This window comes from Bicyclus anynana, chromosome 20 (genome assembly GCF_947172395.1).
Source record: "Bicyclus anynana chromosome 20, ilBicAnyn1.1, whole genome shotgun sequence".
NCBI classification, from domain to species: Eukaryota; Metazoa; Arthropoda; class Insecta; order Lepidoptera; family Nymphalidae; genus Bicyclus; species Bicyclus anynana.
Window position 1 is genome coordinate 14,848,052 of NC_069102.1, and position 127,831 is coordinate 14,975,882.

General features: G+C 38.3%; 8 protein-coding genes across 8 annotated transcripts in view; 4 read left to right on the forward strand and 4 right to left on the reverse strand.

The window, feature by feature from the left end:
* Positions 1–3,768, forward strand: part of LOC112050493 (uncharacterized) — an 11,017-nt gene extending 7,249 nt beyond the window's left edge. Inside the window, exons 7-8 of the mRNA XM_052887976.1 lie at positions 829–1,930; positions 2,416–3,768. Coding sequence (XP_052743936.1) covers positions 829–1,930; positions 2,416–3,674 — 2,361 coding nt within the window. The 3' untranslated portion in view covers positions 3,675–3,768. The remainder of the gene's footprint in view (positions 1–828; positions 1,931–2,415) is intronic.
* A 33,715-nt stretch (positions 3,769–37,483) lies between these two features.
* Positions 37,484–49,406, forward strand: LOC112050488 (pupal cuticle protein 36-like). Its single transcript, XM_024088755.2, has 3 exons — positions 37,484–37,546; positions 39,214–39,805; positions 47,768–49,406. Exons 1-3 carry the CDS (start codon positions 37,538–37,540, stop codon positions 48,067–48,069), a joined length of 903 nt encoding a protein of 300 aa, XP_023944523.2. The 5' UTR covers positions 37,484–37,537; the 3' UTR covers positions 48,070–49,406.
* An 11,086-nt stretch (positions 49,407–60,492) lies between these two features.
* Positions 60,493–62,428, forward strand: LOC112050489 (uncharacterized). Its single transcript, XM_024088757.2, has 3 exons — positions 60,493–60,598; positions 61,108–61,597; positions 62,020–62,428. The coding sequence occupies exons 1-3, from the start codon at positions 60,590–60,592 to the stop codon at positions 62,343–62,345; spliced, it is 825 nt and encodes a 274-aa protein (XP_023944525.2). The 5' UTR covers positions 60,493–60,589; the 3' UTR covers positions 62,346–62,428.
* Positions 62,429–66,136: 3,708 nt separating this feature from the next.
* Positions 66,137–70,097, forward strand: LOC112050486 (pupal cuticle protein 27-like). Its single transcript, XM_024088753.2, has 4 exons — positions 66,137–66,198; positions 66,924–67,143; positions 68,981–69,229; positions 69,620–70,097. The coding sequence occupies exons 1-4, from the start codon at positions 66,187–66,189 to the stop codon at positions 69,736–69,738; spliced, it is 600 nt and encodes a 199-aa protein (XP_023944521.2). The 5' UTR covers positions 66,137–66,186; the 3' UTR covers positions 69,739–70,097.
* Positions 70,098–70,200: 103 nt separating this feature from the next.
* LOC112050487 (cuticle protein 3-like) lies at positions 70,201–76,568 on the reverse strand. The gene is made up of 4 exons (XM_024088754.2): positions 76,532–76,568; positions 74,230–74,424; positions 72,686–72,884; positions 70,201–71,149 (listed from the first exon to the last, which is right to left on the reverse strand). Exons 1-4 carry the CDS (start codon positions 76,538–76,540, stop codon positions 71,037–71,039), a joined length of 516 nt encoding a protein of 171 aa, XP_023944522.2. The 5' UTR covers positions 76,541–76,568; the 3' UTR covers positions 70,201–71,036.
* A 10,133-nt stretch (positions 76,569–86,701) lies between these two features.
* LOC128199251 (uncharacterized) lies at positions 86,702–90,046 on the reverse strand. Its single transcript, XM_052887977.1, has 2 exons — positions 88,471–90,046; positions 86,702–87,339 (listed from the first exon to the last, which is right to left on the reverse strand). The coding sequence occupies exons 1-2, from the start codon at positions 90,044–90,046 to the stop codon at positions 86,702–86,704; spliced, it is 2,214 nt and encodes a 737-aa protein (XP_052743937.1).
* A 9,598-nt stretch (positions 90,047–99,644) lies between these two features.
* On the reverse strand, positions 99,645–103,050 carry LOC112050494 (cuticle protein 3-like). The gene is made up of 4 exons (XM_024088769.2): positions 102,947–103,050; positions 102,081–102,345; positions 101,219–101,446; positions 99,645–100,526 (listed from the first exon to the last, which is right to left on the reverse strand). Exons 1-4 carry the CDS (start codon positions 102,953–102,955, stop codon positions 100,420–100,422), a joined length of 609 nt encoding a protein of 202 aa, XP_023944537.2. The 5' UTR covers positions 102,956–103,050; the 3' UTR covers positions 99,645–100,419.
* Positions 103,051–111,225: 8,175 nt separating this feature from the next.
* On the reverse strand, positions 111,226–117,919 carry LOC112050495 (cuticle protein 3-like). The gene is made up of 4 exons (XM_024088770.2): positions 117,763–117,919; positions 116,829–117,015; positions 114,979–115,206; positions 111,226–111,431 (listed from the first exon to the last, which is right to left on the reverse strand). Exons 1-4 carry the CDS (start codon positions 117,769–117,771, stop codon positions 111,319–111,321), a joined length of 537 nt encoding a protein of 178 aa, XP_023944538.2. The 5' UTR covers positions 117,772–117,919; the 3' UTR covers positions 111,226–111,318.
* Between the last annotated feature and the right edge of the window lie 9,912 nt (positions 117,920–127,831).

Consider the following 127,831-nt stretch of genomic DNA (forward strand, 5'->3'; position numbering starts at 1 on the left):
CCGTCAACGCACAGATAGACTCGTCCTTCTTGTTGTAGTATGTGGTGTGCAGATAGATGCGTCGTATGAAGTTCACTTATCTTTGATAGCTCCGCTCTCGCAACAATTAAACCTTGTCACGCGTGTGTCCATCCGACACGATCACGGACAGAGCAGACAAAGACTCTGTAAGGACAGTATAAAAAGCATATGTAGATGGGATGCAGCACATATCGGTATCAGTTCCTGTTGCAGAAGCATCAGACATGGAGACGATTTGGGTTTGTTTCATGTTTAACATTTTTGAAGATAAAAAGTCAAAAAAAAATCAATGAATTTATTTAATTTTTTTAACAAAAAATCAATTTTTACAGTAGGTATTATAAGAAAATCCAAACCAGCTACAAAGTTTTACCTAGCCCCTAGTAACTAGAGGTCATGGTTTTCTAGTTGCGGAGTCGCTACCAGGATACCCACTTACAACTATTTTAATTTTTTTTAATGGTGTCACTGAAAACTTTCATTACTGATCTGTACATATTAAGTATTTTTCATTTTTCATTTCTTCTACATTTTCTTATTCGCCACTTCTGCTTCGATGTTTTTTATGAAATCAAAAGTATTTAATTTATTGCTAACTATAGGTATGTTAATCGTATTTTTACTGACAGTCAATACGTGGAGTTAACGTTTTATACAGAAAATGATTTGGTGAATAACTGATGTTCTTTTATAATATCAATCGAACGACCGTGTTAAAAAGTTCGATTGAGAACTAAATTTTCATCTTTTTATCTCTACCTTTTTATTATCAATACCTCTTATTCTGATTATTTTTTTTCGTTACAGGTGCTTTTGATTATAGGTGTAACATTTGCGGATAAGCTAGACCGGACGTATCTGCCACCTGTTGGGTCGGCTTACTCTGGTGGTAGTCCTGGAGCTATACGTGTTCCACTAGAATTACCAAAACCTGAGTCTGTAATTCATGATGGAAAATTTACTAAAAGCCCTGAGCTCGTAATAGGAATTGATCGAGCCGGTCCGAATCAAGTAAACAACATTTTTGAGGAAATATCTACGCATAGACCACAGAATTACAATAATCCTCCTACAAAAACAACGTCTTCATATTTTGATCAATCTTCCCCATTACCAAAACTTCAATCGATTTCTCAATCAACTCCTGGTATCCAAAAAGTTGATTATATTTCAGATCCTCAGAAAATTCAGAACTTTCAACCAGGTCCTTCAATATTGGATGACAATAATAGGGCTTATTTACCACCTTACAGTGGAAAAGTTGATAACAAAGAAAGTGTGGTTGATGGCAAATCTTCAACGCCAGTTATCAATGAAAATCATTTAAGCGACGATCATAAATTTATTCACCCTGATTCTATCATTAATCAACACTCATCTTCGTTGAACCCTACCAGTCAGCCACAAAATCTAATATCTTCTACACCTTCCGTTAAAAACCTTTTTCCTACAATGGTTCATGATAACATACCATCAGGTATTTATAGTTCTTCAGTAGACCCTCAAAATTTAAATAATGTTCCAATTCAAATAACCGATAAAGAATATTCTGCATTAGACAATATTAGATCTCATAGGCCAGAACGTGTTCAAGCTGAGTCAGATAGACAAGCTACTATTATTAACTACGGCCAAACTTTAACCCCTGAAGGCTATGCTTACGGTTATGATACTTCAAATGGAATACACGCTGATGAAGAAGGAATAACAACAAATGGAGTAAAAGCAAAAGGGTCATACTCGTACATAGGAGATGATGGTAATGTTTATCAAGTAGACTATACTGCAGATGAAAATGGATTTTTACCAAAAGGTGCCCATTTACCAACAGCACCACCAATACCAGATGCTATTTTAAAAGTTATAGAACAAGCCGCAAAAGATGAAGAAGCTGGGATTTACGATGATGGTAAATTTTATATATCTTACTAAAATTATTTAAGTATAAGTAAAAAATTTAAATGCAAACTTCGGATCACGTGTTATTAATTTAAATAGTATTTAAATATGACTTGTAAATCTAAAGTTTCCTTTAACAATAGTTAGTTTAGTTTAGGTAAGTTGACTCAAATCAAAATTAATATAAACAGGTAATTTTTAAATTAAAATTTAGGTAATTTTGCATAATTATTGCGATATTAATTAATAAAAGTTAAGGATTTCTTATTAAATTTAATTTAAAATCATGTGTCTTTTAAAATTTTCCAAACGTCTAAAACGCTGTTGTCCATTTTGTGACGTCACAATGTTACTTGATGTACTAAACGTCTAAGCCTATTTCATTTGCTCTATGTTTCATGATATAATAAAACCTCGTTTATTATGAAAATGAAATATTACATTCAAAATTTACATAAAATATTTTTTTTTTTATATAATATATTTAATTTCTAGGTTCTTATAATGAAGAAAAATATAGGACTAACAAGCATCAAGGATATAAATCTTCAAATATCATAAATCGAGGCAGTTATCCTGCAGTAAAAGAAATGAAAATGAAAATCCGTGATGAAATAAAAAGTTATGAAGATTCACAGATAACTAATGAAGAAGAGTTTAAAAATAACATTGAAACAAATAAACAAAACGAAAACCATGACGATAATATACCGTACGACAGTGGTTTACAAAACACTGATTCGCCATACTTAAATAAAAATAATAACCAACTTTTATCACAAAAACAGCAATATAATATTAACTCTGACGAACCAAATAATTTCGGTAGCACTACACCAAAACTAGATGTATCATTAACATCGGATAAATTAGATGAAACTAACTCCCAGTCCATGTCAGGGTATGAATATTTTCCACCACAAAGCCATGATACAGATAAGATCGAATTATTCCCTACAAGATTTTCTGGTATAAGCGCAGATTATGATAAATTATTGGAAGAAAATAAAAAAGAAAAGGTAACAGCAAAACCGTTTTTGACGCCATATGTTTCAAGAAAAGATGATGAGATGACATATTTCGATGAACAAGAAAATGAAGAAAATTCCGAAAATGATCCTACACGAGCGGGCTTCATTCAGGAAAACTTTAAACCAATAGACAAATCAACCTTTGGGGACGATGACATACATTCACTTGAGTTTACGTCTGGCCAGCAACCATATTACGAAGAAAAAATACGAAACCCCCTTGTTTCAGATAAAGATGGATATTTTTACCAAAACGCGAAAAAGCCTTTTATTATTGTTGATTCCAGCACATCTTACACATCCTCGACGGCTGCACCGACCGATTTCCCATCTCGTATCAGTACCACTCAGCACATCAGCGTAACACCTGAAAGAGACCCATCTTCATACCAAACCAAAACAACTACAGTATTTGGGACACCTTCAACAAAATCGCCTATTTCTTTATTACCAACACAGACAATAAGACCATATTTTATAAATGAAGCGACTTCTGGATATCCTGATACTTATGGCAAAACTGACGCATTCCCTAAAATTATACCTACTTCAAGTTTTGGATTAGGACCGGGTATTGTGAGATCTGGTATGACGTACGAACCTGAAGCGAACCACCGTAATGTATACGTTGGACCGACGAGTACTGAAAAGGTTGTCGGTGAAGACTTCACTGGTCCAAAGCAACCACAACGATTCGATCCTATGACTGGTTATCATTATTAAAAAGTATTCTTTTTGTTTATTTTATGATCGAGTGTAATTTATTTTGTTTTGTGCTTTGTAAAATAATGGTATAAATAGAGTTATGAAAAATTGATTTTGATTCTGATTATTTCCTTTTCTTCTCACATAATAGTGTAACTGCTTATTTGAATAGTAAGATACGCTATATTTATCTTTGTAACTATCGCCAATTATATTGACAATAATCTCATTTGATGTCATTTGTAATCGAATGTTGCACATAAATCCTATCATAGTATGAGATCCAGCATAGGAAATACCCTCATCTGTTATTTATTCAAGATAAGAAATAAATGATGGAAAATATTCACATACATACATTGCAAATAGGTCGTCTAGTAAAATTGCGCCTAGTGAGTATTACCTCAATGTTTTTTTTAATTGAATTTATTTAAACCGCTTCCCACATGTTGTAAGGGAAAGGCCATGGCAAACGGTCCTGGTCAAATCTAGGACACTCTCAGTAAAGGCTAGGCCACGAGTACCTACCCTAAACCGACGAAGGAGTTATGCAAGGATGCAAGTAGAAGGTGGTACCTGCCTACCTACGATATGAATACCTATGCATGTTAACAAAACAACAGCTCGGGTAAATCTTATGTGTGCTAGCTTGTTGTGTTTGTTCGTCGAGTGATCCGCCTATGCCACTTCGGCTCACGAGGTCCTGGGTTACAGTCCGGGGCTGGGCTATGAAACTCTGAATTTTTCTTACTTCTAAGAAATTGACAGTACAAATTGTCAGCCCTGAGTCAGGACGTTTGTGGTATACCTCAGAGAGAAGATGTCGGTTCCGGTATCTTTATCATTTGATATTGGTAATCGCAAAATCAAACTGTGTCTCACCAAGCCCGCCAACCCGCATCAGAGCAGCGTGGTGGGTCTGAGCTCAGAGATGACTCAAGACAGATGCCTGGTTCTGCAGTGGGCTGTTGAAATGGGTGAAAGTGATAATTAATCAGTCAATATCATAAGTAAATAATATTAGTATGAATTATTATTATTATAATTGGTGTTTAGAGTCTCCTATTTAGAGCGCGTAATATATGCACCTGACTGTAATTTAAAACACTACTGAACACGAATTCCTAGAAAGAAATAGGGTGAACCTTCTCCGCGACACCAGCAAATTGCAGGTGGACATCACATAGCATGAGTAGATACCTGCCAACATAGGGAAAATTCTACGGGTCGCAGGGTCGCATTTTGACGGCCTCCGTGGCGCAGTGGGTCTTGAACACCGTCCTGGGTTCGATCCCCGGCTGGTCCGATTGAGATTTTCTTATTACCACCCTACCGACAAAGACGTACCGCCAAGCGATTTAGCGTTCCGGTACGATGTCGTGTAGAAATAAAAAAATGGGTGTGGATTTTCATCCTTCTCCTAACAAATTAGCCCGCATCTTAGATTGCATCATCACTTACCATCAGGTGAGATTGTAGTCAAGGGCTAATTTTTAAATAAAAAAAAAAGGGTTCGTCCTGACGATTTCCATAAAGCATGTGATACTTATCCGCTTGTAACGCATATACCTACGAGCACCTACCTAGTACGGAGTATAACTTGCTAACGTGTTACACCCTCTTTTAGACTTACTTCAAAAAGTATGAAGCCGTCGGTGAATCTGACATTGATCTTTAAATATTATTTTATCTAAGCCCAAGTAGTCGGGCAAATATTCAAATTCGATTCAAGAAAAATTAATAAAAAGAAAAAGTCAATTTAAAACGACTGATAACGTTAAAGCGATAGACATTATTTAAATTTACAACACGGTTACAACAAAATTCAGTTATTTTTACTCACATTATTATGATTATCACTCAGGCATTTCATCATAACTCTTAAAATTGCGAAGATCTACAGCATCCATAAATAGAGAAGCTCCATCTACAGTACGTAGATGGAGCTTCTCTATTTATTTATTAAATAAATCAATATTCCTTCTCGGCGACACCAATATCTGCGCGTGAGCTCACGTCACACGAGAGAGAGCGACACGCTTCGTTGAGCTGCTAACAGATGGCGCTAATTTTTATAGGAATAAAGACAAGAATGTCCACTAAACATTAGTCAGGCAGGAATACTACTACTAAACATCACGAGATAAAAGTTAAACCAGTGCTTCAATATGTGTATTTTTTATAAATAAACTTGTATTCGGTGTGGTAAATAGTAATTTGGTTATAGGTAGGTAATAGGTTACATATAAGCAAACTTAATTCGTCCTCGCATCTTAATGGTCTAGGTGAAATAAGATTTTTTATCAAAGTTAAGTTAGGTTAGGTTTCCGATACAATTCCGCAAACATACTTTCCTACCCACCTATCCAATTCAATACTTATTGGATGAATTACCAAACACTAGAATATAACGACAAGCAAAGGCCGCCGGTATCGGTGTTATACCTAAGCCGGGAAGTGAACTCAGAGTCGTAAACAAACTGCACTAAGTCACTTGTCACGTGACGCGTGTCAACGAGAAAGCTTCCGCTGGTGGGCGGATGACGTCACGTGTCACGGTCGTTGACATTGACTGTAGTGCGCGGGTCAGTGACCGGCGCGGGCGGGGCGGGCGGGGCGGGCGGGGCCGGTCGTATGTCACCGCGGCGAGGCGTGAGGCAGGTCGCGGACTGTGGGAGTAGGTAACGGAGTGGAAACTGGTTCATTTTTGAGGTAGCCGGTTATAGAACGAGAGTTTGATAGCCTCACTTCACGCAGACTGAACGTTTGTCAGACTAGCTCTTACCAGATGGGTGCGCTGGCCTATGTTTGAACAGTTGTGACTTTGAAAGGTAGTAAGATTTTACATGTATCAAATATTTATAGAGCTTTAATCTACCTCGTTGTTCTAATGCTAGTTATGAGTGTTTGATTCTTTAACTATCTCTATCAGACGCGAATGAACGGCACTGGCGGCTCGACATGCTCTCCAAAGCTTTCTTTATAACCCCACTCAGGACTCGAACACAAAACCACGTGATTCAAAGCCATGTAGGCTAACTACTGGACCAACGAGGATGTAGAGAATCTATACAATCTATTCTAGAATCTATACTCTATACTATTACTAATATTATAAGTCCAAAAGTAAGTCTGTCTGTCTGTGTGCTACCTTTTCACGGTTAAACGGCTGAATCGATCAAGATGAGATTTGGTATTATTATAAAGGATGCCCGCGACTTCGTCCGCGTGGAGTTCGGTTTTTTACAAATCCCTCGGGAACCATGGATTTTTCTGGGATATGTTAATCCCATAGAGGGTGAAAAGGGATTGATATTTGTCTGAAATTAAAAATCAGCCACATATTTGTGAAACGGTCTACAAACGGTAGGCTTAAAATAAAAAAAGAACTTCGAAAATTTCAACAAATTTCTGTCATTTTCATGTTATGTTCACGGTAATAGATACATGATAATGATGGGGATGAAAGCTTACACTACTCATTCGCAGACGAAGTCGCGGGCGTCCACTAGTAGAGATATAAGTGTAGGTTCGGTTGAAGTGACGGCCGAAGTTTATAACCCGATCGAGTGCAATTTAGCAATTTTGAAATGATTCTGATTGTGAGCATAAATGGCGCTTTGTGTGGTGCTGGTGATGCAGAGGAATGTGCGCGACAGTTGCACGCGACTGTCGCAAGTCGTAAGAGCGGCGGCGGCGACCGACGCGCTGTGCCCGCGTCACACTCACAGATAAACTGCTCTTGTCGTGCAATCGCTGTAATCACTGAAAAAGCACTCTTGAAAAAATTAATAATCAAAACAAAGTGGAAAAAGAAAAAAATAAAGGTTAAGTTTCGAACTCAAGTAATAGGTAATAGGTACTAGTAATTATTAGCTGAGTACATTTATTAATATTACAAATACAATTGTAACAATATTACAAAAAAAATATAACTGTTATTACGTATCCGACCATATGTGGTGTGCACGAAATTACGGTTATTGGATTATTTTAATTTAAAAATACAAATAACATATTAATTCGATTTTAAATATGTATACACTAAAAATAAAACTACATCCTTAAACCCTAAAGCCTTAAAAATATAACTAAATAAAACTATAGTTTTTACAAATAATAATATATTTTAGTAAACTTGTTTTTTGTTTCTCGTGAGATATACATAATTACGTGTGCCCGCATTTAGCGATACGTATCGGATGAGCTGCAATTACGTCGTATTCTTACCTACATAAAACGATATAAGTATATAAGTATATAAGTTGGCCGCAGCTAACTAAAAGCTGACGTTGCCACACACGTGGTGAGTTAGCGGACATTAGCTGTTGGTAAACTTTGAGCCAATTTGTGCCAAACGATGGTATTAGTGTAACGAGTTCCAACATAAACGGTTTACTTTAACGATATAATTGTATCGCTTAAGTGGAGCATATTGATGTGCCGAGATATGGCTCGTTCACATTGCAGATGGGATAAACACCCAATTATATCTTTTGAAAAAATCAGCATCAAAAATCAAAATACCTATATATTATACCTATAATATTTATTTAAGATAGGCTCACAAGCATTTTTGAAACGTCAATCTTGACTATTTGTAGCGACTCTATCACCGGTTCGGAAGGTAGGTTTGGTGAGGTGAGCCTTTTTATTATGATATGTCAAAGACTTGTTATAAATAGTTGTTTGCTGCGAGTGTGCGTATTGAATACAAAGCAAGCAACAGTTTTTAAAATTTAACCATTGAGCGAAAAAATAGAACCCTGAGGGTAAGTCTTAGAGACACTCAAAGCACGGTGTCACGGGAGGAAAGCTTTTCTTGTCATCACATTGAAGAAACTCCGATAAACAAAAATTCTCAGTTCAGTATGACATAGTTGTCGTTTTATACAGTAACTTTGTAGGTGTTAATTTGTATTATCCTTTTTATCTCAGGTTGTTCAGGTTTTGAGAATTCAGGTTGTCTCCTCCTGATGTCCTTCACCGTTTGAGACAAGTAATTTCTTAAAATGCCGAAAAGTTGGAGATGCACACGCCCCAAACCGGGTGCGAGTCTATCGAAGGTAGAGGTCATATCCACTGGGCTATCACGGCTCTTTCTTTACTATATTCATTAATTTCTAGTGATTGTCATAATTACCTAAAATAAGTCTGTCGTAATATGATCGAACTTTATATTTATTTTACGCAATAAAATTGGTTCAAATTGCAATTCTAAAAAGCGAAACAAAGCTGTCATCGGCCAACCAAAAATGATTACACCAGTTACACAAAGGAAACACCGAGTATAATAAATACAGACAAATCATTGTCCAAAAATAGCAAGGCCGTGCCATAATAGAATGAAGATCATTGTGTCGCAACCAGCTATTGTTGCTCCGTACCAGACCTGACCCCGACCCGAGCGCTCCTCCTCCTCGTGGTGCTGGTACTGACAATACTGTGGCATTTCTCAAGTTGCTCAGGCGTTCCCAGGTTCGATGGAAAATAATGTATTGGGTTTTATTTTCATCGATCATGATTCATCACTATCAGCCTAATAAACCTGAAGCTAAAGTTCTGGTGACAGGAGACATGATTCCTCTTGATATTTTGTAGAAAATATAAAAAAAATCACGATTCATACTTGGACAATTGAGGACCTTCCAAAGCCTATCTACATTATTTTGCAAACTCTCGTTCTATATTAATATTATAAACATTTTTTGTGTGTTTATGACCTCGTATTTTTATACATCAATGTTTCCTAACGTATCTTTAATTATATAAAAAAGTAAAGTGATTAATAAAAGCAACACCCCATCAACTGTTGCGAGTCCTACACCTCATCAATGGCAGCTCGTCATTAGGAGCATTTGACCTCTGGGCGCTCGTTAAGTGGAGCAGTCGAGCGACCTCGCCGACGGTGAGTGATCACGTTGCTGAATATTAAACGTTATTAAGTCAAACTTATTGTCGAGTTTAGCCGCAAGGCAGCGTATGCCACGATCGTAGTAGACTTGCGACAGTCGTGAGCGATGCGTCTCTAGGCTGTCTACCCCTTATTAAGAAATAATAATGTCTTATTGTCAGGGTTACTTACGCCTTGGTACAAGGTAGCGAAAGTTCAAACCTCAATTGTAAAGTGTATTATTTTTATTTTTTTTGTGTTAATATGAGTAACAATGTATGGCTTTTGAAGTTTTATAATCGTACGTGATGGAAAAGCAAATATAATTTAGTAAACCAACTGCCAAATTGGTCATGTGGTTAGTTTATGTGGCGTCGAATGACGAGACGTTGGGTTCGAATCTTTAGTCCTTTGCAAATATAGCTTTTCTTTTTTCCATGAAGTTTCCGGTAAAACTCTCAGTACAAAGCCAAATAGTTTGTGGAACACCGCCGATTTGTCCCAACCATTATACCTGACAGTAATCGTCACCACAGTCATCGTCAAACATTATCCCCGACGCCAGCCAACCCGTATTGGAGCTGCACAGCAGCTGTAAGAGGCCGCCAGGATCGTTGAAATAGGATAATAATGTTGATAGTTAAGTGCTGCAATCAAGCAATAAGGTAAGCGAAGATGCAGCTCGACTAAAAGATGAATATTATATATTTTGATTCGAGGTCTATGGATCTATACGGTAAACCGCGAGGCACAGCTGCTAGTAAATAATAATTAGTTGCGACAAAATGTCTTAACAAAGTCGCAAGTCCACCACCAACGAGTGATTTTCCTCCACACCCTCGTTACTCTACCTGCTCCAGTATTGTACCATACTCAATTTGATTTAGTGCTGTACTATGCTCAATTTGCTCTAGTGCTGTAGCATGCTCAGTTCGCTCAAGTGTAAGGCGCATCACCTCACACAAAGTTGCGACAGTGTCGCCGTCGGCGCTTCCCACGACACTTTGGGAACTGAATCCCTTCCCTTGACACATCGTATGGATTTTAAAACAATTACTAATGAGATCACAAGAATTAATAATAGTATTGTTAATTGATGTTTTTTTTTTTTTTTTTTATTCTGTACAAGTTAGCCCTTGACTACAATCTTACCTGATGGTAAGTGATGATGCAGTCTAAGATGGAAGCGGGCTAACTTGTTAGGAGGAGGATGACAATCCACACTCCTTTCGGTTTCTACACGACATCGTACCGGAACGCTAAATCGCTTGGCGGTACGTCTTTGTCGGTAGGGTGGTAACTAGCCACGGCCGAAGCCTCCCACCAGCCAGACCTGGACAAATTAAGAAAACCTCAATCAGTCCAGCCGGGGATCGAACCCAGGACCTCCGTCTTGTAAGTCCACTGCGCATACCACTGCGCCACCGAGGTGTAGTTTAGCTCGTAACTTTTCAACTTAGTAGTAGTAGAGCTGTTATGACAGAGTTCATGCGGGGATGTACTACCGCACCGCCATGCTTACGTCTTCCGATTCGCAGCATTGCTGTATCCGGTCTAAAAAGTAGACATGTTTGGTGCTGAAATGACAGGCGCATCTGTATGACGATCATTATCTTTGTTCATCTATACATGCTAGTGTTAAGTAGGGCGCGTTTCAGGGTATTACCTTGTAGGAAAATGGATTTTCAGCTTCAATCTACCATAACGTATGTCCGTTGGCGGGTTGTAAGGATAACGTTAGATCCCATAGCTATCACTATGAAATGTTAATAAGTACTAATGAAGATAACAAATTAGTTTCTAACAACTTGATAAGTATATGTCCTAATATATCTCTTATGAAAGAGGCATTGGAAATTGATATACGAAGTCAGTTAATAAATATTAAATAATAATAAATATGAACGCAAATAAAATGAAAAGCAAACCATATCAGTATCGACATAACGGCACAGTGTAATTGATGCTATCGTAATCACCAATTCGTTACCTGCGCAGTGTAAAGGTCACGCCACATCTGGAGCGACGCCCAGTTGTTGCCACTTTTAATTATTATTTATTGTGACCATCAGTTAACAAACCATCGCATTTGAAGATTACGTTGAGATTAAGCTTTGAATTAAGTATACAAATGAATAAAATTGAAGTCTGTCTGTAATTTAATAATTTAAAAACAACCGTTTTTTCTCAAGTTATTTAAGTACATGACACTAAAATACAATCGTACTTATTTAAAAAAAATGTCTATGTTTGTCCGGGCTAATCTTTTCACCTGGGCTGGAATGATTTTAATGGGACTTTCACAGAAAAAAAAAATTAAGTTATTGCGCAACATGTCCTTCGGAGTTTGTGAAAAGCTGAATTTTACGTCGATGAAATATCGGGTATCCGTCAGTCGATACTAAAGTTTGTAGTCTCTGATACCTCTCAGGCCATACTGAACCTAAACTGAAATACGCAAATGAAAATTAATTTTATCACTAGAAAGCCACGTTATTTGTGAGTTTCATCGGCTATAGTTTATACCGGAGGTGCTGGTGAAGGTATGCGACCTGGGATGGACATTCACTTAAGGATTAAGTGGTCTTTATTAGGGATTGACGATCGCAATAAAACCTATACAATTTGAAGTTGAATAACAATTACTACACAGTATTAATACTATTATTAATTCGCAATTCAGCGCGGGAATGCTGCCTGCGTGATGGGCACCCTACCAAGGGCGGCAAATTTCGATAATTATTTCTAGGTATTAGTTTTAATTTTAATTTATTTTAATTTTGTAGTTGTAGTTATATTTCCTTATATTTTATTTTTATAATAAGTTTAGCTAATTTAAGTATTATCTTCATTAATAAATACAGTGACATTACTACACGATATTGGAACGCTAAATCGCTTGACGGTACGTCTTTGCCGGTGGGTGGTAACTAGCATCGGCCGAAGCCTCTCACCAGCTAGACCTGGACCAATTAAGAAAACCTCAATCAAGCCAGCCGGGGATCAAATCTAAGACCTCCGTGCTCTCCTCCTGCGCCACGGAGGCCGTCAAAAATAGGGGTTACAATCGATGAAATTTTACTAGCGCCTTAATGAACCCACTTAAAACTATTGCAAAATATCTTTAGTACTTAGCAAATAGCTCCTACGCGTTACTGAAGCACTCACCGACTTGCAGAAATAGCAGATAAAAATCAGATCAATAGTAGTGTGATGGACAGACAGACATCATAATAAGTATGTGGGAATTTCAACAAGATTGCGCGCTAATGCGCATTCCTCCGCGTGGGACGCCGTTGCTAAATTGTTTCGCGAAGGTACTTCGAACACGGACGTTTTGCAGACGGCTACAGATTAGGCGCAGCATATTTCTTCATTGTAAAAATGTTAATGAAAATCCGCAAATATAGAGAAACTAGCGATTAACGATTCCTGACAAAGTAAAAGCAAATTATTCTACAGCAGAATTAGCAATCGCAATTATACACCGTTAAATTAAAACCAACTTAAATATTATAAAAGTTGGAAATCTTCCGACATTTAATTATGACGATTTTGCGTCAGAAATTTCTTTTCATCATTATTTTCATCAAATACTAAAACTTTGCGCTTAAGCCTATTCAGCTTTAACTTCCTTATAAAATAAAAGAAATCTTTTTTTTTCATCTAATTTAATTATATCACAGTCGAGTCTAAACCTGTCGTGTCCTTACACTTTGGAGTTACTCGTACTACGAGTATGAGTATGTTACATAAATACTCGTAAATACGTAGTAAACTTGTAGGAGTAAAATGTTTTTCAAATAAAAAATATTACCTAACTCAGAGAGACGCCTAGTCTGCGGACCGCCTTATAATAAAATTGGAGAGTTATCGCTCATGATTGCACTCAATAGTGTTTATATATTAGGAAACGGTAATACATAGTCGATACATCACCGGCGGTATCGTGACCCGATGCGCCGAACATTTAAATCAATTGGAATCTGAACATGACTTTGTAACAGTTACTAATAGAACGAGCCTGCGACGGCCACACCTGTTCACCTCATTGTATGAAGGCTCAAAGAATTAGGTTAGCGTGACAGGCGACCGCGGAGTTTTGACTGTTGCTTTGGAATATAAAAGGTTTCAAGGGTCCAAGTATAAACAGTATTTTTTCATATTTTATACCCGGTTCATTTCCCCAGGCGCCAGCAATTTTTCGCTAGGGACACAAAAAGTTTGATCTTTATCTTGTAGCAAAGCTAAGCGAAAATTTAATCCAATCCAAGCAAATTATTTTTATTTGGATTGGAAATAAACAGGCTTATTTTTATTATTATTATTAAAGCTAAGTGAGTGTGACTGTGACATGATATATATGTTACACCAAGGAAAATATAAAAAAAACGCTTTATATTTAGACGGATTTTGAATATCTGGACCCTTAAAACTTGCTTCCTTCACACCTACTCTATAATTAGCTGCGAAAGTACTAACCTTAAATATAAATTGTCTTTAATATATATTGTTGTACGCCAGGAATAGCCGAATACGTTTGAATGTATGTGTGTTCTCAGCAAATAAAGAATTGAATTAAATTGAATATCTAGAATAATAGGAGCATGCTGCAGCTGACGAAGTTACAGCCTTTACATAACGAAGTATGTGTGACTACCGCAGGCTCTCGGCCTACAACACATCGGCCTCACGCGCTCTCTACGTGACCTCCATCTGATCTGTAACATTTTTATAGTACCTATTTAGGCGAGTATAACATCGCACTTGACTTTTTTTTTCTTAAATAGTCATATCTTGCGTTGTGAGATGACGAATGATGCTGTTTGTTTGGCAATGATGACTTTCTTTGTGCAGTTGTTACGTGGCATATTTACATTTAGAACTAGCAATGCTTTATTAATCATTAAGTCTTCAAGGAGCAGCGACACGGGTGCAAAAAGGTAAACCTTGCGATGAGCAACCCGCCTGACCGGCGTGACCATATTTGCGGTACGTATAACCAAACAGCCCACGTGATGGTTAGAGGAAAACCATCGCACTCGTGGACCAAGTAAGACGTCTTACACAGTGCTGCCCTGTGACCATCAATATGAGGCACAGTATGTGCATGTTTTAACACTTCCTGCAGACCGAATCACAGTATTATTCGTTGACGACAGAAACAAGTACGGCGGGAGTACTTCCGCAAACGTCATTTGTCACAAATATCTCTGTAACATCACGTCCGGGCAAGATTCTGTATCATGATCATCAGCAATTTTGCCCACTGCAACTGAATGGCGACATTGTATGTATTGTAAATTGTATGAAAGACATTGGATGCTTCAACTCAACACGCAATTTTATTTTGAGTTGCCGGGCTCAGGGTGATGTTTAGCTCTGTGAAGATCACATGACCACCGTCTCTCGGTGATCTACGTTGAACTTAGAATATTATGCTCCAATAGCGCGCAGATTAAGCACTAAACCAATGAGACAATTAGACAGGCTCTCTGTGGATAACATCAATAAACCGCGGCCCATGGTTGCTAAAACCCTTCATTTTGTCTTTGTCGCGATTGGGTAAACAAAAAATAACATTCAATGATGTCTTCCTTTCCACTCCTCGTATAGTTTGCTAGAATCAGTACAACAATATACATTGCGCCAAGTGATGACCCGACTTTCAGATCAGGCGCCTGCCGAAGATATGCACGTAAACCTTGACTTTTAAAAGTTTGGATTAAAAAAATGGAGCATGTATAGTATTGTACTCGTAACATATTAAACAAAGATAATAATGCGTATCGTGTTTATTAAAGTCACAAGGGCATTCCGACATTTAAAAACACGGATCTGTAAAATTATTTAAGTAATTGGTTGAAGTAGTGGAACAATTATAATAAGGTTAGTTGGTAGACAAAAATAAGGATTACAAGTTAACTAAGAGTAATCGGTTTTTATGTAAACAACTTATAGAGAAACTATTTTCAGTATTTTGATCTTCCTTATAAAGAATAATAATATAAGAATGACAAGGGTGAGGCCAATAGTCCACCACGCTGGCCCAATTCGGATTGGCAGACTTCACTCACGCAGAGAATTAAGATAATTATCTGGTATGCAGGTTTCCTCACGATGTTTCCTTTACCGTTAGAGACACATGATATTTAATTTCTCAGAGGCCATATCCACTGGGCTATCTCCGTACTTACTTAAATAACATTTCATATTTTCTGTTAGCCTGATTAATATGCATACAACATCAAAACACATCTTTGTAGTACTAGGAAGGAGTCAGAGTTATGCGCTATTCAGATAACCGCCGGCCGCAGCGAGTCCATAAGGGTTTGTTTGCGGACTGAGGCTATCTAAAGGCACAATATTTTAATTAGCGCATCCCTCCTTGACATTTCCGATGAGCGGCAGAAGCAGGGCATGTACAAAAGTAAATGCAAAGCGGCTCTGTTCTATTGCCCATTCGCGGCGGCTGCACAATTAGATGAGTTGCCTCAAACACGGGCTTGGAGCTCTGTGCGGGCTAGGCCTCCCACACAACGCAGACGAGATACTTTAAACACTATTATGTGCATCTCAAAAGGTCAACATCGTAGCTTGTCCCCGTTGTGGACAAATTAAAGATGAATTAAAAATATCGTAGAACGTTGTAGCAATTTTTTTTTGATAAAATAATGATTTCATTATTATTAATTTAGAGCAGTTTAAAAAGTATTTGGATGAAGTGTGCCTTTCAACCAAGTTGTAGCTGCAGCCAGTTGCAATCAGCAAGGTATAAATAACCACATTATGTAATGGTCAAATCGATAAATCGAAACTGCTATTAGACTTGCGTAGATTAAATATTATATTAAGAACTACGCAATAGATAAGTGCCAGTGTAAGACTCTGACAAAGTCCCTGCACTTACTTTCCGTGCTCCTGTGACGATACATCTGAGAAGCTGTCCATTAGAGACGCTACAGCAATTACACAATTAGAAAGACAATCTCGTCGCCGCAGTCGCCCTGGTGTAGGGAGCCTTAAACGTCTGTAAACGTCAAATACTTGCACGATGATCCGATGTTGCCTTTCGTTCTCGTTTTTAATGCGCAAAGGTTATCTGCCGCGCAATTATAGTAATTGAGACGATATTATGTCATGTGCAGATAATCACTAACTTCTGTATATACTTGTATATAATGCATTTGAATTTAGAAGAAGTACCTACAGTTAAATGTTTTATTTAATGTTAATAAATGTTGTAAACATTGATGATTTAAAAAGAGCAACTGTTGAGTTTTTAGCCGGCTCTTCTCAGCAGAACCTGCTTCCGAACCGGTGGTAGAGACTTTACAAATAGTCAAACTTGACGCTTCGGTGCTTATTTACTAGACTTAGATACTTACTTGAAAAAAGATTTTATTTTGAATTAAGTAAAAAATCTTTTAATTGGTTTTACAATAGAAATGATAAGGTAATGTACGTACTACCTACCTACTCATTCACTGGAAACTGCAACGGGGCTCTATTATGGATATAATTTTTCAAGTAAATTGAGATTAAGTATCAGATTTGTTGTAATGGAGGTAATATTCGATAACTCGCAGGCTTTGACGCAACCAGTGAAGCGATTGTGTGATTACGATCCGGTGTCATCAGCAGGGCTGGGGGGTCTATACTGGCTGACCCTATAGATTTCCTTATATATTGTAAAAATATATTGGGTTATTCTTTTTACAAGTTCTCGGAAGCGGTTTAAAATAGTATAGACAAGGGTTTCGATACACGCACCTGAGCCGGTCCTGCGTCTGATCTTTCATTTTGATAGTGTTGGATCTTCGTCCCAACATGACACTCATATTACCAATGTTCCAGTTCCCTTAAATAAAAAGAACACTATCACCCTCCCTAAGTAGTCCAGCGGGTGAAGACCGAAGCACAACCTCTCGGTGATAAGTGCAACCCTTTTACTGTGGAGCTATTGAGTCTTCGGAGATGAGAGAATACGTGCCCATGAGGTCAATAGTACCTCAGTATGTGATAGCGACCCAGTAAAACTCTAAGTCCGTAAAACCACATAGGCGCCAGGCATTGATGGCACTTGAACTTACATAGGTACCTGCTTACGCTACTAGCGTATAACTGGAAAACAAATTTGCATTTATATTTTGATTAACGAGTCGCGAAGTTGAAGTGGCAATGGGCGGGGCAGATAGTTTGAAGAGTCAATAGACGTTGGGATCCCAAGGTACTGGAATGGCGACCCCGCACTGAAAAGCGCAGTGTTAGTTGTTTTCACCAGATGGAATGACGACATCAAGCGATTCGATGGATGTTTGGAAGTCCCAACAAAAAGCCTATGTCTTGCAATGGACGTCCATCGCCTGATGTGATGATGATGATGATGATGATGATGATTTGAAAGACGAAATTAACTAACAAAGTAAAGTAAATAAAAGCCTGTGAAAAGCTGCACGCAACAACGTATGAAACTATCTCATTGTGCAACACGGAATCAGTCTCATCTCATGACGGTATCTGATTTATTATTTACAAAGTAAGCTGAGTGCGGATCATTTAGAACATTGACAAATGGCAGCATTAGCAGCAGCGCTGAGGAAACGCACCTCTGACCTTTGCGCGCTTTCGTTGGGACACATACAATGACGCCGCTCGTAAATATAACGACGATAATTACCGGGATCGGAGCCATCCTTGAACACTCCCGCACTAAAGCGGAGGACACACTGTGCCGTCCTACTGCTGACATCTACACAAACCGTGACTCTACACATTACACAAACAGTCATGTTATATTTTTATGTTGATCGCTACGTACCAGGTGTAAAGCAACAGAATTGGTGTCCGTTTGTTGTTTAGTGCTAGTTTAAGTCTTGCTGTGATCATCCATGCCATCAAAGTTATTTTTTACATGGATGCTAAGATATTTCTTTATAAGGACAGGTACCTTTGCTTTTATTACAATTACAGTACCAGCACTACGCTTTCTAATACGGGGCCGCCATTCCAGCACCTTGGGACCCCTCCTTGTCGACAACGCTTGTCGACCCTCCTCTGAGTGGATTGATGACATTAAGCGAGTCGCTGGATGCAGGCGGCTCTATGCTCTGATCTAGCTATGTCCTGCAGTGGACATCCATCGTCTGATATGATGATGATTTGATGACAGTACCAGCGGAACCTCGCAACTCTTTCTTCAAAATCCCTCTCATATAAAAAAAACATAACTCCTCTCTTACTAACCTGCTATTTATTTATGCAAAGTATATCTTAACTTAACAGCCACAGATGCTTAGACTAGCACCTTTGCAGTTACGGCACAGAATACATAAATAGTACGGTTGTGGATAACTATTGACAGACATCTTGCTTTTGATATGAAATTCAGTGTTGGATGAAGAAAAAGTCATATACAGGTCATTCACTATTATGATATAATAATGCCATGTAGCTGTCACTGTGCGACATGTGTCGACTTGTGCGACGCGCCCTACAAGGCTTTATGTATTATTTATGAGTTACAACGCGTTAATTGCTCTGCATCTAATTGATTGGCAAGCATCCAGTCGGAGATGCTCTGCGGTCAGTACGTTTTTTTTTAATTGCACAAGTTTCATAATGGGCACAGGTAGAGGCATCGGTACATCTCTGTGACGTGCGGATCAGTTCTTACTCGATGACAAGCGCGCTGTGCTATCTGATGAATGTGTTTTTTACAGTTAAATGAATGAGCGAATGAAACTGGTAAGATTCTTTTAAATTATTGCATATTTTTGTGAATATGTACTTACATTGTTTGTTTTTATAAAATGAAATATTTTCTGTTCAATAAATGCTCAATAATGCAGTAGCTAGGACTCAGAGGACTCAGAGCTACAGAATAATCTCTGAACCAACGATGCAGTGAAACATTACGTACGTAGAAAAAATTATTAAAGGAAAGTAAAGTAAAGGAATTTTAAACTAATTATATTTGTATCAGAAGTGAATTTACATGTATGTACATTATTTTACAATTCAAAATTCAAATTCAAATTCAAAATTCATTTATTTCAAGTAGGCTCAGTTTACAAGCACTTTTGACACGTCAGTTGACTATTTGTAAAGATTCTACCACCGGTTCGGAAGGCAGGTTCTGCTGAGAAGATACCGGCAAGAAACTCAACAGTTGCTCTTTCAATTGTCACATTTCAATTGTCATTTTTTTTCAATTGAATTTATGTGAAAAAGTCATACAGTATTACAATTTACATTTGATAACAATTAAATTACAATTTCTTATAGTTTTATTTCCTGTGTGAAGGTGGAAGCTGATCCAATGGCCTCCAAGCACCTTTGTCGTTAAGGAACTCATCAATAGTGTAGTAACCTCGACTAAGTAAATGTTTTTTAACACATTGCTTAAAGTTGTGCATTGGCAAGTCCATCACAATTATGCACAATACACTAAATATTTTGTTAATTAATTGATTAATGTTATTAAGTTGTAATAAACGAACAATACCAGATGACCCATCCTCACCGTCTATAAGCAGAGCTCTACTTTGCAGGGCATGCAAAGAACACACATCCTAGCACACACACACCAGCAATCATGACATTCCAAAATGTACATATCCCTGTCTGCCTCAAGAGCTCTAGCACTACTTAAACATTTTATATTCTCTCATTTATTTATTACTTCTTCTTTTTTAAATTTTTAACAATATAAGTATAAAATACAAAACATTATTAAAAATTTATAAAAAAAAATTCATCCTCCCGCTGCGGGACATTTGAGTGTCCAAGCAACCGGTGGTCAGGGCTCCAGAGTGAGGAACCTCCTCACAATACGCGCCGTCTCAAGAATCACTGCCTTTTGTATCCGACTCTTGATCCAACAGTTAAGCGAGAGCTTCTTAAGGTGTTGGTCGAAGCTTTTCGCTATAAGACCATTGACTGAAACAACTATCGGAACAATAATAGTTGACTCAACATTCCACATGGCGGTAATCTCATGAGCAAGGTCCAAGTATTTTGATACTTTTTCCTTTTTTAAACATTTATTGTTTTGACAAACGATTATGTGCAACCATCCTTATAAGAATATTGAACGCATAATAATTAGTCGATCGAGACCATCCTGCGCAGAATTTAACAAACTTGTCTCACGAAACGATTCAGTAGTCGTTAGACGAGAGATCACTGAGAATTTAATTAGTTACGTACAGTTTACGAGAGGGCCATCATATCGAAGTTTATTTATGCATTTTAATGGCATACGTTCAGTAACGCATTTACGAGTAGTATATCTAGGTAAAGGTAATTATAAAGTCAGAGGAATTCGAGGGTGTGAACTTTGAATAATTTATAAAAAAAAAAAAAGAATTGGAGCGACAAACGAAGAGAAGTAGAGCTTAAATAGTGTTTTTGTTTAATAGAGAATTATAGTTTCGCTATGATGTCACTTAGAAACTGTTCCAGCTAGAACAACTCTGTGACTTCTAAGTTAGTCCGCTATCATCTATTGACGGCCTCCGTGGCGCAGTAGTATGCGCGGTGGATTTACAAATCGGAGGTCCTGGGTTCGATTCCCGGCTGGGCTGATTGAGATTTTCTTAATTGGTCCAGGTTACTCTTAACAAGACGCCGTGATAGCCTAGTGGATATGACCTCTGCCTCCGATTCTGGAGGGTGTGGGTTCGAATCCGGTCCGGGGCATGCACCTCCAACTTTCAGTTGTGTGCATTTTTAAAAATTAATTATCACGTGTCTCAATCGGTGAAGGAAAACATCGTGAGGAAACCTGCATACCAGAGAATTTTCTTGATTCTCTGCGTGTGTGAAGTCTGCCAATCCGCATTGGGCCAGCGTGGTGGACTATTGGCCTAACCCTTCTCATTCTGAGAGGAGACTAGAGCTCAGCAGTGAGCCGAAATGGGTTGATAACGTAACGTAACGTAACTCTTAACAAGTAAGGCCGCTTCCATCTCAGACTGCATCATCACTTAATATCAGGTGAGATTGTAGTCAAGGGCTAACTTGTAAAGAATAAAAAAAAAATGCATCGATGTGGGATGCATTAGTTGAGTTTCTAATCAAGAACTTACTCGTCACAGAATAAAGGAATAAGTAGGGCCCTCCTCCTTGTAGGAGAAGAGATATAGAGCTAAGACCCATGCCGCCGCCCCAATGCGTTTTGGTGGGCTTAAGATGATAATGTTAAATTCATTATGTAACAACCACTATGAGATGTCAATGATAGTGACCGGGACCGGCGGTTTAACGTGCTCGTAGGTACTCACCGAGACGGAGATGTAGCACCACCAACTTTCCAACTCTATGCTGAAAATATTTACGGAAAATTTCTTAGAAGAAAGAAAAACTTATCTCACAACTCGACCCAGAATTCAATACCTTCTGTAAGATCCGTAGTCATAGGCAAACCGGGCAGTTAAATATCGAACCAGTAGTAAAACAAAGGTCCGGTTTACATTTGACCGACAATAGTACGAAATTCTGGGAACAAAAGACCGTCACGCAAACCTCCCGCCGTGAATGTGAAGGTCGCCTCTCACTGCGACGTGCGGGCATTTCTCGCGACGCCGCGCCGCACACTCGCTGCGTGCGTGCGCTATGCGGATGCGACACCACACATTTTCACGCTCGGAAAAGGATAATAATACATCCATAAAATGAAATATGACGATATTCTAATGTACATAAACCTTAATATCTTTTTTTTAATCAGTGACAAGTTAGTCATTGACTACGATTCTGATGTTAAGTGATGCTGCAGTCTAAGATGGAAACGAGTTTACTTTGAGTATATACAAGTTTTTCCTACCCTTACTTGACGGTCGCTACGCGGCATGCAAATTATTTCATTGCTTGGGGGTACATCTTTGCCGGAAGAGTGATAACTATGGTGATAACAAACTAAATTGAAATAAACTGATACAATCTGGAAATCCAACCCAGGACCTCTTAGTAGAGAACACATCACTACCGACTGCGGCATAGAGGTCGTCAGCTGTTTTATTCAAATCCGAGTTGTCTGGGTCTACGTCTCGGCCGGAGAACTATTGTCGTGTCGGCGTAAAACCACGACTAATATTCTAAATATAAAGAAATATCGGAGCAGCGGTCAGCTTATGCGACTACGGACCATTAGTACCTGGGTTCAATCCCAGGCTCGGGCTGCGACATATTTACACATTATTTAGGTTAGGTTATTTCGAAGAGATTAGTGATAAGGTACCATTGAATTTTATACAAAGTTTTAAGATTTTGTATGCTCCATATATTCGCTTTGTTGTAATAAAGATATTTAAATGACAAATAAATAAAAGATTTAGTTTTATTTCTTACAAGAACTTCATAAAACTGGATACTACTAACGGATTGGAAACTAAGTAATGTTGCAAGTGATGTCACCTGGTCCAGCCATACAATATACCATCTGATAATGATAGCAATGAGTCAAACAACATCGAGCCCGTCAACCGGCATTGGAACTATGTTCCGAATTCCTTCTCCGAGAACGATAGAGAGCTGACACTGCTACGGGTGGACAACTGCACTGTACTGGGCAAATCCGCGGGCGCTGGCTAGTCGCGCGAGTTAGCACACGCTTTATTTCATCTGTTCAAACATTCATTAAAATCTCGCGAAACTCCAGATAGCTCGCGATAAACGCCTCGTTAACTAAATAACGCAGATAGCCATCGCTCGACGGTTCACACGTGAAGCAACGTGAACGCATTAGTTTTACGATCTAATGTAATCACATCAGAATTCAAATTGTCTCTTGTATATTTGAGCTTATTCTATCTTATTCCATTCAGGTTTCAGTATCTCTAGGTCTGGAACTGTTTAGGTTTTTTTTATTGTGTTTCGAAAAATTAGGGGAGGAAATTTTCCATCACACAAAAATTAAGCGTCATCATAGAGGGGTTAGACCTCCCCGTATAGGATAAAGAATATGGAGCTTCGTCTCACCTGCTGTTCTAGTTCGGGTCGGTGGGCTTAGGATGATATTGTTGTACTCTTTTACGATAACTGTCAAATATTAATAATAACCGAAGGTGACTGCTTGCTGTATACGAGATACGAGGGTGTAACACTCCCCACTCCGGGTTGATATATCTGACTATAATTTTCTTATCACACTAATCACACTATTTATATTAAAGGTGAAAGTTGGTGTGTAAGTGTGTGCAGCGTAAAAGAGGAACAAACATCCTCTTTTACGCTGCGGCTACTGAAACGATTTGGCTGAAATAGATTTCACTCTGGATTAACACATAGGCTACTTTTCATCCCATGAAAATCCATGGATCCCGTGGGATTTGTGAAAAACTGAATTTGACGTGTCGCGGGCGTTCACAGGCCATAGTACGAAATAAAAGCTCAGGAGTCTACAGGACCTCGAGCCACATGGCGAACCTTTAGTCAACAAGGCAGTTCCAATGAAGGAATTAACCATTAATAAATTTTGTTGCGAGACTGAAATAAATCAACAAACATGTTAAACGAAAACACGTACAAACGAATATAATATTTATCAACTTGGTTATATTATACGTTTTTTTTTTGGTTCTACTTGTCAGGAGCTTCAGCCTTGACACCTATATCAGCTAAAACCTTTATTTGAGCCCTAAAGAAGTGACGTCATCGGTAATTTTCTCTCCATCGTCAGAAAAGCTGCGCGAGTGAGCGAGTGTCTGGCTGCTGTCAGCTGCAGTGATTTATGTAACGGATGTAGTATGATATTATGTATTCTGTGGTATGAGTCGCTTCATTCATTATTCATTAGGTGACTTCAGACCTGTAAAATATGCTTTATTGCTTATTGTATTGGTTAGATTTGAATTTTTTTATGACGGGTATTTGGAGAACGATCGCGAAGGAAGATGAAATGTCCGTGTTTTCGGACGGACTTACTTTTTATCTTTATACTGAAAGTGACGCTAGTTTTAGAACATCTGAGAAGTTAAAAGTAACTGCCGCCCCCTGTTTTAATTTAATCATCTAATATTGCATCATCACTTACCAACAGGTGAGATTGCAGTCAGTGGTTAACTTGTAAATAATAAAAAAGATAACAGGAAATACAGACGCCGCGTAAGTAAGATATTGGGTTCCCTTAAAGGCCAGTGGCGTAGCGTGCCTAAGAGGGGCCCAGTATCAAAATTGGGGGGGGGGGGGGGGGGGGGGCAATAGACAAGCGGCTAAACCCGAAAAATTTTCATGTTTTTTTTTTCGGGAAGCACCGCCAGATTAAGCAATATTATAGAATTCTTTTTTTCACACGTTAGGGGCCCGTAGTCTGGGGGCCCCATGTCATTGATACAACTCATACTTCGGTAGCTACGCCCCTGTTAAGGGCGTTAAATAAGCCGAAGGAGCGGAAAAGACCCAAAAGAAGAAGAAGAAACCAAAGCAGCCCCAACTATGCGATATGATTGGACCTCGTTAGAGTGCAAGTAAAAGAAGAAAAGTAGAGACCAAAACTTTAGAGAGTGAAATAGAGAGTGTAAATGTGTAAACATTTATGAAAGAGGTATGGGGTGATACAGCGTTCGATAAGGATTTCTCATTTTCACATTATACACTCTTCTCTACCCTTTCTTACATAAAATACAGAGAATCTCGTCGAGTAGACGGCGCTTGGATTTAGTTTATCAAAGTCGAGTCGGTACATTCGTGATGCACGCTCCAGTGCCCAATGCGAACTAATTAATATTATATGTAAGACGCGTTTGTTCGTCTGTTGCTACATCGCCAATCGCAAATAAATAATGATTTTAATCTTCGTTCACCTTAAATTTAACCATTTATTTAATCTCAGTTTTAATCTTACTAAATGTTTTGCAAAAGCTTGGATTGTTAATCAAACTTTTAAGCTTCTATATAACAAGTGTAAACTCGCAATATTTTTAGTCAGAATAAGAGTATTTAATAATAGTTAGATCATACCTTGGACTTAAGCCATCGATCTGGATCATAAACATCTGACAAACCACGTATTGTGCTTGCTGATGAATCTAAGCTTTAAATCTATCCTATCTATCCTATCTTTACAAAGAAGGATTTGGAGAGCATATATTTATGAGTATATATATTAAACACTAGTAGACACCGCGCGGTTTCACCCGCGCAGTTCCCGTTCCTGTAAGAATAAGGGGATAATACGAGTATATAGCCCTTAGCCTTCCTTGATAAATGGCCTAGTTCCTGAGATTAGCGCGTCCAAGCAATCAAACAAACCAACTCTTCAGCTTTAAAATATTAATGTAGATAGGCTGATGAATGATGATTATAGCTAAATATAACAAGGTATAATACTACTAGGTAGGTAGTTCTTTAATCTAATCTTAACCTCATTTTGCGCAAGGGTTATACATAACATAAACAAATGATACATCTAGTGCCAAAGGATGCGCTGACCAAATAAGCCTACGTCTAGGCTGCACCATGCGGCGCGGCTGCGGCGGCATGCGGCGGCATGCGGCGCACTGTTTGTTCTACTAACACTTGACCTAACATCTGCCTTTCGCTGTTACATAACCTAACGCAACCAGTATGCTAATAACGACTACACCGACGACATGTCGCGCGACTTAATACTTCACTGATCGAGATAACTGACTGTGCACGTATTGTTAAAGCTATACTTATTAGCTATACATTATTTTGTGTTTATTGAGTAATTATTCAAACATTAGAAATATTTGGATTATAAGCACACACAACTTTGCCGAGCAGCAACATTACCAATAAATGCTCGATTTATTTTGCTATAAGTTAACCACCACCCCGCAAGAAACGAACGTTTTGGTATTTTAAAGTAACTAATTAATAAGAGAAAGATAACTATTAATAGTTATCTTTCTCATTGCGGACAAATTTTGTGCACTATTGGTAAAATTTCATCAAGACATTTTAAAAGTTCTCATAATTTCACAAATTGGTAAACAACTTTTCAGATTGTTAAAGGTCCAGCTGGAGCAATCGTGGTTTAAATGATATATGGAAAATCCAGTCAGGGTATCTGCAGCATATCACTATCATAAAATATATCATTATTAAACATCAAGTGATGAATGGTAGAAAATAATAAAATTGAAACAAAAAGTCTTAAGTGCGGTCGCGGCCTAACGCCCGGGGCACGCTAATAGGTCGAGACAAGTAAGGATAAAATTCAAAAGCACTGATTGCTCTTGATTGATTAGCTATTTTAATTCGGCCCATGGATATAAAATTGTAAATTGCGAAAATCTCTTCGTGCGCCACATCACGTTGTGAAACGTTACAAGACTCCCTCGCGCAGCTCCCGGCGTACTGTATCATAAACCGTTCACGAGGAGCATTTACATTCTTGGAAAGATAGTTGGAAGTATAGTGCTTTTAATTAAAAATATGTAAGAAAATTTTCTTGATTTCCTCTATAACTATAGTGGTAAGTCGAGTATATAAAGTGGAATATATTAGGTATACCAACATAGCTGATTGCTGTAGATGGTGTATAAACGGTTGTCCGATTTCAAAATAAATTTTTATAAAAATGATTTTTAAAGTATTTTGTTTTTTAATAATAATTATTAGATGGACAAACCGCTTTATAAGCGCTGGAGATATATCTGTCACAGTAATGGTAGTACCCTCCCCTGAAAGAATTGCTTGGCAATTATTATTAGTGTAATTAGTATAAGATAATGGTAATTATTAGTTTTAGCCCGTTATACTATTCGAGTAGGTAGGAAGGTATTTAGAGTATTTAGCATGTTTAAAAGTCATGAGTAATATTCTGTATAGAAAAACCTCCTGATCTCGCGCCGCGTGTGATGGACTGGTGGGTCACGGTCGCGAGGCTGTGAGACGAATCATTTCGATCGAAGGTGATATCGATCACGAGAAATGACGAGCAAGGGCGGGCCGGAGCCATTCCTAGCTCGGGTACTGCTGCGGCCTTACCTGCATACCTGCATACTTTGTGTACACTATTTAGTATATTCAGTTGTAGGAATGACGAATTTAAATAAGTTTTCATGTAAGTTTATGTCTTTTTGAACAACATCATCTTGAAAGGCGCGTATGTTAGTTATGCACTAGGCAACCTAGGCAAAGGCTTAGACAAGTGTTAAGTTCGATATGTTTGTGTTTTGACCAGCCTTTTCTATTGAATTGAAATAATGTTGTTGCTTGACGACAAAATACGAGTATATAAACTTAAAAAGCCTCTCGTTTTACTAACGATGTGCTTTTGCTTTAAGTCAATCTGTTTACACATTACTTACACTCGTCATCGGTTCAAATACCCCTCTAAACCCAGGTGTAAGTCTAACAGGATCCGAGGAATCGAATCAAGTTCTTCGAACCTTCGGACTGACCTGTGGCTTCTGCACAGACGAACCGCGAACTTTCGACGTACTTGAATGAAAGTGATCTTTTTGGTGAAATATTGTAATAGAGCCATTCGAGCACGATGTTCTACTTCTACTGACGCTATGAATAGTAACATTTGTGGTGGTGTGTGGTTTGTGGAAACTATCATCACGAAAAGAAATCAAGTCAAGGAACCTTTTACTTATTGTTTAGTTTCCAAGTAAATAAATTGCATATATAAAAGTCTATGGAAAAACTTCATTTTCATTTTATACAGGCTGGTAGCCATTTTGGGACGCTGTATACATAACATATTCACAAATGGTCAGTGATCATAAACGAAGTAATACGAGTGAAATAAGGCAAGTAATAAGTAGGAAGCCAGAAGACAACGCAAGTGATGTGCTGCGACGTTTGCGTGGCGCGGCGGGCGCATTCCTTACGTTATTGCTCTATGTATCGGTAAAGTTACAGTGCGAGGGCTCGCGGCGACCTTTGTATCGCAAGCCGATACAGCCGCGGGCTGCCGGCTGAGATGGACTCGGCCGAGCGGTGATTGTGTTATGAGCTGTTACAGCTAAGCGTTTCATCAACACCTCTTTTATCTTTTTTGATCGACTTCAAAGAAAACGTTCTTTGCTCGACCCGTTTACAAACATACGTATTGTACAGATACATATTTTTAAGGAAAACTTACCTAGATATATTATTAGAAAGGTTTTGTGGTATGTAGGGGATAAAACAGCAAGTACTACAGTTTCTGTTCCCGTGAACCACGCGGCGCCGGATAGTCCTAGACTAATATATAATAAACGCAAAAGTTTGTATGGATGTTTGTTACTCTTTAACACCAATTTGGCTGAAATTTGGAATGGAAATAGATTTTACTCTGAATTAACACATTTCATCCCGGAAAATCCATGGTTCCCGACGGATTTTGCGACAAACTAAATTTCGCGGTCGTTCGCTAGTTGTTGTATAATTTGAAGATGTTGAAAACATTTCGCATGTTTTTTATAGAGAAGTTGTTTTGTATCGTGACTTATGTTATAGTATAATGTAAGAATTGCCTCTTATCTCAGTGATAGAACACAGAAGGTATGCATAAATGATATAAAGTCGCACGGTTCCACTACCATACTGGGCGTCCCACAGGGTTCAATTCTGGGTCCTTTTCTATTTTTAGTGTACATAAACGATTTACCATACCATGTCAGCGGCATACGTGAGATTGTACTGTTTGCTGATGATACATCCTTAATTTTTAAGTCCGACAGAAATAAAGATAACTCTGACGACGTAAACAGTGCCATATCGCATGTGTCGCATTGGTTTACTGCAAATAATCTACTTTTGAATGCTAAGAAAACAAAATGTATTGAGTTTTCATTGCCAAATGTTATAAAACTAGATAAGTCTATAATGATCGATGGTGAAAAACTAGAAATGGAGAGTTCCACAGTTTTCCTGGGAGTGACCTTGGATTGTAAACTTCAGTGGGGTGCTCATATAGAAAAACTGTCTGGTAAACTTAGCTCAGCGGCATTTGCCGTGAGAAAAATAAGACAGTTTACTGATGTCGATACAGCTAGGCTTGTTTATTTTGCGTACTTTCACAGCGTAATGTCTTACGGTATTTTATTGTGGGGCAAGGCTGCCGATATACAATCTATATTTGTACTTCAAAAAAGAGCAATTCGAGCAATATATCAATTAAAATCACGCGAGTCCCTTCGTCAAAAGTTTAAAGAAATAGGTATACTAACAGTAGCCTGTCAATATATATATAACTGTATAATATATGTAAGACAAAATATTAATTTGTACAAACGAAAAGGAGATCTAAACCCACGTCTTACTAGACACGGGCATAAGTTAGTTATTTCTGCATATCGTCTCCAAAGAGTAAAAAAATCTTTTGTAGGTTTGGGTGTACTCTTCTATAATAAGATCCCCAAGACTGTGATGGACCTGCCAATGCATAGCTTTAAGCAATGTGTTAAAAAACATTTACTTAGTCGAGGGTACTACAACATTGATGAGTTCCTTAATGATAAAAATGCTTGGAGGCCGTTGGATCAGCTTCCACCTTCACACAGGAAGTAAAACTATAACAAATGTAAACAGTAATTGTTATCAATTGTAAATTATAATACTGTATGACTTTTTCAAAAGAGCAACTGTTGAGTTGTTGTCATTATCAACATTTTGAACTTTTTGTAGCGGTTTGCTCCACGCTGTGCCGTGGCCGCTATTATGTAGTTTGTGCGATTCGCTTCACCGTTGTTCTATTTCATCATCACTGGCCTATTATTGAATGGCCACAGGACAGTGACAAGTGGTTTTCTGTCCTACAGAGACTTGAATAAGGAGGAGGACTTGAATCATCATTCGGTTCACTGCTGAGCTCGAGTCTTTTTTCAGAATGAGAGGGGTTAGACCAGTAGTCCACAACGCTGGCCCAATGCGGTTTGGCAGACTTTTTGCTTTGTTTGCACCTCCAACTTTTCAGGCACACAGCTGAAAAGTTGGAGGAGCATGAGCCGGACCGTATTCAAACCCACACCCGAATCGGAGGCAGATGTCATATCCACTGAGCTATCACGGCTGTAGGACTCGAATATAACAAGCAAATGCCTAGCACAGTTGGTTGGGCCTTCTTTTTAGATTGAAGCGTGTTGGTGTTCCCACATTTACTTTGAGATTATTTAACATCCCAGTAGGCATACGTACTTATAAAAAGTAATATTCCATATTTATTATTTTAATGTCAACACACAAATACGATTCAACTGCCGTGTTGGTCCAATGGTTAGCCATTATGATTTCGAAATCCATTCAGGGTTTGACGTCTGGGTCGAGCTCATCATCAGCTTTTTTTCTTCAGATAAATTCCCAAACGTTGAAGTTGGGAGGTAATGTTAAACCCCCCGTAGCAAGGAGCTTTTTAAGCTTTTAGCGCCGGCCATCAAAACGTCTGATAAAGATCGTTACTGTGACAAACAATAAGCCCGCCAATCGTATTGGAGCATCCTGATAAACTTACTCTCATAATTCCTTCTGTTATAAAATACAGTAGGATGCAGTAGGACACTAAAAGGCTGATAATGATAATGAAAAATTGGACTTTGACTTAACAACTCGGTGCAAAAGTCATCGCAACAGTAAGTATTATGTTCAGTTTCGACAGCGATCACCTTTGTGCGCATCATCTGCCTGGGCTCGCGGTCGTTTCCCACACGCTAATGCAACAACAACACTCGCTTCCGACACTAATGAGCTAACGCAGCACAGCAGCAGGTGACCCTCTGCCGCCGCCGCCGCCGCCGCCGCCGCCCACCGCCAGATGTGCGCGTTGCAACACACAGCTCTCACGGGTGCGGGCACACGAGCTTCCGGTCGTACTTTAATACTGAATTACTTAGCTGAGTCTGACGAATTCAAGTGAGCTGTGTGGGTCCGATCCGGGGCATGCACCTCCAACTGTTAAATTATGTACATTTTAGATTAACTTTAAAATTTTCTTAATTCTCTGCGTGTGTTAAGTCTGCCAAACCTAACCTAAGGTCTAACCTCTTTCATTCTGAGAGGAGAATCGAGCTACTGACTCACTGCTGAGTGAGTCGAATATAGTTGATGATGATGATGGCATTTTTAAGCAAACGCATTTCAGTTAGAGGTCAACCGATGATAAATATCACATCTATCTTTTTCGTCGGATGAATTGCCAGGCGATCTGACATTCCTAAATTTCTAAAAACATGTCTATTTCAAACCTCAGGAAACTGTTCCTGTCACTTTCAGCGGCAGTGTGAGTCAGCAGACGGCATCCACGGAAAGAACTGAAACGTGAATTATCAGTCGCCACAAATATTTGACATTTCACCACTCGAGCGGTTCCCATACAATCATACACGCGCTCGCGGATACTATAGCGATATACGTTGTGAGCTGTCCAAATATTTACTACTTATAACCGCCTAACAGTCACGTTTTAAATAAATGAATTACCAAGGAGGATATCGATTACCTACGGTTGTACTAAAAAATATCACATAAGTGTTTTGTTAAGCAGTTGTTTATACAGACGGTTTTTATAATCTGTATTGAAATCCTAATTAATTAGTTTACGTATTGCTACAAGACATTTATTAGTACAAGTACTTACAGTAAGTAGTATTGTCTGCATTTCGGTAGGTTATAATATTCAAAGAACGCGACACAATGGGTCGATACTAGAGGTATAACGCGTACAGCCAACGCGCGAAAGTTATTTCCGCTGAAAAGCATAAACAATATGTAACTCCAAGCACGAAAATTGTCTAAACAACGGCAACGCATAGCGTCGCGAGTTGTGTCGGACACACAGCGTACACCGTGTCGATGTCGAATGCAGTTCACAACATGTCAATCTGGATCAGTCGGATGGTCTGGCGCTTGCAGGCGGCGCGTTGCTCTGGGATTTATCGTGATTAGCGGACCAAGATCAACCACATCGTACGCAGTCAAGATGTCGGCCCGGGAAACATGCACAAAGCAAGTACCGGGCTCGCCTCCCACGCTTCCATCCGTATGACTGTGAAGTAGGGGGAGGCACGGAAGTTGGTGGGTTGTCCCAAACTTAAAAGATAAACATACTGTCGCGATATTTTTTTAGAACTTATAAGTGGATATAATAAGTACTTCGTCTTACAGGATTTATCCTCATTCGCACGAGAGTTTTTTTTAATGGGCGCTGAGGGCAGCGACGGAATGAGCGGTCGGACCGATAGCGCTCCGCGTCTTGTGTCACGCCGATGACAAGACGGCGCAGTAGTGCTATTCTATAACAATATTTTGTATAACTCGCAAGTGCAAGTTTCGAATTCACCTCTATCTTTTTTTTTTCATTTATAGTAACGTGTTAGACATACAGAGATATGTGAATCCGAAACTCGCACTAGCGTGTTACAAAAATATCATTACAGATTAGCCCCACTGCTTTCAACTGTGCGCGCCGGTCTGTCCGTCGTTCCGCAGACGTGTCGCTACACTAACTATAACTGTTTATAAACTCCCAGTGACAATATTTTTGCCGTTTTAGCCACAAGTTTCATTGATGCTCTGCTCTTATTGGTCGTAGCGTCATATCATACAGCTTATAAACTGATTCGAAATTCGAAAACAAAAATATTTTTTAAAATCGTGGTCATATAGAATAGTACGATTTGCTTTTAGTCAGGTCAGGTTTCAACCGTAGGTTGTCAATTAATCCAGATCACCGTGCGACTACACTCCAATACATGCGGGGATCGAACCGTGACCTTATTTCAGTTTTCCCATAACCGTGCAGTATTGACGCTTTTACAGTGTGATACTTATGTACTGAACAACGCCGTCGTGATGATGATTATTATCAGACTAAAGTGCTAAGAAACATTAAATCGATTACCGTGTAATTAATTCGACAAATAAGGTCAAAAAGCAATCATTTAATATTTAAAATATTAATTAATTGTCCAGTTAAAAAAACACAATAATAAAATCTTTAAGGGCTTTATTTTTCTATACAAAATGATCTCTTTAATGCACACTAGTACACATTAAAAATGCAAACTTATTTCTGTTATCTGTCTGTCTAATGTCTTCCTGCGTCTTACTGTATGTCTGTTACCGTTTCTCGGCATATCTGCTGAACCTATTTTGATGAATTTTCATTAAAAGATAAGTACACTAGACTCTACTAGTCATATTTTTGAATTTTCGTCATTATCAACCCATATTCGACTTACTGCTGAGCTAGAGTCTCCTCTCAGAATAAGTTAGGGCAATAGTCCACCAAGCTGACCCAATGCGGATTGGCAAACTTCACACACGTAGAGAATTAAGAAAACCCCCTGGTACGCAGCTTTCCTTACGATGTCTTTCCTTCACCGTTTGATACACGTGATATTTAATTTCTTAAAATGCACACAAGTCATACTCTCGGTAATTGGTAGGAACATCGTCAAAATGTAAAATGTAATAGGGTTAAGAAAGTGTACACTGATTTAATAGTTGTTTGTAACACAATAAAAGATAAGAGAAACTAATTAACAATAACCTTGAGGTTGTGATAGAGCTTTGATCCGATGCACGAACTTTGCACGAACCTCCTCGTTACAGAACACAGACTCCCAGGGAGACTGTCACTAACATTGCATGCCGCGATGTTATCTTTGCATTACTTTTCAATTATCTATCTTGACAAAGTCATTTAACCTACTCGATTTATAGAATTTTAGTTAGGCAACCGTTGGAAATACTTTTGGAACTTTAGCGATACCTTCTGTCGATTACGTTTACGTAATTAATAAACGTAACTTTTTTAGGACTGAAACTGTGTTGCGCTTGAAACAATTGTCGTTCTTTTTCTTTATATCTAGACTAGGTTTGATTTCTTACTCGGGCCATTACTTGAAGTATTTGTTGGGTATAGTAGTTGTTTAATCACTCTAAATTTACTTACACTTAGTGAAACTAAATCCAGGTATCCATTAGAATTATTCCACTCGTAAACATGATTTCTATGGGATATAGATAGATCCAAGGTCGTTCTAACGCCTCACGAGCTTTTTGTTTTAATAGTAGAGCTTTTAGATAAAAACATATTCTTCGAGGAAGTGATGTTCGAGCTATGATTATTTCTGAGCATTGCTGTGTTCTAATCTGAAGGAATTACAAATACAATTACAAATACAAATACAAATACAAATACAATTCTTTATTTGCTGATACAGTTTACAAGGTCTTAACAAATAAATATAATATGTACTGTATCACGCCCGATTGGCATGCAAAATATTATATTAGTTACATTTACAGTAAATATTATGTCATTCCAGAAATTACTTTTAATAATGAATAGAAGAACAATATTAATTAATTTGAAAAAAAGAAAATACAAATAAAAAATAAATGAATCAAAAATCAATTTACATCATATTGTCAAAAGAATAATATTGTCAAATAAATAAAGTTAAAAATTCATTTATGTCATAAAACGCATTGTCCAGGAGAAACCTACGCAGATTATTTTTAAAACTAATTAAATTGTTCTCCTGTCTTATACGCTTTGGTAACTTATTATATATTCTAATAATCATCATGCAGATGCTCTTATTTAGGAAAGCAGTGTGGTGGGGAGGAAACCGAAATCTATCTCTGCAACGCTCACGATTATGCCTTTGAAATAATCTGTCGTTCGTTCTCAGAAATAATGCAATTTCAAATATATATAGGGATGTCACAGTAAATATCTTTAATTTTTTGAAATAGGGTCTACAACTTTCCCTTTTCTGCAATCCACATATTGCTCTTATGCATCTTTTTTGTGCAACAAAGACATTTGTAGCTAGCGTTACCCCAGAAAACTATCCCATACCTCAGAATCGAAGCAACTTGGGCATGATATGCCACAAGTAAGGTTTTATTATCAACTTTCTTGGAAAGCATAAATAACATGTAAGAAAGCTGATTTAACCTAGAACACACATATTCAGTATGCGTTTTCCATGAAAAATGTTTGTCAATATTTAATCCTAAAAATTACAGGCAGCCGGTGTAGTTGCCGGCAACTAAACGTCTGTAATTCAGGCGGACGGACACGAGGCAGCGTGACTGTATGTGTTGTGGACGCGCTCGCATGTGCCGCGTGTGTGTTAGGTATCGGCGATGTGACACTTGCCATCAGGTAGACCAAAGTTTCTTGTCTGCTATAATAAAACAATTTATATTCTTATCATTATAAGACAGCCGTGATGACTCAGTGGATATTACTTCTGCCTTCGATTAAGAGGGCGTAGGGCGTTCGAATACGGTCCGGGGCATGCGCCTTCAACTTTTAAAGTAATGTGTAAAAGTAATGTGGATTTTAAATATAACGTATCTCAAACGGTGAAGGAAACACACCGTAAGGAAACCTGCATACCTAAGAATTTTCTTAATTCTCTACGTGTGTGAAGTTTACCAATCACCTCTCTCTATCTGAAAGTAGACTTGAGCTTAGCAGTGAGTCGGAAATGGTTGCTAATGATGCTGGTCTATGTGTTCGAGGACATAAATACTCTTTCACTATTCTATCTACAGCTTACAACAAGACTAGACCTTACCGAGAGAGAGGATGTGAAGCTTACCTACCCTACACCCTCCCACTGCTTATATTTCACTTTATAACTGCTGTTAGATGTTAATGAAATGACGGACGTATTATAACATCTTAACTCGGAGTCGAGAACGTTTTGAATTAAAGAAAAGCTCAATATTTCATAGCCCGACACAGGACTCGAACCCAGAGGCACGCAGTACGATGGCACAAGCACCACTGAATCAATAGGCAGTTGGAGATTATATTATTGTTATTATACAGATGGTTTTAGTAATAATCACGATTCTAACAGAGGGTTCTGTACCTATCGAATAAGCTTTCCTAAGCTCAGAGGAAAATTACATAGTTTATTACTCGTATATCATTTAGTTATCTTTCCAGTACCGTAACTCATTATGGATAACTGAGCGATGGATTCAGTTTAACGTGCTGAACTGAACATTTAACGTAACAACGGTTACGTGCAACTTCAACAATATTCCAGGAATCGAACCCGCAGCTACCGGTAAAGCTTTGTCGAAAGGAAATATTCGTTCGTGCCGACGTCGCCGCCTGGCGGAAAAGCCGCGTAACATTACATCAGGGGGAGGGTGAATACCCAATCAAATGTTTACGTATCGATTATATTACTGTACGATATCTTTGGCTAGAAACAACTTTTGTAGGTACCTCTGTAGCGACACATCATGAGTGTAGAGATACTCTACCACTGTCATAACAATATGTCATCAAGTTAATTATCATTATTTACTAACAAGTTTTTATTTAACTTGCTCTGTTATAATGCCTCTATGTGTGTAAGTATGTAGGCAAATCTTAAGAAATGTATCACTTTGATAAGCTGAGGGCTTAGAAATTGTGAATGAATGTTGAATTCTGATGGCAATAACATGCAAATGTGAGAAATTTTCTCAACATGAGAGTATTTTTAAAGAGCATTTCTATACCAATGTAAGAACGTTTATGTCTGCCTGTAATGTTTATGTCGGAGCTTCTAAACGAATGGACCATTTAAGATGGGGTTTTTTTTAGTTTGAAAACTGACGTCAATGAGATGGTTCTAGATCCGATGACTCGATCCGTAGAAATTACGTTTTTATATTGTGCCGAACAAGATCTGACATAAAACTTATTCTAATTCAATGAACGAATGAATTTTCATAATTTTTAATTTTAGCATGTGATAGATTGTTTTTAAATGATTCCAATTATTAAAATATATTTTTAGTTACCGGTCTCAGGACTCAAACCCGCGACCAGTCGAGCTACCTGCGCGCTATCTCCGGTGGCGCGGTCCGTCCCTTGTTGTCGCCGCAACCTTCTCGGATGCGCTACATCGGCGCATCGCGCGGCCGTGATGCCTTTTTCAGTGCAGGCATTCTACGCTGGGCTGCTATATAACCATCTGCACAACTCTCAGCTGCACAGTCCATCGACACCTGCCCGTCGACTCACTCAGACACACTATCATTTATTATATTCCAAACAAATATGAAACTGGTGAGTGTTTTGTGGTTTCATATTCCTAAACTCATTCCATAAATATTATATACGTTTTCGGGAGCAATCTGTCATCATCTATCATATTTGTATCAAATAGCTGTGGCCTGCAGCTTCTCCTGCGTTTACCATTCCAGTCTAGACAAATCTTATCAGGATAAAAAGCAGCCCTTGTAACATCAACATCACCAGATCATAGTAGTCTATTTGTCCCGAATTTAATTCAAATCCTTTCAGCCATTCTGGAGTTATAGTTATCTGCTATAACTCCAGAATGGCTGAAAGGATTGAATTAAATTTTATAACTAACCCGGATTTGTACATACGTACTTGTATAGGAAAAACTAATCTACTAGATAACAAGGAATATCACGTCAACTCAGCAATAAATAATTACACAACTCGTTGTCGATCAACTGTTTATCTCATCGCACAAACCTACAAAATTCGAGCATTTGCGCACTTCAGTCAAATTCGTTATCGTACAAAAACTTTTCATCATTATTGTTTTCCTGAAAATGTACCTGTCGCGCTTTACTACTTTTTCATGTCTATTTGTGAAAAATCGATTTTAATAATAAATCTATCAATTATTATTAATTAAATAATAGTATAAAATGTATAGATATTACGTAGCATTTACATTAATATCTCTTCAATATTTATAATTTATAGCTACTAAACAAATATTTAAGAGTTTTCAGCTTTCTTCATACAAAATAAACTGTAAAATTAATAATTGTAAGTTAATGTAACATTCTATTTCATTGTTTTTCTTCATACAATCAGCTTTTCAATCACCAGCGGTAGAGTCGCTACTCACTGACAGACTTTTCTTTACTAATAATAAAATATGTATTTCATATAATTTTATTGAAATTCCGGGAATCTAAATTAAATATTATTAACGAAAAAATAAGACTAAATATGAATATGTGCGATTTTATTGATACGATTATGTACCTACTAATAAAAATATCTTTATGGAGAATAAATCAAGCATAGAATATTGAATTACAAAATTTCACATAAACTTACAAAAGTACCTTTCAGTCAGTAAAATGTTGTTGTTGGTGCCGAATACATCAGCCACTAATCCGGCGCACCGTTACAGCAACACTTGAAGTCGACTTCTACACAAAAAGATCAATTTCTATTATATTCCGCGTCCCGCTAAATGCCAATTTACACACAGACATACGTAACGTATTACTAAACGTGATCTATAATAATAATAATATAATGTAACCGACGTGTTTACCTGCGAGCCATTTTACGAAAGCAGCAACAGATAGTGCGCAGTGATGCACCGCCGCAGCCTTCACCGCGAGACCTTTGCCGGGAAATGGATCACCTCTAATGGTTTCGTGAACGGTACACTTGCGAGTAGTTACATGTAACTACTATTTGCTTTTTTTAGGAAATCAAATTTAATTATTTTGAAATTTTAAGTCATGAAAAGCTTAAAAGTTGTACACAGAAATAACAGATAATCTAGATCTATATCCCTAACGAAGCTCTTTACAAAGAGAGTGACGCTGCTACGTCTATGGTTTTCGTGATCTACATTGGACATGAACAGAGAATTTGAGAGACTTATAAATTTTTTCTGTTTCTTAACAACCGACATATAACTAGATTTAATATAGTCTGTCGTATTGTTTCAGTTGGTAGTTGCCGCGGTGCTCGGGGTGTGCTCGGCGGCACGCCTGGACAACGCCTACCTGCCGCCCAGAGGAGGGGCGGGCGCGGGCTACGGCGGCGGCGCCGGCGTCGGCGGCTTCAACGGACCCAACTTCGGTAGAGGAGGCGCGGGAAACTCGGCCTTCGGAAGCTCGGGGAGCTCCGGCTTCGGCGGTGGCGCCGGGTTCGGGGGAGCGGCCGCCGGGGGCGGCGCCGGGGCAGGCGCGGGCGCCTACCAAGGAAACTTCGGGGGCAGGAGTAACCCCGCCGACGCCAACGCGCAGATCCTGCGGTACAACAACGAGGTGACGGCGGAGGGCTTCGCCTACGACTTCGAGACGTCCAACGGCATCCGCGCCGACGCGTCGGGCGTCGCCACCAACGGCGTGCAGGCGCAAGGCTCGTTCTCGTACAAGGGCGACGACGGGCAGGACTACAGCATCACGTACACGGCCGACGAGAACGGCTACCAGCCGCGCGGCGCGCACCTGCCCACGCCGCCGCCCATCCCCGACGAGATTCTCAAGTCGCTGGAGCAGAACGCGCGCGACGAGGCCGCCGGCATCGTCGACGACGGTGAGTCCTCCACACCTGCTCGGTTAAGTCCCAACCAAACATTGAAATATTTATACCGAAACAGAAACTACTTGTTCCAACTACGAACTAGTCCAGTGTTTGACATTATGCGTAAACAACATTTCTAAGGTCTATTGCTTTGAAACATCGTAATTAAAATGTATATGTTACCAACTAGGTCAAGCAAGTATTGTTCACACGTTTTTTTTTCACGGTAACATTTTCGCTGTGTCTGTGTTCAATCGAAAAAAATTCTTCTTCTTGAAAGAACCTCGTAATATATTAAGGAGAGAATTTCCATAGCAGACACGTGTTCACTGGCTAAAAAAGATCTCCCTCGTTTGTCGCTACGTCTCCTCCAGTAGGTACTCACGCACGTGAAGTGATTCGCTGACATGACTCCATGTGGCATCATCTCACGCCAATACACAATATTGAATGTAACTATTTGAACTCATCAATCATATTTTATAATCAACGTCTTGTCATATATATTATGTGGTCTGGTCTATAACATCAATCATTGAAATGATCAAATAAACAACACAAAATACTTAACGAATACAGAGCTGAATAGATTTAAATTAAAAATTAGTTTCGTTATTAGTTTTCGCCTGACATTGCACTAGCGTAAACATAATACACGTTTTGTCGAAACTCACTCAAACCAAGTAAAAGATGAATGTTTACACATTAAAAAGATACATTGAACATACCTACATCTTTAATAGATAAAAAAGTATATTTTATTTGTTATTATATAACGTCCATAAAACAGGATTATTTAATGCACATAATATTGTTCGAAAGAACTCTAGATGAGACTCTAATTATGATGACTTGATTAAATATCCGGCTGCACGCGTTTCATAAATTAACTTTTTACAACATTTTTTGTGACTCAGTCGTTAAGTCACAATTTGATGGGTCAATCGTGTGTTATAAGAAACAAAAACATACTTGTCTTTTTGCACCATAGAACATGCAGTTTGTATGATGACACAAAAAATCTTTAATAGACCAATCATACGCAAGTATGTTAACCTTAACTGATTAGAAATATCCGATTCATCGCTTTTAAGTTTTTGTACTCGTAATACCTAACTACTGCATTCCACTGTTATTTAGTTACGGTACTTTACATAGGGTTTTTATTTTAAATAGACCGATCGATTTATACGGTTACGATTATTATAAATAAGTAATTCAACAAGATCATGTTAGAGCAGCTTCAAAGCACCAAATCCTCTCTTATAATAGAGAAGAAGAGGCCTGGCCTTTGGGGGTCATTACAATAGGCAGATGATAGATGGAAGTAAATAGAATCCTTGTCGTAGTTGAAGTATCGGAAGAACTTACGTCGATCAGGACATTTAATGCCTTGCACAAATAATTTAGTTTTTATCGTTTTATCTTAAACTAGCCGACGCACCGAGCCGATGACCTAAAGTACAGCCTATAAAATTTATAAATAACCTGGCTTTCTAGTGGCAAATTATTTTTTACCACTAGAAAGCCAGGTTTCTTAGTTTAATTATTATTAATAATAATATATTAGGTATTTATGTAAAAATAGTTCCAAAACTCGATGAATTGGACATTTCTAAGCGATCATATTACAGATAGTTAATGTGTGTAGAGTCGCAAGTAGAGCTTATAGCCTACTTAACCGCTAAGTGCCGCCGCTGAGTTCGGCCAATCTGACCGCCTCGCGACCGCGGCTCGGCCTTGCGCCGGGTCGTTAGGTGCCGGGCGATCATCTGATGCGAGGGGACCATACGTTTTATATTTATAGAGACTGACCCGTTTTATTTATATGTATATATGTTTAGTATTAGAAATACTTGTATTTTTGCTTAAATACTATGTATTTTAGTCGTCGCTTTCTCTGTGCCTATATCCCTATGTACGCTTAAAACTACGCGACGGATTTAGATGCAGTTTTTTTAATAGATAGAGTGATTGAATAGTAATGTGTATATTGTATAACTAGCGACCCGTTCCGGCTTCGCACGGGTGCAATGCTGATACTAAATACACTACAGAAAAACTGTGAACGTTGTATATAAAAACAAGTTGAAGCGATTTCACTCTGGGTTAACACAAAGGCTTCTTTACATCCCAGAAAAATCCATGGTTCCCGTGATATTTGTGAAAAACTGAATTCCACGCGGACGAATTTGCGGGCATCTGCTAGTCTATAATAAAGTTAAAACGTTATTATTTATTTAATAGTAATACAACGTAAAAACGATTTAAACAAAAAAGCTCTGATGATTTAAACAAGTTACAAAAACAATCAATTAAAATGTCAGTCAACTGAGTAATGAGTTTATCTATCTATGTTCGAAGTTTAGATCTATGTTAGAAGTTCTATGAAGAAGAAACTCCTAATTCAGCACTACTTAACGTACAACAGTGATACAAACACCGTGGCATTATAATAATATTACATTTTAATCGGATTAATGTTTTAGGGAACCGAGAAACAGATCATTGTATTTATGTCAATATTGTTACCCTACTATGATAAGCTACCAGTAGCATTGCAGTGAGTCGGTACTGCGGGGCGAGGGGGGAGTGGGGGCCGGAGGGTAGATGTAGTACAGTCAAACATCGTTGCGCTAAAAGTTGTGGGCAAAAATTTTTTACTAATAGAAAAATCTTTTTGTCATTTGTGACGTCATCATACGTAGTCACATAGAACGCATATATATATAATATAAAGGCAGTATTTTTAATGCTTAAAATATGACAGATATTTTTTATTTCGCAGCAAATATAAATTTCCTCTGGTGATTTGAGTACCTTTTATCCTAGCTGTGCAATATCAATAGTAGATTAAACATATTAAAAAAATACATTTCCTTATTGATTTTTAGTAATTTAAATGAGTTAGAAATAGATGAGAGCATTGATAAAAATATAATTGAGCGAGGAGAACGCTCGCCGGCACTAGGATGTAACCTTTGGCGGATGTGTATCGCAGTCGTGAGCCGCGCCTCGCGCTCGCCTCGCTCACGGCACGCTCACGGCACGCTCACACCGCAGTCATACACCATCGGAGCCTACGGTATAGAATAGCCTAACGAATAGAGCGACGTTCCAGCTCTGTTATAATTATTGTGGCAGTGAGGTGTGCCTCATAAAGAAGACACAAGAACAGAAACTTCATGTGACTGAAATCCCTATGCCCCGTAGGTCTGGCAGAAACACTATCAAAGTTAAAATAAATAATTTTATGTCTTATAATTATAGTTTATCTGTTATCAAAATTCAATTAATTTCAAATCGAAATGATATCCTTAAATAAAAACATAACCGATGGACACTCTTGCTAAATATTTTTTGAAGATAATTTGTATTTTTATTGTTTTGCCAATTGTTAAAAAGTTTTTAAATAAAGCTTATAATAATATTGAAAAATACTTTAGACTGTCGCTGCGTTTACCTTCAATGACAAACTCACCAGTGCGAAGAGTCTCATATACGTAATTGAGCATAATGTGACAAGTTAAGTAAAATATATAAATATTTTAAAATAAATTTAATAAATAATGTATTGGATGAAATTCCAATCGTGCGCTGTACTCGTATTACGCTATTCCGTACTAATGTGTCGGTCGCGTTGGGAAACTGTTGTCGAGAGTAACTATCGATAGAATCGTCTTCATCACCTCACTCACGATTGACCTCATAAATGAAAAATTAAACTCACTCGCCTCATACATTTAGCAACGGATTTACTAATTACTTCATATTAATTGCAGGTTCGCCCGAGCCTAATAAATATATCTTATTGATACACACCGATGCAGCGCTAAAGGTCTAAGCTTTTAGAATTAGGTATTTTACTTAATAGTTTATAGTTTCATTTCTGGCATACAGCTGGTATACTAAAGTACACAGCTACTTATTCAATCCGTAGATTACTATTGTTTTGTTTACGACAAAAAAAACATACATACAGCCAAACGTAGAACCTCCTCCTTTTTGGAAGTCGGTTAAAAAGGAGGTTTTTAAGCTTCTACAAGATTCTATTATTCTTTATTCGTTATAAAACTAATAGGTACAGTGATTGAGTAGGTCCCAAATCGAAATACATCGCGTATAGACTACTTTTAGTTTCCATGAAAGTACAATTTTGTAGGTATGTCACGAAGGTGTGTAGTAGCTTCTAAGTATTACTGTAACTGCTATAACCGTCACAAAATAATGTTTTGCGAAACGAGATGAGTAGGTGTCGCAACTGTGCACTGCCTTCGTAAGGCTTTACGGGGAAACTGCGGCGTAACGAGCCACGTGCGCGGGCGCCGGGCGCACGAGTGCACTGCATGCATGCATCGGTGTACAACTATGAGTGCATCATATTTTAATGTTTAGAAAGATCAAACTTGATTAAAGCATTCTTGACCTACCACAATATTGTGAGTCGGACTTTTACAGTTAAGATTTTGACAGTCACGTCAGTACGCACTCCAGATATTAGAACCGAAAGGCCGCCATTGACGGATCCTTCAAAGAAGATATCATCATAATTTTTAAATTTCACCTTCAGGAGAGAAATCTCCTGTAGATAATCTTAGAACACACACACAAGTTGGTGTTTCAACTGCCGCCAGTTGAGTGATTAGCCAGTGATGTTTCGTTTCGTTCGCGGAAATCGTTAATATCGAAAATTCGTACAGAGATACAAATTCGCGGAGCATTTTTAACTTGGCTGTAACTAACCATGCGCGGAGTTTTATTAAGGATTTACTATTTCATAAGTTTGAGCTCAATTAAACAAATCCTACAGACAAAATCAGTAAGAAGCGAGTGAAAATCCTTAAAATGCCTTTATGCAGAGATTCAGATGAATGTAATTAAAGTCAGATGGACTAAAATTAAAACAAATGCTTTTATTATTTCGTTACTTTACAGATATAGATCAATTCCAAAATTAACTAAACCTGGGAATCGAATCCTAAACATACAGTTATGAGACATCGAAACATTCCTAACTACAGGAGGAGGTCGGGCGGGCGGAGCCAATGTAATGGTCACCACAATAGTGTTGCGTCACCACAGTTGTCGAGTGGTTGCGACTCCGCCCGCGCGGACGCATTCATGATCAGGGGCTTCAGTGAATAGAGTTAGCACGCTGTTAAACTTGTACACAATGACCTGCGCCTACAGTAGTGTTCAGTACCAATATACTCAGTTATTATGAACGTTACGACTGGACGTGCTAATTGCTACAAACCTTCGTACTAACTCAATCATTTTAATTATAGTTATTACTAAAAGTACATAACGTTACTGAGCTTTCTACTTTCATAGAAACTTTCAGTATAAATTCTATGAAACATGTAATCAATTTTTATTTTTATTAATTGAAATCTTGTGTGAGCCATAGTACTCTGTGTTTCATCCAATCGGTGTTTAGATTACTGTTTTAAAATTCAATTGTATTTCGTCATAAACAAACAATTAATATCGCAAGCTTCAATAAAGAGTGCAAAACGTTAACCAACATTAAATGATCTGATGTTATTTTATTAAAATGCAAGTCAAGTGTGCGATGCACTTGGAGTGTTCCGTACATACTTTTTACCAAATAATAAATAGTTTCACCCGAGACTATTGGGGACGATAGAGGCATTAAAAGCAATTAGGTTTTAGCTGCGGGTTTCTTCGCAATGGTTAATGATCTTTAAAAACGTAGCAAACTCAGATTTACCTTAAATAAGTTTGTTAAAAATGAGGTTGAGAACATAATATAACTATTTGCTTCTTCTATTATCTAATTAAGATGAAGTACCAGACACACGCACTTTTCCCTACAGTTTACAATATTTTACTTGCAAAAGGATAGGAAGGAGGTTTTGAAAAATTAATTCTGATAACAAAACTTTTTATTTGGATATGTTGAATGGTTTTCAATTTTTCAATTTACAATAGCGGATCCCTAAAAGCACGTTTGCTCAACATAAACGATTAGTTAGCAGAACAAAGAGCCGCGATAGTGTCGCCACGTCCGCTCGCTCCCAGCGGTGGGAACGCCGCGCTGGGGTGGCGGGCACACGCGCTCCCACACTTAGCGCGTTTGTCTAAACAATTTGTTATTTGGAAACACTTTTGTTAATTATGATGTTATGATGATTGTTTAAGCTGTGAGTTTTATATCTTTTTTGTTTGAGAATTTATATGTTTGACACGCTCTACAGCCTTTGCATGAGTATCTACTTATTATTTCTATTACCTTGTTTATGAAGTTTTACATAAAGTGTAAAGTGTCTTTTCAGACCAGAACTGTGCATTTAGACCCTCGATTCATAACATTTCAATGTATTTTTGGAAAAGCCTCAATACCTCTGTAGTTAAATGGCGGGAGTCGAGTCTCACAAGTCTCGGTTCGATCCACGCCCCCATTCAACTAAGCGAAAAATGTTAACAGTATACTCACTGGTTCATTGCTGTGACCGAACATTCGTAATATTGCACAGTGGTAGTAGTACATCCTCCGTGCAATCATCCTCATTAGAAAACAATGAATTCGTGAGTGAATGAAGTCGTTCGTCCGTCTGTCAGGTGAAGGGAGCCTGTCGCAACGCATAATTTACTGCATAGTACACACAGACAATGTTATAAACCTATATTTTAGCACATAAAGTGTGACCCCCGGGGCATCATTATATGCAATAAACCGGTAGATTTTTTTGTTAGACAACAATTTAGTGCTTGCGCAATGCATTTTCACTCTTGTTTTAAAAATTGAAGAAAACCCCATTCAGGAAGGACATTCCAGATGATCAAAGTTGGCGGGAAACTCTTTCATTAATTAGGTCAAAGACCAGGCCTTGGGTCCATACAGTCTTAAACCATCTCCCATAATCTCTTACAATTTTGAAACATTTTCTTTGACCTTACTCTATGGAGCACCAAGCAAGTCATCAGAAAGTAAACTCATTTACGTAATTGGTATAAAACCTCATAAGGTCCCCGCCCCGCCCCGCCCCCGCGCCCGCCCCGCCGACGTCCGCGCGTGCTTTAGATCCGTTTCCGATCGAGACCTTGAAGTGCTTTCGGCCGGCGGCGGTGTGGCCACGCGTACAGCGATTGGCTTTTGCTCATAGATTTTGCTCGCATCATACATACCTATATTACGTTACTTTATATAAAATATTTGTACATTTTTTAACTAACGATCGGACAAGCAGCTAATATTAACTGTAACTCAATATAACAATTAATTTCAAATAATATCAGGGAAAATTAGAAATATTGTAAATTCTTTTAATGTAAGCAATAGAACTGATGATAGAGTGAATTTTACAAACAGTAAGTCATGGCGTTTCGAAAGTGTGTTGTTGTTGTGTTGTTGTTGTAAACGAAGCCTAGAAATAAACGAATTTTAATTTTGAACTGAACATTTTTGTGATTGATCTATGTAATGAACTAGAACTTCACCTCTTCAGTCACATCAATAATCCCCTCTCCTGAAAAGAGGGAGTCGTGGCCCTGCTCGCAAAAATTGGTCGATAATGATTAGTATTCGCTACATTTAAATAATATGTACTGAATTATTATGTAAATTAAATCACTAACTATAATTAAAATTACATCGTCCATGAAATGTTTATGGGGCGATATTCTACTATCCGTAATCTAAAAGATATAAGGATGTAAGCGACTATGTTTTGAAGACTAACACCTAACGAACGAACCGTGTTCAACTTTCAAGCTTATTAGTAGAAAATATATTTCAAACTCGTGGCCTAATAAAGGCACAGGTAGATAAATGAACTGCTCTGAGAACTGTCGTGATCGGGAGCAGCGCACGATCGTGAGCCAACGCTCGTAGTGTGGCCCACTGCATATTGTTGGAAAGGTCATGCGATCGGAGATGCTACTGTTAATTTGGGTCCTCTCTGATAGCGTGTACCACAGGTATTAACACAATGTTCTCTCTCTTTACAGGCTCTTACCGCGGTGAGGGAGCCGCCGGCGCTGGTTCCGGTTCTGGATACTCTGGCGCCGGTTCTGGTTCCGGATACTCCGGCGCCGGCTCCGGATCCGGTTACTCCGGTGCCCGCGGTTTCGGCGGCTCTACCGGCTCTGCTTTCGGTGGTTCGTCCGGCGGATCAGCCTTCGGCGGTTCAACCGGTTTTGGATCATCCTCCTCGTTCGGCAACGCCGCGTCACGACAGTACCTGGCGCCCAACGCTGGCCGAGGATCAGGGAACGGCAACTTCAACTCGCAAACCGGTTACCGATACTAAATGGATCATTGATTGAACGATGTTGAACCACTTGTTGATGCGATACTTGTCTGGAGCGGTGACGCACTGATACCACCGAGCGATGGTGATCGTTTTGCGCACTGAAACTAAAGCTTAAGCATTAAATATTATTATTTTGTTTTCTATTCAATTAACCAAGTTAGTCTTTTATCTGATCGTAATATTTTTTTTTATTGTATGTATTTTGTTATGTTTTCCATTTCATTTCTGCTCTTGCTATATTAGCCTCTTTGCTTTAGTTTTAATTCCTTTTAAACGACACCATTGCATCACCAATCTGGAAATATATTAATTTTTACGACAAACTGTCAGTTCCACAGGAATGATTGCAGAATGAAGGTAGATAAAGAAATATATTCAGGTCGAACTAATAGTTTGAAGCGTTCTCTAAGTTTAAAGAGAAAAGTGGCAACATCTATCAATTTGTTCTTTGTTATTTTATTTATAGCGAAAACGACTTAAAGCTGTGAAACGTTTATGTGATGCTTTGTATAAATGCTAGGCAGTAGGAACTTGGCTCTCCGCTGCCGTGCGCTCACTTTAATACTCAATTTGTCTGTTTACGTGTCCCCTCTTGCCTGTCATTTCATTAATGATCTCATTAACATTCGCTAATTGCATATTTGTAAGTACCAACCAATGTTTTGTTCCAACGGAAGGGCGTTATGGGTAAAATAACATCTGTCATGGCGGTAAATCTATTCGGAGCCTTACAACATGGAAGATATTGTAGTGCACAAGTGTTTCCCATCACAGGTGCACTGTAAAGAATCTCCTTTATTGTATCCTCTCATAGTTTGATGGATCAGTGGATCAGGATTCAAAATGAATCAAAGTGGAGTGATTAAACAGTTAAATTATGAAGAGGTTGCTGATGTGATGAAATATTTGCTATTTCCACAGCTGGTAAAAATATAATGCGCTACTTTTTCGATCGTTTTGTTGAGTTCGTTGTCTGTTCGACAAATTCCAAAAGTTTTGGTACAAATGGTCGACATTTTAGCTTTATGTTTGAGAAGTACGGGACAAGTTTTCGGTCTGCCTCAAATATTTACAAAAATACCACCAAAATGTCGACCAGCTTTTCAATTATCGATATATTCGGTACTTACAGTTACGCCGTTAGCTTTCCCATCTAAAGATTTCCCTCGTTAATACTTGTTAGTTGGTAAGGTTTAGTTTTTCTGTAAATGGACAGTACTAGAGAGTAAGAATTTATGAAAAATGTATGAAAAAAAATGCGAGCAAACATGTACCTAGTTGTAGAGACGTGTAAATATATGGTGTAACGAATAAATATTATACTTAAAGCAATACTTAATTCGTTTTACTTAATACCCTGTTGAAATGTTAAAGTAATAGATTTTATAGAAATAAAAAGAAAACTCATTTATTCTTGTAATCGTGTCAACTTTCCAAAAGTACCTAATGTTGACTTGAATTTATATAAAACTATCTGACGCCGCGCGGTTAAGCCAGCGTGGTCCCCTTTCCTGTAGGAATACGGGAATAAAATACATGTAGCATAAAATATTCGGCGATAATGTAACTTCCCAACAGTGAAAGAATTTTTCAAATCGGGTCAGTAGTTCTGAGCCTATTCAATGCAATCAAATTAACATAAAATCAAATCTTTGCTCTCTATAATATAAGTACAGATAAATGATTATTTTGTTCAAATTGAGTTTTTTAATTTTTTATCTGGTAAATAAGTATATCTTTGATGTTGTCGCCTGAATGCTCTGTAAAGTATCACTCGACTGTTGTTGTCTGCGATAACCTTCCGCTTACACTAAGTTCATCTTTTTGTTTCTTAAACTATTACTTACTAAACAACTGTCTGAGGTATTCGATAGATCAATAAATAAAAACAAACTTACATTATTAAGATTACATCATTTATGATTATGATTTATGATGAAGAGGTAAGAATTGATATTTTCTTTGTTTTCATTCAAATCAAAAACTAATTGACCGATTAAAAAATTGTAACTATTAAAAAGCTGTTTGTATTAACATTGTTACCAGTAAACGAAGGCTATATTTTATTTTCACGGGAAAGGGAGATACGCGTGTCTGTATTTTAACTAACAGAAAAATAATGGAATTATTTTTTTCCAAATTATATTAAAGGAAAGCATTTAAAGCTTTCTAGCTTTAATCCGCAAGTTTTCATATGCAAATGAAGTAACCTTATTCGGTCTACGTGTATCACCGCAATCTGGCTTCAATGGAGTAATGCCGCCGTGTTTGGTGCCGCGGTCTAGATTCAGACAAATTGGTTTGAAATACTAATTCTCAAGTAAATTACTGAGTAATGTAACACAATGCGCGTCTCACGACCCGTGCGCCTGTTGCATCAGTGCCAGCGGTGGTAGTGCAACCTTTGTGACAGAACTCGTGGAAGCACTGCCGCTATGCTTATGTCTGACATCGCCAAGCATTGCCATGCTTCGATCTGAAGGATACGATGGTTGCTGAAACTATACATGGCATTTTCGAAAGAGCATATTATTGAGTTTGGTATCAGCATGGTATAAAAACAGGTGCGGTTGTGTGTAAAGTTGATGGAGGGTCAGCAAAATAGAAACCTGTTTATAAATTGTCTCTATGTGAGAGAGAGCTGCTTTTTGGTAAACGAATTTCGGTGTCACACGCCATTTTGAATTTGACAATGTGTTCCTTTAATTTACACACATAAACCTTGAACCTCAGTACATTCAAACTAAACCGTCTTAAATATAATAGATTATGTATACTATTATTATAAAGCTGAAGAGTTTGTTTGTTTGTTCGTTTGATTGAACGCGCTAATCTCAGGAACTACTGGTCCGATTTGAAAAATTATTTTAGTGTTAGTCCAGAAGGCTATAAGCTATATATTATCCCCTTATTCCTACGGAAAAGGCAACCACGCGGGTAAAACCGCGCGGCATCAGCTAGTCATTAATACATACTTTTCATATCAGCCTTTTTTAACGGTTTACTAGAAGGTCAGGCCTCCCTCCGCATAGCAGAGGGGATATGGAGCTTAGACCCACTATGCTAATCCAATATGGGTGATAGGCTTAGTCTTTATTCGCACGAGAGCTTTTACGGACGTTAAAAAGCGTTTAAATACAACAAATACATTCCCAAGTATATGTTCACACGACAGCATTTTTAAAACATGACGCTTTTTTTCGAACAGTTATGCATAATTATTCAAATTTGAGCGTTGGAAATAGATTTTCATTTAACTGTATTTGAGAGCTCTTTTAACGTCCGTTAAAAAACCTCTCGTTCGAATGAGGGTTTAGGGTTATAATGTTAAATTCTCGAACGCTACCATGTGTTCATGATAACGATCGGGATCGACAGCTTAACTTAATCTCCCGCTTCCCAACTGTGCACTGACAGTTGTTGCTGAAGACTACCCAAGGATCTCGCGATGTACAGCCACACCGTAACCACTGGACCGACGCGGTATTGAAAAAACTATACATTCATAATATTATGAGGTTCAACACACATGCCTCATGTTGTTATGTGCACTGGAGCAAGTGTTCATTGCCCGCACTGCGCAAGTGCACAGTGGTGCACAGTGGTGCACAATGGTGCACAATGGTGCACAGTGGTGCACAATGGTGCATAGTGGTGCACAATGGTGCACAGTGGTGCACAGTGGTGCACAGTGGTGCACAGAAGGTGGTGGCATCAACCACTACAAGCTTCTGAAAGCTTGGTCAGTTCAAACAGCGATGCGGAACTCGACGTTTTAATGATTATGTTTACGTCACCATACATCATGACTACACATGGTAATGACAATAATTGCTTCCAGCTACCATAGAAGATATTGTAGATGCTAAATAATTACACGCCATGGAATCTAAGTTATTATAGTGAAAAAATATTATAGAGAATATTATAGAGAAAAAAATTTTGATTGTTTGTTAATTTCCATCGAATAGGTTCTGTAACTACTGGATAGTTTAGAAACAATCCTTCACCAAGGGAAAACTACATTATCAGGGAATAACATTTTAATCTCGTATCTCTACGTGAACGGGAACTACGCGACTGAACGCGGGTTCTGTAAGTAGGTAATGATGGTCACGGTGTCGCAGGATTTACGAGACCGAGGTCCTGGCTTCGATCTCCGGCATCACTTAACATCAGGTTTTTCTCTATATAGGCGATGGTATTTCTCAGGTGAATCATATAAATTCATTAATTTTATCAAAAAAGTTATTATCACAGAATGCGTAATAGTACGCATTATAGGTATGTATACAAAACTATCGTTCGACCGCGAATTCGTCCGCGTGGAGTGGTTCCTTACATTCTTCAAAATATTATATAATTATACATTTAGAAGAATTCTGTAAAAGAGCATTTAATCTACTTTCCTGTGTAGACTATTGTTACGGTCCTACTCGCTGATCGGCTGTTTATATTGCCTGTAAAGTGTATACTTAGGTCTATTTATTTGAAGCACCATCATGAACTGTATTTCATTTGATCATCGCTGTTCCGCAGGCGCACTGCAGTATGCGCTGACCACACGCCCTGCGCTCGAGGCAGAAGGCAGTTGTCCATGTTTGGCGACACTTGCGATGACGAGTAGAACACACACTGAGTCGCACTCAATCGTAAGTTTACGATTTCAGTAATACTTTACTGAAGACCCATCTGCCGTATAAAATACCGTAATAAGAAATAATGAACGAAATAACGATTGATTATCATCATCACCATTAACAGTCGATGAACGTCCTCTGTTGAATAGGTTTCTTGCATAGATTTCCAAATATCACGGTTTACGAACGTAAAAAAATGTAATAATATTAATAAATCAATTAAATCACTTTACAGATATGTCATTCTCATTTATGTTACAACAGTTGGTAGGTATTATTTTGTACAACATCTCTATACTATACTGTCTATGCACATGAGTATAATAATTTTGATTATAAGGTCCTAAGGCTGCAAAACTGTATTTGAGAGATTTGCGAAAATCTGATGGTTATTATAGTGTTAATGTTTGTTATTCTTTCACGTCGTGACTACAGAACCGAATTAGCTGAAATTTGAAATAGATATAGATTATAGTCTGGGCTAACAAATAGGCTACTATTTTCCTGGAAAAATTACAAATTAATTTTCGCGGGTAATACCGCAGGCTGCAGCTAATACTTTATAAGGTATAAAGTACTAGCTGCATCCTGCCTATGTGTTAATTTAGGATATAATCTATCGATTCAGTAGTTGCGCCGTTGTAGAGTAACAAACATCCAAACAAGGAGCCGTATTCATCATCTTTAATCGTTCGATCCCCGCTTGATGTACTGTTGCCGTACCTATTCCTAATACAGAAACGACAAGAAAACCCACGAATCTTATTTTCATAGAACGACCTTTTTTTTTCAAGTTTGCCATTGACTACAATCTCACCTGTGATGATGCAATCTAAGATGGAAGTGAGCTCAAATCGTTCAGAACATCAAAAATATAATTACTTCAATATCTACAGGTCACGGTTACCCCCTCCGGAATGGCCCTCTAAGCCGAGGTCCGAGTCTTATAGGACACGCCCTTAGAGAGTCGTTCCGTCCTCTATCTTTATTTCAGCCTTTGGGTCTCATCAGGCGATGCTTCTGCGCTCGTCCAAACCCCCTGGTGTCGCCGTAGTGGTCGCACATAGAGCCATCGGCACTTACTCAACACGAAAAAAAAATTCAACATCTTTTAGAATTAAGATAAGACTATTAATAAAATTAGACTATTTTCCAGACTAAGACTATTAATAAAAAGTAAATAAAAATGGTTGCGGTGAAGTGTGATTGCTCCCTCAACGGAACGAGTGCATTGAGCGCGCAGTCGAGCGAGTGAAGAAGCGCCGAGACGCGGCCGAGGACTAATTGCTGATACATTATTGATGAAGAGGATCTTCTAATGGACATTTACTATATTTTTTGTCTGTCTGTAGATGCACTGGTGAAGGATCGCCGCGCCTTAGTTTGTGGGTTTAGTTTATATACCTGCCCGTGACTTCGTCCTAGTTTCATGTCAACCAAAGATTGTTACTCTCATGCAAGAAATGGAGAAACACTGGAAGATATTACCATCACGTACCTATTCGTAAAGTAAGCTTTACTTTTAAACTAAACATGCCAGATGTGACAGTCAAAGAAAAAACTTGTTAGAGTTGAAAAATTATATTATGCTAAATTTTATAACAATATAAATATAATTCGCATAAGAACTGCCTCTAAAAAAGAAATTAACTCTTGAATAAATTGTTAAAATAAGCTGGTGACGCTGATTTTAGGGAAAAATCGATATTTTGTAAAAACGACGTACAAACTAACATTGGATCCTCAGAGATTAGGTATTCAAAAGCGCCTGATTATTTATGTGCAGTTAGAGCGAGTACACAACAAGTAGGTTACATTTGCTTATGGATAATATTTATAAAAAAATTATTTATAGTTGTCCAAACAGCCAGTAAGTTAGTCTTAAGTATATTTTTATTATTAATTGTTTTTGTTAATCGTATTAGCTGTTTATTTATCACTGACCTGTCTGTCTGTCTGTCGCAGTCGCTGTATATAAATACTTTTAGCAAATGTTGATTGAGTAACATTTGTTAGAGCAATTGATCTGATGAATTTATTGCTATTTATTTTATAGAGAATACGATTAGTATGCATGTGACGACTCATTCTGTATTTCTCGAGAAGGAAGGGATTTGATGAATAGAAACCTTAAAAGGTTTCTATTCATCAAATGAAAACATTACATTACGTTGTAAACGTCTGGACAAAGATTTATAAAATGACATCTATCGTGTAAATCTTAATGTACAGACAGACCAAACAACTTACGAATGTAATTTAGTAAAGAATCAATATTCATCATAATTTAAACAACATAACCCTTTACCGTATATCTACTTGGTTTGTTTAACAAATTACAGAAATGTTTGTTTAAAGAAAACCTAATTTGGAAATGAAAATTCGATTAAATTTATGTTTTATTCGGTCCCATTATAAACTGAGTGTGTATTCGTAAGTCGGAATTGAATTTTTGTACATTTTTACACTTTTGACTGCCTTCTTATTGGATTTTGACCTTTTTTTTGTTCCTTTCCAGTTAGCCCTTTACTGCAATCTCACCTGATGGTAAGTGATAATGCAATCTAAGATCGAAGCGGGCTAACTTGTAAGGGGGAGGTTGAAAATCCACACCCCTTTCGGTTTCTACACGACATTGTACCGGAACGCTAAATCGCTTGGCGGTACGTCTTTGCCGGTAGGGTGGCCGTGATATGCCCAGTTGATATGATTTTTGCCTTCGATTCGGAGGGCGTAGGTTCGAATCTGATCCGGGGCATGCACTTTTAAGAAAACCATTTTTGAAAGAAAACCACCGCGAGGAAACCTGCATTCATAATTCTTTACGTGTGTGAAGTCTGTCAATCCGCACTATAAGCTCAACCCCTCATTTTAAACGGATACCTACTCGTGCTCAGCAGTGAACCGAATATGGGCTGTTAATAAAACCATTAACAGCCAAAAGTTTAATACCAAAATTGGTCATGAGCTTTTTATTTTTTAATAACAGTAAAGTGAGTTCATTAGTAATATAAATATGTATAAACGTTTATATTTACAAAATGTATAAGTGCGGCGACCCATTACGGTGCGGATACAGACGATAATGAGCCGATTAAGATGTTTGGTGAGCCTTGTTGCGGCGAACCAGTTCCGTGTGTCGGCACTCGGCAGTGTCAGCAGTGTCAGCAGTGTCGGCAGTGTCGGCAAGTTGCCAGAGGTCTCACTCAAACTATACACTGCTAACAAAAAGCTGGATACAAACACCATCGTAGTTGTCAGCGACTTTTTAAGTCAACCTGCGTAGACCAACAGAGTACATCTAAGCTCAGGTCCGACGTTGGTGGAGCCTTCGAGCTAAAAACACTTGGTAATGATGTTGCAGTCTCATTGAAGAGTTTACATTAAATACACAGGTGAAAATAAATTGTATGCTCTGAGTATAAAAGCTCCTAAAGCTCGAAACAATCCTCTCCTTATCGTGTTTCCATTAAAAACTGATAAAGATAATGATTACACTGTTCAATGCTATAATCATCTTGCCCCCAAGTGTGTGAGGAGCCTAAACAAAGACTTGATCGTAAAATCGATTAGAAGCGGCACTTAATTATTGCAACGCGAAACAAATAACGCATGCGTCGGAGTGTTTGTGTAACACGTCCGTATTGTTGTATTGCAGAGATGTATTGTGCTTCAATACATGGAAACGAGATAAACAGTAGGTTGCTCATGACTGACAGTAGCCTCAGTCATGAGACTACAGCTATTAATAACGCACTGCAGAGCCAGGTCGTATTCCGTGGACTGGAAGCTTAGACCCACAAGGATGATCCAATGCAGGCTAAAGGAACTGCTATTTGAATATGTAAATAGCACTATCAGATTTTTAAGTTTAGTGTTAAGTTCAAAATTTCTTCGAGGCACGGGGTGTAACACCACCGACTCTCCTACTCCAAGCTGCTGATGAAGATTATTTCGATGAAACTTTTTTATTTTATAGCCTCACTCATGACTTGGACTCTGAACCTATTGATTCGATGCTTGTTTGATGCAACTACATTACATTTTTCCTTTATCCTTTAATAAGTTGAATTCAATTATCAATCGCTTCAAAATAATACAATTTTAACGACATTGAACACAACTTATTACGTCAGCGACCTGCAGTCGGCCGAAACTGTACAAGCTGTAATTAGAGGACACCGTACTGTACACTGCAGCAACAGTTTGTCCAGGAATTGTTGGATCACGATTGACGTCATAACTCATACATTTGCATACAAAATTGCAGAGGAATATTAATTAATCCTCTATAGTTCCACGGTTAGCTAGAGCCAGGCTGGGGCTTGAACCTAAATGCTTATAATTATTTATAGGTTCGAGCTCCGCGTGCTAGACTACTGTCGTTTTGACGAATAATACAATCTTTACGCCTGCTTGAAGGGTACCAATATTCCTTATTGGTCACAATTCAATGGCTCTTTAAGAAATTAAATGTCACGTGTCTCAAACGGTGAAGAAACCTGCACACCAGAGAATTTACTCATTTCTCTGCGTGTGTAAAGTCTGCCAACACGCATTGGGACAGCGAGGTGAACTATTGACCTTACCCCTCTAATTGAGAAAAAACTCGAGCTGTATACGAACTGAGTCGTATATGAGCTGATAATGAATTAAACATTGAAATTACTCTTTAAAAATCATTGGTGATTTATTATTGATACTGCTAAGACTCGCTGGATGCTGGCAGCTCGAGGTCCAGCAGTGGAGGTCCATCGGTCGCTAATGATGATGATGGTGAGGATGATAGTTTGTACTGACTTTTTGAATTTAGATTCGAAAGTTTTAGATCTGATAGCTGTTGTTACATATCTCATCATGATCGCCCATTCACGCTCATCCATTTATATGGGTCATCCATTTGTATGGATCTACTGCAGAGACCTTTGCTATTTGTACTTGTGTGTAATAAATAATGAATAAAAGATTTTTTACTGGACTAACTTGATTTAAGTTACTGAAAGCCCTTTCTTTATACTCACTTAGCAGTAGACCATAAAGATAGGTTGCAGATAAAGAAAGGTACTCTGAAACAAAGAGTTTCAGCGAACGAAGTCTGGGGCAACAGCTAGTTCTATGTAACAGTTTGTGCACATTTATCACATAAAGGTTATCGAGAACTTATGCAAGCTACAGTTGTATGGGACGACAGAGTCTTCTATCTGCTATCGCGATCACGTGCGCAGTCGCCGCGTATGGCGCAGCCTTCACCGCACTCACATAGCTGGCCTTGTTCTGTACAAGGCATTATACTGTTTGAAATTGTATCACCACCCCACTGGCGCAGTGCTCTGACCGGGTGGTTACTGGTTCGATTCCTTTTGTGATGGTAGATCCCCCCTTCTTAAGTGTCTAATTCTTCATGGATACCTTGGCCAGCCATATGGCACGTCGATTCTCTTTCTACAAATGCTAACGCTTCAAAAACTAACAAAACCTTCGACACCTTGATCACGTGACCTGCCGATACCGAATGTCAATCCTATACTTAATTTAATTTTCAAAACGTTGGCGATCGTAGAAAAAGAGTCGGCCTGCCACATGGCTACAGGCCCTTGTCACCTGACGACAGAGACACCGGAATGTTTTGCAAGCTACAGTGACCTAGCAGCGGTGCAAATATGCTCCTCTAGGGATGTTGAAAGCGTATCGGGAGCACTGCAAGCGTCAAACAACTCGAGGATTGATCTCTGCGAGGCGACAGATTCCTCGTATCCATCAGTTCGAGAAATGAATTCGCAACACTAACGTTAAACCGTGTTGCCCTGTCTTCGGCAATCTGTAGAGTATCGTAGACCTTGGAGTAAAGCTAAAGTAACTGAAGTAACAGAAGCATCAGAATACAACACACAGTTTAAGAGTGTTTCTTCATATCAACTGGTAGTTGCAATTCAATTTTGTTAGGGTTTAATGTAAAACAGAAAGCAATATAATGATTTTCAATATAAACTATAATCGAAAAAAAATATTTGACCATAATTTCCCTAAAACTCAGTTACAAGGTCTCGCGAATCGCCACGATCTGCCAAAACGTACACGCCTCGTTGTACGCGAGCTGTTATTGCTAACTCAATATATCACGTATGAGCTAATTTGTTGAGTTAGGACTAAAGCCGAGTGTTCACTTTCGATTTTTTATTTTATTGTACAAAATAAGTGTTACATTGTTTAGCTATACAATTAGCCATCCTCTTAAACTTGACGTTTTTGTGGATGACTAATTTTGTAATTTTGAGGATAGCGAAATTCCTTTTTAGTGCGCTTTCATTTGAGACTCAAGTATGTTTGCAGACATTCGGTTATTTTTCCCCTCTTTTGTCCCCCATAGTTTATAAATGGCTCAACCCATTTTCTTTGAATATGTCTAAAAACACTCGCACATAAGTCATTTTTATTAAATTGAATACTTCGCGTGAGTACACAGCTTAACAATACTCTTCCGATGTTGAGTCACAGCGAACACGACGATGCTCTAACAAAGCTGTGATAAGACAGCTTTCATAATTAAAGCGATCCTCAATTGTGCGCGTTTAATTAATGCTCCACCTACCCTTGAGCCTGACATCAGCTTCGACACGCGAGGTCGGGAGCTGCTACTCGGAACACCGACAAAAAGAGAGCCTGCGGTACCAGACCAGACTCTGATCATTTTATAAAAGCTGAAAGTTTTTCAGCCCATGCTCCTACCAAAGGTAAGTACGGTAGCCAATTATGGAGTTTCGACAGTGATGGATTTGGAAGGCAGCAGGTTTCAGGGATACATAATATCCTTAATTTGTTCTAAGTGTAAAATGGAACATTTTTGATATTCTCTGCGGAATATCATGAAGAATTTTGTCTCCATTCGTCAGACGTTTTGCGTTTTAGCAATATACCTATAGCTTGAAGATCTCTCATAACTATAACAGGAATTTATTGGAAAAAGTACGTTTTAGACATGGGCGGTCGAGGTTTTGGACCCCTATAACCTGCTATCTCACAAAGCTCAAACAGTCCACATTACACAATTGGCTACCGTACTCACCAAAGGTAGGAGTGCGGGCGAACGACGAACTTTATGAACTTGAACCCTTTATAAAATGAGGTATGTCTGGCTGTCGCAGGTTGTCGGGCTAAACCGTTGGGGTCGATTCGATGAGTGATATGCGTATTGTATAACAGTATCGACTAGCGGAAGCGCCGCGGGTGCACCCGCGTAGTTACCGTTCCCGTGGGATACAGGGATTATAAATACGTTGATCCTTAGAACATCAGCTGTCTGCCGAAAATAATAATAAAATAACAAAGTGTTGTATTTAACAAATTAGCCATTTCCTTCTTTCTTTTCTATATAATTCTAAATAGAGCACACACTCGTACTCATAACACAAAAAGATTTGTTCATCTTTGAAAGTAAGTACAATACGAGCATCACCGGGTAATTGTGACAATTTTATATAGTTTGGGATTTTCAATAGTTTGTTTTTTCCTTAAATAAACAGCTAGAGTCAAGTCTGAAAGGTCTGAGTTCGTTCCCTGATCTAAGATCTATTGCTGTATTCCCTAGCCTAGTAAAAGAGGAAAATGGAATATGGTTATTTTTAATTTATGGTCTTAAAGCTAGCTAAGGTAGATAGCCACTAGCCAGTTCTTGAACTTTAGAAGATTGTAAAACTCTTTCCGTGTTATAAAAATAATTTTGATTTGGATATGTGAACAAAGCCTGGACAAGGCTCGGCGGTGACGTCAGCGACTGCTGCGGACCAGAGCTGAGGCTGTATGCTATATAACGCCTCACTTGACTCTCCGAGACACACTCCTCCACGAGCCTCACATTTGGTCGAACACACCTTGCAGACATGAAATTGGTAAACTTATTTTATTATTAAATTGGTATTCTTATAAACACGAATTAAGCTATATTTGAATTTCCGCGTGTTAACGAAATTAAAAAATATTTGGAAATATAAATTGCTCAACTTCCCTATATGGCTAAATCAGGCCCTAATATTTAAAAAAATATTCCTCAAAGCATCCAAAACACAATATCATCGTAATACTTACTAATTATATCCTAACAAAACATAAATATGAGAATGGAATTTAATATTTAAAATATATAAATGGGTGCAAAATATGTATTACTAGAAATACATCAAGTGTTCTGTATTTTGCTACAAACGTGTTTGTTATCAAAAAATTAACAGTTGCACAGTTCAGGTATTTATTTGCACGAAGAAGAAAACTTGGGAAACACTTAGGCGCATATAGCCGGTAGCTGGCTCATCATTTATAGTTTAATTTCATCATTATCTAAATAAATAATAATTAATGAAAAATAGTAATATTACGAAATGTTTTCCATGTGTGTGTACAGTTAGTGGTAGCATCTCTGATGGCCGCCGTCGCGTCGGGCGCGCGCCTGGAGCACCTGCAGCGCGCCTACCTGCCGCCCCACGCCGCGCAGGCACCCTTCGGGGACAACCCCCTCGGCGCCAACCTCGGCTCCAACCTCGGCTCCAACGGATTTGGGAAAGGCCCTAGCGGCAACGGCTTGACCAACGGCAATGGTTTTGGATCGAACGGAAATGGCCACAGCACCAATGGTTTTGGGTCAAACGGAAATGGTCACAGAACAAACGGTTTCGGCTCAAACGGGAATGGTCATAGCTTAAACGGGAACGGTCACAACACAAACGGGAACGGTCATAGCACAAACGGTTTTGGTTCTTCTCAAGGCACCAATGGCTTTTCTAATGGAGATAGAAATGGTTTTTCCGGAGCCACTTCGAACCAATACCTCCCTCCTGATCAAGGGTCTTCTGCATCCCAAGCGGGTTTTGGTATTGGAGGATCTTCTATCAGACGTAAGTAATAAACTTGGGAAGTAATATTTCTATTTGTCTATTATATTAAAATGATATTTAAATATCGTCATCTTCGGCCTATTTTACGGTCTACTACGGATCAGGTTTCCCGCCTTACAGGAGAAGTGATATGGCGTAGACCCACCACGCTGCTGCAACGTGGGTTGGCAGGCGTAGTGCACAATATTTGACTCTTTTGTTGATCAATCATTTCCATGAAGATGTTAATGATAATGACCGCAGCCGACGGCTTAATGTGCTCTTCGAGGCACATGGGTGTAACATCATCAACTTTCTAACAATAGACTGAGAATTTTTCAGACCATTTCAAATGTAACGGAAAAATAATTAAACACAAAAAATAATTAAATATTTAAATTCTAATTAAATTCTTTCTTACTATTACAACTTTCTTGTTACAGCGGCATGCTCGTCCTGCGGTCCCTCTCGGTACTCTCAGTACAAGCAGGGCACGTCTATCCCGGGCACCAGCTATGGAGTGCCGCAGTTCGCTGCTGGAGCAGGCGCAGGATCGTCGGGATCTGGTCCTGCTTTCGGCACTTCTGAACCATCTGACTCTGACGCCGGTACATTCGGTTCCTCTACTGGTAACTTCGGATCTAATTCCTTTGGATCACAAACGTCTTTTAGCTCTCAGGGCGCTAACAGACAATACTTGGCCCCAAACCCCTCCTCTCAGAATCCTCCTCAACAGCCTTTCGATGAAAAGTTTGGCTACATCTATTAAAATTTATTATTCTGCTTTTTTTTCTAAATGTGTTCTTTTTATGTTTTAATAAAATAAATATTTTTCATTTATTTCTTTTACAATGCTTTGTTTTATTTAAATCATGGGTTAAATTATATGCTTAACTAAATAAATATTGTTTTGATGTTGATGAATTAGACTGTTAATGACATACTAGATAAATAGATTACATGCTGTATATTTACAAGCATTTATTTATTTAACGTTACAGTATTTACATACGAGTAGTTACATTTCAAAAATTCATGTAAGACTCTGCATAATCTAAGTTAATTTGTGAATTTAACGAATTGTGTTTTACTCAAAATTCAAAATACATATTATAATAGGTACCCGTATAAAAGTAAATAGAAATAAAATTCTATGTTTGATACAGCGGTGATCCGTAAGTAGTAGATCCAGAGATTAGCACGATCAAACAAACTTTTCAACTTAATACGAATAATACGAGTCGAAGTATATTACAATAATTATAACAGCCAATTAACACAGTTGTTCATTTAAATGGCATCGAGTCGTAAGCTAATTTCAATGATACAGCCCAATACATCGCCGGCCATTACAGTTTGGTCACGGCTCATCGTCGGGTGCAATTTGTGTGAGGAAGTTTACAACACCTCCTTCTTTACTTCTTGTTTTGTGATCGTTTATACTATACTTGTGATTAATCTAACAAAGGAATCGATCGATTCAGCTGTTGATATGCAGTATAGGTGAACACACTGTATAATGACTACCTACTTAGACAATTTATAGATATAATTTAGCAAAGAATGATTTTTTGCTTGATCTGAGACTATAAATAGCAAAGTATACTTAATTTTTTTAGTTTGTCAATTAGTTGTTTTGTTGGTCTAGTCTAGTCTAGACTACACTTAAACTAAAAAAAAAATCAAAATCAAATCAATTTTGACAGTGCTCGAAAGCTTACAGCCTACAGGCATTGAAGATCAAACACATAATACCACCGGACAAGTGCGAGGTAAACTCGCGTGAAGAGGGTTCATTCCGATGTTACCTAACATTGTAATTATAAAATATTAGGGTCATAAACAATTTCTAAATGACAATCGGAATTGTAATACATTTAAGATAGTAAGGTAGTTACAGTGTAGTTTGTTATTTTGAGAGTACTTTAGAACAACTGATTTTACGTATTCAGTTTAACAACGTGACATTTTGTTAATTTTCTTTACTTAAACCATTTGTTTTATACATTTCCTTATACGGTATAGGAATTTAATACAATTCCAAGGAATTCCTAGGAGTTACCAACCTTGAATAGTCTATTTTCTTGAACAATTTGGAAGCTTTTCTATTCGAATTTAAAAAAATATGTCAAACGACGCAGTTTGCACTTTTTTTTACGTTCCCATCTCGCCCTCCAAAAGTGATTTTCATTTAAAAAAAAATTGAGTGTTTCTTTTTTTCCGGAAATGTTCAAGTAGCTTCTATTTTTGTAAACTTTCTGTTTCAACATTACAAAAAAAAACATATTTAATGAGCCGTGATAGCCCAGTGGATATGACCAGAGCCGTGATAGCCCAGTGGATATGACCACTGCCTCCGATTCCGGAGGGTATGGGTTCGAATCCGGTCAGGGGCATGCACCTCCAAGTTTTCAGTTGTGTGCATTTTAAGAAATTAAATATCACGTGTCTCAACCGGTGAAGGAAAAACATCGTGAGGAAACCTGCATACCAGAGAATTTTCTTAATTCTCTGCGTGTGTGAAGTCTGCCAATCCGCATTGGGCCAGCGTGGTGGACTATTGGCCTAACCCCTCTCATTCTGAGAGGAGACTCGAGCTCAGCAGTGAGCCGAATATGGGTTGATAACGATGCTCTTAACACGTTTTTTTATTTTTATCACACGATGCAGTTTACTAAAGTTTAATCTTGTCCCCCCCTTATTCAGATTTCATCTATTCATGGTAGGTACACCTTTGTGTTTGAGTTACAGAAATTGATATGTGCCAAATTTCAACTTAATTGGTCCAATAAATTTGGAGAGAACAGACAGACATTAAAATGTGCGCGAGTGATATTATAAGGATTCCGTTTTTGTACTACGTACGTTTGGAACCATAAAAAGTAATAAAGATATTGTACAATTAACTATTTTTATACTACTCTCTCTGCAGTCTTTCATTGAAGTTCGTGGTTCTGGTGTGATCATAACCTCAAACTGATTCACGTTTTCTACCGGCTTCTTTCGCTGACCAACATTGCGAGCGCAAAAAATATAGATTGTCTTCATTTAATTCTCAACTAATAAATTTTGTATCTTGTAAAGCTTGAGAGAAGAAATAGCTTATTTATTTATTTACAGATCATATTTGGTAGATCTTCTTGCCGTCCTATAGCTTGTAGAAAGATATTCAAAGCTTTTAAGATTTGACCCGTATGAACGTAACAGTATGTTGACAGAGCGATGACAACAAAAGCTTGTAGCCCAAGTGACAGTGTCGGCACAAGGTCACGGGTGACGGCGGCGGACGACAGCGAGCACGTGCGCGCTGCCGGCGCAGAGCTCGTTAGCCGAACTCAGTTACTGTAGCACCTGCCCTTGATCGTTGCATTACATGTGACCTACATAACGACTGACTCCCAAAGAAATAGAGCCTCGACAGCTCCACGGTTAAGGTACAGGCAGTGTGGTCGGAAGATTAGCATTAGATTGTCGCGCCCAAATCCTAGCTCAAGCTTTACGCACCAAAAGGAGAGAAAGAGGAGATCAAAGACAAAAAACATTTACCTACTATTGTTATTGTCCAATGTCCAATTGGATTTTAACAAGAAAATATCAATATGAATACCTTTAGACTTATTACATTTATTTACTAAAATGTTTCCCGCCGTAACAAAACAGGAAACAGTGCATGTTGCTGTTGTGTGCTACAAAGTTATTCATCCATCGAAATTCAGACACACTCAGCAGGTGACAGAGCTCGGAGCTACCCTGTGTCATGGCTCCCGAAATGCTGGTTTGGCGGCAATGCTAAATTTGCAGCTATAAAGCGTCATGGGGGCCGATTACATTTGGTAGATTAAGTAAGTGATAAGAAGAATAAGTGGTTATTTAGGTACTATTTTCACTTTTAGCGGTGGAAAAAAAACTGCAGACTTTAAAAGCAAGTTTTTTTTATTTATCTTACTGATATTGTCAGAAAATTTTAGCGATTAATTAAAAGCTTATTTCCTTCAAAATAAGTAAAAAAATAATCGCGCGGTTTTTTTTGTAACTTTGGGACCTTCCCATTCCATTAGGTACATTACGCTCAAATTATTAGATTTTCGAAATGCACACCTTTTAGTAATTAAGTAACCTACCTTATCTGAGGTGCTAGTTGAGTATTTCTGAAGTTTTTTTTTGCCCTAAACGTACCCACTAATATTAACGGCTCCTATTTGGTGGAAGTACTCAACAACGTGCAAGACATAGGCCATGTTTATCTGCCGCGCTCGAGTAACTGCAAAAATCCCCTCTTCAGCTCCCCAACTATAAGTTTTATTTCCACAGAGATTATAGTGTTCAAGGGGATGTTCATTTTTACCATTTGGGATAGTAACCTCATATTAAAACTATATAGTTGGTTATAATGTAAAAAACAATTGAATTGTATATTATCTAGAAAGTAATGATAATGATACTGTTCAATACCCAAGGCCTGCAGCAGCTGCGACAATACCATCTCTTAATTATAATTTTAATATTTTCGGTCAATATATAAGGACCTCGAATTTTAAAGAAGTCACAGTTTGATTCGATATTTCGGATTAACAAGTAAATTTGGAATAAGTTAAAAAAATAATAACAATATGAATAAGTTGGTAAGTTGTCTAACTGTGTAATACTTACAAGTGTACGTATTTTAATTTAACCCCCATAGCAAAAAGAGGGATGTAAGTTGGACCGTTATGACTGTGCGTCGATCTGATGCACCGTACCTCTTTAACAACATCAACGGGAGATGAATGTGGGGGTGAACAATTGATTCATCGACCCCAAGTGGGGTACCAATTAAAGAGTGATGAGTGTAGGTATGTTTAGTATACATACAGCTACTTCTACATCACAAAATATTAAGTTACATACAAGTAGGTCAAATCGACAAAAGTTATGACGGTGAACGGTGAAATACTTAGTACATTATCAAAAAAAAAATCATTTCATCAGTTGTTATTATTTGTTATTATTTGCTGATTTGTGATCTATTGCAATACTATTTAAACTTTTTGTTATAATTTTCATGATTTTGGTGTTTTTTTAAGAATTACAAAATGAACTTGTGTCTATGGATTATTTGTTATCCTTCTAACCCTAATCCTGTCTAATTACATATATATGCAATTACATATGCACGTCTAATACAAATTATGTTTGGCGGCTAATGTACATAACGCGCACTTTGCTATTAAACATTATATGAAGAAGAACTTAATTTCATGTAAAGCTCAAACGTTCAATCAATCAATCAACAAATCAACAAATCAATGACAAAAGCAATTGACGACGCTTTGGCGTTTGTTAGCATGCTCATGTATATTTCTTTCAGATTTTGGCCACCACAATCGTAACTATGGTTGCTGCAGCTCAGTTGCCATCGGCGACTTATCTCCCGGGTGCAGCCCCTGGTCTGACTGCAGGCGCAGCTGGTGCAGCCGGCGCTGTCAACGGGAACCGCCTGGATGCAGCGGAAGGCGGCGCTCGGCCGCAGCAAGCCGCCGACAGAAGTGCGGCCATTTTGAAAATGACTAACGAAGCTGGAGAGACTGGTCAGTATTAGATATTATTTTAATTCATAAATAACAACAGCATCTTCGAACTATTTTAGTATATCTTAAAGGGATTACTAATAAAAAAAACTCCAATGAAACTATTAGTACTATTTGGATTACAGTAGAATGTTAATAATTTTAATGACCTATCTTATTCATTGTAATAAAAGGACCATTTGAAAGGAGTCGATACACCCCTGCGTTCTGCTGTTAATGCTATACGAGTATGTAATTAAAATTGGAAATTGTAATTTTCTTTTATAACACATTATTGCTCATAAAGTATCTGTTATTTAATCAATTTTAATATCGTAATGTATCTCATTATCGGCTCTGAGCTCTAGTTTCCTCTTAGAATGAGAGGGGTTAGGCCAACAGTCCACCACGCTGGCCCAATGCGGATTGGCAGACTTTCACGCACGCAGAGAATTAAGAAAATTCTCTGGTATGCAGGTTTCCTCACGATGTTTATCCTTCACCGTTTGAGACACATGATATTTCTACCTATTCTTAAAATGCACACAACTGAAAAGTTGGAGGTGCATGCCCCCGGACCGGATTCGAACCCACATCCTCCGGAATCGGAGGCAGAAGTCATATCCATTGGGCTATCACGGCTCAATACGCACATGTGCCGTCTCTCTTCTTGGTCGCATTCTTCATTGCTGAAGGTCGTGTCCGCACTGCAGTCCCTTCGATGCGTTGTTAACTATTCCCCTCCACACAGTCCGGTCCTCAGCTTTTTTAATGGCTGTTGTTACAGGGAGTCCAGTGAGTGACTTAACCTGGTCAGACCCGCGGGTAGGTGATCGGCCGCGTGGTCGTTTCCCTTGCACCTTGCCCACCACTATTATTTTATCCAGGTTATCGGGAAGGCGACGGGCTATATGGCCAAAGTAACTCAAGATCCTCTGATAACATACAGTTGAAAGTCTAGTGGAAATGCGAAGCTGTTTCAGTATCGAGATGTTTGTTCTTCTAGCGGTCCACGGTATACGAAGCATCCGTCTCCAACACCACATCTCAAAGGCATCTATCTTCTTTCTGTCTGTGGCCCTTATCGTCCATGCGTCATAAAGGAAAATTGAGAAGACTAAAGTCCTAACGAGTCTTTTCTTGGTGACATGTGCCGTAATTTAATGTAAAATGCACATGCACACGTAATGTGATATAAACTTTTATCGTCCGTCTTAAAACGTACGGTACTTTTTTAAATTTTATCAAAGAGTTTTTATGTCAGAAAAGTGTTCAAGATTTTATGAATAAAATTAACTTTGTGAGATAAAATATAATAAAAAGCCATTTAATTATTTTATTTTAATAATTTTGACAATAAATGTCAACCATTTATCTGTATCAGAAATACAAAAATATTATCAAATCGTATCAAAATGTCATCATAAGGAAAACAGGCAAAGATGCAAATTCGTTTTCAGAAAGTGTGTTCAAAGTTTGTTTCCTCACAAAATATGTGTTACTAGCTGACTCCGCGCGGTTTCACCCGCGTGGTTCCCGTTCCCGTAAGAATATAGGAATAATATATAGCCTATAGCCTTCCTCGATGTATGGGCTATCTAACACTGAAAGAATTTTTCAAATCAGACCAGTAGTTCTTGAGATTAGCGCGTTCAATCAAACAAACAAACTCTTCAGCTTTATAATATTAGTATAGATAAAATGTCGTATGACATACGTGCGCTTTGATAATTACAGCCTCTTCTTCCTTACTATAGCTCTCGCCTACGGCTCGAACTTGTAATAACGCCCTGGTTGTAATTTTCAACTTACCGCACTTATTGAGACGATAATAGCAACGAATTTGTTATATTTCCAGGTTTCCAATACTCCTACGAAACATCAAACGGCATACAAGCGGAAGAGTCAGGGACCGCGGCTCAGACGCAAGGCGGGTTTTCCTACACGGGGGACGACGGCGACGTTTACACCGTGACGTTCACGGCGGGCGAGGGCGGCTTCCGGGCCCAGGGCGCGCACCTGCCTGTGGCGCCGCCCACGCCCGTCGAGATCTTGCTCGCCTTGAAACAAAATGAGCAGGATGAAGCCGCTGGGATCTTTGATGATGGTAATTATTTACAAATCAATGAAAAATCAAGGAAACAATAAAAGCTGAACAAAATAATTGGAATAAAAAGCAACCATTTGTGTCAGGAGCGCTATCAGTTTTGTAAGACAGTAGACTCGATAGACGTTTTTTGTCCAATAGTTTGATTATAAATTATACATTGACATATTAAAGTTCATGAATTGACCTAATTAATAAAAAACTCTGGTAAATTGTGACTGTAACTGGCTCTACACTATAAACAAAGAGACTATACTTTTAATGAGAACTTGTGAATATTAGAGATCTGTTTGCTCTGTCAAGTTAATGTAAAATAATGCATTAAAAATTATTGCTAATTAGCAATAACTGGAACAATAGTTACTTGCTAAAATGCTTTCCTTTTTATAGGTTTATATCATCCTGAAAAACATGGAATTGAAGGCAAAGGACAAAGCGGCGCAGGGCAAGCATTTGGATCTGCTACTCATCAAGAAAACTACAACTCTAATTCTGGGTACAGCTACTGAGAGCTCAAATAAACAATCCCAGATAATTGTGTTTACTATTTATTACATTAAAATATATTTCCTAGGAGGACCGAAGTTTTGAACCGCGTAGATCCCGTTTCCGTATATCAATATAAAAGTAGTGTATGTGCCAGACTAAACATATAACATTATTTATTTATTATTTATTTTAATTCTTTATTGCACACAAATAAGATACAAAAAAAGAGAAGAGAAAAAAAAAATAGAAAAGTAAGATGCGCAAAGGCGGTCTTATCGCTAAAAGCGATCTCCTCCAGACAACCTTAAATAAAATATTTAAAGAAAGGAAAGCGGATAGTGCAATATAACATACCTATAATAATTATTTCTTGCTTTGTCTGTTTTCTCTCTTTTGCAAGCATTTTCAATTGATGAAAATCTCCTTAAGATTTCGTAACATTTAATATGAGGATTGATTAATTTAAACGAAAACACAGTAAATTAGAAAAATCATGTTTTATTCATAGAATAAATAGTCTATTATATAACTATCCATTAACTGGACGGTACAACTACAAAAATAATGGGTTTTAGTTTATTATCACATTAACGTTTCGCACTGAACATACGATCAGTTGTTGTAGAAAAGCCCTGCTTACATTGAGACAGTAGTTGGCAAGCGTGAACAAGTGAGATAACGGAAAACATAAAAGTATAGCCTCATAGAAGAAATATGCTGTCTTTTACTGATATACTTATCAAATCTGTATCATCCCAATATTAGAGGAAATAACCAATTCAAGTATAAAAGCAAATTTGACATCATATAACGAAACATATATTAACGAAATGGTTTAATTTAGTACTGTTACAATTAATACAGAAGAGGAAGATACTTCGCATTTCGTAATATACTTGTTTCATCAAAACACTAATTATATTAATAAAAGTATAGAAGTTTCAATAATTCGTCAACTCTATGCAAGATAGATATTTAGAAATAGATAGTGAAAACCATTTTTGAGATTCAAAATTACCTCACGTCATTCGTCAGTTTTAAATTTAATTTCCTATACCACACTATATCTAAATTTGATAACACTGGTAACATATCTACAGTAAACTCATATGACTCGTAGCATGAGGTTGTTTTACAAGTTACTATCGCAAACTTGCCCCCTTTATCATTCTCAAAAACAATTAAGCTATCTAATAAAAAAAATACTGAAATTGAATTAATTCAAAGAGACAAGAATAATTTTAATATTTAAAGGTTAGTTTTGAAGAGCCGTAGTTCTAAATGTAAAGAAGGCTTAACTGGTAAAGTTAACTACGCCTTAGAACTTGTAGGGTTGACGGAAGCCGGCGGAGGCCTGCGCGCGCGCGTAGGCCGGCTGGGGGGCGAAGGCCGCGGCCGCGCCACCGCCGTATTTACCGGGGTTGTATGAACCTGGAAATTCAGAAAATAAGAGTTTTAACTGCTTATGTAAAATTCATTAATATTAAACAGGGGATACTTTTATTCCAATTCTTAGATTTCAAGACAACTAAGCCTGCTCCATGTTTAGCTTAAACTTCCCCAGAAAACGCATGGAAATTGATCATTATTTTGTTTATAGATGCTAGAAAATCATACAGTATATTTACAAAAATGAGTTTTGAATACGTATCCTTGCGCTTATATGGATTTATCGAATCTAGTCGAATGTCGTCTGAAAATGTTGCAAAATACATGATTCTCATTTAATATAACAGAAGTACCTAAACCTTCACAAATACAATCGGTCACTATACATCTTTGCTAATTTCCCATTGTTTATAAGTTTAAAACTTTGTTGTCTAATCGTTTAAAGTAATCTAGCAAAAAATAAAACAATACTTCGGGAAATTTCCAGTTGCCAAGCGATACGTGTGCTTCTATCAATTCTAATACAGACGAAAGCTACGAGTTATATTTTCGACATCGAATTGTTCACACGTTTGGTTCGACGTATTGTCGAACCAAACAGTAGCTGTCGACGCGATGTGAAACTATGATGAATCTTTATTATTTACAAATTCATTGAAAACGTTTCGTACTTAATTTCAATTGCACCATGAAAGCATTTAGTTTGCAAATCTTGTCGAATGGCTAAATAATTTACCAATTATGAACTCTATGTGATAGACTTTAGAATTTAGTTTGGCATGATCTGCAAATGTATATTTGCAATGATACGCAGATTAGCCGTTTTACAGCAGGAAAGGTCATTCGTGTTACAATTGACGCTTTTGTTGGTCGCAGTTTAGCTTTCGATAACCTGATGACCATTTCAGAATCTTTAACTTGTTATTAATTTAATTTAAAAGCTTTAGCGTCTCCTTATCTCTAGGGCGAAATGTTTTATTACGAGTAGATATGTTTCGCATTTATGATGGACGATGGTTCAATAATTATGTGATAGTATTTAAAATCTATTTAATTTTTCTGTAAGTTACTAAGCCGCCGGTAACGGTCATTATCATTTACATAATTTATGAGGCCCATAACTAGTGACCAAGGACTCAAAGCCACTCAGCGTGCGGTGGAGCGAGCTATGCTTGAAATATATCTGCGTGATCGAATCAGAAATGAGGAGATCCGCAGAAGAACCAAAGTTACCGACCTAGCTCAACGAGTCGCAAAGCTGAAGTGGCAATGGGCGGGGCATATAGGATGTTGGGGTTCTAAGGTGCTGTGTCGGTCGACCACACTAGGTGACTACAATAGGTGAACTGACGACATCAAGCGAGTCGCAGAGCATGCAGGCGGCTCAGAATCTTGATGTTTGGAAGTCCCAACAAAAGGATGTCCATCGGCTGATATGATGATGTTGATGATGAGTGATGTTTAATCAATTCAAAGTTATCACCCTAAGCCTGCCAGCTCTGGCCTGCCCTAGATGGAGGGAGGCCTAGCCCTGTAGCGCGCCATTAAGAAAGTCCAGCAAAGGCGACTATGGCTCACCGTCGTCAATGATGCCGGCGGCCTCGTCGCGCGCGTTCTGCTCCAGCGCCTTCAGGATGGCCTCGGGCGTGGGCGGCGGCGTGGGCAGGTGCGCGCCCACGGGCTGGAAGCCGCCCTGGCCGCCGCTGTAGGAGACGGCGTACAGCTGCCCGTCGTCGCCCGTGTACTGGTAGCCGCCGCTGTTCTCGATGCCGTCCACCTGGAATTCGTTATTTGGTACTTGAGCAAAGTAACCGTACAAACGATTCGTAAAAATACTTAAAAGAGGGGTAGGGGTAGGGTAGTATAGGGTAGGATAAGGTAAGGTAGGGTAGGATAGGATAGGGTTGAGTTTTTTTGGGTAGGTAGGGTAGGAGTAGGGTTTTAGCGAAAAATTATATTTTACATAATTACAAATGCTAAAATTTATATTCGTATTAGGTATGTCTTGTGACTATTATGTTATGGAAAATGTTTACAATTTCATCATTCCCATAAGACAACCTTAACATTACCATAGATTTGAATTTTGATGAAATTTCAATTAAGTAAGTTGAAAAGCTGACGAAACTAGAAATGTCAAACTGCATATTTATTTATTATCGGAATATTTTTTATATTTAATTATTTTGAAACTATTTAAATTTACCTAGTGTTAACGGTCACAGATTCTCATAATGTTCTTTAAAAGATCCGCGTGAATAAGGTTCAATAGATGTATTGTTTCTTTGTTCTTTCAAGTTCGATCGTTAGCTCTGGGTGTGGCCGGTGTTCTGAACGCCTCGGGGTATGTGGCTCCTTATACGTCGTTTGGTGTCATTTAGAAGATTGGTCCATACTAATGTTACAATAAATCTAAAAATGTTAAGGCAACTTTGACCTTTTATGCAATCCTGGCCGATGCCCTTTCGTCCGGAGATTGTCTGTGTGTGTGGGTTCAGTCTCATACACGCATACAGGCACATTCGGGTTAGAGGTTGAGTCATAGTGTAATATATTAGTTTTACATCTATATTATGGTCACCGAAATGTCAGAGCTTTAAGTTCCGCAACGTTTAGAACATTTGACTCGAGAATTTGCCACATAGTACATAACTACATAGTGTATATTCGTAACGGTTCGTAAGATGCGATTAATGTAGTGTGTTAATGGACGTAGAATATGATCATGTTTAATGAGCGATGTCTAATTAAACATTTTGATAAATCAGTCAATACAAGTTACATTATCATTTCTATTTCTAGTGCATCCAACTCGTAGTAAAACATATGTAAAGCATGTTTGTCATTAATAAACACATCCTTCACTTAAATTTTATATCTTTAAGTGTTTATAAATGACTCGAGATTACGTTCGTGTGAAATTGTGTGTTTTACAAAGTAGCCTATGATCTGCTTCAACGTCCAATGTATCTAATTAGCTGTGAAAAGGTAACATAGTAACACAGGTGCAAGCTGCTCGAAGTACCGTGGAGTACACACAGTCAGCTGCTCTCCCGTCGGCGTCGTCCCAATCCAACTTTTGTAAACATGACTCAGTTCAGAAAATTTCAAAACAGACATACCTCACGTCCTTGCTCTTCTTGCTTGATGCCGTTTTCAGTTTCGAAGTTGAACCTGTAGGAGTCCTCCTTGACGTCGGAGTCCAGAGCGAGGATGCGCGCGGTCCTCTCGAAGGAGGCCTGCGGCCTGTTGGACTGCTCGGGGTAGGGCGCGTAGGCCGCGGCGGCCAGGCCCAGGAGGGCGGAGGCGACGATGAACTGGAAACACACGAATAACGATTACTTTGGATGTAAGTTATTATAGTCGGGCGAACCGCGCCAAACATTTAGCTTTAACGTTTTAAGTCGATCAGGGGTGTGATTCCGATATTTTACAGTCGTCGATGAATTTTTCGCCAATAACACGTGTCGTTCGAATTTGAACTTTAGGTTAAAAGGGTTGTCAAAATTGAAATGACTAACAACTGTGGTCCGTGAGCTTGGTTGGAGTTAACGTCCGCATGAGAGGCGATACTGTGGTTGGCTAGACTAGTGCTTGTGGACTTATCTTGTTGAAAAAATGGAATATACTACTCGTCGTAGAACGGAATATTTTTTAAATAAATGCGAAATGAACATTATACAAAATGGGCTTATGAGTAGGTAATGTTTTAGCAATTACGTTGAAACTAAACACACAAATATCACGATTTCAGCGACCGTTCCCACAATTAATCATCCTTCGTATATTTTGTATCAAAAACAAACGCAACAGTCATTGTCTCAACGCTACCATCACTCGCGGCCGTGAACAAACAATATCACATCAATCACGACTGTTCACGCGAATCTCACTCTTTTATCGGTAGGGAAAAGGCACTTTATCGCATGAGTAAGTTTTTATAATATGGTAATAGGAAATGCATAAATTTCAAGTTCGGCGCAGGTGAGGCAACGGCAGATGGGCGGCTGGAGCTCATCACAGCGCTGTTGTTGTTGTGTTGTTGTGTTGTTGTGTTGTTGCGGCTAAATATGTTACTTCACTGCGATACTTGCAAAGGTTACAGATATTAATCCTGATATATTGCCAGCATCAATCGTCTGGCAAATAAAAAATTATCTAGTTATAAAACTATTCACAGCTTGATACATTTGAGCTTTTTGATTATAGACACTGGAGCCTAGTGTTTAATATTGAAAACTGAAAATTACACGTCTAAAAATAGTCACAATATCATTTTATCTTCAAACATTTAAATTCTTTAAAAGAAAGACTAATTTTTGTTAGAGCTCTTAAACCAAGTCCTATTAAACAGACTTTGATAAAAGGGTTCGTCAACTTAGTCTATACGACGCGACGTCAACGAATTTAAGTTTGAACTAAGTAATGTAATTGTTAATCTCGGAAACGGTGCCTTTATTTGTAAGTGACACTCGTGAAGTATGATGTCGATCGAGTCACGGCAGCTGTACCAGTTAAACAAATGGTGCGTATCGAGTATTAGTTTCCTATATGCAACTAAAATAATATATTATTATACTCTAAGAGACGCCCGCTATTTAGCAGAAGAAAAAGTAAGGTGCCTGGAACCTTCATATTTTCTTTTGGATTTTTATGAAACAAAGCAGAAAGCTACTACATGATTTGCGTAAAGTTAATTAGTGATGCTCGAATAAATAAAAAAATAAAAGCTTTAAACTATATTATCAGCTAAATGTAAGTTATATGACAATTTTAAAACATGATTGATTTGACTTCACCTTTAGTTGATTGAATTGAAAAAATCAAAACATGTGATTCAAAATGGTATTATCTTGCAAAAAAAAAGTATATTATTCTATTTACTTGCAAATTCGTCAGTTTGAAATTATGTTCATTACAAGAAGTTTTCAACTGATGAAACAGTCTTGAATGTATAGTATAAAGACTACAAAATATCCCACCCCGTGTTGTTTAAAGGAATGAGTGTTATCTATACTAATTAAATAGCTATACTAATTAAAAAGCAGAAGAGTTTGTTTGTTTGATTGAACGCTCAAATCTTAGGAACTACTGGTCTGTTTTGAAAAATTCTTTCTGTGTTAGATAACCTATTTACCGAGGAAGATTATAGGCTATATATTGTCCCAGTATACGGGAACGGGTACCAAGCGGGTGAAACCGTGCGGCGTCAGCTAGTTATTAATAAGTAATAAAATAAAAAGATTAATAATTAATTAAACATTAGTTAAATTAACTTAACGTTCAAAAGCTCTAAATGGAATCACTTCACTATCACAGTTCGACAAGCGAGTCCGCCCGGCGCCGCTAGTGCTGCGCCCGCGGGACGTCGCTATCGATATGCGATATATTGTTAGTATCGCCGCTAGTATATCGACAACTCACCAGCTGCATAGTGCAAGGTGTGAGCGGGTCGGAGGTGAGCACACGAGTGATGCCCCGACGGCGCAGCCCACTTTTATATATACGCATCGAGTACGTTACAAAATTTATTCCACGTATAATGAAACCACTTTTCCCAATAAATAGCTGAACTTTAGAAACTTTTTTTTGCGTAAGTTTTTTTTAGTATGGGATTAGGATAGGCAGGTTGTCTTAAAGGTTGTATTGTACAGCTTTTTATCGAAACTATTGGTAAATTTTTACCCGCTACCGTAGTGCCGTGGCGTGAATTCGCCCTATCGGTACGGAATGCTCTGTTTCCGGTTTTAATTATTTTACAAGTTTTTAGAAAATAACGTATCTTAAACTCTAAAAATTTTAATAAAAAAAATACAACCGACTTCAAAACCTACAAACGTGGGTACATTTTTAGGTTTTCAAGTCGGTTATGTAAGCCGGTGATGTATTAATTCAAGCCATGTTAGAATATCTTATAAATTTAGACTTTGCAGACAGTGTTGTTTCATGTGGTCCTGTCAGAAATGGCTTAAATTAAGACAACACCGGCTAAGCACCGCCTTCATACTGATCAGCATGTAGAACATATTAAGATGTTATTTTTCACTTTTTAGTTTAGTGGGTACGTTTTTAGGTTTTGAAGTCGGTTGTATTTTTTTTATTAAAATTTTTATTATTTTTCCATTTTTAGTGTAAAATTTCATCTCAAATGAATACATCAGACCCCTAATGACAGTCACAACCCATCTTGGTACAAAATTCTCAGCAATACAAATTAATCAAGCCCAAGCACAAGGTAGCTACCGTAAACCATTAAGGGGTTCCCTTAATTGACCTTGGTCTTCATCATCAGACCCCTAATAACAGACACAACTCGTCTAGGTAGAAAGTTCTCAGCAATACGAATTAATCAAGGCCAAACACAAGGTAGATACTGTAAACTGTTAAGGAGTTCCCTTAATTGTCCTTGGTCTTCATCACCAAACCCCTAAATGACAGTCACAACCTATCTGTGTGGAAAGTTCTCAAAATGTTGTAACATTGGTGTCGCCTATTGGAAATTTCCTTATGAGACTTTCAGAAAGTTATGACGGAACGATGATCAGCTGAAGCTCCCCAGGCCACGGTATCGTTACACAGAAAACATGGGATTCCATTTCCAAGGTCACACATAGTCTAGGAGGCAGGAGGTCAAGGTGGCGTCGGGCGCGGCTGGAACAATGCTACAATCGGAGCGATGCTATCTCGCGCGCTTAGCATATAGAGAGCCTGCTGGTATTCAACTATCAACGCCTTCTCGAGTTGAGGCAGATGATGAATATATTGCAATAATAAATTAGAGACGTGTTTTGGTTGATTCCACTAAACCGTATTTCATAATCAAATTATATATTTGACAATGAGGGAGTATCTTTCTTCACTCGTTCAGGAAAGTACTACAGCCAACTGTACCACTTCTGCAGCCACGGAGATCTTTCTCTTTAATTCTCTGAGAAAGCATTCCCAACAACAGCAATAGCGTATGACAAAAGATAGCCCATACCACTTTGTACAAGACTTCGGGACATCAATGATATAGGGACAAATCCCACCCTATGTCTTGCAGTATGGTGAGCTGGAACTACGAAGTCATATAGACTGACCACTGCAACGACGAGGCAGGTACTGAGTATGTTGAACTCTAATAAAAAGGTTGGTACAAGAGGGTTAATCATTTGAATACGAAACTACTCCAATTTGTTTGTGTGCAAGAACCCTAAAAATATTTTATAGTGTGTAAAATCGAACACTAATACGCATGTCGACACAGAGGCTGGGAATGTTGGTGTCGAGGTTGTACGGAACCACAGAATACATAATAGTACAAGCGAACAAAGCCGCTGAACGATCTCGCAGTGTTAACGGCGGACCGTTACAAAAGATAAACTGCGTTCCAATACGTTACAAACAATTGAACAGAAGCTCGAGTCGTTTTACTCTTAATGCTCGCCGTCAAATGAAAATATGTAAAATGTTGCATACAATGTCACTTGTATTTCTCCTTCGTGAAGATGGACTAAAGGAGAATATAGGTCAATGGAGGCTCGTATGAGCTATATTTGGTCAGTTTTATACCCGATTGACGGAAGATCGGACTACTCTGTGAATAGTTACATGTAGTTTTACATTACAATGTATATATAAATAATCAATCATTCCCATTTTTCCACTTTTAAATATACGGGACCAACGTTTAAATACACACTTTCAAATAAATAAGCCATTTTTTCAAATTAAAGCGTATTACTACAAGTAATCGAATTTGTCTATATCTAACTGACGGATAAGACGGCACAATAGTGTGAGATTAGCGTCAATGATGTGAAAAAATGTATTGCCCTATAAATTTTTGGTAAAATCAATATACAGAAATTCTAACTATATTTTAGAAACAGCACTCGCATCCATGTGATGCTGAGATATTCGTCTCTCCTCTCATAGTTTCAAATGTAAAAATCTCCCTCCCATCTCCCGACTGACCACAGTAGGGAGATAGATGCTTGCAACCAGCTGCTCGGTTTGAGGTACCACAAGGCAGTCCGTATCTCCGAGGAGGTGCTACTTCAGTGTGAACTGCGAGACACTAACTGCTGCTGTCGGCGGCTCAACATTTCGCAACACCGTTTGACCTCTTGCGGTCAAATGCAGTCGCGGCTTATCGGATGACGGGGAACTAGATATTGATTTATTAGTATGTAATTGAGAAAACATAACATTATACCTATATTGGACGTTAGAGTCAATTAAGTCAATCAATTAGAAAATAATATGCATTTATTTGAAACGTATGGACAGTACAGGAAATGGGATAAGACAGATGAGGTACAGGACACATCTTAGGTGATTAATATAAGTAAACAGAAGCAAACATTGTATTGAAAGTTATGCACTTTTAGTTGCCAATTGATTGGTTGGAATCACAGGCACATGAAGCTTAACACCTACACTTTAAGTTGAGAGATACGGAGCGACGCTTGTGAGATGATGTTCGTTGGTTTTTGATTTCAAAGAGATTCACATTCATTTAAAGATAAAGAAGTGTTGTCCGATCTGAATGCTGCAGCATATCCGCGCATTCAATTCATCCGTGCTTTACTGCAGAAAATTGAAAAATAGTTCTTTTTGCATTTAGTGTTTTTTAGAATTATTGGTCATAAATCCTTTATTACGATGTATTTGATACCTGAAGCCGTATGAACTAATACTGACGGTGGAGCTGACGCTATGAAAATATTCCAAAATCCGTGAACTACACAGCTGTTTAATAAACATTTGCGTTCAGATGAAGTGATATTGTAATCAGGATTAGAACAATAAATAAAAAACAAAGCGTGGAATGTATGAGCAGCAGCAACCTTCACTGCCTTCGCAGTGATTCAGTGTCTCAGTGTGAGCCTACGTGTGGATAGGCGCAAAGGTTACATTCCTCGTTTAGTACCGATTCATCTTCAATAAATTTTTATTGCAGAACTCGTCGGAAATTTTGAACTCATCGCTCAAGTATTATGAAAGGATAGAGTGAGCCTACAGCCACAACTACTGGATTTGTCCCATGTTGCGTTTGGTATGTTCTTTTTTACACCGACTACTCGAATACGCCTGGACCGATTTGGAAATATCTTCTTTTTTTAAAAGAGTATACTCCCCTTACAGCAGAAGGAATATGTAGCTTAGAACATACTCATATGCATTCTGTTGCTTATAACCACCAGGCTACTCCAATGAAGGTATGGTTGGTTCAGGGTTAATGATGATGACCGGCACCGACGGACTGTCGTGCTCAGCAAGCCACGGCGGCGGCGATGTAACAACTTTCTAACGCCGGCCTTTTTTACCGATAATATCTTGGAAGTAAAGAGATATATTAATACAATTCTCTAAAGTTATTTCGTAGCTACTCGAACCCAGGACTTTTGGCCTAAAGCCACATAGGAGAGCCACTGGACTTACAACAACGACGGCAGTTGTTACAACTTACACCAAACAAACTTACACAACAAATTCAATATTTTTATCCGATAGTGGATCTCCAGGTATCTTTTCAGATGGTAATACTGGAGCCGTATTAGGTAAAATGGCGACGCTAGACCAAAAGTAAGCGTCGAAGGTATTTCTCTTAGGTCACCCACAAGGTGAGGTAAATTACAATAAAATACGCCGAGTAACAGAAAACTGCATGAATTCGCCGATAAAGTGGTTACCGCTAACTGGTCGCCTCCCATTACCTTTAATATAACCATTAATTCCAAACGACCAAATTTCCTTGACTTCATAATTCCGTACATCATTATCGCGATCATTACGACGAGCATTCCTCATTACGTTCACGTTTTTTGCAATTCATCAAGTAAACATACTCGCACTAGCTGCGGCTTTGTTGTGTTAGTGAGATCCCGTCGAGGTATTGCAAACGAAACCCCATACATTAATATCGAAGGTAACGTATAGTTCCTTAACATTTGCTACACATTTTGAAGAGAATAGCTACAACGTAATCATACCAATAACGAAATGTTGAAATATTTACGGGACAATTTTTTCAAGTTGTTATTTTTTACGAAAAAAAATTAATGAAATTGAAGTACCTACGCGTTTATGAAGCGAAGAAAAATCTATGGTTCCTACGAGACTTAATTTCACAGACAAAAGGCATAATGCAGTGGCCAGTGCACTACAATAGGCCCGTAAAAGTAAGCCTATGACGATGTTAAGGCAAAATTTACGACGTTCTGCAAAACAAGTAATACATTGTACAAATAGATTGTGAATATCAATACAAATTCATAATAGCTCAAGATTAGCTCTTAAATCTAGCTAACAAGCAGTCGCTTGTGCGTCTGATGAATGTGACGCCATTCATTATAGCTCAGACAGTTAGACACATGCTCTGGATGTTTGCCTCTCCGGCCTGCGCTTGCAACAACACGTCGATCGTAATTACGGTGTATCGGAGGAACGACATAACCTGCCATTTCATTAATTATTAATTATAATTTACCTGCGGACGGACTCGACAAACGTTGTCCTGTTAAAAAAAAATTTAATAAAAAAATTCAACCGACTTCCAACTCAAACATTAACTTAAACTAAAAAGCAAAAAATAACATCTTGCCTATGTGCTACCTTCTGATCAGTTTGAAGGCGGTGCCAAGCCAGTGATGTTTTAATTAAACCCGTTTAAGCTACACAACTTATGTGCTTCTTTCGGAAACAGCTTTAATTAAAACACGACACTGGATTGGCACCGCCTTCAAACTGATCAGAAGGTAGTACATAGGCAAGATGTTATTTTTTGCTTTTTAGTTTAAGTTAATGTTTGAGTTGGAAGTCGGTTGAATTTTTTTATTAAAATTTTTATTTTTTTATTTTTAGTGTTAGCATACCTACTGCGTGTGAACAAAACGCAAGCAATTAGCTAAAACGTTATTTTCTTATGATAGGTACCTAAGTCTTACAATCCCAATTTTAAAAATACTCCTTAGCTCATATACAAAATTTCACTCCACCTTTATCCACACGTCATATGAATATAACCAATTGTCTTAAGTCACAACCCATATGGGTGGAAAGTTCTCATCAATATAAAATTAATCAAGTCCAAACACAAGGTAGCTACTGTGAACCGTTGAGGAGTTCCCTAAACTCTCCTTCGTCTTCATCACCAGACCTCTAATACAGTCACAACCTATCTAGGTGGAAAGTTCTCATCAATACAAATTTATCAAGTCCAAACACAAGGTCGCTACTGTGAACCCTCGAGGAGTTCTCTTCACTGTCCTTCGTCTTCATCACCAGACCCCCAATACAGTCACAACCCATTTAGGTGGAAAGTTCTCATCAATACAAATTAATCAAGCCCAAACAAAAGGTAACTGCTGTAAATCGTTGACGAGTTCCATCGTCTGTGTTTCGGCTCCATCATCAAACCAACTCCAGACCTTCATAAAATTGTAGTGGCTTAAAATACCTTATGAAAACACTAACAAACGCACTAGCCGTCTCTACAATTTTCGAAAGTTCCCCTCAATTTCTCCAAGATGCCATCATCAGATCCTGACATGAAAAAAATGGGACCACCCTGGAATCAAACCCTTCAAAACAAAAAAAGAATTTTCAAAATCGGTCAACAAATGACGGAATTATCGCTGGACATACATAAAAAAAAAAAAAAAACATACATACAGCCGAACGTAGAACCTCCTCCTTTTTGGAAGTCGGTTAATAATAATAATTATAGGCACGTGAAGGCACTATGTTTGTTAACATTTATCTATACTTGTAACAAAACTATAACAAGTCCAATTCTGTACATTTTGAAAGTTTTTGTTGGAGGGTATTATACATATAATCAATACTGAAGCCAAATTTTTTATTTTTATTTTTTGTATTTCTGTCTGTCTGTGTTTTTATTGTCTAGGCATCACGCTGAAACTACTGACTAAATTTAAATGAAACTTCGCACGATTTAAAACCATAGTACGGAGCAGGTCTTAGGATACCTTTTATTGCAAAAATAAAATCAAAATGGGGTGAAATAGGGGTTGAAAGTTAGTATGGAAAGTCATTAGATCTATAAAAAATTTACCATAAATAAAAAAAAAACGTGTTTCAAGAATTTTTAAATCTCAACCCTTTGAAATTAATTTTTAGTTAAATTTAAACCACTTTCTACCTTTTAGGGTTAGAAAGTAGTTGAGATTTACCAAAGAATAAAAATCAACCATTTTTAAGTTATATTGGTGAAAAATGGTCTACAAGCGGTCGGTTTGAACAAAAAAAAAGAACTTGAAAAATGTCACTCCTATGGGGTTAAATAGAGGTTGAACTTTTTATGAAAGTCTGCCATTTTCCAAATTATGTTCACGGTCATCACACAATCACAATCACATTGACTATCGATAGAATGTGAAATGTAATGGGGATAAAAAATTCAACTCCTTGATTTTTCAAAAGTGTTTATTGTTTGTCTGTTTGTCCGTGTTTTTTTTTTGAATCATCACGGTCATGAATTCGGGTATCACGCTGAAACTTCTAAAATAAAAATAAAATAAAATATGTATGTATAATATGTATAAAATAAAATATTTCAGGCCATTGACCCATATAGTGTTAGTAGTTATTAGCTTATTATCTATGTTAGTGCGAAATTATTTTGCGTACTTTCACAGCGTAATGTCTTACGGTATTTTGTTGTGGGGCAAGCCTGCTGATATACATTCTATATTTGTACTTCAAAAAAGAGCAATTCGAGCAATATATCAACTAAAATCACGCGAGTCCCTTCGTCAAAAGTTTAAAGAAATAGGCATTTTAACAGTAGCCTGTCAGTATATATATAACAGTATAGTTTATGTAAGACAAAATATTAATTTGTACAAACGAAAAGGAGATCTAAACCCACGTCTTACTAGACACGGGCATAAGTTAGTTATTTCTGCATATCGTCTCCAAAGAGTTAAAAAATCTTTTGTGGGTTTGGGTGTACTCTTCTATAACAAGATCCCCAAGACTGTGATGGACTTGCCAATGCACAACTTTAAGCAATGTGTTAAAAAACATTTACTTAGTCGAGGTTACTACACTATTGATGAGTTCCTTAACGACAAAGGTGCTTGGAGGCCATTGGATCAGCTTCCACCTTCACACAGGAAATAAAACTATAAGAAATTGTAATTTAATTGTTATCAAATGTAAATTGTAATACTGTATGACTTTTTCAAAAGAGCAACTGTTGAGTTTCTTGCCGGTATCTTCTCAGCAGAACCTGCCTTCCGAACCGGTGGTAGAATCTTTACAAATAGTCAACTGACGTGTCAAAAGTGCTTGTAAACTGAGCCTACTTGAAATAAATGAATTTTGAATTTGAATTTGAAAATACAAAATACTAATACAAATCTAAATGTATTCAAATAAAACTTGGCACATTTTGAGACCATAATACGAAGGGTTTCTCTTATATGAAGAAACTTTTGTCGCTAAAATAGATTCAGAAGGTGAAATATTGGTTGAATGTTTAGAAAAGTCCCTCATTTTTTAGGTTACATTTGTAAAAATTGGTATACTATGTACCAGGAAATACAAAAAATAATGTCATTAAAGATTTTTTCAAAATTCTACTCCGAAAGGGTTAAAAAGGGATTGAAGCGTTTTTAATATAAATATAACAATTGAATAAATTTATATTATAAGTTATATTTTTATTAAATGATTAGTGAACAATTTATTACTAGCGGGCCCGGTCAAGCTTCGCTTTGACTTATGTGCACTTCTTCCCTATCCCTACTCTACACTACTCTACCTCTACCCTAAACCTACCCTACTCCTATCCCTACCTTAACCCTACCCTACTCCTACCCCTTGACTCTTAAACGTTTGTATAGGAAATAAAAAAGAGTTGTTTTTGTGGTTTTCCTGACAAATATTGTAATTTTTCTCACCTTTTAAACCTTCCCTATACATCCACGAACATTTCAAGACCAAGATAAGATAAATCCGTTGAGTCGTTCTCGAGTTTAAGCGAGACCAAAGAACAGCAATTAATTTTTATATAATATAGATAGATAGATAGAAGATATGTAAAATAGAAACAGAAGGGAATTATATGGACATTGAAAGATTACATCGATTTCCATGCGGACGAAGTTACGACGGACAATAATATAATTCATTTTTAATTTAAGGTAATTAATTAAGTATGAAATTGTTCACGAAATTTTATTTTGATCTCTTTTTTGAAATTGTTAGGATGTGAAAAGGAATTTTCTCCATTGTAACCCTCCACTCCAACCAAGAGACATCTCCGTGCCGAATGTATTCCGTAGGAGTAAAGGATTAAAATAATATATTTCAGTTTCTAACGTTGGACATAAGTTATTCAAATAAGTAAACTGATAATGTTTATATAATCTCGTATGTAGGATATCTGAGTGGTATTTGCAGCTATTAATGTGATTTACGAGCCTAGCTGCGGCTTAAAGGGCTCTCGTCAAGGTCTGCGGCCGGCCGGTGAGGACCATCTCCGCGGCACGTCCGGGTGAAACACATTGTCATATACTCGTAGTAGAGCTTTGGCAGCGCAGTGATGAGTCTGTGCGGAGGGTCTGTTGACGCAGACGATGCTCACTGGTACGACGATCGCTTCTACGAAATATTTCTACGCTATTGTAAATTGTTAACGAATATTTTTTTTTTAATACAACCGACTCCGAAACATTAACGTAGCCACGAAACTAAAAAGGGAAAAATATAATTATAATATTTTCTACCTATTGATCACTTTGAAGTCATTGCCAAGCCAGTGATGTATTAATTCAAGAATACAATACCAGTACAAATAATTCTTAGTCATAAACTGAAAATTATTAAAAGTAACCAAAAATATTTTAAGCTTGAGCCCAAGAATCCTTTTCATACGATTCAAATTAATTCAGAAACATAATCATTCTTTCCAAATGGTGCCTGGCAAAAATATTTCAAGGATTTACAAATTCCAATACAGAATCCTAATCAACGCAACTGTTCGATCACTTTACTACAATTAAACACAACACTCTTTTTAACTAACTTTTATTACTCACTTCACAATATATATAGAAACTAATATTAAGTATCAACCTCGCGGTGGGCTTATTCGTTCAACTTATATGATATCGAATTGGAACAATGGTAGCGTGAGTTAGACGACTACTAACGCCATCTATCGGCGGTCATGACAACTTTTATCGATTTAAACATTCCGCCCATCAAGGACTTGTCCTTTAAATAAACATACATTAATAAAATGAAACAAACTAAAATTCACCAAATTCAAAGAAAGTGATTTAAATGATTTTGCAAATTAAGGTTAACAATAATTACTTACAAAAAAACAAACACAATGATTCAATACAAGCTTCAGATAAAATTTACTCTAAACAAAGTAAAGCAAATCAATGCCAATAAAGTTAGAACAATAGATGTTAAGCCTTAATGAAATGAAATGTGGGTAACAATGAACAAGTTGAAGTAATATGTTAATCTTGAACTTCTAACAGTATAAATGTAAACACAAATAACAATAATGTAACAAGTTAGCTACCGCCCACCGTGACAATTATTAAGATAATTAACTTTATACTAAGCTTTAGGTAAGAAACATAGTTTACTGACAGGTCTTTTAAGAAAATTATTTTTACACTTAATAGTTACTACTCTAGTTATGTTGTCCTTGCCAGTATGTTTCTCTACGATCTTTCCTAGAACCCATTTGGCCGGAGGGATGTTATCTTCTTTAACAATTACAATGTCATCTATTTCAGGTTCATTCCTTTCAGTAGTCCATTTGTATCTTTGACTTAAAGTGACTAAATATTCTTTGGACCATCTCTTCCAAAAGTCATTTACCATCTTTTGCATTAGTCTCCATCTCTCTATTCCAGAGATTTTCTCATCAGTATTGTATTGATCGGGTATTGCAATTAATGGCTCACCCACTAGGAAGTGGCCTGGAGTTAATGGTACAGGGTCATCAGGACTATCGCTGAGTTGGGTGATTGGACGTGAGTTTAAGCACGCTTCAACTTGTGCCAAAACTGTGGATAGTTCCTCAAAGGTGAGTGTGCTGTCACCTATAACCTTTTTCAAATGCGTCTTTGCAGAACGTACTCCCGCTTCCCAGATACCACCAAAATTGGGCGAGTGTGGTGGAATGAAGTGCCATGTTGTTCCCTCTATGCTAAGTATTTGGGCTATTTCATTAGGGATATCGGATTTTGCTGAATCAAACATTTCCCTTAGAATTTTATCAGCACCGACAAAATTGGTACCGTTATCACTGTACAAATTTTGACAAAATCCGCGTCTAGAAACAAATCTTCTATAACACGATATAAAACCTTTAGCCGACAAGTCAGAGACGACTTCCAGGTGAATTGCACGAGTCACCATGCAAATGAATAGTGCAATATATCCCTTATAAGACCTCACTCCTCTGCCAGGTGAAACTCTCACATTTATTGGACCACAATAGTCGACACCTGTAGATTTAAAGGGTTTACTTGGCTTAAGTCTAACTTCTGGCAATTGTCCCATTAATGGTACCTTTTTTGTCTTTGAGTATCTTAGACATACTACACAATCTCTGTAATGTTTCTTTACTTGTTCTTTTCCTCTAATGATCCAGTATCTCTCTCGTATCATATTCAGCATTATTTGAGGTCCCCCATGTAATGTTTTCTGGTGAACATCTTTTATTATAAGTTTTGAAAGATGGCTTTTAGTAGGCATAATAATAGGATGCCTGGTGTCATACTTTGCGTTCGCAAGTTTTATTCGTCCACCTACTCTTAAAAGACCCTTCTCATCAATATATGGAAGAAGTGTGTGAAGTACGCTCTTTTTACGTACATAGCCACGACTTTTAATATCTTTTAGTTCTTCGCCAAATTCAATTTCTTGAGCCTGTTTAATGCAAATATGTAACGTACTATCCAATTCGTCTGCAGTTATTATAGGTTTAATTTTGTGTCTTTCCTCCTTTGATAATCTTGTTAATTTTAAAAATCTTTTACACAGTGATAGAATTCTTAGTGCTTTTGATAATGATGAAAATTTAGTCCATGGAAATTTGTCTTCTGTTTCTTTTATTGCTACACAAGTCTTCATAGGTTTCTCTTCTTCGTGTGTATTAAATTCTGTTTTGTTACATTCGAGTTCTCTACTGTAAAGCCATTGCGGACCTTTCCACCAAAGTTCATGATCTAATAATTCTGATGGCTGCAGGCCTCTCGAAGCACAGTCAGCCGGATTAAAATCTGTCGTTACGTGACTCCATCGTTCATAATCAACAATGTTAATAATTTCGGATACTCGATTACTAACAAACGTTGTCCAGCGATTCGGCAAACCTCGTAGCCATGCCAACACCACAGTCGAGTCAGTCCAAGCAAATGTGTTATTTATACTTATGTCTAACACTTGGGATACTTCGTATAATAACTTCGCAGCCAAAAGTGCACCGCAAAGTTCTAATCTCGGAATAGATACCTCTTTCTCTATTGGTGCAACCTTCGTCTTGGCTGTAACCAAACTCACATGAACATTACCTTCTATGTCCACTGTTCTCAGATAAATAACTGCTGCATAAGCTGATTTAGATGCATCAGCAAACGCATGTAACTCTCGATGTGAATTATCTGTCAGCTTCATCCATCTAGGAATTTTAACATTTTTGAGGTTGACTAAATCTGTCCTAAAGTTTAACCAGTCAGTTAAGAGATTTTCAGGTAATGTGTCATCCCAATCTAAATTTGCTTGCCATAACCTTTGTATATAAATTTTGGCCTTGACTATAACAGGTGCGATCCATCCCATTGGATCGTACAATCTAGCTATCTCTGAAAGAATTCTTCTCTTAGTAATCTCATCGTTTGTGTTTTGTAAATTTATTTCAAATTCAAAATCATCTGCTGTTCGGTTCCAAGTAATGCCCAAAACCTTTAATGTATCGTTAGCCTTGATTTTTATTGATTGATCAGAACTAGTTGTTTCTTCACTCGCGTATTTTAGAAAGTTTTCACTATTACTACTCCATTTCTGAAGTTGAAAGCCTGATCCATGTAGTAGATTGTTCATTTCATTGTACATCAATTTAGATTCTTTTTCAGATTTACATGTAGTCATCAGATCATCCACGTAAAAATCTTTTAATACTCTTTCAGCAGCCATCGGATATTTATAACCTTCATCTTTAGCTATTTGTTGTAAACACTTTACTGCGAGATAGGGTGCACAAGCAGTTCCAAAAGTCAGGGTAAGTAACTTGTAATGTTGTATTGGCTGATTAGGATCGGGTCTCCAGAGTATACGTTGATATTTTGTGTCATCGTCATGTACTCTGACTTGACGGTACATTTTTACTATATCAGCCACTATAGCAATTTTTCCACAACGCCACCTCATCAACAAATGTCTCAGGTCTTGTTGTAATTTTGGACCTATTAATAGGCTGTCATTCAATGAGACATTATTTACACCCTTTTGGGAAGCATCAAAAACTATTCTTAGTTTCGTCGTGTCCTTGTCTTCCCTGACTACTGCGTGATGTGATAGGTAAACTGCTGTAGGATCTGCTATTTCTTGTTCACTTTCTATCAACTTCATATGATTTAGTGTAAGATATTCTTTCATAACTTTCTGATATTCTTCATAATGTTTAGGATTCTTTAGTAACCTTTTCTCAGTAGAATAAAATCTTTTCAAAGCTAACTCTCTAAACTGTCCTTCTTCACATTCAGGGTTTTCTATTTTGAACGGCAGTCTCACAACGTACCGCCCATCGTTATCTCTCGTGGTAGTTGATTGAAATAAATTTTCACATTTGATTTCTTCATTCGTAAGCTTCTTTTGGAAAATGTTATTTGGTTCTGTCTCAAGTTCCCAAAATTGTTTCAATAAATTGTCGTCTCTAATTTTAAGGTGCATGTTAACTACTCTTTTATACTTTGTATTTGTGTCTCTCGAAATTCTTCCTGATATAATCCATCCAAAGATTGTGTTTTGTGCAATTAAATTATCTTTTGGATGTTTGATCATGCCCTCAATTAATATTTCACTATATGCATCTGCCCCAAGTAAAATGTCAATCTTACTGGGAATCGCATAGTCTGGATCAGCAAGAAATGAATCTCCTATTTCTAGGTGATCAGATGATTTAAGATTGCTCGACGGAAGTGACCATGAAAATGATTTCAGCACATATGCATCTACTTGGATTGAATTTGCTGGATTCTGACGTGATTCGACATGTAACGAAACCATGTACTTAATTCTCGTTTCGCCATGCCCCAAACCTGACACCCAACCATTGACTGGTGAGCGCTTAAGTCCAAGCAGTTGAGTTGTAGCTTCCGTGATGAATGAGGCCTGTGAGCCCTGATCTAACAATGCTCTGATGTGGTGCTCACAGCCGTTTCGATCTCTTGTTTTCAAACGCGCAGTTGCAAGTAGGACTTCGCTAGGTTGATGCTTCTCAGTCGAGAAGCTTGAAATAATTTTCTTTTCGGTTCCCAACGAAGTTGATGGTTGCGTTTGATGGTGGGTTGTATTAGTTTCTTGATTTAAGTTCTCATCAGTACTAAAAGAAACATCAGTCTCTTTGTTATTGTGTAAGAGTGTGTGATGACGTCTACCACATTTTTGACATGATTTTGATAGTCTACAGTTCTTTACTGAATGAGTCGGCGCCAAGCAGTTAAAACACAGCCGCTTAGCCTGTACAAAGTCTTGTCTCTCTTTTGACTGTTGCATTCCAAATTTCTTACAGGCATAAAGATAGTGATTCCCTTCACATAATGCACAAATTGGATCCTTAACCGTTTTGGTTTTGTCAAGAACTGAAGTGTGAAAGGATTTAGATTTGGATACTTGATTGCCTTGACTAGAAGCCTTAGCTTTACTGGTATCTATCATTTCTAATGCTCGGAATCTGGTCTCTAGGAATTCGGCAAGTTGACTCCATTTAGGCAGTTCATCAGATGCAAAATTGCTCATTTGGATTTCCCATTGTTTGTGAGATTCGGTATCTAACTTGGAAATCACTAGATATATCAGGACTGCGTCCCAAGAATTAATATCAATGCCTAAATTCTTCAGCTGCTTAAGACAACTCAATGTTGTGTCAAGAATAAGTTTAAGTGCATTAGCCGACTCATGACTCATTTGTTTAATGGAGAATAGTGTCTTCAGTGTGGCGTTACAATTGAATCTTTTATTATCGTATCGCCTTTTCAATAATGTCCACGCTTCCTCGTAGCTTGCATCAGTAATGGTTAAATTTCGTAATAAAACTTCAGGTTCTCCACTTAGACAACTCTTTAAATAATGAAGTTTCTGAACGCTTTGTAACCTTCTGTTAGTGTGAATTAAACTCTCGAATAAATCATGAAAAGATTGCCATTCACAATATTTTCCATTAAATGAGGGTAGTTTGATTAATGATAAATGTACTTCGTTATGCGTTGAACACGACCCGACATTAGGCATAGCAACGTTAACATTTTCTATTGTAGATTTAAATTGCTCGAGTTTAGTTTTTAATAATGATTTGTAGGTAGTGTAAAATTCCTCAAATTGTTCGTATAAATCTTCAGTAAAATATGATAATTCCTTTTTGATCTCTTTAGTTGCTTGAGCCACAATTTCTCGATGATCTGACTTAAATTCACTCCATAATGTATCTGCAGACTCTAATCTCGATTCTGTATAAGATTTTGTTAACCTCTCTTTAGGTGATTTTTTAAAATTTCTTTCCGATTTTGTTAAGTTTTCAAAACGATCTTCTTGAACAAGTATTAATGACTGCATCTTTATTTTCAAATGTTAACACCACTAATTTAATTTAAAAACAAAGTTCGTTTATGTAAAGTTCAATAATAAAGAATGTCCAAATAATTTATAGTTCAATGATACAGTTGTCACTAAAATGTCCGGTTAACAAAACATGAAAAAAAGTTCGAACACAATTAATTGACTGCTTCTTAATTATTCACAGGCGAAATTATTATATTTGTTCACAAGAGAAATTTTTCTAAGTCAATACAGGTATAAATTTTCAAAGTCTTTTTTGGAGCGAAATTTTTCTATGTTAATACAGGTATGAATTTTCTAAGTCTTTTTTACAAACACTCGCGATTGCACTAAGTCTTTTCACTGATTTTATTTTCTAAGTTCTTTTACTCACAGTTTATCCCTATTCCCGGGTTTCGGCACCATAATGTTCGATCACTTTACTACAATTAAACACAACACTCTTTTTAACTAACTTTTATTACTCACTTCACAATATATATAGAAACTAATATTAAGTATCAACCTCGCGGTGGGCTTATTCGTTCAACTTATATGATATCGAATTGGAACAATGGTAGCGTGAGTTAGACGACTACTAACGCCATCTATCGGCGGTCATGACAACTTTTATCGATTTAAACAGCAACAATATAATCTATCAATTATATTATAATGATTGTTGTAAAACAACAAAAGAGCGTCAATAAAACAATCAAACAAAAGCTCCGCCGCTGAAGTAACGAACTGCTCATGAGCGAGACGACCTCTGCGCACCGGCAGCGCACACTCCTCGCGCTGAGCAGTCTGAACGTTTACTGTCCTGTACTACTTGGACTTGTGTATTCTGTGCCTTTAGCCTATGTATTACGAGTATGTTATTTTGAGCGGACCTATTTCAATTCTGTCGAAATATTAAATACAATTAAAAAGTGACACCATAATTTTAAAATCAGATCACTTATCTATTGTAGGTGTATTATAAAATTAATAAGTATTGTAAATTTTGAAGACAACTTAACTGGTTATAATATGTATAACCTTAGGCTGCTTAGTCAGGATATTACAACCAAAGTATAACTTGTCTGTGAATAAAACAAAAACTTCAGGCCTAGGAGTCGGAAAAACTTATAATAGCCATAAATTACTAACTATAAATATATATAATAAATATTATAAATAAATTAGTAGCCATAAATTACTAGCTTTCATCTTAATATTATGGTCTAAATAAAATCGTAGTCAATAAATTAGTTACTGCAATACGGAACAATCCTAACTATAGTCGTTCGTTAGGTATGATTCGAACCTTTAAATCGAGGACGCGGTTCACACTTGACCGTATGTTAGATAAAGACATGCTTTATGTTAGAGAGGATAGCTTTTAATTGCAGCAGATGTATCAGCTGCAAGTTGCTACACTCCGCACCGCTCCGCGCGCCGACCGCCAAGGTCGCGGCTATTAGATGTATATATGTTTACTTAGCAATAGATCGTCAAGTTAATTAAGTTATGGTGTATTAACACATTCGAGCAGCTGCTGCGATATCAGTATAGTTTATAGTAAGTATGCAGAAGTGTTAATTAGAAATTTGTTTAATCCCAAGAGTTGTCAATTGGAATCAATATTTGTGGGACGGCTAGCGCGAGCTTTGCATTCAGTTGGCAAGAGCAATATTACTGGCATAGATTAAGAATGGCTGACTAGCCATGTTACATAATAAAAATTAGCCAGCAAAATACCCAGTCGCTCAGTTCGAATACCCTAGAATAGCAGAGAATGACCTTGAATGGAGTCACGTAATTGTGAATTTTGTGTGTAGAGTTCTTTACGGTTAACCAACACTCTCCTTTTCCACTCAAGTCACTCTCCCCGCCTATCCCAAGTACCCCATAAAGAATTACAGAACAAGAAATGTGGACGGCTCGAACGCCACGAGTATACTGAAGCCAACCGCACGACGAGCGCCTTACTAACTCCCCACTCTTTACGAAAATAAGTCGCGCCACCAGACGTCATATCCATCTCAGACTACTATTTCCTACACTACATAAACTGACACTAGTGGTGAGTGTGTGAGTGTAAGTCGCTGAAGTCATCATCAGCAGCGCCTCCGGTGTCGGCCGTCGGCCGCTGCGCCGACGGAGTCATTCACTTTAATTACTCGCTACTCGTTCAATATTGATGTGTAGTTAGTTAGTACACACGATCACCGGAAACTTGCGAAGTGCGACGATAAAACACTTCACACGACATCTACCTCATATTACCTAGCAGCTACCAGTTACATAGATCCGTTTTGTGATCTTGCGATAGCGAGGTGCCAATTAGATACATATAAATCTAACACCAACATAAGTAACTCAACTATATACAAGCTATGTTGTCGGTTTACAAGATTAATGTGATGCCTGTGAACTTAAGCAACACAATGTACGAGTATTCTTCACTTCATCCTTAGTACACTGGATATGTCACTAATATTGTTTTAAACCGTGAACTGAATTAATATATTTTGTCCCCGTATTTTACAAGAATGGGAACTATTCAGATGAAACCGCGCGTCGGCTACTTTTATAAATATTTTATAGGAAGTACCTACTCGCAAATATAATATATGCATGCTTTTTCGTATGATAACTTATGAAAATTTGGATACTTTCCGTGTTACAGCACTGTTAGAATAACATACTGATCACGTCTTGTCGCTCAGCTGAGAAAAACTCAACAACTAGAAGAACTGTAACAATTGATACAATGTAGAGATGTCGAAACCTTTTTGGAAAGAAGGCAATTATTAAGAATTTGCGTACAACAGAATTAGCCTCATTAGGTACAATTGAGGCCTATACCACAGTAAAGATATTACAAGCAGTATAATAACTCGGCCGGATTTTTGAAATAAATACCTACAGCCGCGCGCTCCGTAAACATGTCATAGGGCTGCCCGCCTGCAGCAATTTAATTACATTTGCTAACTTTGTGTTTCCACTTAGTTTTGTGATTGTAAATAAACTTTTTTTATATAAACAAATAAAATACTTTGTAAATTGTAGTAAAATGGGAAGTGATAAATAAAAACGCATGTTTTTTGATTGGTTGATTTAATTAAGGCTGATACTACGTTAATGATCTTGAAGGATTGGTCGTATTCTTAAACATATTTATTTTGGTGATGCCATCTAGATATTACCTCCACACTACGTGAACAAATAAAAAAAAAGATAAATACCTTCATGAAATTGTAGTGATTTATAATAGATAATGAAACAATGAACAAACGCACTAATTGTCCCTACGATACGATAGTTCCCCTAGATTTCTCTAGGATGCCATTATCAGATCCTGACATGAAAAAAATGGGACTAACCTGAAAGAATATTCATCCAAACAAAAAAGAAACGGTTTACAAATGACGGAAATATCGCTGTAAATACGATACGATCCTTTTTGGAAGTCGGTTAAAATTCTTGTCACCAATGCCAAGCTGAGCAAAAGTTTTATGAGCTTGCACATTAAAGCGCATAAAATCCGCCATTTTGATTTTTTAAGAACTAAGTTACCCAGTGACATATCCTATCTATCTAGACGAGTCTAATGACATATCATTTATCAGTATGTGTACTTGGCAAATTTGTTTGTAACACTCCCGAAGGTCGGCGCGGTCCGGGAGGGGGGTAACGATGCCCAGCGCGTACGACTTCACACCCGCGCAGTCCTTTCCTCCCGTCGCCCGCATACAACAACAAGTCATAACATTCAAACACATACTCCTCCTTTGGGCTTCGCCGCAGTCGGGTAACAAAACACAAATGATCCGAGCACAGTCACACAAAACATTGTACAAGCAGTCGAGGTTTTAACACAAGCTTATCGTACCTACTGTATCGTGATTCATGAACCGCGTATAACTACCTATTTCAATCGTGTCAATCACTTTCCTTTACTCTATTCACTTTATTTACTAATCCAGATACCTACCTTTATTCTGGAGATAAAAGGAAATACCTTATCCATTAAAAAATACAAGATTATGTACCTACCTACTAATAAGTAAATTTATTTTAAAGTCTTACCTTTCAGAGTTTCCAGGTAACTTAAAAAAAGTTATCTCTGGATGGGATAATTTTGAATTCATGCATCCAAAAACGGCACAGTATTTCCTACTGGTCATAATTAAAAAAATCTAATACTATTAATACACTTTAGGTACTCTGTTAATACACCGTGCGTTCGTTCGTCACCGCGGCACAGTCGCGACTGTCTTCACCCTACGATCACCCCATGTTCGAGGTGCGTAGGTATAGCTCGCGTTTCGACCTCTAGTATGAAGTCCAACTACTGGTTGTAATATCTTTACTGTGCCTATACAGCATCTAGCGCCCGGCCTATGTCGTCCTTGCGCCGATGATTAATGATGATTGCATATGATTATCTCCATTTATTTGGGCGCAGAGCGAGGATGTGGCAACGTTGGACGCAACGTCCATACGACAAGCGGCGATCACATGTGAGCGCGCCTGCCGACGGTGGGTTCCGTACGATGATGATACGGCGGAGTTGAGATCATTTAAGAAATCCAGTGTTCATGTTCCAAGATTAATTTAATCAGCCCACTCTATAATCGTAAGACATTTGTTTATATACGGATCTTTGGTCTCTTTTCAATTGTAATTTTCTAAATTATAAAGAGATGAAGTTTGTGGTATTCTAGCCGGTAGTCTCCGGAATTTCCGAAAAAAAAATACAAAATTGGTTCAGTACTAATTTTGTAAATAATTTTTTACCTTAATTAATGTAAAAATAACCGAATGATCAATTGATCGTCATCAATTATCAGGTGAACTTAAAAACTTAAATATTTTGTGAATAAGTAGATGCCGACACAAAGCATCAGTATACTGTATAAAGCTCTCGGTTAGTTAATACAGCTAGTAAAAATAAAATAACAAAATTATATACAAAATAGTTAAGACGATTGTTATTTTTAACGTTATCGAGTGGTCTCCGTCCGCACATCGTCCGCGGAACCCTAAACTCGTCCGCGGTGATATTTAGACGTAAGTCCGTGTTGCGTTTGAACTTTATCTGCAGACTTGACTTTTATGTAATTTGTTATTAATTCCTCACCGCAGGGCTCCGCCGCTCGGTGCTCGGTGCCGAGCGCTGTGTTCAAGAAGTATTAGTTTTTTGTCGATAACAAGTTTGCCCATCCTTTGATATTTGTTGACGTTGCTAACGTATCCGCTGTTTCGCGTACGAGTGCATAGTTTTTTTATTGGGATCGGTTAATGTGCTCAACTAGCCCTTTCTAACCGAAAATAAAATGACTACTTCATGAAGCATGAGGCTTAACATCTAAAATTATGTACGCATTGAATTACATTGCTGTGTGTTGCTGAGTGTTGCTGTGTCAGGCGACGCTGTTCCACTCGTAGGACCTGTGATGGTCAGATCTTCGTCCTTCTATAAACGCTGAGATTTCCCTTGCTCCTATCATAGATAAGGGTAGGTTTGAACTTTGAAATTAGGATGGGCAACTTCAAAAGGCAATCGTACATCATAATAATTATGAGAGATTACAAAGGTGTATAACTTTTACATCTGAAATTTCATGATAGTACATAACATAATTTGTTTACATACATCTACATACGAGTACATGTTCAGGATAGTGCTAGATATCATGGCTGTATGCCTAATGCTGTGGCCACACGTTTTGTTTGGTGGAACAGGGGACTTGCTACAGGACTAGACGACTAGTTTTGAAATCAGATGAATTCAGGAAATGACACCTGCCACCTAGTCCTCATACTATAATATTGTAAATGCGAAAGTATGTTTGTCTGTGTGTTACCTTCCCACAGCTAAACCACTGAACCGATTTGTATACAGACAAAAGCAGAACATAGGCTACTTTTTATTACGTAAAAATAATCGTTCCCGCGGAGTTCGTTTGTAACAGAATTTAACGAAAGTTTTTTTGCAAAATTGATTTGCTGGCGTCCCTTACCCTAATTGATATGGACTATAATGCAAAGAGTAAAAGTAAAAGTGCACAAAACACTTCAGCAGTAATGCAGTGTGTCTGTGTGTCTGCGCGTATGTCGGTCAAAGTCACCGCTCTCCGCGCGAGCTGCAACGAGTGAGCCGCCGACGCCGCGCATCCTCCGCCGCGGATAATCTCTCCGAATACATCCGCGGCCTTGCGCCGACGGCCGGTGACTGGCGTTGTTCACTTTGTACCGCTTCATTTATTTATCTGAATATTTTTTATGTTACTGCATGTACTGTAACGATGTAGGTATTTCTTGAGCTAGGAGGACGTTATGATTCATCTCTTTCGACGAGCTCGGTAAATGACGTTTTTTTTAAAAATCAAAACGACAATAATTATTTACAGAATTTGTATCAGAACTCAAAAGTAATAACTAGCAGAACCTCGCGATTTCACCCGTGTATTAAATATGGCCTAAAGCTCTCTCAGTAGCTTCCCAAAAGTTAAATAATTTTTCCTATTAGTTTTATAGTTTAAGCCTATTTATATGCAAACAAACAAATTAACAATCAAATTTTCTTCTTTATAATATCAGTTTAGATAAAATCCTGCATATGACACCAATATTTAATTTGAGTACTTTATAGTACAAACTACTAAAGCACATAAGACATTGGATAAGATTGCCCATAATAATTAATTATATCACTAATGACTATAGCTTATCATCAATTAAGAAGATGGTTAAGCGGGAGTTTAATTAATACCAGAAGGTTTAAAACGGTCTTAGTCACGTAGTTACCATTCCCATAAGTTTTGTGCCAATGCGTAATTAACCAAATATAAAATCTTACACTTTTATGAAATAAAAAAAAAATAAAAAAAATTTCATTAAGAAAAAGTTGGCCATTGGATTATTTTTTCGACCATAATAAAATGTATAAATGACTTATAGTTTATCATTTTGTGTCGTTTTAAAAAAACACAAACAGGCCCCAGTGGAGCGCACCCTCAGCGCGGTGCGGAATGGAATGTGAAGACGACGCGCGGGCGGCGCCCACGTGAGCGTCAGTTGTAGCGACGCCTCCTGTGGCGGTAATGATCAGCAGCTTCCTTTTCCCGTTATACACGTACGGTTAGTTAGTTTTATATATAATTGATGTTTGTTTTATATAAGAAAGAAAAGTAAATCAATTGTTTAGCTTCCGAGCAATGGCAGTACATTTAGACAAATGCCGTGTTAATATTTTATTTACAAATGTTGCAAATCATATTTTGATTTATTAGCGTGATTGTAGTCAAGTGCAGGCGTTCGATGAGTCGCCGGCAGAAGTAGGCAGTCTTTGAGTACGAAATGATTTTAAACTATATTACCTTAAATAGCCTTCGTAGTTGGCGACGCGATTGTCTTTATCAACTCGAAGCTCTCGATAAATGTTGACAGAAAAAACCACGTAAACAGCGACCAAATGAGCTAGCCACTTCACCAGGGTCTAGTTGTAAACTGTAGTAAATAGTAGATAACACGGTATCTACATTTACGTAAAAGTAAAAGGTTGAATTGTTTTATTAGGTTTGAATGTAAATGAAATACCTTTGGGCCAAATAACATGTAAATTTCGTGAAGTAATCTGCTCACTCGCTGGTGTAACATACTCCGACATGGCGGTGATGCGATAGTTGTGATGATAGTTAGCTAATTCGTAAATAAAAAAACATCAAGGAAGTAACTTCTTTATTAAAATACATTAACAATAATAGGAATAACAAGGAGAAAAACAGACTTATCATATTAGGAATAAAACATTTCAGTAAAGTCTTAACACTTAGGAGACTAGTTTTGACACAAATATTACGTGACGTAATATTTACGATTAACGTAAATGAGGTAAATATTTACTTGTGTTAGAGCCGCACTAGAAAGCTCTGAATCACTCGGTTATTATATTCATTCATACTATTGAATCACACGTGAGCAGGTACATGGATCTGATTCTGAGGAACTGTTACATAGACAATTTGGCAAACTAAAGTAATTCAGATAACAAAGAATCTTTCACACCGGGGCGCAAGTGTTTAGTAGAAGTGTCTATGAGCAGTATTCATTGGAAGGGATTATCGTAACATACATCATACATAATTATTGTTTTTACAATATTTACAGATTATGTAAAAGTTAATTATAAAGACATTTAAAATAAAACACAACGACAACAATTATTAAGGAATACGAATCAGAACATGAAATTGACTTTAAAAACAACTAGTTCTTAGAAATCATACTCGTAGTTTCCGTAAACCAAGGTAATATTTTTAATCTCTATTTCACAATCGTCAGAGAAAAATAGTACCTACTCGTATATAAAACTGTTCTTGTAATAAATTAAAATGATTAAGAATTACAAGAGCAGTGTTATCTCTATTCAGTCATGCAAGTAAACGGAAGACATTCACATGAAATGTTCGCAACAACAAAGGACATGAACAAACTGTGCCTGGCGTTTTCAGTGCCTAGTGCTGGTAACCGCCCTCCGCCTGCGACGCGGCGTGGTGGGCGTCTTGCTGGTAGCTGTCGAGCTGGTAGTTCTGAGCTTGCTGGTGCTGTTCGTGATACGAACCTGTAATGTACATTGAAAAAATAAAGAAAATTAGCACAAATCGTTTATAATTACCACAATTTAGTTATAGTTTTAGTTTTAAAGTATTTGAATAATTTTAATACGAGAGGTACCTGATAGCTTAAAAATTACTGTAATTTGTTACTTCGCTAGTAAACTTAAGTAAGTGAGTCAATTACACACACATGATATTATGGTAAACATGATATAATATATAGCCGTTCCGTTATATTAGCCGTTACGTGTGTGAAGTCTGCCAATCCACATTGGGCCAGCGTGGTGGTCTATTGGCCTAACCCCTCTCATTCTGAGAAGAGACTCGTACTCAGTAGTGAATCGAATATGGGTTGATAATTAAATGAAAATTTATTGATGACAAATAAATGAATAAAAAGGATTTTACTCTTGTCCCTAATGTTAACTTTCATTTCTTTTATTTACCGCAATCTCTCTAAGTAAATTGTATGCGATATCAATGAATAAGCAAGACCTCACATTGTTCGGTTTCTTTGAGCCGCGCTCACGTCAACAACTAACGCTAGATCTAGTTCGCGCGCCGCGACCAGGTCCTGAGGCGCGAGTGTCACAAGTCACAAGAGTCGTTCAACCTCTTTTAGAACCTTCCCTCGAAGCGACTGTGGTACTCGTAGAAGTGTACAGCGAGTACACAATCAGAAGCAGCGAGGCCTCACCGTCGTCGTGGATGCCCGCGGCCTCGTCGTGGGCGTTCTGCTCGAGCGCGCGCAGGATGGCCGCGGGGATGGGCGGCGGCGTGGGCAGGTGCGCGCCGGCCGCGCGGAAGCCGTGCTCGTCGGCCACGTACTCCACGGAGTACACGTGCCCGTCGTCGCCCGTGTACGAGTAGCCGCCGTGCGCGCGCGAGCCGTGCGCCGCCGCGCCCGTCTCCTGCGCCTTGATGCCTGCGACCACAGTGCGAACCTCGCATTCATTCTGAATCGTTGAATGATATCCATTCTTGCAGGATTTAAAATAACCGACTGCCTGATCAAATAGTCAGCTCATGGGGGTTTCGTATATAATAACGCGCTGGCTGCGGCTGGCTGGCTAGTGGGATGTAAAATATACTTAAAGATCTTTTCCTCAGAGAATACCGCGAGCCATTAGACTTGAACATTATCATTAACATCTGATAATATATCAGCGACACAGACGTGACCACCAGCCTGCCCCCGCGCCCCCCGCGCCCCCCGCGCCGGTGTTACGTGAGTCGTATCTAAGCTCCAAATACTCCTCTCTCCTAATGGAGAAAATGGAATGCCATAACAAATAAGCTAATAGCAAATTGGAGACGGCTCCAAGACTTGATACTATGAGCCTGTTCAACCAAAGTTACCGACATAAATCAACGAGTCGCAAAGCTGAAATAATAACGGGCGGGACATGTTGGTCCCACAAGGTCGATATTAAAAGGGTTACAGGAAGATGTTGGACACAGGCAACTCAAAACCGTGTTAATTGAAAGTCAATAAAAGAGGCTTATGTCCAGCGGTGGACGTCTATTGGCAGATAATGATGTATTGTAGTGAAGCTCACCGTTGTCAGTCTCATACGCGTACTGGTAGTTGTGCCCGTCGCTCTCCGAGTGGTAGGCGAGGATCTGCGCGTGCGCGTCGCCCGGCCGCGCCGTGTACGCGCCGTGTGCGCCCGGCGCCTGCGCGTGTGCGCCCGGCGGCTCGGCGGCGTGCAGCTCGGCCGCCGACTGGTAGACGTCCGGCGCGTGCGCGAACTGCTCCGCCGGCGGCTGGCTGAACACTCGGCCGGCCGACGCCGCGGCGATGATGGCGGTCAAGGATGTTATCTGGAAGTGAGCCATCGCCTTAGTCTAAACTCCGTGCTGTAGGAACTGTTCAGACGAGTCATACAAATCTTATCGACAAGCCAATTCCCCAACGCACACAATTATAACTGAAGTTTAGATTAGCCTTGTTATTGACATTTGTATAGGCTTTATGAAAAAGACATCGCAACACAGAATGACAAGAACTCCGTGGATGTATATTTAGGCTTCTTGATTTTTTGATACAATAACTACAGGTAAGAATTTATTAAAGAAAAAATATCACTAAAATCAGCACCACCAGGCACATCGTCACATCGTAAGTTCTACTCCCAGCTCGCACAGCGCGGGTGGCTGTAGGTACCTACATCGTCACTTCACTCTTTTAATAAACATCCCTGAAGACTACTGAAAAATTTGAACTTTTTAGTTAAAACTGTATTCTCTCAGTACTGACTCTAATGAACCGAATATGCCGACACAGGTCAAACACATAACACACAAATTAATAATACCCAATGTTTCGAAAGCACAACACAACTGCACCGTTTCAAGTAATTGCAAAGTAATATTGTAGGTAGGTAAGTACCCAGTTATGATTTTTTTGCAAATTTGAACGTACCAGTTTCATTTTGTGTACTTGTGTGGTGAGGAGACGCGAATGCGTGTCTGAAATTTCTCCGCGGGTTTTTATACTAAAAAGTTTCTATATACGCACGATCTTATTAAGTCACACTCATCCGTGGCGCCACGTGAACTGGCGACTTGAGAACATTTTGCTACTTTGGTAGCGCGTGTTACCCGCGACTTTACACGTTACATCTCGTCATATTATATTATATGAATTATGACATTTATTGTTGTATCAAGGAATGGTGATCGACTTAGTACACTGGGCATCACGCTAATATTATAAATGCGAAAGTTTGTGTGTGTGTATGTTTGTTCCTCCTTTGCAATGCGGCTACTGAAGCGATTTGGCTGAAATTTGAAATGAAAATAGATTTTACTCTGGATTAACACATAGGCTTTCATCCCGAAAAAAGTCCATAGGTTCCCGTAGGATATGAAAAAACTAAAGTCCACGCAGACGTTGCGGGCGTCCGCTATTAAAAATATTTTAGAAATAAAAAGTATACATTCAATAACACAATCACTTACAAAATCATTATCTATTTAACCCCAAAGTATTCATTTTTTTTAAATATGGGAATAATGGAAAGACACGACAATTATAAAAAATGACGTCATATAGCCTATAGCCTTCCTCGATAAATGGGGTATCTAAAACAGAAAGAATTTTTCAAATCGTTGTAGTAGTTTCTGAGATTAGCGCGTTCAATCAAACAAACTCTTCAGCTTTATAATATTAGTATAGATCCAACGAAGTGTCAGTAAGTATGAGGAGTGGGCCGAACCCAGGACCGTGCGGCAGCAGCCGAAGCTCGGCCCAAGTCCGCAGCGCCGGCGGGCAGTGCGCGGTTGCGTAACGCGTAACGAGATGCGCGCGGCGAGTGCACAAGTGGAGCACATTTCGGGCAGAGCTTAGCGATCGCTAGACAGGGCCTGCCGCACACAACAGGGATCGTGACTGGTTTTAAAATGTATAATAATAATAATAATAATAATAATTTATTTATTCATCAGAAAGCAGGTTTACAAAGATTACTTAAATATAATATGACCCTGATACTTTCTACCATAATAATTTGGTGTATGAAAAATTTAAATAGACTATGTATAATCCTAATTTAAAAGCAAAACAGATAAAAAAAAAACATATGTAATAGCTTATACAATTCAACATTTTAAGATTCAATGATTATGACAAAATAAATCTATCTAATCTAAATTAAGAGTATGCTAATAGTAAAGCATTTTTTTTGCAAACATCACACACACAAGCAATCTTTGATTTTTTTGTAATACTTAATATTTTAATATTTATAATATTTTAATATTTATAATATTTTTAGAGCTGTGGATATGACCTCTGCCTCCGATTCCGGAGGGTGTGGGTTCGAATCCGGTCCGGGGTATGCACCTCCAACTTTTCAGTTGTGGGCATTTTAAGAAATTAAATATCACGTGTCTCAATTGGTGAAGGAAAATATCGTGAGGAAACCTACATACCAGAGAATTATCTTAATTCTCTGCGTGTGTGAAGTCTGCCAATCCGCATTGGGCCAGCGTGGTGGACTATTGGCCTAACCCCTCTCATTCTGAGAGGAGACTCGAGCTCAGCAGTGAGCCGAATATGGGTTGATGACGATGACTTAATATTGGCCTTATTTACCCAAATTTCTCATCCTCATTGCAAAAACTAATCGACACCTCTGACTTCCGTCATTAATAACTTTTTCCTGACCTCTATAAATGTAAAAAATAATTTCTTGTAGTAGTTCAAAGTAACTTTTTGTAGTATTTTTAAATATTTTTTATCTATATGCCATAGCTTTTATGATATTTTATTATTTTATCATATTTTTTAGCATTATTATGCCGTTATATTTTGTTCCCGACCAATTAGTCGAAAATAGTCTAAAAAATTCGTCTAAAAAGTGGGTACGACACTAATTATTATAGTCCAACCTGGATATCGAACGAGTCCTCGATTCCTCAGAGCTAATTCTGATCGTTTGTTGAAGTCGTGGAGTTATAATTACTTTTCAATTAATTTCCTTAATACTGCATGAAAATTTTTAATCGTAAATAGTAAAAATATCTTAAATAAGCGTTTGAAAGCGTTTTGAAGAATATATAAATATTTTGAAGAATATATTAATTATTTATATTGGGTAATAATTTTTGTATTTTTTTAAATGTAAATTCGATTTAAAGAGTGGAATTTTCGAGTAAGTAAATTCAATTAAATTAATTAACTTTTTGAGTTCGTCATCTCTATGAGACTCATAGTTCTTTAGTTTTAGCAGTTATAGTATTAAGATGGCACACGTAAGCGATACAGATAGTATTACCCCGCGAGCAGTAGAGAGTGCTCACTAACTAACTCTGTAACATCTCCGCAACTCCGTCCAGCTCTGAGTCAATGCGATCTACGATGTCTCAACTGGCAGTAACGAGATCGCGTCGTCGGCTGCAACGGTTCACGAGCCATGCTCTTGCGTGTCGTAGCGCAGTACACTTGGCCTAGTGCTGCAGTGACAGTGAGTCCGTCCACTTGTTGACTTATGCGGCATTTCACCCAGGACGGAAGGTTCTGGAGCGGCATATGTAATACTGAGATTTTTTTCAAGAAAGTAATAAAAATTGCCTACTAAACATTAAGTTAGTCTTTGTACGTAAGTCTGTATTATTTCAAGTGTAAACTTCTTAGGTAAATACTAATAGTAAAAACCCCAGTGTCCTTAGTGGCGTGCACTTTATACATGCACTAGCGGACGCCCGCGACTTCGTCCGCGTAAATTTCGATGTCAACTTTACTACTACCCCTACCCTACCCTACCACTACCCCAACCCTACCCAACCCCTACATCTACCCTAACCCTACCCTACCCTACCCCGACCCTACCCCAAACCTACTCCTACTCCTACCCTACCTTACCTACACCCTATCCCCATCCTACCCCTACCCTCCCCGTACCCTATCCCTTTCCTACCCCTATCTCACCCGTACCCCTATCTCACGCCTATCCTTCCCCTACCCTACCACTTCCCTATCCTACCCGTACCTCTACCCTACCACTACCCTAAACCCGGCCCTAAACCTACCCTACCCCTACACTACCCCTACGCTTCCCTACCCGTACCCTACCCTACCCTTTAACTTCTCTATCTTACTCCTACCCTTAGCAAAATCGGTCCAGTCCTTCGAGAGTGGTGGTATGACCATGAGAAATAGAGACTTCTATGCTAATAATATAAAGAGGTAAAGTTCGTGTGGTTGTAGGAGGTAATCTCTGGATCTACTGGACCGATTTGGAAAATTGTTTTACCAATAGAAAGCTACGTTATTTGCGAGTGTCTTTTAGAAATTTTGTATTATCTCCGAAACTATTTAAGTAATTAACATACTGTAAAGGGCAAATCTTGTCTCCATAATATCCTTGTGATTATTAAATAATTTATTTTAATAAGGATTAAAGTTAAGTTGTATAAATAATGACGTAAATCAAAGTATATAAAATTAATAATTTTTAAAACACAAAAGGTACTATATCTGCTAATATATAGAAGATAGATATATGGTGTCGCGGACTTTTTTGTAGAACTTTTAAAGATACATAAAGTCTTTATACATTAATTTCAATTTTACACAATAGTTAAGGCAGCGCATGCGAATAAGTCTGTTTAAGAGGATTTTCGGTCCGACCTGTAAGAGAAAACCCGTGATAACTCAGTAGTTATATATGATACTAATATAAAATAGCCTATAGCACTCCCCGATAATGTAGCATTCTACTGGTGAAAGAATTTTTAAAATCGGACCAGTAGTTCCGAAAATTACCCCATTTAAAAAATGTGACAAACTTACAAACTTTACCTCTTTATAATATTAGTATAGATTAAAGCAATGCATACCCTAACAAATTAGGGATTTGGGAATGATTATCCATTGCACATTTTCCCAGTTTGGTTACATTGTCTTACTAGTAGGTACATACCCTAATCTTCATACCCTACCTACCTTATGCACGCCCCTGAGTGTCTTACATGACAGCAGTCATTGCCGTTAAAATCTGATAATGATCGTGACAGAGACAGACATGATGACTATAATTCTGATAAGATTGTGACAGTGAAGAAGAGGCTCAGACCAATTAGCTGTAGGACCCGTTTTGCTAGATCATGAAACTATATGATCATGCCCTAACGTGTTCGTATAAAATGCTACTATTAGTAGTTATAGTTTCAGTGTGTTAAAATTACACGTGTGTGTATACTCTTTAAAATAATTTATAGTTATGTATAGTGTCAGGACACAGGATAATATTATATTTATTGGTGTTCAATATTTTCGATGTGTGGGTATACCTCGTCCTCCTCAAAAAACGACAGACAGTTTTGTTGGTGAATTTGATTGTGATACAAGTTGGTGCTTCCGCAGTTACCTCTTGCGGTAGTGTACTAGTACACTCTGCAGCATCTCGCGCATCTCTCGAGCAGCAGCGTCTGCGGAAGGCCTCGACATCGTCCGATCGATAGGACGCGCCGTATAATCGTCCTCAGCTGTGTTGTGGCGCGAGACAGACAGACAATGCCTCAATCTGTCGGCTCACAATAGATCTACATACACACAATAGATCAATGGGTGTAGGTGTGAGGGACGGGAGGTTGAGGGAGGTTACGCGCACTCTTCTGTTGATGTACCTGCCATGTGACAAGTTTCACACCGTTTTCATATTTAGGTAGTGTCCGACTCCAATTTATAATTAATCATGGGATCATGGGATAACGCCTGAGAACCCAGAATCAAAACCGGTCATGGCCCCGGACGCCGGGCCAGGGTCGCCGGTCAAAGAAGAAGTAATTCTGTAATATTTATGAAAATCTCTGAGTGAGTTGCGTATTATGAGAAATCAATAAATTTTCATAACTAAATCCTATAACGTGTTATGTTAGCGACGTTAATTAAATTCCGAGCTAAGAGTACAGACGCGCTGTATATAGCGATAATTGATTATGTGTTTTATAATTAACTAGCGAACGCTCACGACTTCGTTCGCGTGGAATTCAGTTTTTCACAAAACCCGTGGGGTCCATGGATTTTTCCGGGATGAAAGTAGTCTATGTGTTAATCCAGAGTAAAATCTATTTCCATTCCAAATTTCAGCCAAATCTCTCCAGTGGCCGCAGCGTAAAGGAGGATCACATACACACTTACACACAAACTTTCGCCTTTACAATATTGCTCGTAGTGTGGTATCAACCAATCCTGCCAACATATTACAACTATAAGTAACACTCCACAACACAAGTTGATGACCAAAGTGTAACGTATGCGTGTGTAGTTATACCACCATCATACTCGTAAGACTGCCCAGTGCTTGGCAGAAACAAGCATGGCGCAATACTTTCTGCCAACGCAAGGAATATCAAAGCAAATCAAATCAAATCAAAAATCACTTATTTCAAGTAGGCTCAGTTTACAAGCACTTTTGACACGTCGGTTGACTATTTGTAAAGATTCTATCACCGGTTCGGAAGGCAGGTTCTGCTGAGAAGAAACCGAAAAGAATCTCAACAGTTGCTCTTTTTTAAAAAAATCATACAGTATTATAATTTACAATTGATGATAACATTACAATTTCTTATAGTTTTTACTTTTTGTGTGAAGGTGAAAGCTGATCCAACGGCCTCCAAGCGCTTTTATCTTTAAGGAACTCATCAATATTGTAGTAACCTCGACTAAGTAAATGTTTTTTAACACATTGCTTAAAGCTACGCGTTGGCAAGTCCATCACAGTCTTGGGGATCTTGTTATAGAAGAGTACACCCAAACCATTGGAGACGATATGCAAAAATAACTAACTTATGCCCGTGTCTAGTAAGATGTGAAGTTAAATCTCCTTTTCGTTTGAACAAATTTATATTTTGTCTTACATATACTATACTGTTATATATATATTGGCAGACTGTTAGTATACCTATTTCTTTAAACTTTTGACGAAGGGAAAATATCCAGTGCTATGCCAGAGTAAAGGGCTGTGCGAAGGTGTGACAGTGATGCAGCGAATATAAACCGTTGAATAATCGCGCATGGTGTTGGTCTGGCGCCGTTGTATGACTTCAGAGCAGTTAGTGGTGGCGGTGAGTTTGCTCCGGACTGAAGCCAGGCGCTGCGGCGGCGCGAGCTGCAGAATGATTGAGTTTCTGTCGAGCATGAAGCGTGGCCAGTAGTAATCCAGTTAGATAAACTATGAAGAATCATTTAAAAACCGAACTAAGTACTGCAGTAAAGTAGTACATGTGGAGAGAGCACCGCTATACAGCTGTACCAGCTCTGTGTTGTCGATTGTTGTAGTCTAGAATCCAAGGAGAATTTTTACTATCAAGTAAATTTTCCGTTACATTATATCGACTTAGCACCTCTAGTTTTCTATTAGGTAGGTACAGTATATAATTTATTTTTAAATACCACCGACATCAAAACATTAACGTACCCACGAAACTAAAAAGGAAAAAGTAACATTAAAATATTTTCTACCCATTAATCACTTTGAAGGAGGTGCCAAGCCTATTATATATCCCTATAGCGGGGAATTACGCACGTGAAACTGCGAGGCGTCGGCTAGTGATGAAAATATCACCTCTATTTAAAAAAAATATCCCGCCCTTTAGGTAGAAACAAATTTTTTCAAACATGGGAATATATTTTGAAGTCATAACTAATAAAAACAGATTTATCCAAATCGGACTACACTATAAAAATATATGCGTGGTTTTTCTTTACTAATGGGTACACAATTAATCCCTTGTTACCTTGTTTTTCTACCCTTACAATTGGGATATTTTCCAAACTTATATGGGACCTAATTCAAAATATACCCTTTCTAATTATCAAAATCGGACTACTCAATAACAAATTACGTGTACATACATAAAAAAAATATACACGACGAATTGTTAACCTCTCTCTTTCGTCGGTTGAAAAATAAAAATTAAAGTAAATCATTCAAAATTTCCAAATGTCCACTCTTAAGTGGTCGTTGAGCTAGCCCCGGCCTGCATAATTAGTAGTATAATAGCACCGCAACAGAACAATGCGTTGTACTGATTGTGCTGCCGACAGCGGCACCAGCACCGGCGCCGGTACACATCGCTGCGCCGTGTACCGGCTCCTCCTCCTCCTCGCCGCAGCTACTGGAGCGATGATTGCGTACAACATACAGCGCGTCGGATATGTAGCTCGCATTGTTATAGATCCGATTAGTGATTTCATATGCATTCAATTAGCCCTCTGCTATCAGAAGAGGGAGAGTGAACATAATGGCACAAGGTTGACGAGTAAATAAGTTGAAGTCAAGAAGGCGCGCCGCAATAGATTCCAGTAGGGATTCCAGAGGGGAATGCCCATCCCCGGCCCGGACCTACCTTAACCACCCGGCAGCTTACTTATATCTAAAAAATCATTACTTTATCAAAAAAAGTTTGCTACAACGTTTTACGACATTTTTAATACATCTTTAATTTGTCCATAACGGGGATAAGCTAAGATCGTTGACTGGACAGTCTGAGTTTTACGATATTTTTGGCCGATTCGATCACGCATAGAAACTCCAAGCATAGCTCGCTCCATCGCCCTCTGAGTGACTTTGAGCCTTCTAATAAGGCCCATAGTTAGCGACCAAGTTTCGGATCCATAGGTCATCACTGGCAACACGCACTGTTCGAAGACTTTCGTCTTCAGGCACTGAGGAATTTCGGACGATGTCGCGGAGTTTCCCGAATGCTGCCCAGCCGAGTTGGATTCGGCGATTCACCACTTTTTCTAAATTGGACCTACCTAACTGGACTGTGTGTCTGAGGTACCTATATTTGTATATTCGTCTACAACGGGAGCATTAGACATGATCTTCGTCTTGCTCACGTTCATTGTTAGGCCCACACGTTGAGAAACTCTGCTGAGGTCGTTGAGCCACCTATAACATGGGAAAATATAAATAGAAGGGAATGAAACATTGTTAAAGTTTACATTGATTTTCACGCGGATAAAGTCGGGCCCGTTAGTTTCAAATAAACTATCTTCCAGAGAAAGTCGCATTAAAATCGGTTATCGGTATTAAATACAGTGACGCAGTTACCAATATTTAAGCTATTGACGTCAAACAGACACTTGTAGGTCGCATATAATAATTAATACTGTACGAGTATTGTTATCAGGATTAGAGAAAGCATAGAATAAGAAATAAGAATAAAGAAAATAAAATAAGAAAGGAATAATTACAAACGATAATAAGTTTATTGCGTTAAACATTGCACTGTATACACATGCAGCTAGTGGTGTCGTGGTGTCGTGGTGTCGTGGCGGGTCTAGAAGGCGTAGGGCTGGCGGAAGGCGGGCGCGGGCGCCAGGAGCTGGCGCGGCGTGGTGTAGGCGCGGGCGGCGAATACGCCGGACTCGTATTTGCCGTCGCTGTAACTACCTGTATATTCAAAATACTAAATTCAAAATTTAAATACTTGTAGACGGTTCAGAAGACAATGCAAAACAAGCGTACATTTCAAGTAAGTTTTACCAAAACTCTTTTCGAGCCCTGCCGGGCTAGCATGGGCAAGGGATAAAATTTTTATCCACCCATTATATCCACTGACTAAGGATATAAATCCACCCGTCATAGCATGGCCACAAGGGAAAGACAAATTAATCCCCGATTGACATTACGCGTGGAGATCTTTTCCTCGACTATGGCATATGGAGTGGATAAAATGATATATTTTGGGACTTTTGACATTTAAACGCGATAAATTTATCCCTGTGAAGGGTAGGGGAAGGGGAAGGGTAGGGGTAGGGTAGAGGTAGGGTAGGAGTGGGGTAGGGGTGGGGTAGGGGTTGGGGTAGGGTAGGGGTAGGGTAGGGGTAGGGTAGGGCAGGGGTAGGGCAGGGGTAGGGTAGGGGTAGGGCAGGGGTAGGGTAGGGGTAGAGGTAAAGAAGGGTAGAGTAGGGATAGAGAATAAGTGCACTTATGTCACAACGAAGCTTGACCGGGTCCGCTAGTATGATAGATACTATAGATACCTACTACAAACCACCGCAAAAAACAATCACCAAACAAAACAATGCCAACAGAAAACAGATAAATAATATGCACAAAATAACCAAATATTATCAAATTTACGTTTATTTCGGACTATTAATATACCTAATGCCAATTTATAAGATATATACAAATGGGTTGACAAGTCTTTCCCTCCGTTTATCCACCGGGGATATTATATCCACCGGCGTGCCCATGCGCGGTGAGTGGATAAAACGAGTGTGGGGGATAAACGTTTTATCCTCTCCCCGTGGATAAATTTCTCCCTTGCCCGTGCTAGCCCTGCTGGAAGGTAAGATGAACTGAGAAGAGCTGCCAACAAACTCAACAGTGGCTTTTTGTAATTAATCATTATTTAGGTACCATATTATTAATTGTCGCTTACAAATAACTCGTAAATTAATTGTTGTAAACGTAGTTAGTTTTATTTTCAAATAAGTGATTTTCATGTAATTCTTTTGAGAAAATAATGATTTTTAACCAGAAGTAGATAATTCAAGTGATTTTGGTTCACCATTGCATTATTAAATGTGCTCAAAGTTTAGCTAAATCAAATTTGAATATATAATTTATATCAGTTGAAAATTTGAGAAAACAAGTTTAATAATACACATTTCATACGACTTTTCTAACAAAGAAGTAGTACCTATTGACTACATCAAGGTCATCGGATTACTCTCTTATTCAGTGACAAAACATACCAACCGAAAGTGACGTGATCAATATAAATTATAAATAGTATAAACTACTTTCTGCGTTACAAGAACATCCTCGGACTGCGACCACTGCACCTGCACGTTTGATATTTTAAAGTTCCTCAAAATCGTCACGAGCGACGCGACGTTAGGTCGTGACTAGCGGATGACGCGGCCTATCAAAACGTCAAAATGTACGCCGCTCGACATGAGAATGTATCTGCTACTAGTAATAGCTTAAGGCTTATTAACATTAACACTTCGCTCTCGGTTTACCTAATCTGCTCAGTCGAATTAAATGCAATTTGAAAATTATGCCGCGGGCAGTTCATCTCCTCCCAAATAAAAATCCGGGTGGGGGTACGGGTCTCGAGGCTATGCCTCCTTGCCCGGGTGAGGCGCGGGGGATCAGGTTCCCCCGTCATGCTCTTCCAGCCACTTTCGGGGCTGCCTTTCGGCCTAGGGGTAAAGGTAGATGTCGATCCATGTGCCCGGCGCGGAATGCAATTACTATTTGGCGGTTTCAAATCCGGCAGAGAGCCCGGGCTGCGCTGGGCCAATGTTGGGGCACATTAAATTAAGAATTACCTAATTATCGGTTTGGGATTCAATGCTAGAATCTTATTATTGACTTTATTTAAAACTCTAGGTCAAGTTTTACAAAATCAAGACTGAATAACCCTATAATAAAATAATAATATGTATCTTGCAAAATGTTACTTAAATATTTTATTTAGAAAACTTGTCTTTATTAGCAACACCTACAAAGTGTAAAGTGACCATTAGTCGAACATAAATATTCTAATCTATCGTTGTTATAATTTGGCCTGACGGATGATGATTGAAATTTATTTGATGATAAAGTTCATACCGACGACACACTAGAGTAAATTAAGTAAATTAAATATGTTCGCTTCTAAATTTTATCCAATCATAAAATTCAGGTAATTGTAGACTGCTATGCAATATATTATATTGCAATATTTTTATATTTAAATGCTTTTGTCCTCAAAGGTCGTATTTTAAAATTTAACTTTGTTCGTAACTATATTTTACTACGCAATAGAGTAAAACAAATGAAGTAGTCTATTTAGAAGAAGGTGCACTTTGCTTGTGACCTCAGATATCGAAATGTGTAGGTGATTATAACTAAGTGCAATTTCATGCAACAATTTGTATCTCTAATCTCCTATCCTTAAATAGAATACAGAATACAGAAGCTGTCGCCCTGTAATGTAACATCTCCAAACAAGTCTATACAAGGTCGTCCTGTAGTTTTGAAGATGGATTACATACCGACTATTTGATTAGGTCACTATTATTTAGACTCCATTAGGTGAAACTTTTATGAAATTGAATTCTAATTGAAAGACATTTGAACTGATTTTTATATTTGTCGATGAATTAGGACGAGATCGCATTACACATTACGATACTATGTTATAAAGAAAATACATTTTAATTTGAGTACGAAGATAGAACTGTTCTATTCGCGTATCGAAGCGACCTACACGATAAAGTCGAACATTGCTTGTAGTGAACGTGAGCAAAACACTGAGGAGTCTTTGTTCCGATCATTGCAACAACCGAATAGTTTCAGCCGCCCACTACCGACGCCTGTGCCGAGACGTTCCCTGCACATACCGACCCTTAAAAGGAATTCACACTGACGACCTTGAACAGTTCAAGGCGTTTCTAATACTTCGGTTGAAATTAAATATGATTTGACATTCTATTGTGTTTTACCTTTGGCATGACCAAATCTACATAAAGTATATTTTTATAGTTAAAGTTGACGCAACAAGCAGATGGTTCATTTGATGAAAAGTGGTAAGCCTACCCAATTAAAAGAGACATGCCAAGTTCGGCCCAGGCTTTATGTTCTGTGGTGAGTGCTCGAGAAACTCGTTAGCCGGTAGGGCTTCTAGCTATGACGCCGTGGGTTCAGTTTACTTGAGGAAGTCGGTGATGCTACGCTAATACTTCGAAAAGAAGGTACCTATAGGTTATTGTCATTATTATTAGCATCTAATACGATCGTTACAAAGGCCGTACTAATTCTATTTCATTTTAGTGTTCGCTTTAAGGCATAAGATCGTCCAGTTATCCCGATCATAGGCATTTCAACAACCACTCTAAAGACGGAGGCCTTTAACTAACTATTAAATTAGGCTGATATGGATGACAATTTCCTCAGTCGGGGGGATCTCTAGGAGTCGTCCTCCACGCGAGAGCCTCACCATCGTCGAAGATGCCGGCGGCCTCGTCCCTCGCGTTCTCCTGCAGAGCCTTGGCGATGGCCTCGGGCACGGGCGGCGGCGTGGGCAGGTGCGCGCCCACGGGCTGGAAGCCGTTGACGTCGGCGGTGTACCGCACCGAGTACAGCTGGCCGTCGTCGCCCGTGTACGAGTAGCCGCCCGCCGCCTGGATGCCGTTGGCTTCCCGCCCCGTCTCCTCCGCCTGGATGCCTGCGGGTACACGCCAGTTACTTATCTGTGCTGCTGTTTATAGTAGTAGTTGTAGTAGTTCACAGTAATTGCTGTCACCAACACCAACATTTAGAATCATACAAATCAACTGTTATTAATGTAAGCAATAAGAGCATCATTCTGAGCAATGACCGACATACCACGACATACCACGACATACCTTCCGTAAATATTTATACTCGATGAAAACAATATTGAACTTGACTAAACAGATCCAATGATGCTATCGACAAAAACAATTACAATAAATATCAAGACTCACGAATAACGAAATCACATTCCAATTATTATCTTCTTTATGAGCATTTTATCGATCACTAACCTTGTTTTTATTAAGTTTTGCATTACTTTTAATACGCGGCTTGTATTAAGAATTGGTATAGTTCACTCGAACTTAATATTGTTGAATGATAATGGTAAAAAATAAGCACTTTTTTATAATTAATAGCAATTTTTAAAATTTTTTTACACGCTTTATATTAGCTTTCGTTGTAAGTATGTATGTAAGAAACTCTTGGAATCTTAATTTGACCCACTTCCCGATATTCGATTAGGATAGAATTTTGCACACGCTCTGAATTCTGATCACAATACGTGACTAGATAAGAAACGTCATTAAAAATTCAATATGTCAATGGTCACGTGATTCAATATTTGTAATTTTTAGTGCGTGATAAAAGCGTGTTTTTTTAGTTTTTTAAACTATATAAAGTTATTTATTTAAAAGTTAATAATCGGACATAATATGAACTCGGCTGCATTGACTTTAGCAGCCTCGTGTCCACTGCACATTGTCCTGTCAACGGTTTCGTACCGTGTCTCCTCGTCCTGAGTCTGACGAGTGTCAGTGTCAGTGTCAGTGACAGTGACAGTGCGCAGTTGCAGTGGTAAGTGCGTGTAGTAACGTGCACAATCCACATCGTTGTCAATTAGGCGCTTCACGAGCTCCTTACAAAGTCATGTGAGTCTGTTTGTAGGAGACGAACACCGCCGTGGAGACAGATGCTGCCGATAGCTCAGCACTTCTGTTCAAATATGTATTTTTCGATTCAAGTAGTCATTGCTGTAGTGAATTATGTTTTTGTCCTGCGTTCCATATTTAGTTCAGGTTATTTTTTTTTATTGGTTCAGAACTGATCGTCGTAGGTCACGGCGGCGCTCGGTCCTGACGAGGATCACACATTCCATCCATCCATCATGTTGTGTTTTAGGACTCAATTGATTACAATAATCCTTATGATTTAATTTTTTATTGTGTTTTTCTTTTAAATAATAACCAAAACCACCTGTCTAAGGTATTATTGGATGGGCAGAATTTTTCTTACTACATTTTTTTTAAATTATAGTCCCAACTGACGATAATTCGATTTAGCTAGATTTAGTTTTGCTCCTGCAAACTAAACTTCATGAAAACCGTTGAAGCTGTTTCAGACTATATAATAGGTACACAAGAATTTTTCGTTTAAAGATTTTAGATAGATATATAGACTAAATTATGTTAAGAGCGCCTACAACAGAGCACCTCGACACCTCTGACGTGTCGCCTGCGCCGTGTGCTCTGTGGTGCGCACGCTGCGCTGCGATGAGCGGCGACCACTCACCGTTCTCCGTGTCGTACGCCCAGTGGTAGCCGAGCTCGTTCTGGTCCGACACCGAGCGCAGCACGGCGGCGCTGCGGTCCAGCGCGGCGCGCGCGCGTGCGGGTTGGTACGCGAGGCCCGCGAGCGGCGGCACGTAGCCGGGCAGCGCGCCCGCCGCCGCCGCGCTCACGAGGGCCAGTACGATCATCTGCAAATGTAAAACTACTGTATGTCTGTTTTGTAGCACGCGGACTATGACCATCCGGTCCGCGGTCCATAGGTACTGTACGATTTTGTTGTAGATTTCCGAGCAATGTCAACTCTGTCCGGTGTTTGCTACTCTTGCCCGGCCCGGAATAAAAGTAAGTAGCCGAAAATAACCTGCGTGTGATGAAGATCGGGTAAGCTGATCTTATAAGACATATTACAATGAGAGCTTTGAATAGTTCGCCGTACGAACGGACATTTTAATACGTACAATATCTAAAAAACTTTACTAAATTTTTACTTGCAACACTAATGACCTTCGACCAGTAGATTGATGGTTCTGTCCATCTTCTCTGTCACTAGATACGAACATCTTCCTAAGCCGTATATCACAGGAGCGGCTCTCAGAGAGACCATACAATGACACACCCAGAGCTCGGCTGGCGATAGAGCATCCGCACTCGGCCCTCCCCGGGGACGATGTGATCAAACTGCGGTTGCAGCGTCATCGGAGTTCACAAGTACGTTACACTATCAAAATATTACAGTACTTTGTATTTAACTACCCACGAGAACGACTAAAGTCCCACCGTGTTGTTATCGCTGTCATTATTGAGCAACCAAAACACGCGGTTCTCCTGATGGCAAGTGAATACGGCCAGCCGCCGCCAGCGTACACTGGCAGAGGCACTGCTGATGAGCTGCCCACTAAAACGTTGTAACCAATAAGCACTAATGATGGACGTACCAGTTCCATGTTGCTGCAGGGAGTGAGGATGGCTGAGTGCTGCGGCCGGCGCCGGCGCGGCTTATATACGCCGCTGCAGCAATGCCAAGGCTGAGCAGCATCTCCGCGGATGAGTCGGCCCGGGGCGCACCGGGCGCCGCATGGACACCAAAAGCTGTCTAGACATATATTTATACAAGTCTCTTATAAAAGTCTCAGATACGTACATAGTATTTACATTAGTCACTATTTTTACAAAAAATGTCTCCTTGTAATTTTTCAAGTATTTTTAGATATTTTTTATTTAGACTACCTAATGATAAGTATTAGATTAACATAATTTTCTTATAAAAAATCGCCCAATTAATTCACAAAATGACTTGCACTAGTTATAGTAATAGATGTATAATCAAAAATAATGATTGTTTATTACTGTAAAATGTATCTTGACACCTTAAAAAACTGCTTTTTAAAATTATTGAACAAAAAAAAGATGTACAGTTAAATAAATAAAAATATGAAAGCTTAACTTTTGTCCCTTGAATGCGCTCGGTGTATCACCAGCGTGTTGTAAAATGTATGCCACTTTTAGATCGTACAATTCAAAAAACTCGTTGAGCCAAAACTAATTATTCCATTTTATTAGCATTAATGTTTAGTGCAACGATTGTTCTCAAATACACTAGGAAGTTCCCACGACTTTGTCTGTAACTAAACACTTACATCATTAGACTAGTGTTCTCACCAGGAAAGTTCCATATAATCAAGGTCATTCCCCAGGTACTTATTAATAATTGTCAAACTTAAACATGGCTCGCCTGATTTGAATATAAATCAAGTCACCAAGATCTACCAACGCAGTACCTATCGTATAAAAAAGACATCCTGAGGTTTTGTGTTACCGACACTGGCTCTCCCTAGCTCCCTTTAGCGCTCCCTAGCTCTCCCTAGCATTCCCTAGCTCTCCCTAGCTCCCCCTAGCTCTCCCTAACTCTTGCAGCACTGAGCTCTGTCACAGAGACACAGAGAGCTCTACCGCTGCAGTCAACTTGTAGGGACAGCAAGCAATTCCGCATATCGACGTGATTGTTCTAAGATCTAATACTGTACCGGTATCTAAGAGATATGAAGTTGCTGAGGAGCTTTACTGGCTCCATCTCAACATTATATTATCTCGTTGATGCTACGCCTGCAATCCTGCACAGTTAATCATAACTGGCCAAGGCCAAGATTTCACTGTGGCCCATATCCGGGCCAAATGGTAAAGTAGTTTTGTTGTTGTATGTTACACACACACAGGTCAGGTCGAATTATATACCAATAATGTTATTTATGTATTTTAATGTGTAACTTACTTTATATGGACTTTTAAGTAAGTATATATTTTTTATTTATTTTTGTTATAAATTGGAGCTGTACAGTTTATTCCACCCATAGACAGGCACCTCGGATAGATACTCCGCGGCATCGTGCCGGAACGCTGAATCTCGCAAATACCTTTGCGGTAGACGTCACTTGCTCAGTCAAAATCTACCACTACATCAGACCTGCCTGAACAGATCCTAAACTTACCCCAACTGAGAATCGAATTCAGAACCTCTCTGTTGGAAACCAAAGCAACACCAACGCAACCAAGGAGGTCTTCAGCGAATCGTGACATGGGACCCAGTAGCAGTAGGACGCCGGCAGCACAAGGTCAAGTATAACGAACGAATATCACTAAACGTACCGACAGATTGACCTTTCAACACTCGGGGGGGGTCGCCACCAAACTGTCATCGCGGAACAAACTACGATACAATTAAATGTAGTGCTGCTTGTGTGAGAGTGAACATATATATATATAAAAATGAATTGCTGTTCGTTAGTCTCGCTAAAACTCGAGAACGGCTGAACTGATTTATCTTATCTAGTCTTGAAATGATCGTGAAGGTATAGGGAAGGTATAAAAGGAAGGAGAAAAAGAATAATTGCCGTGAAAACCATAAAAACAACCCTTTTCTATTTCCCATACAAACGTTTAAGAGCCAAGGGGTAGGGAGGGGTAGGGTAGGGGTAGAGTAAGGGTAGAGTAGGGATTTTTTTTTATTGTTTACAAGTTAGCCCTTGATTACAAACTCACCTGATGGTAAGTGATGATGCAATCAAAGATGGAAGCGGGCTAACTTGTTAGAAGGAGGATGAAAATCCACACCCCTATCGGTTTCTACACGACATCGTACCGGAACGCTAAATCGCTTGGCGGTACGTCTTTGTCGGTAGGGTGGTAACTAGCCACGGCCGAAACCTTCCACCAGCCAGACCTGGACCAATTAAGAAAACCTCAATCGGCCCAGCCGGGAATCGGACCCAGGACTTCCGTCTTGTAAATCCACCGTGCATACCACTGCGCCACGGAGGCCGCCAAAAAGATACGAGGGTAGAGTAGAGATAGGGAAGAAGCGCACATATGTCAAAGCGAAGCTTGACCGGGTCCGCTAGTAACATGAATGACGTTTGAAATCAAAGAAAGATTCCTGCTGCATGAGTTAGTGTCTCTGGGGCTTGCTTGTCAAACTAGTGTTTCAGTTCTTCATGCGTTTGTCATCTATTAAAATTCTTTTCCTGAATGACCGACTCACTGGCGGAACACACAGCCTTAGTCGTACAGACCGAAACTTGGAGGGTGTGTTCTTTGAATGACGTAGGCCTTAAGAAAGCATTTTCCAAAATTATAACGTATAGAAACCGTAATTACATTTTTTATAACTGGATATAATGTATGTTGGGGCACATTTCAAAACAGAATTATTATGTAACCTTCTAGGATGTTGCAAATGTTTTTATATTAAACAAAGTTGTTGGTCCGGTAGGTATCGCATGGTGATCAATTACAAGCTGTGTACGGAACCACCAGATAACATCACATTCACTTCGCGCGACCGTGTTTATTCACTTTATTAACTCGCGGACGCGCGCGACTTCGTCTGCGTGAAATTCAGTGTTTTACATATCACGCGAGAAACGATGCTTCTAGCAGAAATTTATATGTTCTATAACCTTCCAAAGCAGGATCCGATGAACATTTTAGAAGCGGGATGACCAGTTTACTGACAATTTTGATGACCTCTTTGTTGATACGAGTACCAGTAGGGAGGAGGGGCGGTCAACAATAAATTACTACTGACCGGCTGATTTTCTCAATATGGAACACCTTTAGCGGGTGCGCTGGACCCACCATATTCAAACGTGGACTCGGATTTAAATCTCAATTTTCTCCGAAGTAAACTGAATTTTTTTTTGGGGTTGCTTCCCTACATACAGTGAGGATATTTTTTTTACAGTCTATCACAATATGGTGTGGGGTTTCGTTATCTATGCATTACATGAGATATTAAACTGCCTATTTAATCTACAAAACCCAACACTGCGCGTGGCCCGACACGCACTTGGCCGGTTTTTTTTAGCAAAGAAATCGTAAAACATTTTTGCACGTTTTATACGGACAAAACTTTGATCACTAGCCGGCTCGGAGTTGTAGTACTTCCTCGGACGCCTCCCACTCGCCCAGGCACTACTCAGACACCGAGCGCTGCGTCAGGTGCCGGCGCGCCCACTCGCGTGTCAAGGTGCCGTGAGTCACAGCCAGCAGGCGCTCCGGACTGCGCGCGCGGCGAGTACTCGGCGCAGTGAGCTAGTGCTCGGCTGCTGTGAGGTCCAGAGTTCAAATAACCGTCGCGTTGATCTGATGCTTATCAGTTCAGCTGGAGGCCATGAAGTCTACAGTTGTCCTAGATTAGTCTGGAGTTAGGAAGTTAGCAGTAACCCAGCCGAGCCGCGAAGAACTATTTTGGAATAAGTTAAACAATTTACGAGATATCAAAGGAAATAGCGGTCAACGGTCTCTGTCAAAATGTACAGAATGTACAATTCAAGGTCGTCGACATCAGTAGCAGCTTTAAGCGCTAACTCAGCCACTACTGTTGCATGTTCAGCCTACAGCCTACAGCCTACAGCCTACAGCCTCCAGACTGGCTTATCATGAGGATGATGTTGATGTATTCATGTGAAGAGTTCCTCATGTTCCGGTAAAGTGCGCCACAAGTAGGCACTGACGCGTCGGGTGACGCACGGACGCCTCTCAATACTATAATCATAAATTATTCATATACACATTAAACGTGAAGCTTAGTCGATTTGTCTGTCTGTCCAATGACTCTGCCTACGCAGCCATTATCTATATTATTACATATTATAATTTAGTCACGACGTATCTCTTATATAAAGACGTTATTATAACTTCAAGTCATTTATTAATAAAATAAACAAATACAATTATAATGTTAATAATAAATATTGAAAGCTTTCGTCCGATGTAAATGTCTCTACAGTGTACAGTGCACAATTAGTGTGCGCTAACACCGGTGCACTCACTCGCCGCAGGAATCACTCTCACAACTCTCGTATACATACATACATACATACATACATACATACATACATACATACATACATACATAGATTGACTCTAATAGTCCGAGATCCGGGAATAATGGGGATGATGACTAGGTTTGAATATATTGATTTTTATGATACCTTCAGGTAATTAAGGTCAATGTTAACTAATTTATACATAAAAAGCAAAGATTGACTGGATATTTGCAAAATAAATAAGATTATAAAATTTTAAAATCTACTGAAAATATTTTATCGTAATTAGATGAAAATTCATACAGTTTTAGCTTCCTTACATTCCTTACATTATGAAATGTGACATTTTTTAATATGTGAACTATAAACATAAACGCAGAAATAACGAAGATATTAGTAATTTTGTTTAAACGCCCATACAAATCTAACGATCATTAATTGCCTATACGTCATAAGCTCGTACCATTTTGTATGGGGCGTTTATCAGGGATCCGCGGCAGCGCCGCAAATATGAGCCTTTGAATACCTGTAGCTCCGAAAGTAATGATCGCAGATACCCTGTTACTTTAACAAAATTGCTTTACTATTAGCGTACTATTAATTTACACACAATTTAAAAAACTGTCATTATCCCTATTGTTACAATTGATTACACATTGTCCTACAAATTGCGTACGTTATCTCGTTCCTATGCTCAGAAACTATTATTATCTGTTAGTTACCAGAATCAAGAATTTTCGTAAATATAAAAGTTGAGTGTCTACTAACGAAGCTACTCACGGAAAATTAACTTCACAGTAATCAATTGTAAAAGTGCTCCCTGGATCCTAGACTATAAAAAATATCTTACACTACTCTTGATTGTGATATGTGTTGAATATAATTATTCTTAATTATCATAATAATTATTGTAATTTTATATTTCAGTAAATAAATCTATTTCTAGGTATACGAGTGTACCGCTATTTCGTCTGCGTGTCGATCGTAATAGATATTGTATAGAGTTACATATGTTTTCTGTGAAAGTGATAATTTTCGGGAAAATTAACAAAATAGTTAGATTAAAGAATTAATTAGAAGAAAGATAAGCACTACAATGATCTTTTAGTTAACCGCGACTATTGGTATTAACCCGGATTTGTGTCCTATGTCGAACTATGAAATTCCCAGATTTGTCCAAGAAAATGTCAATCGCAACCCGGAGTTGAACAGGCGGTGGAGTTACACTCCCGTGCCTCGGACACACATCATCGACATTGACACCGTTACATCGTTACAGAGTCCAGCGCTGGCGTCCTGACGTGCCGCCGGTAGCAGCGGAGTGTCGCCGTGGATTCAACTGCATAAGCTAATCATGATGAAAGCCTCGCCCGCCGCTGTGTCTCAACGAGCCGCCGAGCGATGATTGACGCGCCAACAGTCGCTTCCAATTCCGCCATTGTGCGCCTTGATGAAGCTCATTCAGAGCATTTGATTACATCTTTTAGTGTAATTACTACTTGTATAGGTCTCGGGGTTAATCTATAGGCCCGGTTAGGCCGCTTATTTGTTTATCTTTAGAGTGAACTTCGTGCTACTCGAACTGCGGTGAAGGGGCGAGCTAGCTCTTTCTTTCATGTTTCATTTCTGTCATCATGGATGGTAGACATGTGCATTGTGCAGTGTTCAGTGCCACAAAATATAATAGAGGTAATTTGTTATGCAATTGCTTGCGCTTGACTACAATGAAGCCCGGTGAAAAGCATTAATGCGGCCAAAGTCGGAGCCCGCTTACTTTTTAAAAGTTGCCTATTTACTCTTGCTTTTAATGTGTTTAAATTATAAATGTCAAGAAACAGAAAAGCCGGAAGGGCATTCTATATGCTTAACCGACAAACAACTGAGATTTTAACAAGAACCTTACAGCTACGACCACACCAAATAAATAGGTGCGACTGTTGACAACTCCGCTATCTTCTGTACACAAAAAGTAACAATTATGTTAGAAATGTCGATAGCCTCTCACTTATTGCCTATTGCTTGCGTATCGCAAATAGTGATTTTGAAGAAAAAGCGATTTCTGAATTTCTAGCTGGTGTTTAAATTATAGCTCGCCACATACTCGTATGCACTAACTGAGTTATACTTTGGACACTGTTGAACAAAACCTACTTGAAACAATTATTATAATTTAAATATAAATGATTGAAACGAAGGCGAAAACACCGAAACAGAAGGCAACAAACACTTGCAGTTATTACAATATATAGGTCAGCGTTTAGCCCAATTTCAATAATATCCGTCGATAATATTCGCGCGGCTCGCGGCATGTTTTGTAAGGGCCATTAAGTTTGACGAGAAAATTGGTTCGTCGGCCATTACGTGCAGAGGAGCTGCCGGTCGGCTGTTCGCCCCGCTTGTGTGTCGTGTGCCTGCGGTACGTACGTACTCGTACGTACTGTGACTGCACGCTGTCTGCTGTCGCTCTGCCAACTGGACAGCCGCGGTGAGGGGCGCCAGCTCGCACCCTTCATAGCTAGCTGGACAGACCTGCTAGGGTGGCCGGACATTTTGGGAAACGGCCAGACAAGGTCTTAGTATTAATATCTATTACCACTGAGACACAATTCATTAAAAAAATATGTAAATTAACGTTATGTTTTTTATTGTTGTAAATCTTGTTAAATTCTAATGAAATATAAATAAAATCAAATCTATCAATAGATGCACAATAATAACTTTAATATTATGAATAAGTCAATTTATTTATTTGGACCACCAACAAAATCATATGTAAATGGAACTATATTGTTTTAAATAATAAATAATACAAAACATATACGTACTAACATTCAAAATTAACAGTTGAAAAAATTAAATAAAAAGAAGAAAGAACATGAAAAAAAAATACATCAAGTTAAGTCATCAGTCGAAATTAAATTCTAAAAAGCCTAACAAAAGTCGAACAAGCCGGGTACACTTATTTTAGCCGGACACGCAATCAGAAAGCCTATGTCCGGCTATCCGGACGCCCGGCAACGCAACGGACAGTGAATCTGACACGCTCGTATGTTCGTGTCTCCCTGCTAACATGTTGTTGTAGTGAGTCACGGAGTAATGAACATTTACCGAGTCGTCGCCGTGTGTGCGAGAGGCGCCGATTGAGATCAATTAGTAAGTCATAAATGTTTATGTGGAGACTACACAATCTACTTCGTGGGGTTGTAAAATACTATGTGCAGATGAAGGCAATTGTTCGTTTAATACTCGATGAACTGTGGAATGTTTATTATTATTATTGTTGTAACATTTTAAATGAAATAAAAGATTTTTATTGAACCACCCTTGATTATTATTTGCATTCAACAATATTTATAAATGTGAATCATCACATCTCTGCCGAATTCACAGAGTCAGTCAGTTGCGCAGGATATTGTAGTGCACAAGTGCGTTACACAGATGCACTCCCTCGACCACGCCGTCCGGGGCTCACTGGAGGGTTGCAGTTTCTAGCCGCGATAACCTCGACTCATGCCTTTTGCTATTGCCTCGCTACCTCGACACATGCACCTGTCTCGATTGCTTGCCAGCATCGAACTGCCGTCATTGCCGGAGCGTCTTTTTGTTCATGTTATTTTAAAATCACATACTTTACTGAGATATGAAAACATTATTTCCGCCATTCATTTTAGTGAGACCAAGAATTAAGTTGTCACTGAACCTTTTTCTTTCTAGCTAGCTTTAAAACAATTTTGGTCCAAAAACACTATAATTACAGTTTAAATAATTACATTTAAGTAAGGCTCCTCACGCAAGAGGCGACCACGACAGCTGCAAATACCAGAGACGACGAGATAGACGACGTATCCGTTATACGTATGTAAGCGAAAATAGTCTTTGAATATGGTTTAGCATTGAAAGTTACGTATAATCGCGTTCTCAGAACACGCTAGTTTGAATTTCATAATTTTCGACTTTTGAGCTACTTCGACCTAGTACCGAAAAAATTTCGAACTCACTTCAAGCGAAAAGAGTCTTTGAATATGGTTAGACATTGAAAGTTACGTATAAGCGCGCTCTCAGAACACGCAAGTTTGAATTTTATAATTTTCGACATTTTCAGGAACTTCGACTTAGTACCGAAAAAATTTCGAACTCACCTCAAGCGAAAGGAGTCTTTGAATATGGTTAGGCATTCAAATTCAAATTCAAATTCAAATTCAAAATTCATTTATTTCAAGTAGGCTCAGTTTACAAGCACTTTTGACACGTCAGTTGACTATTTGTAAAGATTCTACCACCGGTTCGGAAGGCAGGTTCTGCTGAGAAGATACCGGCAAGAAACTCAACAGTTGCTCTTTTGAAAAAGTCATACAGTATTACAATTTACATTTGATAACAATTAAATTACAATTTCTTATAGTTTTATTTCCTGTGTGAAGGTGGAAGCTGATCCAATGGCCTCCAAGCACCTTTGTCGTTAAGGAACTCATCAATAGTGTAGTAACCTCGACTAAGTAAATGTTTTTTAACACATTGCTTAAAGTTGTGCATTGGCAAGTCCATCACAGTCTTGGGGATCTTGTTATAGAAGAGTACACCCAAACCCACAAAAGATTTTTTAACTCTTTGGAGACGATATGCAGAAATAACTAACTTATGCCCGTGTCTAGTAAGACGTGGGTTTAAATCTCCTTTTTGTTTGTACAAATTAATATTTTGTCTTACATAAACTATACTGTTATATATATACTGACAGGCTACTGTTAAAATGCCTATTTCTTTAAACTTTTGACGAAGGGACTCGCGTGATTTTAGTTGATATATTGCTCGAATTGCTCTTTTTTGAAGTACAAATATAGAATGTATATCAGCAGCCTTGCCCCACAACAAAATACCGTAAGACATTACGCTGTGAAAGTACGCAAAATAAACAAGTCTAGCTGTATCAACATCAGTAAACTGTCTTATTTTTCTCACTGCAAAAGCAGCTGAGCTGAGTTTACCTGACAGTTTTTCTATATGAGCACCCCACTGAAGTTTAGAATCCAAGGTCACTCCCAGGAAAACTGTGGAATTCTCTATTTCTAGTGTTTCACCATTGATCATTATAGACTTATCTAATTTTATAACATTTGGTAATGAAAACTCAATACATTTAGTTTTCTTTGCATTTAAAAGTAAGTTGTTAACAGTGAACCAATGCGACACATGCGATATGGCACGGTTTACATCATCGGAATTATCTTTACTTCTGTCACTCTTAAAAATTAGGGATGTGTCGTCAGCAAACAGTACTATCTCACAGATGCCGCTAACATGGTGCGGTAAATCGTTTATGTACACTAGGAATAGAAAAGGACCCAGAATTGAACCCTGTGGGACGCCCATTGTGTTAGAAAAACCGCGAGACTTTGAATTATTTATGCATACCTTTTGTGTTCTATCACTAAGAAAAGAGGCGATGAGATCAAGTGCAACACTTTTTATGCCATAGTGGCTTAACTTAAGTAAAAGAATGTTATGGTCAACACAATCGAATGCTTTGGAAAAATCACAAAATACACCAATAGCATAAGAATGCGTAAACATATATATGATGCATGGGAAAATGCTAAGAAGCATTTTCCCATGCATCATATATATGTTTTAAAAGTTTAGCGCCTGCATCAGTTGTACTGCGACCTTTAGTAAAACCATA

Coding starts and splice junctions, on each gene's coding strand:
- LOC112050495 (XM_024088770.2), bottom strand. Junction 115,207..116,828: donor GGCGTACGACACGGAGAACG/GTGAGTGGTCGC, acceptor GTGTACCCGCAG/GCATCCAGGCGGAGGAGACG. Junction 111,432..114,978: donor CGCCGGCATCTTCGACGATG/GTGAGGCTCTCG, acceptor TTGAATATACAG/GTAGTTACAGCGACGGCAAA.
- LOC128199251 (XM_052887977.1), bottom strand. CDS start 90,046: ATGCACCTTAAAATTAGAGACGACAATTTATTGAAACAATTTTGGGAA. Junction 87,340..88,470: donor GGTGTTGGCATGGCTACGAG/GTTTGCCGAATC, acceptor TGTTTGATTCAG/CAAAATCCGATATCCCTAAT.
- LOC112050487 (XM_024088754.2), bottom strand. Junction 72,885..74,229: donor AAGAAGAGCAAGGACGTGAG/GTATGTCTGTTT, acceptor AACGAATTCCAG/GTGGACGGCATCGAGAACAG. Junction 71,150..72,685: donor CGCCGGCATCATTGACGACG/GTGAGCCATAGT, acceptor CTGAATTTCCAG/GTTCATACAACCCCGGTAAA.
- LOC112050494 (XM_024088769.2), bottom strand. Junction 101,447..102,080: donor CGCGTATGAGACTGACAACG/GTGAGCTTCACT, acceptor CTGTGGTCGCAG/GCATCAAGGCGCAGGAGACG. Junction 100,527..101,218: donor CGCGGGCATCCACGACGACG/GTGAGGCCTCGC, acceptor TGTACATTACAG/GTTCGTATCACGAACAGCAC.
- LOC112050489 (XM_024088757.2), top strand. Junction 61,598..62,019: donor TGGAGGATCTTCTATCAGAC/GTAAGTAATAAA, acceptor TTCTTGTTACAG/CGGCATGCTCGTCCTGCGGT.
- LOC112050486 (XM_024088753.2), top strand. Junction 67,144..68,980: donor TAACGAAGCTGGAGAGACTG/GTCAGTATTAGA, acceptor TTATATTTCCAG/GTTTCCAATACTCCTACGAA. Junction 69,230..69,619: donor CGCTGGGATCTTTGATGATG/GTAATTATTTAC, acceptor TCCTTTTTATAG/GTTTATATCATCCTGAAAAA.
- LOC112050488 (XM_024088755.2), top strand. Junction 39,806..47,767: donor CGCCGGCATCGTCGACGACG/GTGAGTCCTCCA, acceptor CTCTCTTTACAG/GCTCTTACCGCGGTGAGGGA.